Genomic DNA, 138825 nt, shown 5'->3' on the forward strand with positions numbered 1-138825 from the left:
TAAATTTACAATATAAATTTTAAAACCTATTGAAATATTTTCCCGAGAATTATTTAAAAAAGGCTTCCAAAATTTCATAAATTTGGTGCAAAATGACGGTGGGCATAGATAACATAAACAAGCTCCGTTGGAAATTGGTCATGATACTATTTGGCTTCATTTTTTAGAATACAGTAATAAAGTACAAACACCACACATAACTGTTTTATCCAGGTTTTTATTGTAAGAACTGGTAAATTTAGAAAATGTTAATATTGTCGCCTATAGAAAAATAAATAGTACCGTTTTCCCTTAACACAGTCACAGACAGCAATGTTAAGAACTAATAATGTTTAAACTGTATGGGTATTCACGGATTTTTTTTATATATTACGAAAAAGTGCCCTGCAATGGGATAAACGTTAAAAGGGATAATTTAGATACAATTTTCCGAATGGCTTTAAGGCTCTACATTATAATGTTACAAATCATAATTTAAACACATTTTGTGAACCCCGATATAATTCTCAATCGATTTACGACTTTTTAACGGCGGTGTACTACTGTTGTCTTTATGAGTCTTTGCCCATTTATGTTATATCTATCATCAAATGTTGATTAACTCCTAAACAAGCTTATTAGAAAATATACCCACCAGCAACGTTTCGTGTGTAAATCACTGTAAATAAAGCAATTGGGCATTGAAAATTTAATCGAAAATGCGACATATACTCCTATGGAATTCATCAGAGGTGAAATGCCGGCGAATCATAGGTGCATTCTATGTTTTTGTGCAATTGTGACCACAGAAAAGGCAGTGGATCTTCCTTCACTATACTGCATATCCAAATTATCTAATTATACTTACATATCAATAAATAGAGTGTATCCGGTTGATGCAACTATTCAGAGCTTCCGTTTCCTATCACAATTTCCCTGACGGATGTTTACTGCTCACAAGGTAGTTTTTCAAGGGCTCCCCGTGGTAAAGTTAAAGTCATTGCCTAATTGGAAAGTAGTATTAAGGACGCTATCATGATATGGTAGACAATGATTGAATATCTGTGTCAAAGATGACCACGAATATCTTCCTGTAGTCGTAGCTACAATCCCGTCTTCTTTTTCTTCTATTCTATCATCGCATAAGGCTTATTTTTATATTAAACTGTAATTTCACAAAAGAGCAAAACGACAGGTTCCACTCGAGAAGGATGATGTGTTTATCATCACCGAGCACTTTCGGCCACACCCTAATATTTTGGTTGTTTTTTTGTTGTTTTTTTTGTGTTTACTAATATTTAAGACTATTGCGAGTCTATTCCTCTATATTCGTGTTTTTATATGGTATGGTCAATTTAGTTTAGTTTTTTATGTCAATTTGGTATCTTCTACCTCTTGTTTGCTTTTAAAATTGTAAATCAATTTAATTCATTGTTTTAAACTCTCTTGGGTAACACCAAACTACGAGCAACCTCAATTGAACATGTTGAATAAATCGAAAGCATATTGAAAAGTGAATAATCTATGTTATCTTGAAAGAACGATTTTAAATTTAATATCAATATAATTTTATATATAATCAAAACAAATTAAGACTTCAAATTAACATGTTTGTTAAATGCTTGTAAAATTAGTATATATCCTAAGTAATTATTCTTTTGAAATTCATATTACCAAACCTTCTCTCTCTTCATCATTTGATAACTTGTTAGGTTCTTGTAGCTAAAACTTAAGATTTCAGTATTTGGCAACACTTTTAGGAATTTTGGATCTCAATGCTCTTCAACTTCGTACTTTATTTGGCTTTTTTTTTTTTGATTCGAGCGTCACTGATGAGTCTTTTGTAGACAAAAAGCGCTTCTGGCGAATACATAAAATTTAGTCCTGGTATCTATGATGAGTTTATTTTCTATGTTTTTGTTATCATTGTCTCATTGTCTGTTGTTCTTTTCGTTTTTTTCATGGCTTTGTCAGTATATATTTGACTAATGAGTTTACATGTCCCTTTAATAAACTCATCATAGATACCAGGACTAAAATTTTACTTACGCCAGACGCGCGTTTCGTCTTCTAAGTGTCTTTCGCTTCTCTTTTCTAACCTATTCATGATTGTTTAGGATTTTTTTGGCCACGGCGTTGTCAGCATATTTTTTACTAATGAGTTTAAATGGCCCTTTTAGTGTTTTTCGCTTCTCTTTTCTAACATATTCATGAATTTTTAGGAAGGACTGCTTACCATGTATCAACAAGTAAGAGCCAATGTTCGCCAACATGCATATTCCGAAAGTAGCAACGATGGAAAATACAGTGAGGATGATTCTTCATCTGATGATAAACAGGTATTGCTGCACTTCCTGAAGAATAATGGAACTAAATATGCAGATGAATTAGCCAGAACTTTCAGCAGTACAGAAAGCAATAATAATCATTGTCATCCAGGAGAAATAAACTTCAATACTCTTATTAATGAAGGTTCTTGCTGCATCGAAGATGTGATTGAGCATACTGAAATTCAATCTGGATTACCTATTCATGGTTCTGATGTAGGAACTGATCTTCATTCTGAAGAAATGTATGGTGAGATAGCTACGGAAGACAGGAACAATAATTACAAGATACGTCATAGGTTACAAGACTCGAATTTGTCAAATTTAGAGGGTCGACAAGAAATACTGACTGCCGACGATTTCACAACTAAAGTAGACTGTTTTAACTGTGCAAATGTGTCAAGATTAACCGATGGAAATTTGCTAGCAAAGGGCAGTCATGTTAAATTTGGCAGGTACTCCCACAGCACTAAGACGAACGATTTTTTAAAGAGACGTTTAAAAGGCAAGTTCGGCTTTCCGTACTTTCATCATGCAATTGTAACCGATATATTTTCAAAGGAATTCCATAAGATAAGCATCTGTGTAGTTAACTTTACAACTAAGACAGATACTGGCAAAGTGAACATAGAAGTCATTGAAGAACGTTTGGACATTAATCTTGAGGAAGAATATTTGTTCTTAGTTGAGTACAAATACTTATCGTTTACTGCTGACGAGATTATAGCACGTGCGAAAAGTTTAAGAGGAAGCAGATCGTATAACCTGTTTACCAATAATTGTGAGCATGTAGCAGTATGGTGTGTCACAAAGATAAAAGCAAGTTTTCAGTCCGATAACTCAGGTGATCTTATTCAAAGCTGGTTTACCTGGTTTGCTGCAATGTTGGATAAGATTGTTCATTTAAGTTCAGTTTCAAATGATATAGTCTCTGCCACTAAATTGTTATTCTTGCGGGGAGCAGTTATTTGTTGCCCAATTTTATGTGCTATCGTTGAATGTATTCTGCTGATACGAAGATTTAAACAACTGAAAGATCAGTTAAAAAGGCGCCTGATCTGTTTATCTTGCTTCAGCAAAAAAAGAATAAAGATTCTAGCTAAGTTAGTAGAAGGATTTACAGTGTCTATTGCTTTAATTATGCCAACTTTAAAATACGCTATTCCTGTTATTGGAATTGGGATTATCGCTCTTGTTGTGATACCATGGGCTTGCGAAAAACTAATTACAAAGATAAAAGCTAAGATAAACCCAACTTCAGTTATTCCTAAAATGATTGTGCATTCAATGAGTGACATACAACCTGGTGATGTCTTAACTTTATACAAAGGCATTACTGGCCATGACGTTGTTGTTGAAAAGGTTAAGCTGCTGAATAGACAAGAAGGATTGAATATAGAAAGTATTGGTATCGTTCATTATGCATTCTGTGGTTTGCTCGGTACGAGAACAGTTCGACGTGACACAGTCAACATCAACCTAAATACAGATAAATTATTCGTCTATGATTTCCCTGAAGAAAAGACGTTTTCTTCTGATACCGTAGCAGTTAGAGCAATGAAAAAGATTGGAGAACAGAAATTTAATGTGTTTAATCGCAGATCAAGTCATTTGGCGTGGGATTGTAAGGTAATGGTATAGTATATATATATATTAATAAAATTCAAATAAATAAGAAGAATGCAATGTCACTGTGCTTAAACGGCTGTGGGTAACTTAAGTTACCCACAGCCCAAGATGGCGGACTCTAAACTCGTTGATATTTAATTCATACAAAATGTACCTTTTGCGACGTTTTTCATGCAGAATGTAAATATTTATAGGATTATTGAATAAAGAAATGACTAACAATTACCATAAATTTGTTAATATAGAGTTCACTAAAGCGCAAGGTCAACTTTAAAAAATGCATAAGATGTCCGTAACTTTTTGATCGAAACTAAGCAGACTGTCACTTTATTTTTAGATGTGGGTAACTTTTGATTTAAAATTTTAAGAATTATAATTTCAACAATTAGAAGACAATTAACATCATATTTGTAAGCTTCGCGGCCGTTTATACTACTCATTCACCACCAAATGTGATTCTATTAACGCATCATACTTACACCACAGACGTTTTATGTGGGGTTTGTGGTACTCCATCCTGGTTATAGTTTGAACTTTTATTTACTGATGTGCGTCTTATCGACGTTTTTCGCTTGTCAGACCAAGGCTTTTCCATACTCTTTAATGTTTTGAGTTTAATTACATGTTTGCGGTTTACCTTCACCTCTGTTTCTTTCTATGTGTATTTTGATGAATACTCTTTGACGCGGCTCGGTATTTATACATCCCACCAGTTAGATATAGTGTTATGATTTTTTGAATATGTTTCCTAGTATTTTTTTTTCTCTCTGTGTATGTTATCAGGGGTTGTTAGACTATTAAATTACCCTGCTGTCCTACGTAGTTATTTATATTTTTATATACTATGTCGAATTGTTACACTATGTTGACTGCTCTTTTCCTTTTATTGTCACTGACTTTTACCTATTGTGTATTTTAGTTTTATTCAGTTTAATGAGATTTAATGCAACTTGCATACAAATGAAACATGCAGCTAGCTGTAAAACTAAGTTTATTCATTTATACAAAATGTCCTTTTTTTAAGTTTTCCCATTTACTGTAAATCTTGGCCAGGGTGCCGCAATATCACCGTGCGCAACGTCCCAGTGTGTCCAGATTGACACCCCTTTTATTTTACTGCCAATGCTGATGGGATTTGTTTTTGTGGGGATAAGAGAAAAGTGTTTTTGGCTTTTTCAAAAAGACGGAAAAAGTTTGTGCACTTAAGTCTCGTATAGTCTATCCACTGCATGCCTGGGCAATTTGGGTTCCCCTCCAACATCCCGGATTCACGCTACCCTTGTCGTTGCTGGCAGAAAATCAGTAAGTGTATACATGCTACATGTATGTGTAGTCTACTTGTTCAAAAATAAAAACGAACAATGATGTTTCAACAGTTTATCTGCTATGATCGGAAACAACCCTCCGAACTAGGCGATTCGGGTACCCCGACGTTATACAAAATGAGACCCGAGTTTTGCGGATTTATCGTGATTTTTTTCATATTTTTCCCAATTTTGTCTTCCATCGATACAATGAATTATCGCTATTTTGTGCTTTTTTTCCTTTCATCTTTTTTGTGATAATTTTCATATCATTCTACTCGCTTGAGATGGAAAATTATCGCTAGAAACTAAGCATGCACGTGGCGTTGCTATCGAAATTGACATGAAATTGACAACGTCGTCATAGGTAAAATAGCGATAAAAAGATTATCATTGTTCATCTCAACTCGATTGCCTTTCTCGGTTTCGCCGTCCCGGCTCAAGCGAGAAAAGCAATCTCGTTGAGATGATCACCGATAATCTATAATTATATCATACTAGACATCTACTTCGTTTTGTGAATATGTATTCGATGCAATCTCTATCATCAGTTTAAACATTACATCCGCGTATGTCGATTCTTTGAAAGTTACGGACATCTCTATTGGTATGATGAAAAAAGTTACGGACAAGTTGTTTTGAAGTTACGGACAGCCTAAGTGTTTTTTTAAATCGTGCCGTGATCGTTTATTTTGTAGAATTTAATCACCTTTCCAGTTTAGGCGTTTCCCTAAACGATTAATACAACTTTTAAACTCAGTTGTTTAATTGATGCATTCGTGGTATTGTTATTCTATAGAAGAAAAGTATCTAACCGACGCAAGGCGGCTCCATCTTGGGCTGTGGGTAACTTAAGTTACCCACAGCCGTTTAAGCACAGTGAATGTAGAAGATAAACAAAACAAGTGTATTTTTAACAGGAATACAAATGCAGAGGTCAATTTATAAAGACAATCTGAATCAAACGCAATGATAAGTCATAGACGAGACATGTGTTTGAGCAAACAAGAATATATACAAAACACGACTGCTTTTTTCTATATAAAATTGAAATAGGTGTCCCGAAGAGTTATAATAATTATCATTGGACAAATTGTGTATTGCTATGTGGTGAAAAGCCTATTATGAGTCAAATCTGGTAATAATCAAGATCAACTACAGGATGTTACCTATCGATAATAGGTCGAGTGCAACCCACTAATTCGTAATGACGACTAACAAACGTGTTGAAATTTAGAAATTCAGCCTGATTATCGCGAAGCAATTGAAAGTGAACCAACTATGATATGTTAACAACATGAACAAGTGATGTAGGTATTTTGCATCTCAATATTGAAAATGTCACCTCGTGCAAACGACAATTATTTCATTTGTTTACCTTTGTGACCTTGTGTTAATAGTATCATAGTTCTTTCTGTATCCCGGCTTTAAACTTTAATTAAGTAGATGTTAAATACTTGGAAAGAGGTTTTGTTGATCAATTGGCACAGTACTGTTTTAGCATTAACATCGATCCTATACATATTAGAAACAGAGCAAACTGTTTCACAGAAATTTTCAAACTCGACTTTGATTCCTAATAAATCAAGACAGCAGTAGTTTATTGATTTTAAATTATATGAAATTTATAAAGAAGACAAATCAAGGCAACATACAAAAACTGGGGGAATCATAAGACGGATTAAGACTTTATATATGTGATAACATGAAAATTGATAACGTAGAATGTTTCATTGAGCATAAATAGCTGGTCTAGTAATAGTATGTTGTTTGAAGAAAAAAAACTTATAACAATTAAAGAAGGTCTGGATCTCCGTCGTTAGTTAGGGAACATAGAGCATATATAATGGTTGTTCATAATTACCAGTTTATATATGATTTACAAACAAACATGAACTGTTTTTGTCTTTTTATAAGAGTTCAACAACATGTACGTCATGGAGATACATGTTTATTCTTTAATCTTTGAATAATAAGAAAAGTCTGAGTGTTGTATGCAGAATTCTTAATTCTGATTACAAAATCAATGCACTGCTTTAGCCTATTCGACAAGTGTATCTACATTTTCTATTTCAAGTTTTACTTTTTATCAATTATGGGGCATATTTGGCTGTTTCTGCTCTTCGATCAGGCTGTTGTCTATTTGACATATTTTTTCGATTCCAATTCCCAAATCTATTATAAAACGTAGAACGATTTAAGTGCCAGAATTGCAGAATATAACGTATGTGTTGACCTAGCCAATAAATCTTGTTATTACCAACAAAATTTCTATGTGATACGTTTTTGTTTTTAGGTTTTACTGCCTGCTACACGAAGCGCCTCGTGAAGACGATTAAGGAAGTTCACAAAGGAGATATAATAGAATTTAAATATTGCTACCTTCCCCACGTCGCAGTAGCTGTCGAACCAAAAGACTATATACCAGCTGATATCATTGAATTATCATATATACATGTTGCTCGATGTGGAGAGATAACAAGGACGACAGAAATATTTGATCTTGAAAAAAGTCACATCTTCTTTCACATCTACAAATTGAGTGAAATAGAAGACAACAACAAAGTTGTCAAAAAAGCTCAGCGACTACTCGACACAAAATGTAATACCAGTAGACATTATTACAAATCTTCACATTTTGTTTTAGCCTGCAAGTTGAAATCTAAGGATGAAGACAATACTGATATGAAATAAATATAGCCGATTAAAAACATTTTAGTTTGAGTTTTATATATTATACCAAGGTAAACAGCATTTGATTTTCGAAAAATGCGTACAGAGGAAATAAATATCATACGACCGAGAAAATCGTACTATACATAATTTGACGTTACCCAAATTCTCCTATTTTGAGATTTGTCACATACGTTTTGTTATGATCCAGATAAAAGCGTCCACTTTGTGTTTTTTTGTAGATGTATCCTAACTTACTAAAAGGTATATAATTTCAACAATTTAATTTTGAGTCCCTATAGAAAAAAGCAAAATAAAAAAAACGAACTCCGAGGAAAATTCAAAACGGAAAGTCCTTAAAGGCTCAAACACCTAGCTCAAAGGAATGGATAACAACTGTCGTATTCCTGACTTGGTATAGACATTTTCTTATGCAGAAAATGATGGATAAAACCTGTAGTATAACTAGCTAAATCTTTCATCTGTATGACAGCCGCATTCAATTATATTGACAACGATGTGTGAACATAACAAACAGATATAACAAGTGAAAATGGTAAAGCAGTCAACATTGTGTGATAATCTTAATAAAAAAACAAACAAGTATGTCAACAATGAAAAATAAAAAGGCAAATAGACAACGCACATTAGTAAAAAGGAAAGACAAGAATACAAAAATGTAACAAAAATAAAACATAGCTCGATAACATAATGCCCGGATTTATAAGTACCGAGCCAAGTCAAATGGATATTACCAAAAATAGACTAAATAGTAAAAGTTATAATTTACAAAAACAAGTAAACGAATACTATAACTCGTAATTAAGGTGATAATCAACGTCAGTTCCTAGAATCTATACTTCAAGACCATCGTGTATTATTTGAGAGTTAATACGGAATAGTTATTATGAAGTCTGAGTAGCAGCGTTAAGCTCTTGTATACCGACTGAATCACATAAAGATAAGTTTGAACTGACCTCCAAACGTTCTGTAATGAGGAGTACTTAAATCGATTCAAGCTTGAATTCACATCCGTAAAAATCCCACCAAAAATGGGGTCATCTCATCGTGTCGCACATAGAACTCATAATACCGTGACAAGTTTCATTTTGTGTTATCACAATTTAGTAAAAGAGAACTGAAAAGTGGATGAAATAATTGGAACATATCCGTGTTCATCAATGACACAGATAAAGGAACTCATGATAGGAATTTTAAGCTTTTCAATATCGTATCAAACAGGACAGACACAAGGATGTATAGTATATTATGTAACAGACATTATTGTAAGATTTCGAACATATATTGGCAATGAGTATGTCAAAATTTGATATGTTTTATTGGTTAAAGAAAACACTGCAATTTTGAAGAGATTGGATGCAAATCATTGGTTTAAATAGCTGCATCCATGAAATCAAATTTTAGAAGGTTAATGGCATGCATGTAATCTCATGATTTAATCTTGTTATGAGTAAAAAGCTGTTGAAGATATCAAAACAGCAATCAAAAGCATTTAATCACAAAAACAAAAATAATTTGGACCGAAAAAAAACACGATATCAAAACATTCATTCCACAAAAGACCACACAGAGTGAAGCCGTTAGACCCTGAGCAACGTATTCAAGCTCCAACAAACAAACCCGGACTGAAGTAACTCGACAATTTCTCTCATATTATAAGCACCATTGCAAAATGAATCATAATTTGGAAGAAGATTTTGTCCATTCACGAAGTTTGTTTCCCTAAACTCAATTATACAATGTATATTAATACATAAGCGTTCAAACTTAAAAAGGTACCCCGAAGCTAGTGGTTTTATATTATTTTAACTCTTGTTGCGAAGTCTTTTCAAAATTACACTTCTTCCATTGATTAGTATTATTGAAATGCTAATGCAAGAAATCAAGTAGCTGTGTGGGTAACTGTAAATGCTACCGTTCTGGTCTTCCTTGTACAGGTGTGTGTATTAGTAACTGTCAGATAATTATAAGATAGGCAACCTGTATATATGCATTTGAACCGAACAAAGACCGTGATTTCTCTTGTTAAGTTGATAGAAATGATAAAATTGACATTTTCCAAGTTTGTTACCGCCATTATGGAACCGGAAGTCACTTTTTTGTACATGTATAATGTATTGTTTTATCGTAGTTTTATCAAAACTTACATTGGATTATACCTATTAAACAGCTTTAAAAGGATTAACGAAATGTAGCCAATTGGATTTGACGCCATTTCAAAATGAGCGGTGGCCATTTTTTAAAAATGAAATTTTTTTATGGCCAGCAGCTGAATTTGTTTTATTATCATTTAGTCAACCTATATATCAAATTTCATGCTTGTTTCACGATTTGCACAATTATGTCCATAATATCTCCAACTATATCAGTGGCTTCAAATTATCTTAATGATTCACAAGAAACAACCTATATATTCGAACTATTTTCTTAGCTTTATGCTAAATAATACGTTTGCTACCGAATGACTATCAAGAAAACTTATTCTACTAGGCTTTTCTCCATTTACTCTCATGCTGGTTACAAATATGCAAATAAAAAGATATTTTTTAAAACAGATGAAATCACCCTACATGAAATAGTTAATAAGAAACCAAAATAAGAAACCAAAAATAAACTGGAAAAACTGTTCGTATTGCAAAATATCAACAAAAGCTCACACAAAGAAAAAGTACAACAAATTAAAAAGCAGGAATATATATACATTTAATCGTCATATTAGTTATAGCCACCAAGTAGCCCAAATGTTCGATCGATGCGTTTTTTATCAGCAATATTTAGCAAACGTGAAGGAGAGGATTCGAATCCCTGTGCAGGCAAAAGAGAATTACAAACCTTTTTAATTAATTCCATCTGTGAACAGAAATCAGTAAATCAGTCGATTTAAAATTAAAGAAATGAAGCAAACAAGGGAGACAATTGAGTGTTTTTGTAAGTCATTCATTTCAGCAACACATTTAAGGTGCATTGATTCAAGAAAAAGAAACCATGGGTAAATGAATTAGCTAACGGCAATGCAATGGTTTAAAATGAATTCACCAACGCATTCGGAAATTCCACATATCCATGCATGTAGTTGTCGTTTGTTTATGTAATATATACGTGTTTCTCGTTTCTCGTTTTGTTTATATAGATTAGACCGTTGGTTTTCCCGTTTGAATGGTTTTACACTAGTAATTTTGGGGCCCTTTATAGCTTGTTGTTCGGTGTGAGCTAAGGCTCCGTGTTGAAGGCCGTACTTTAACCTATAGTGGTTTACTTTTTAAATTGTTATTTGTATGGAGAGTTGTCTCATTGGCACTCACACCACATCTTCCTATATCTATGCAACATATTGTAACTTCGGATTAGATTATCAACAGGAACATTAAGGTGGCACGGTAGTATTTGCATTCCGGAATTTATGTTGCTCTTTTGTGTATACCCTCCTTAGGTCAATGTATCTAAACAGTTTGATTGGACAAAAAATACAGTATCAACTGAACATACTTCCCCAAACTGAGGGATGAATCAAGTGTAGAAAAACATGAAATGATTTTACATACAGATAAAAATGATTTTTTGAGAAATTTTTTTAATTTTGTATTCACTGCACCATAAAAGACCTAAAAGCACTAGTGGCCTTAGGTTTTTAAAAATAGCAAAAAAAGTAAACGGTCATAATACATATTCAAATTCATTTCTGAATAGTAAAATGAAAGTACTTCAGCTAACTGAGAATGTAGATTTTTTTGCAGTGTTAGAAAGTGGTGAAAATTCTAAAAAGGCTATCATTATCCCTATGGGCCAGGAAATACTACCGTGCCACCTTAAGAGTGTAATAGTCGTCGTTGTTCGTGTATCATTTGCTCAAGACATTTGTTTCACTTTGGTGAATTCATTTTCCAATTCCTAGTTTTCTAGTTTCAAAACTTATGTTCAGGTATTTGCATCATAAAGATAATAGAAAGCTATCATAATGTTTAATATTTTAAAGTTGGGATATTTAACAAATAGACTATCTAGAAAAACTTTCGTTGATGCTGCATATAAAGGACAGTCTAATACAAAATTGAGCTAGTCCTCAATCACATCTTGGAATATATTCCTATTTTCATGAAGAGTTGAACCTGCGTTCTTGCCGGTCATTTTCCCTCAGTTTTAGTTTGTAACCCGGATTTGTTTTTTCCTCGGGGGCCACTTACTATATAATTAGTGGTAGGGATGAGCCGCATTTTGACATTTGAACCTATTTAACATTCAATGGTTTGTATACATAAAACATGATAACAATTATTTAAAGAAATTCCATTGTAACAGCAATGAAACTTTTTATAAGTCTTTAATTAATATTTAAACATGTTAAAATCAGTGAAGGTGTTACTCTCTGGGGTGATATTACATTAATCTGACCATAGATGTAATACCATCTATGATCTGACCTAACGTCTTTTATATTCATTGTATTTTGGATTTGAAATATCTTCATAAAGAAAGATATAAAAGGGGCAATAACTTGAATAAGAAGAAGGTGTTTATTGAAAAAAAGGTGATATTAGTGTGACTACGTTGCTTCTTATGATTCTCTTCTCAAGAACGTGATGATTAGCGGGACATGCAAACAAAAATCTATACTAATGTACCAGAAGATGAAAAATATTCAAATATATCTATAGGTCTGTTTTTTGTTGATTGATATTTGACAAGGTATAAATTTTTGATAAACAAAATATTTGAAAAGGGTGGGGTACTTGATGTCTCAGCTGCTCACCCCTACCAAAAAAAGGTTTGAAGTCCACCCCCCCCCCCCCCCCCCCCGAGGTTTTTTCTCTATCGATTTGTGAATTTCGAATAGCGGTATACTACTGTTGCCTTTATATATCAATTCTTAGTTTATGATTACTCAATCTCAATTTTGTGATAGTATATTCCAATCATTAGTATGTGTAAAGGATAAGTAGTTCTCTCTAACAAACTTTAAGAGAATTCGAATTTGGAATATGTACTTAATTTGTCTTTATCATATAAGAAGTCCCTACTTCCTTCCGGGAAGCTGTTTTTGAGACAGATTTTAAACGACTTCTTAAGTTCATGTTTACGTCAGTTATTACAAATGATCAGATCAATGTTTAATATTTTCACCATAAAAGAGTTGTTTTGTGATACTAGAAGAATTTGACAGAAGGAGAATGTTCATACATGAATGTCATAGTAGATATAACTACTATATAACTGAATAATCTACTATTACATTAATCAGGAACATATATGTTAGATATACTCGAGGATATACTGTTCCCATCATTAATGTATAATGAAAATAACTCCCTCTATCATTTGCATTTTATGAAAATATAAAGAATCTAAGATGAATTATAAAAACTAAACATGTTTAACTCAGAATTGCAAAAGAAGTGTATAGAATAGCAACGGTTGAAGAGAATACTTGACTATATTTGAATGTTCTTGAACTCGACTAATGAAAATACTCAATGCTTTGTACTAACTATCATGACTATTGACCGTGTACATGGTGTATGTGACTGTGGATCTATTATTATCACAGGTAATAATAGGGAAAAACCAAATGTTTATATTTATAATTATATCTCTCAGCATTTAACTTTATTTATAAACATGTAAACGTGTGAAATGAAAACCGACAAACTCAATATGACTGGGTCCTTTATAGAGAACAAAATATATAACACTAGGAACGTACTCCAAAAATAAATACAAATAAATTCAAGTGAGATCGTCGAAGAAATAAAGTTTGCACTAATGGAGTTTTTCAAATGAACGTTGGTGTAGTTCTCGTGCAAATACATAATATGCTATAAAAGTAGTACTATTCATTCAAGTCCGTTTAATTTCTATAAATTGAAAATTCACGTTTCATATTTCTTAGCTGGTTTCATATCCTGTTATGAATTTTTGTTAAAAATTTTAAATTGTACAGAAAATTTAAAACCCGTTAAAAGTCTCAATATTAACCATATTGTCGACATCTAAACCCGTTCAGATCGGAAAATTTGAGATCAAGATTAAGAACTCATTCTTATCACATTCAGATTTACTGAAACAAAAAATTATAGTGTGTAAACATACATATAGCTTATTTGTATTTCGCTAATTTGCATTTCATATATATATTATAACAAAACCATCCATTGGCATTTATAGTTCCAGCAATGAAATACAAATTTGACCAGGGCTAACTGGACTATATTAAACGATCGAATATACGTAATGACAAAATTATTTTCATTTATGTGTAGGATATGAATAATGACGCAGCTTTTTCTAAATTAGTGATGATTTTCTATTAAATTGTTTAATATTTCATAGCGGTATCTTACTTTAACTTTGTTTAAACCTGTGTATTTACTTTTGACCTTGATTATTTATCCCTTATAAATTTTATTAACTATGAATTTGCCCGCATTCAGGTATCGAAGATCAAATTTATTCGTTCATTGTGTGTTAATTTGCGTTTTTTGATTGAGTTAAGCCTTCCAATTGATATGTTATAGTGTGCTTTTCTATGTTGTGATGTTATACTATTGTTTTAGAAAAAGGGAGAAGGTTTGGTACCATTAAAACATTTAATCCCGCTGCAAATGTTTGCATCTGTCCTAAGTCAGGAATCTGATGTACAGTAGTTGTGACATGTCGTTTGTTTATGTAGTTCATACGTGTTTCTCGTTTTTATATTGATTAGACCGTTGATTTTCCCGTTTAAATGGTTTTACATTACTAATTTGTGTGGCCCTTTATAGCTTGCTGTTCGGTGTGATCCAAGGCTCTGTGTTGAAGGCCGTACCTTAGCCTATAATGGTTTACTTTTATAAATTGTTATTTTGATTGAGAGCTGTCTCATTGGCACTCATACCACATCTTCCTATATCTATATATTATATAGAATATATCGTCAAAAAGAAAGCTGACAAGTTGTGACCATCAATGTTCCTAATTAGTTCAAAACACTAGCTAATACAACAGCCTATTTTTTCCAAAAGAGATACATTTTCCTTTGTCAAAAGCCATACAAATTTTGAAGACTTAGACCTTTATTTTCCTATCTAAATATAACAAACACCTGAAAAAGACCAATCACGATCGACTTAAGCGTTTACACAAAAAAAAAGATCGATTCAAATAAGATCGATCTTTTCAAAACCACCTCTAGAGGTAGACTTGTTAAGTCCGATTGAAGATCGATCTTACCCGTTTACACTGGACCAAAGATCGATTTTTTTTTGTCAGTGTAAACGGGGCCTTATTTACGTTTTTTGAATTATGACAAATGTTAGAAATTTCTTGAAATTTTTATTTTATTTACATCATATAGTGGACATTCTAATAAAAAAAAAATAGTATTTCCTCGACTTGTCCAAGGGAGCAATTTAAACCAAGTGAGCGCTTATTCCAAATTTTTCAAATCCTGTACTTCTTAATATTTTTCTTCTTTTATAGAAAAAAAATAGGTACCAAGCTTCCATTTTTTTAAGTAATAGTTTGATCCTTCAGTCTATTCCAAAATGTTGAATTCATAACTTTCACAGTTTGGTTTTAACATACTAAAATTCAAAATTATGTAATTTAATCTCATTCTGAATATACTTTTTAGTTCTATACTAGAGTACCATGTATTAATATTAGAAATATGTAATAATTGTTAACAACTTATAAATGATTTCAGTCAATGATAATATTTTAACATTAAAAAAATCATACTAAAATAAATAGAAAATCTACCAGGCTCTTTGTTATTGGCCTTTTTGTTTACACAAAGAATATATTTCGTAAATTTTTTATGAGCTATTGCAGTAGAAAACTTTTTCTTATATATGATCATTATCTATTTGACATTGAGCTGAATAAGTACGAAACATTCTCCATATTTCACTGCCACATATTAATATGTGTTTAATTGTCTGAGCATAACGATGTAAAATTGTGGCAATACTAGTATAAGGGTCAGATGATGACAAGCATCTCTGTAGCTAAAAATATCTTTTTTAAGATTTCTTGTATAATTCATTTTCCCACTGTTTGAATATACCACTAGATGTAAATGTGATTCAAAGATATCTATATAATTTTGCAAATTCAATCTCTTTACCTCCATAAATATATAGGGCAGTTTAAAAAAACTTTCCTGGTTTCTAAAAAAAACTTTTTGTCTATTTTAGGTTAACATCAAAACACCATTTTAAACACAATTCATGCAACATATTTATTCTTTTTTGTAAGCCTTCTAGTGTTTCTGAAAACGGCATAGTACGATGGTATAATTATATATTATACACATAGACAATCTTCTCTACGATTATTAATATTTACCGGATCAGGACATGATAAAAACTTCTTTCAATCATTAGTTATAATTATACGTGTACATAATAAATTAAAGATATTTGGATAATATTGAGTTAATTTACGTGTAAATGTATTAATATATATTTGGATAATATTGAGTTAATTTACGTGTAAATGTATTAATAGATATTTGGATAATATTGAGGTATTTTACGTGAATATATATTAATAGATCTATGGTACTTTTGAAACTAAATATAGATATGTTTAATTTATTGCAAACCACATACACAAGGCATACCATCAATTTTGTTCTACCGAGTGAGTATTCATAGATTTAGTGTAAGAATATGGTAAGATTTTATATTAAACTTATAGATATGAAATAAATTAAAATTTGAACTTACTTTTTAATCTTTTGACAAAAAATCTCACAAACCTAGGGGATCGGGATCGAATATGTATAATTATTTTGTTTTACTTGTTTAACTGCTTTGTGTCAATCTGATATTAGCTAACTGGACTATACTACACTTTACACAAGCATTTCCCATTCCAAACTTAAAGACAAATTGAAAGAGTGCAGTGTTTATATTTCACAACTTGTTCGCTATGCCATGTCTGTTGGGACGTTTTTGATTTTAACGAACGCAACCTATATGTATTACTGGTAAATTATTAAACCAGGGATATCGTTAACTATAAATTTCTTTACTAAATTTTTCCATAGATATAAAGATTTGTTTTTGAAGTTTGGTTGTACCTGTAGAAAACCTATTTCAAATGGGATATAGCACATCCTCATTTTTACGGAAATGTTGTTAACCGTGCCCGGAAATTTAGATATGATCCATGTAAACTTGTCGCTCCTTTAAATAAACTTATTCTTAAAGGTTACCTCTTCAACACTGTAATAAGATCATTGAATATTGTTTTTATTGGTATAAATATTGATTTGTTATCAGTAAATTAAAAGCCAACTAAATATTACTAGTATATGTTATATAAATATACATATTCATGGATCTACAATCTGTCGATACCTGTAACTTGGCATTGCACAAGGTCATGTTTTTTCTCTGGCTGTTTATGACGTCTATATACTAAATCCATTGGATGTTGGATGTGTACGAGTTGATAGTTTAATCTTAGATGCATGATTTTTTTATAAGTTGTTTGTGGCTTTGAACTAGCTGTCAGATAACTGCGAGTACTCTCAGATCTGTTCATTGTGTCTTTTTGTACCGGGATGTATAAGTACCCGGCCACGTCCACTTGTAATTTTGTCCATCTGATGAGTTAAGCCTTTTTCAACTGATTTTTATAGTTCGTTCTTATGTTGTACTGTTATACCACTGTCCCAGGTTAGGGGGAGGGTTTGGATCCCGCTAACATGTTTAACCCCGCCACATTATTTATGTATGTGCCTGTCCAAAGTCAGGAGCCTGTAATTCAGTGGTTGTCGTTTGTTTATGTGTTACATATTTGTTTTTCGTTAATTTTTTTTACATAAATAAGGCCGTTAGTTTTTTCGTTTGAATTGTTTTACATTGTCTTATCGGGGCCTTTTATAGCTGACTATGCGGTATGGGCTTTGCTCATGGTTGAAGGCCGTACGGTGACCCATAGTTGTTAATGTCTGTGTCATTTTGGTCTTTTGTGGATAGTTGTCTCATTGGCAATCATACGACATCTTCTTTTTTTATAGTATTGCTTTGTTTCATTAAAAGAATGACCAAGGTTGAGCTATTACGTACATGGCGTAGATACAAGTATATCTTGTCTTAGGGAGGGATAAATCCTACTTTGTAAAGAATCACTCTGATTCAAACAATAAATTCTCTGAAACTTGCATTATCAAGATGCTTGATTTCTATAGTGACAACAATATTTGATACGTTTAGAGGACTTGTTTTTCAACAGTCTGTCGACATTCCGATGGGAACCAATTGTGACCTTTATCTTCCTGACTTGTACCTTTATTATTATGAGGCTTACTTCATACAGGAACTTCTTAGGAAAAAAGATAAGAAGTTAGCAATATCCTTTAACTTTACTTTCTGCTATATATATAGATGATGTTATCTCACTAAATAATTGAAAATTTGGTGACTGTTGGACGAATCTATCCCATCGAACTAGTCTAAGAGATAAAAGATAAAACAACAACAGATAAGTCTAGTTGGTTGACCGTTATGGAATAACCGTTGCACAGATGAAATCGGATAATCATATGTTCCTTATATCGTAACTACAATCACCTTCCCTTTTCACGATTGTGACCTACCGAATTAGATTATTTACCAGCCTGGGGCCGGTTTCACGAAGCTATCCTAAGACATGTCATAAGACATATCTTAGGACATGTCTTATGATCCTCTTATGACTATCCTAGGACATATCTCAGACCTCGTCTCGAAGCTGTCTTAGGATCATCTTAGCTAAGACATCCTAAACCTGTCGTTCTTTAAATTTTCAAATATAAATATGATCTACAGAAAAAAATCATGTAAATGTAGTATGTCTTACCATAAATTATTCTAAACGTATTGATTAATATAATGACATAATTTGAAAAATAAATATAAAAAAATAAAAGTAATTTATATATAAATTATCTTTAAACAATACATCAATATAAATATGAAATGTTCAATGCAAAATTAAGAAAAAAGAATATAAAATTATGACATTGTTTTGGTACAAGTGAGTTGAATTCAATTTCGACTTTATTGGTTATAAAAGGTTAAGAGATAAAATCGTGCAATTTTTATATCAATGCATCGAATTTTCATTGTTGACAAATCCTGATAATCCGTCAATGTATTTATGTTTTAAGCAGGAACAGGAGAATAGATAGTAAGATAATAATAAGATATTTTTTTTCAAAATTAATATAAAAAATGAGTGTAATTTATATAAATAAACGTATAACTGTCCTAAGACCATCATAAGACACCTCTCGCGTTGTCCTAACTTTATGACCAACTTTAAGAGATGTCCTAATTTAGGACCGCTTTGTGAAACCCACTTAGGACTAAGATATGTCGTAAGACCATCCTAAGACATGTCTTAGTCCTAAGACAGCTTCGTGAAACTGGGCCCTGGTTTGTAATAACACGAGCATCACGACGGGTGCAGTATAAACAAAACATATTAAAGAAACTTAAAAATCTGTCTCCAACAGAGAGTAAGGAATTTTGGAATATCTTAAAAGGAATTAATAAAAGAGAAACAAACTCAAATGTTTAACCACTTTTTGATAATAATGTGCTAGCTAAACACTTTAAAACACAAGGAGAACCAGATTAAATAGATGAAAATTTCAAAAATTTAATATCTAAAGAGGTAGAAAACAGGGAACAAAAATTAAATGAAAAACAAACAGATGACCCTATTAAAATATCTGAAATATAAAATGTTATAAAATCACTAAAGCATGGTAAAAGTACTGGCCCAGACTTAATTTGTTATGAAATAATAAAACACAGTAGCCAAGTAATGCTAACTTCATTAGCAAAATTTTTTAATCTAATATTAGATAGTTCAATTTATCCAGATGAGTGGAATAAATCATAGATAATACCCTATTTTAAACAGGGAGACTTACTTGATCCAGCTAATTATAGGGGTATTTCCCTGATGATTTGTTTAAGTAAGATAGTTAATTCTGTTATAAATAACAGGTTGATAATTATTTTTGAAAATAACATGAATCCATCACAGTTTGGATTCCGAAAGAATAATAGAACTTCAGATAGTTTGTTTATTTTAAAAACAGTTATTAATAAATATATAAATAACAAAAACCAACAATTATTTGGATGTTTTGTAGATTTGAAGAAGGCATTTGACTCAGTTTGGAGACTAGGCCTTCTATATAAATTGATCAAGACTGATAATATTAGACCTAAACTATATAAAGTGTTAAAAAGTATGTATGAATGCACTGAAGCTTCAGTAAAATATAAAGAAAACATATCTGATTCAGTATTTATAGATAGAGGCTTGAAACAGGGTGACAGCCTTAGCCCAAATCTTTTTAATATTTATATAAATGACCTTCCTGAAATTTTTGATAGTGACTGTAAACCAGTAAATATTAATAACATGTCATTTAGTTGTCTTATGTTTGACGATGATTTACTATTATTGTCTGAAAGTGCAGAGGGTTAACAGAATTCATTAGAGAAATTAAGTAACTATTGTAAAAAATGGCAGTTGTCAATAAATATAAATAAAACTAAAGTGATAGTATTTCAACAAAAAAACATACCATACACTAAAGCAGAGTTTACTTTGGATGGTTATAAATTAGAATCAAAGTACTGAAGTACTGAACATCGGATGACCGCAGGTTCTTGTGGATGGTCAAAAGCACATGTCACAGAAACAGATCACATCTCTATACCTGAAACTTGGGTTAATTTACAGAGATATTTTTTTCTGATACAAGTTCGTGCTTAGATGATGATCAATTAGGCCTATATATTTGCCAAAATTCTATTGTTCTTGGCCAAACCTTACTAAATTACAGTATCTATTTAAATTAAAGTCTGTTTTACATATTAAAAGATTGTGTAACTACATTAAATCTGCGTGGTCAATCAGATCACATATTGTTACTTAATGTTATTTGCTTTCTTGTAATGACTTATATTTATTGATCTCTGCTGTTTATCATTTGTCATGTTGTAAATATGTTTTTTGTTGCTATAGCATATATATGCTTTTTGCAATAAAGTATTCATTCATTCAATAAATGACAGGAAATTCAACCTCACCGTAATAACTATTATATTGTAGTGCAAGAAATCAGTATACCTTGGACTATTATACTTGTATAATAATAGTCGTAGAGAATACACTGGTTTGTTGTTACATATATTATTAATATTACGATTGCATGTATGTACCGATTATCAGGTTGTCTGCATGTTGATATCGTAAAATATCAGCTGCGAGACATAATATTAAGCTTTTTGTCGAGTAAGCGCAGCGAACGAGATCAAAAAGCCTTCATATTATGTCGAGCAGCTGATATTTTACAATATTAATATGCCGATAACCTGATAATCGATTTATCGGGCTGCATTTGCGTCTTTTGGAAGTATTGTCGGCTTAGTTTCACCAGCAACCGGAAGTTGACTTGATAAGTTCGGGTCAAACTTATCAACGTCGGTTCAAACATTATGACGTCGCTGATATGTCCGGTTCAAAGTTATTAAGGCCAGGTCAACGTATTTGACGTCACAAAGCCGTGATATGGAGTTTTAGACAGTTGGACGACCGATAAATATCATTTTCATCTATTTGTATGTACGATAATTCTATTCTACTATTATTATAGTGCAGTGCAAGTGCATGGTGGACACTCTTCTGTAAAAAAAATCAAAGCCTTAAAGGCTGTAAAAGCAATTGCTGCCATGTTAATGTTTTGAGACACTTTTATTTTTCATCTACATATATAAGAATTAAACCTGACAGGACATGGTTGTCTAGTGAAAATCATTTTTAATATGTTTTATATTTCACAAGGAAAGAACAAGTTTACCAGGCTAAAGTTGGGGGTAATTATGGATTATCCCCTGGTAGGTAACTGGGCAATAATTACTTTTATTTATTTAATTTTAACAATTTTCATAACTAATTTAAATTAACCATTCAGTTAAAACATTTCACCTTTCGAGACGCTAATGTTGAAAAATGGGACAGAAATAGACATAAACATGGAAAAAATAAATATATATTTCAGCCTCGGGGGGGGGGGGGGGGGGGGGGGGGGGGGGGCACTTACTATATAATTAGTGGTAGGGATGAGCCGCTGGAATAGGTCACTTTTTCATGCTCTATGATATATGAAAAGGGTGAGAAATTCAGATTAAATATATCAATAGGTTGATATTATCATTTGCTTGATTATGCTTCATAATAATCTGAAACTAATCAGATGTCCGTATTTATTTTTGATGCTGTTAAACCACAGTCGTAAATGCATCAGTTATTTGTCAAACCAATTAAACTCTATTTATTCTGATGTGGTATTTCCACTGATGCCAGTGATAGATGCAATAAATCCGACCAAATTGACATTTGCACCTAATTAACATTCAAGGGTTTGTATACATAAAACATGATAACAACTATTTAAAGAAATTCCATTGTGACAGCGTCCTTTAAGAGGGAACGGCAATGAAACTTTTTATCAGTTTTTAATTAATATTTAAATCAGTGAAGGTGTTTGTATGATCAGACCAAATGTCTTTTATATGTATTGTATTTTGGAATTGAAATATCTTCATAATGAAAGATATAAAAGGGGCAATAAGAAGAAGGTTTTTAAGATGTGACGAATTTATTGGAAAAGAAGGTGATATTATTGCGACTACTTTGCTTCTTAACAAGAACGTGATGATTAGCGGGAAAAAAATCTATAATAATGTACCAGAAGATGAAAAATATTTAAATATATCTATAGGTCTGTTTTTTGTTAATTGATATATGACAAGGTATATATTTTTGATAAACAAAATATATGAAAAGGGTGGGGTACTTGATGTCTCAGCTGCTCACCCCTACCAAAAAATGTTTGAAGTGGCCCCCCCCCCCCCCCCCCCCCCGAGATTTCAGCTTACTAAAAATATTTTCATAGTGTTACTTTGACATCATTTCTTAAAACTAAGTCCCACACATAATTGTTCATTTGATATGTGTCATCCTCATGCGGTACGAGAAGTTTTCATGTCGCTAAATAGTCTTCTTGTCGCTTAATTTATTCTTCTTGTCCGTTCTCGACGCTTCTTGTCGCTAAAACTTCTTCTTGTCGTTATTAGTGAGACCGCTATTTTTAGATTACAGGTGGTCATTTACACTACACGTATAACCTGTGTAGTGATTTTTATTTTACGATAAATTTATGAATGAACGATAATTTTATGAATGAACAAGAGCACCTGACCTCTTTCTGAAACACCAATTAAACATATAAAATCGTATTTATTAAGATATAATTCAGTCAAATTTTCACCACTAAATCAACAACTGAAATGATTCCATATTTTGTTGAAACATCGTACAACCGGAGAACAGAAATCGCAGGTATGAAAATGCACTTTTTTCACTGGTGTTGAAAACCCAAAACTAATTTGACTAGAATTTATGAATGACGGAAATTTAAGCGATAACAATACATCGGAGTGACCTCAAGGTCATCCTCTGTAAAAAGTATTAAAATATAAATATTTAGGTAATATTATAGAGGATTCTGGTAATTTCCATACATCACATATGGAACTATCAAAAAAAGGCACAAAAGTTCTATTCAGTTTGTTTAAATATTTGAATAATATAGAAAATATACCTATAAATATACATAAAAAACTATTTGAATCTTTAATAAAACCAATTTTAATGTATATGGACTACTATGAAAAAATATTAAGGTCTGAGAGTAGAGCAATAAATAATGATAAAGATTTTGACTTATTAACATCAATTGATAATAGCTTTATTGAAAAGGTGAATTTAAAATTTTGCAAATTAAATCTAGGTTTAAGTAAAAAAGCAGTAAACATTGCATCAAGGGCAGAGTTAGGACAATATCCAATAGATGTATATGCAAAGGTGCAAGCACTAAAATATATGGCAAGAGTATCTAACACAGAAATAAATCCGTTGTTATATAATACATATTGCACAGCTAAACTGTTGGATGAAACAGGAACCTATTCTTGGTATACTTTTGTAAAAAATATAACTCATGAAAATAATTTAAATATATCTGATATACAAAATATTGACTTTATAAAAGAAAAATATAAAATGAATAAACCAATGAAAGAGATTATGCAAGAAAACTATAAAAAGCTGTTCTTTAAAAAATAAAATTCTTTAACAGAAAATAACAAATTATTTATCTATAATAGTAAATTCAAAAAGAAATATGAAACTGAGCCTTATTTACTTAAAGAGAATAACTTTGAAATAAGGAAAAAATTTACTAAATTAAGGGTAAGTGACCATATTTTGGAAATTGAGGGGGGTAGATGCAAAAATATAAAAAGGGAAGAACGTATGTCAACATTGTTGTCTAAATAAAATAGATGATGAAGAACATTTTTTATTTACATGTTAAAAAATAAAGATTTGAGATTTGAATTTTCGCAGAAAGTTAGAAATACATGTATCTATTCGGATATAGATAATATGGATAATTTGGATAAATTGGTTTTATGTCTTTCGTGTCCGTCAATTATGCAGTATGCTGCTCCATTTGTTAAAAGTCATGGTCACTTAGGAGGGTGGACTCAACAACCGCATGATAGATACATATATGTATATAATGTTTTGTTCTTTTGTTGTTTTTATTTGTATGATGTATTGTAAAATTATTATGTTGATTTATGTATGACTTCAATCCATATGGGTTAAAAAGTACATTTATTCAATAAACTTTATTTGCAAAAGCTTTCATGTCTATTATATATTTGGACAACAAATGTCGGCCGGCTTTTTGGGGGTTTTATTGTCCTTAAATGAAGCTTTTTATAAAAGTAATTTCGTTTTTATATGACCGCAAAAATTAAGAAAAATTTGGTCGTAAAAAAAACTATATTGACATCATGTCGTCGGTGTCGTCGTCGTCGTCAGCGTCGTCCGAAGACGGATGGTTTCCGGATAATAACTTTAGTATCAGTGAATAGAAATTAATAAAATTTTAACACAATGTTTATAACCATAAAAGGAAAGTTGAGAGTGATTTTGGGGGTTGTGGTCCCAAGGGTTTAGGCATTAGGGGCCTAAAGGGACCCAAAACAAGCATTTTCTAGTTCCAAAACAATAAGTTGTGTATAAGTATTTCAATTACTCTGAAATTGTACCACAATGTTCAATACCATTAAGTAGAAGGTTGGGATTTATTTTAAAGGTTATGGGGCAAACAGTCTAGAAATTAAGGGCCAAAAACAAGCATTTTTGTAGTTTCGGGACAATAACTTCAGTATAACTGTATGGATCTCTCTGAAATTGTACCACAAGGTTCAATATAACGAAGGGAAGGCTTGGATTCAGTTTAGGGTTTAAAAATATCCCTAAGAAATAAGGGATAAAAAAGGGCTTAAAAAAGCTTAAAAGAAACATTGTTCTATTTTACAGACAATAACTTGTGTTTAAGTGTATGGATCTCTCTGAAATAATGCTACAATGTTTCTTACTAGAAAGGAAAGGCTGGAATTGAGTTTTTTGGTTCCTGCTCCAAGGGGGTTTTCAATAAGTGAGGGGCCAAAAAAGGGGCCCAAATAACAATTTTTGTAGTTTTCAGTCATTAACTTGTGTTAAAGTGTATAAAATACTTCAAAGGGATGGTATGGGGGTTATGGCTCAAATCATTTAGCAATTATGGGCATGAAAGGGGGAAAAGAAGGATTTTCTGGTTAAAAGACAATTTAGACAATTTAAAAGCAGTGGAGGGGAGGTAATCCAATTAAAATTTAGATAACACTATTATATATGTTTGATTACTTGATAACCTCCCTTACACTGATTGAAAATTATGTATTAAGAAATGATGATTGTCTTGAGATGTGTAGCTGTAAATTTATTTTTAGAAGTTACTGTCAACTTATATTAATTTTAACCATGACTGTATGTCATTTAATATTTCAATATTTTATGATGTATTAAATGAGTAGTTATTGTTGCCAAACCCATTAGAAATTTGAATTGAGATTATTTTTGGAATCAGAAATCGGGGGAGGTGAAAAAAAGATTGGGAAGGGGGGGATACATTTTTTCTCATTTCAGATTTCAGAAATTAAAAAGAATTTTTCTTCAAATATTTGTTTTGAGGGGATTATGATTCATCAGCAAAGTGTATTGCTCAAAAGCAACAAAAAAAATTAAGTTAATTTCAATGAAAAAATAATCAACATTACAAGATCTACAAACAACCAAAATAAGCAGTTGACTTCTTATAGGTGTTATTGTCCCTAAAAACGATGTTTAACAACTGTGTTTTGTTTTTGCTGATCATCTTTGTAAACTATGAAAGATAAAGACAATCTTTAAATATCAGGTCCAGTTTTCTGGTTTGACCAAAACTAAACTTTGTTACATTTAAGGGGGTTCAAGGGTATTTTAAATCCTTTTTAGCTCACCTGGCTTTTCTCTTTTCTCATCACTTGGCGTTCGTCGTCCGTCGTCGTTAACTTTTACAAAAATCTTCTCCTCTGAAACTACTGGGCCAAGTTTAGTTTAATCAAACTTGGCCACAATCATCACTAGGGTATCTAGTTTAAAAAATGTGTCTGATGACCCGGCCAACCAACAAAATGGCCGCCATGGCTAAAAATAGAACATAAGGGTAAATGTAGATTTTGGCCTATATCTCTGAAACCAAAGCATTTAGAGCAAATCTGACGTTGATAAATTGTTAATCAGGTCAACATCTATCTACCCTCAAATTTTCAGACAAATCAGACAACCCGTTCTTGGGTTGCTGCCCCCGAATTAGTAATTTTAAGGAAATTTTGTAGTTTTTGGTCATTATCTTGAATATTTTTATGGATAGAGATAAACTGTAAACAGCAATAATGTACAGCAAATTAAGATCTACAAATAAGTCAAGATGACCAAAATTTTAGGAGTTATTGCCCTTTATAGTCAATTTTTAACCATTTTTCTTAAATTTTAGTAATCTTTTAAAAAAAATCTTCTCTGAAACTACTGGGCCAAATTTAATCAAATTCTGCCACAATCATAAATGGGAACAACCCGTTGTTGGGTTGCTACCCCCGAATTAGTAATTTTAAGGAAATTTTGCAGTTTTTTGTCATTATCTTGAATATGATAAACTGTAAACAGAACTAATGTACAGCAAAGTATGATCTACAAATAAGTCAAGATGACCAAAATTGTCAAGTGACCCCTTATAAAGACCAAACAGCCTATTCATTTCTACCAGTGATTTTTCCTTAAAAACTTGTGGGAAGGTATTTCATGATATGAGGAACAAAATATGATGAAACAAATCGGGGGTCACCGACTTAGTTTTGTCACTATAGCAACCTCATTTTCGTCTTTTCCGGAATATTAAAATAATATTTACTTGTTATCTAAACTCTCAAAAAATCCTTTATATCAAACCTACAAGCATAATTCTTGTTTCACGTTAAGACGCAGATTTGTATCTATCGAATACAGGTTCAAGAATTCAAGACTAATATTGTTTTGATCTTTCAAATATGATTTATTTCATTCCCGCCAAAAATAAAACGTAGAAATGATAAACGTTTCCAGTATTAAAAATAATCTACCAGTGATTTCTTCATAAAAATTTCAAGAAGGAAAATGCCATGTGTACTCTTCAAAATAAAGCAAAAAAAAAGTGTATGTCACCGATCTTTCAAAAAAGTTATGAGTAATTTTCATGTTTTTTTCTCGTTCGTTTTTAAGAAAAGAGTTGTCTTTCTTTAGAACATTTCATCTGACGTCATAGTACACATGTCAAGATCTATCTGCCCTGAAAATTCCAGACCAATCGGACAACTTTTTGTTGGGTTGCTGCCCCTGAATTGGTACTTTTAAGAAAATTTTGCAGCTTTTGGTTATTATCTTGAATATTATTATATAGAGATAAACTGTAAACAGCAATAATGTACAGCAAAGTAAGAACTACAAATAAGTCAACATGACCAAAATGGTCAATTGACCCCTTAAGGAGTTACTGCCCTTTATAGTCAATTTTCAACAATTTTTGTAAGTTTTGTAAATTTTTGTGTAAATTTTTACAAATTATTTTCAACTGTCACTTCTGGGCCAAATTAATTTTAGATAGAGATAACTGTAAGCAGCAAGAATGTCCAGTGAAGTAAGATCTACAAACACATCACCAACACCAAAACACAATTTTGGCATGTGTCCTTTGTTTAATATGCACAAAGACCAAGGTGAGCGACACAGGCTCTTTAGACCTCTAGTTTCTTTTAAAAATAGGATTTCGCTAATTATTTTTTCTATAAATGAACTTTATCGTACTTAATAGATAGATAAAATAGAAAAATAGGGTCACCGTTTATTTAAGCTCACAATCTGCCTTCGAAAGAAGCATGCATTTTTGTTAAGGTACTTTTTTCCCGTTGAACTAATAGGACAAATAGAGGTAATATCGGAATAAAAAAAACTACAGAAATCGCTTATATTTTACAATTGTTTAGTTTGAGTACAACTTATTTGAATACAATAATAAAAAATATAGGTCACCGATGAGTTATAAAAGATATTTCAATTTATATGTAAAAAAAAATGCATTTTGCACCAAAGGGAGATAATTTAGAGCTTTTTCAATGGTACATGTACAATCATATTTAAAGTCATATGGAGCCAAAACGAATTGATTCTTTTGGTTGATTTATGTACCATAACATATCTATTCAGAGCTGTATTGTAGAATTAATAGAAATTGTATGTAGTCAAAGATTAAATGGATGTAACATCATATCATAATAAAGTTTGTAATTAACTGATCATTGCACATACAGAGACAGATAATATCACTAAAAACCGTCCGGTCTTGTAAGCACCCTTACATGTACAATTCTTGCCAGATCATTATGCAACTCATAACATAGGTTAATATCAGCAATGTTTAACAAGTTCGGAAATAAGTGTCGAAAAGTTATTTTTAAAAGAGTTATGCCCCTTGGAAATATTAATTGATATGTAGGAAAGTTCCTTATTAACGCTCCATTCCTGAATGTCTTTGACGAGTTAAGAAACTGAGTGCCGATCAAACATTTATAAAAGAGTTAGGGCCCTTGAAAGTATTGAAGTATATGGAAAATTGCATTGTCAGCAATCTCATGTGTATAATTATTGCTAGAATTTAAGGAAACTTATTGCATAGGCTTCTGTCAGCTATGTCTTTGACACTCCAAAAAAAATTGGGATAAATATTTTTAACTAGTTATTCCCCATAGAAATATCAATTATAATGGAAGTTACATTTCCGCTGGTTTGCCGTCAATATATATGATATTAATAAAAAGGTTTAAAAAAAAAAAAAAAAAAAAAAAGGCTTTTTATACGACCGCAAAAATTGAAATTTTTTTGATCGTATATTGGTATCACGTCGGCGTTGTCGTCGTCGTCGTCGTCCGAAGACATTTGGTTTTCGCACTCTAACTTTAGTAAAAGTAAATAGAAATCTATGAAATTTAAACACAAGGCTTATGACCATAAAAGGAAGGTTGGGATTGATTTTGGGTGTTGTGGTCCCAACAGTTTAGAAATTAGGGGCCAAAATGGGCCAAAATAAGCATTTTTCTTGGTTTTCGCACAATAACTTTAGTATAAGTAAACAGAAATCTATTTAACATAAGGTCTATGACCACAAAAGGAAAGTTGGGATTGATTTTGGGAGTTTTAGTCCCAACAGTTTAGGAATTCGGGGCCAAAAAAAGGTACCAAATAAGCATTTTTCTTGGTTTTTGCACAATAACTTTAGTATAAGTTAGTAGAAATCTATGAAATTTTAACACAAGGTATTATGACCACAAAAGTTAGGTTTGGATTGATTTTGAGAGTTTTGGTCCCAACGAATTAGAGGCCAAAAGGGTCAAAAATTAAACTGTGTTTGATTTCATCAAAAAATGAATTATTGGGGTTCTTTGATATGCCAAATCTAACCGTGTATTCAGATTCTTAATTTTTGGTCCTGTTTTCAAATTGGTCTACATTAAGGTCCAAAGGGTCCAAAATAAAACTTAGCTTGATTTTAACAAAAATTGAATCTAAACCTGTACTTAGATTTTTGATTATGGGTCCAAAATTATTATATTTAGTATTGTGCAATATCAAGAAATGTTCAATTGCACAGTATTCCGCAATAGCAAGAAATCTTCAATTGCACAGTATTGTGCAATAGCAAGAAATTTTCAATTGCACAGTATTGCGCAATAGCAAGAAATCTCCAATTGCACAGTATTGTGTAATAGCCAGAAATTTTCAATTGCACAGTATTGCGCAATAGCAAGAAATATCTAATTGCACAATATTGCGCAATAGCAAGAAATTTTCAATTGCACAGTTTTGCGCAATAGCAAGAAATATTCAATTGCACAGTATTGTCCCGTTTTCTAATTGGTCTACATTAAGGTCCAAAGGGTCAAAAATTAAACTTTGTTTGATTTCAACAAAAATTGAATATATGGGGTTCTTCAATATGCTGAATCTAACCATGTATTTAGATTTTTAATATTTGGGCCCGGTTATCAAATTGGTCCACATTGAGGTCTAAAGGGTCTTAAATTGAACATTATTTGATTTCATCAAAAATTGAATTCTTGAGGTTCTATGATAATTATGCTGAATCTAACCATGTATTTAGATTTTGGATCTTGGACCATAATAGGTAAATGTCCAATTTAAATTTTTTAAGTTTAAGTTCTTAGACCACATTCATTCTGTGTCAGAAACCTATGTTGTGTTAACTATTTAATCACAATCCAAATTCAGAGCTGTATCAAGTTTAAATGTTGTGTCCATACTAGCCCCAATTGTTCAGGGTTCGACCTCTGCGGTCGTATGAAGCTGCGCCCTGTGGAGCATCTGGTTTGAATTATTGCCCTTGTAACTTGGGCAGATGAAATATGTGCAACGCAGCGACCATTGGAACTCTGTGATATAGTGTATAGAGAAAAACTGTACAACCAGAGACGTATATATGTATGTCTGGTGAAACTGATCAGCAAAAAGTTGGTCAACATTACAATTTACTTCATAACATAGTTATTGTCCTTTAATTTTGATTTTAATCATTTGTTTACATTTTTGTCTTTACTAATGTGAACCTCAGTGGACGAGTGATCTTAGCAGTTCATATAGCTGTGAGTTCTAACCCAGCGCAAGGTTCGTTAGTCTGATCTTAATTGACCGACCGTGCGAGACCCTCATAGGTAGTCAAAATCGTTAACACCCCTAGTATCTATTTTCTATTGAGGAGATGATCCTAGTGAGAATTGCCCACATTTGGCAGGAAAACTTAACGTAATCCTTAATTTAGATCGTAGTTTATCACTCTCATCAAAGAGCAGAGTTGTATATCACACCATCCGAATTGTCGGTCAAGTAGTCAGTATATATGAAGTGCAAACGACCACATTTTTCATTGGCTTTTTCATTGCTTTTCATCTTATTACACCCAAACACTATCCGGTACCATCAACAGTTGAATCAGTGCTGATCGTTCAAGAATTAATTACTTCATTTAGCTGGACATTGCTTTTATAATAACTTGTCTACATCTTGGCTAACGCATGAGAGTTACATCTATTATATACATTCCTGTAAATAGTTTTTGTGAATGTGCAACATTTTGTAGGAGGATTTTTTCAACGTTTTAACTTTGGAACAACTTTAATGTGAGTACGTTAATTTAAAACTGAACTATTGGGGACCACATCTAGCAGTGTGTGCTCAAATTTAGGGAGTTACGTAAAGAATATAGGTGCGAGATAAGTCTGCCAAGAGAAAATCGGACCTTCTTCAGTCTGATAATTTTGTGTAGAGTTAATATGATCCTTGGACTTAGAGAATAGACCTTTTACTTCATGCTTGAAGATATCGACTTGATATTTGATATATATAGATTCCAACACTGCAACAAGTGTATTACGATATTTCTCCACTCGAGACAGTTAAATTTTATTATTTAAAGCGCGAGGCTTGCCGAGCTCTTTAAATAACTAAAATTTAACTGTCGAGAGTGGAGAAATGTCGTAATACACGAGTTATAGTGTCGGAATCTGCTTCTCTAATGATCTTTATCCTTCTTTTTCAAATATTTTCAGAAACTTGTGTTCTTTATATGCGACGTCATCAGGCATGGTCGCCTTTTTTCATGACGTCACAATAGGAAAATTCAGAAGAAAACAAAACATTTAGACGTCATAATCAAATTTCAACTAATCATTTGCCGAGAACAGATTTTTCACTAGTGAGGAGAAATATTTTTCTCACACCGGTCAGGAAATATGAAAATAGCACAAAAATTAGAGAAATCGATATAAATTACACCATGACAAGTTATAAATCAAGTTAGCATTTTTTTCCAGTAAAATTGATTTTTAACCCGTAATGGACTATGTACTCTCAACATGCCTGTTTTGTCGTTTGAAAGCTATATATGAGAAAATATAAATGTTTGTAATGTTTTGATAGATTATTATTAATTTTTTTTACATATGTTGATAGAGTATTGTAAAGTACTGTACTAGTCCAAGCATACTCAAATTTGAAAATAAAACTCATAACTGCAATATATATATATATGTAGTACGCATCTTTATTTCATCATGTCTATAATTTGTAATTGTCGTACTATTAAATCCTTGATCATGTCATTAATAGCAGGTAAGTCATTTACATAATTCATGATAAATTATACAGTTCAAATCCTTTTTTTATAAACGCAAAGAAAAATTTGCGTCGGATATTGCTATGATGTCTTCGTCGTCGGCTTCTGTGTCGTCCAAAGACACATTTGATTTCCGGACAGTAACTTTAGTTTAAGTGTATGGATCTCTATGAAATTACAATACAAGGTTCCACATCACAAAGGAAAAGCTTGGATTAAGTTTGGGGGTAATTACTCCAAAACTTCTTCTCTTCTTTTTTTTTTGGGGGGGGGGGGGGTCATTTTTTATTTTGTGTTTTTTTTTTCCATTAATTTTTTTATTTTTATATTGTCATTTGATTAGTTTCTGATTTATATATTAAAGCAAAAAATACTGAAATGGCAGAAAATACACACCAAACAGGATGTGTAAATTATTATATTAAGTATTGTGCAATAGCAAGAAATCTTCGATTGCATAGACGTTGCGCACGAGGTTGGAACGAATTCAATTTTGCTATAGATTAGCATAAAAGTAAATACGTAGACTAGTCAGTTCGATAAAAAAAAATATAGTGATTTCTGGTTGAATTCATTACATTAGACTTGAAGATAAAGAAAAAAGGAACCGAAATTTAAAATATCAAGAATTATAAGTAACACTTACTTATCCCATTTTTACGCAAACACGCAATGTCCAGACAACGTTGCGTGCAAAAGATCGGAGTTCCGTTTCTTTCCTACGGTATTTTTTCTCCGATCATCGTAAAACTTCACAATAGTATTGCTTTTTTCTTTTAAGATTGAGGTTTTAACCGGCTATTTATCAAATAAGCATAGTTAGGCCGTAGAAAATAAAACTTGGCGGTAAAAGTGTTTCTGTTTTTATATTTAAACAATATAGTGTTTAACTTTTTTTTTCGTTAGGCAACAAGGTTTTAGATCGTTTCAAAAAGTATAGCCGATTTGTCACAACGTTCGCAAAACTGACGATAATTGATGTCATGCTCGGGTTTAAAATTTTATATCATAATAAGTTGTTTGCAGTTTACTTCGAATGAAAATAAAAATATAAGTTATAATATAACCAATGTATGAGAAAGGTAAAGTTAAATTTTTAATTCAAATGTTGACCAAATGAGATCGTCATAAAAAATATCGGGGTCTTAGTTTGTGTTTTTTTTTTTTTTTTGCATGCTATTTGTTTTATTTAAGGAACGTTGTCTATCTTCAAGTTTTAAATCTTCAAAGCTGCAACATGTATGTTTTCACAGTATTGCACAATAGCACACGGCAGTATTGCACTATACTGCAGTATGCGCAATAGTAAGAAATCTTCAATAATATTGAAATTTAATACAAATTATTTAACCCATTTTAAATTTTTAAATCTTTGACCACATTTATTTTGTATCCGAATCCTATAGTACATGTATAAGTAACAAAATTTTTGGATTAATGTATATAATTTTCATGTCTGCCAACTCGCCCCACTTAAATGAAAACTTATCTACAGTTTCTACACAGAATACAAAAAAACGAAAATTTATTTAATTAATTTTTTTTTTTAAATAAAATTTTGATTCTCTTTCTGAAATTATATTAATTTTAAATATAATTTTCGTATTGTTGGAGAATAACTGTATTCTTGTAAGCTTAAACAAGTTTGGCGAGTTGACATTCACGTCACCGAAATACTGATACTCACTTCTTACTGCTTTATCTAAATAAAAAGAAAACAAAAACAAAAAACAAGGTATTGATTTATTTATAAGTGTCAGGAACATATACGACTGGGTAGCATCTTTTTCCATAAGTGGGGCGAGTTGGCATTACTATAAATTCATCGTGGTTTATATATTTGCCATGAGTGGGAATTTTAACCGTTTTCATAAGTAAGGCAAGTTATCCAACCTATTTTTCAATGGGATTTTACCCGTTATAATGTGCACAATTCTGGGCAATACTAATAATTAAATAAATTTTCGTTTTTTTTTATGCCCCATTTATGGGCATTATCATGATTATGTTTTGCCGCAGACGGCATGAAAATTACATATTAATCTAGATGTTACCGTTTTTCATTAAGTGAAGCGAGAGTTTGCAGGAGTAATATTAACGGAATTTAACCTTCTCACAAGTGGGGCGGTTTTTTTTTTTTTTAAAGTGGGGAGAGTTGGTAAACCAGTTTGGGGCGATTGTTTGAAATGTGGGGCGAGTTGATGAAAAAGTGGGGCGATAAGGTGTGGAACGATTTGCCAGTGGGGCGATTTATCATGGATTTCAGGGTTCGTTCACTGCGCTCGGTGAAGTATTTATTAATACTTTGTCTTAGTTGTCCTTACAGACGTTTCGAGTTGACTTATTGACGGAGTGAGTATTATTGACGGTCTGAGTTGGCTTCATACACAGTCTGATATGTCTTTAAACTGATCCGACGTATCATCTATCGCTGCTTCTCACCGAAGGTCTGTGTAGCGATAAGTGACCATAACAGGGCGTCCAGTTTAAGATGTCTTGTGAGTTGGTCCAATCGGACTTGGTCCGACATGTCTTTGGGCCGAGTTGTTCCGCATTCAAAAAGAATCCTAATTATCTCCCCTATATGAAACTCATTACTTCCTGGTAGGTTTTTTTTGATAAATTTTCGGAAAGAATAACCCACATGAGCTGCTTTCCGTCTTTATAACTCAGGTTAACATTTCAAAATCGTATTACATATTCATTTTCTCCGCTCTTAGAAACATTTTGTACTTCTTGGTTGAATTTTTTTCAAGAATTTTTGTGAAGAATTATTACTCATTTACTGAAGAAAGGAGCTGCTTTTCTTTAATTTATAACGGGGTTACATTTAAAATTGTATAACATATCACCTCCACTTCATCGTAGTATATTGGTTTCTAAAGTACATCCATGGTATTTGAAACAGGGTGCTAAATTTCAGTGAACTGAATATAGACAAGAAATTAAAAAATGATGTAGGTGTTTCCAATCTGTTGTTTGTTGTAATATGAGGCAGGCATAACCTGTGAATGGGGACGAAGTCTGTATGATTTTTTTTTATAAATCAAACATGTTAAAAAGAGAAACGGAAATACCGTAACGTTTCCGATTTTGGTTCTGTTGTTAGGGATTTAGCTGTGACGTTATTCAAGTTATGACGTCTTTTTCAATGTAAACAAAGAAACGCTGTCATCAGGTAACGTTTTTTTTATTATAACAAACAATTTTTAAAAATGAATTAGTATTGAGTTCCTTTCTTAGACTGATAAATATACATTTTATTCAAAGTCTCATGCAAACAAGAACGGAAACGGAAGTAGATTTCTTCGCAGATCCGGAAATTCAAAAACGCGACAAAAAAAAAATTGAACGATTGTGAGTTCATTAGTACAATGATTTTTTTTTTTTTTTATTGAATTTTCTACTGTTATTGGGGACTTCGTCCCCATATTATTTTATAATATTCTGTCCTTTGGGATTTTGAGTCTGGAGAATACATTTTTATATAGTTCCAGTTATATTTGTATCATCAGTGTTCCACCTAGGCCGTTTTCACAGGGCGGTTCCCGCCCCCTTTCTTGAGTGCCGCCCTGTGCCTTTTTTGCAGTTTCCAGCAGAGCTCCAGATAAGCTGCGTATTTGCGTGATCACGCAATACAAATAATTAAAAACCCAATGCAATTGCCCATAGCAGGGTTCAATAACCCAATTAATTCAAAGGAAAACCCAATTATATGCCAAAACCACGAGTTTTCAACGCTTTTATTCTCTATCGTTTGCGTTATTTACCCTTATCAGTTTAAAGTCTTCACGTAATTCTATTTTTATAATATTTATAATTGGAAATGTCCTTTCATTCTAAAAATAGAGCCCTGCATCAAGTAACTGAAATGGGTCCCCGTTGGAATTTTCTGTTGCACAAAAGGTACACATGTTTATGAAAACATTTTGATCTTCTCAGCGTTTATCCAATTAGCGTGTATCATGTTGTCATATTTTTTTCAAATTTCTCGGGATTTATCATTACATACAATGAATTAAAACGAAAGTTTATGTCCGGTAAAAATATTGAATAGAAGCATGTTTTCAGCTTCTTTTGAATAGCTGAGGGAAAGTTATGATGATAAAAAGACTCAGCTAGTGTTTTTAGGAAGAGTCCATCGAATTCACGGGCGTACATGTTTGCGTACCTTAACGAGAACATTGCTAATAACGTCCCAGAAAAAAATAAAATAGCCTTGCCAGACGAATAATAATAATGGGGTTTCGTCAAAAATGAAATCAGTTGGAAAAAGTGAAAAGCCAAATCAATTATGACATGATATGTAGTTGGAAAACATTTCTAATAACTTTAAGGGACAACTTAACCCAGATTTATGTAAATTGAATTAAACAAAAATATTCAAGTATAATTTTAGTTTATACACAAATGTATACTATTTTTTTCCATTTTAGTTGAGTGAATACGCATATCCGTTTTTTATAGTTTATATAAGTTGTGTGAAAATACAAAACTGCCCGGCAGAACGTTTGAAACGGGACACAAATTAAACGTACAATTGCTCGTCAAGTGAATAAAACAGCTTCATGTAGCACATATACAAAGAAAGAAACATATATATTTTATTATGGGAAAATATTCAATATTGTGTTGATGAAAAATCCCAATACATTAAGGAGCTTGGTGGTGAAAAACCCAATTTGATATTTGCTTGAGGGGTGAATTAAAATTGATAATGCAATTCAAAAACTTCATCACCCAATTACATAAGAAAATGGTGGGTAAAAACCCCAATTTGTGAATCCTTATCTGGAGCTCTGTTTCCAGGCCTTTTGATTTTAACATGTTTAAAACTAAAATATTTTTTATACAAAATGTGTAGGAGAGACATATATACTTATATTCTAATTCATCACCTCAAACGTATATAAAGTATTTATAAAATAAAAACAAACACTTGTTTCATAGAAATAGCTCGCCAGCATGTGCAGCTTACTGTGATAATTTTATTAAAAAAGAAAATTCGAGTCCCGATGTCATCAGATACAGGATCACCGCTGCGTAGTACACGACAGCCTACAAAATAGAAAATCAAAATGAGAAATCATATAAACATATCGTCGCTGTTATGCAAAAACCTCGTATCTCAATTTTTTGTGGAAATCTTTTTATTGATTATTTAGAATTAAATATGTATGTTCCACTGTATGCGAAAATATCTGATCTTCTAACCAATCATTAACCTGAATTCTGACATGTGACGAAAAAGTGTAGTCGGATTGGTGAGACATTTTGTTGTTCGAAAATATCGTATCTCAAAAGAAAAACACACGGCACGGCAGCTGGCATCATAACAGCTACAGTTTACTGAATCAATTTTAGGTTCTCAAAGCTAATAAAGCTTAGAAATAATATGAAAAGCTTTTAAAATACAATATAGGTGCAGACATTTTTGCTCGTCTTGGTAATTTATTGGTTAGAAGATCAGATATTTTCGCATACAGTGGAACATACACATTTAATTCTAAATAATCGATAAAAAGATTTCAGTTTTTACTGCCTGGTGTAAAATAATCAAAACCTTAGATACGAGGTTTTTGTATAACAGCGACGATATACATGATATACATATATATTATATGTCTTCATGATCAACCGAACAATGTCATACTGATAGTATTATTATCTATCTATTACAGGTCAAGTGTGATTTTCACGATTTTAGCTTTTCTCCTTTTTAAGTAATAGTCCTTTCCCTAGAATTATTTTTTTGATAGAATACTTGTTAATTACTAGATTTCTGTTCAAAGGGAAATTAACTCATTTTTAAACTTTCCCAAGAATTAAATTTTTGATGAAATACTTATTAATTACTAGATTTCTGTTCAAAGGGAAATAACTCATTTTTTAAAAGATTTGTACATGTTGTAAAAGGCATTGTATTAAGATAAATGACATTTTGGATTTTTTCCTTTTCTTTATTTCTTTATTAAATCATTGTTAATTGTTTGAAGAATTTTGTGATGTGGTAGCGAACTATGTATTGCCATACTCACAGAATGCTTGTTTTATGTAGTTAGAATTTCGTTCCATTACAATGAATTTTTAACAGGTAGGGGACTATGTATTGCCATGCAATACTCACAAAATGCTTGTTATATGTAGTTAGAATTTTGTTCCTTTACAATGAATTTTTAAACGTTAGGGGACTATATGAATTGCCAAGCAATACTCACTGAATGCTTGTTTTATGTAGTTAGAATTTTGTTCCATTACAATGAATTTTTAAACGGTAGGGGACTATGTATTCAGCAGTCTTCACGCCGAGTGGCAGCCCAGGCAGCCCAGGCTGGTAAAATTGCTCTTAGGCCTGTAAAAGTTAGACCTACAGGCCAACAGAATCTTAACTAAAAATTTTAAAAAATTGAGCTGCGGGCCTGTAGATTTAGCAGTTCAGCGTGAAGACTGGTATTACCATGCAATACTCACAGAATGCTTGTTAAAAGTAATTCCAAGTTGATATAATAGCCTGTTTATAAGAGTTTATTTGTTTCGCATATTTGCTTTTCTCTGTTATGTCCTTTTGATCTAGTAATTTTGCAGAATTGATAACACAACATAAAATCACTTCTTTTGGTACATTTAGTGCACAGTGACTACTCATTGTAGTTATTTCAGATTTGAAAAAATGGTAAATAACTCCTATTTGCAACAATCAGGATCATCATAAATTCATATAATTCCCCTGATTGTTTTAGGACATTACTTTCTGTAAATGAAAAAGATTACTTCTACATGGATAACGAGGTAAACGAAATACTTAAAAATAGTCTTCAAATCAATTGAACATGTTGAAGATTTTCCTAGAATTATGCCATTCTTCAGAGTCATGTGCTAGTTCAATTCAGAGTACTCTGAAAAAAATGGCCACATAGCTGGTTTTTTTTACTTAGGTACAATGTAAAATCGATTCTGTATTTGCTTTTAATTGTTCCAGAAAAAAATCCAAGATAAAAATCAAGAAAACCAAGCTATGCAGGCAGGTTATTCCCGAGATGTATTCTCCTCAGGATTTGATACCAAGTTCCTGTGTAACTACTGTGGTAACATACTAAGGGACCCAGTACAAAGTTACTGTGGACATAGATTTTGCAGAGCATGTATACAAGGTCTTGTAAGGTAAGTCAAAGTGTTAGATGTGCCTGATTTTTTCTCTCAAAATATTGGACTATTTACAGACAAGCAAACAGTAAGCATGTTTGGAGGTGTTGACTTGTACAATTAATAAAAAAAAATCACCTGTGTTCAGCATTTGTTTTGTTTAGTTCATGAAATTACCAATAAAATATGTAGTTAGAATTTAAAAATGTTAAGCAAACCAGGTAAAAAAGAAGACTTGAGGCAGCAATTATTTTTTTTTATTTCAATAAACTTTTAGTCAAGTTGTGGTATTCTTTTGTATGGTCATTCAGTTTTAATCACAATTTGTTTGTAAAACAAACATGCATTCAATAGAATCCAAATTTGAACTACTGTTGCTGTATCATGTGACTTTTTTGTAGTTCTGGAGATCAAAGAGTCCAATGTCTTCAGTGTTTAACAGAAGGAAATGCAGATGAAGAATACAGTTTCATCAACCAAGATCAGGTATCAAATTTGTTAGATGTGATTGTATTAGCTTTATCTGCAGTTACCACATTTAGTAGCATTTTCAAGACTAAATGATGACAATCACAGTATATTTATGAGCTCCTTTCCTTTAGGGGAAAATCTAGTCCTGAACATGCATAAAATATTTGTCCCTGAAAGTTAAGTTACCAACAATCATGACAATCAATCAATTAATGAATCCTATAAGAAACCCACTTATCTTTTGAAGCTTAGGTAAGGTGTAGGGTCAAAGTAAGGTATTATAGCATTGGATGACATTAAGTCTAAAGAATATAAAAGAAGTATTCTAAGTGATCAGTTACAATTTGTGTCCATTAACCATCTAAGAAATATGTTGGTAAAGAAATCGTTAAGTTTATTTATCACAAACTATATTTAAAAATCTTGACTGGAATTTAGGAAAACACAAAAACTGGTTTTACTAACCTTAGATGAATTGAATGCATGAAGAATCATTAGGAATCTAATGGCTTTCAAAATAATTTAAATTGTTGGGGTATTTATCATTTTTATGTGAATTGAAAATATCTGCATAAGAGGGTATACCATACGAATGGTTCACATGATGACATATATATATAGTACACAATAACAATTTATCAGTAAAATGCACATTAAAACTGTGAGGGGTTGAAGGCATAAACACAATATAATGCAAAATATATACACAATGCAAAAATTATGACATAAAAAGATCCTATATGTTGTAAAAAGTAATGCAGGTATTGTGCCCAATCTCATCTGTGCAAATGAATTTTAATGAATGAAACAGTTAGCATCATAATACCAAATGAAGACAGAAGTAATTGTAATCTATCTTTTTCAGACAATTTAAAATTCTGGAAAAATATCATTTATGTCATTTTACCAATGGTAACTTGCTTAAAATGTGGTCGAAATTAGCAGGCAGATGGTCCTTCTTATCCAGTGAACTGTATTATCAATGATAAAATGTAAAAATTTTGGTCTAATTTACAACACATTTTAATTAAATTTTTCCTCATGTTCATATTGATAAGAATTAATGTAGATATGGTATCCCAGACTTATATACATGAATAAACTAATTGTTTTGATCTTATTTGTAGATATTTCCAGACATGGCTGTCAAGAGAGAGATGTCTCTTATTGAATCTAAATGTGTTAATCCTGGTTGTAGCTGGAAAGGAAATTTCAAACACTATGAGGTACAGTACGCCCAAGGAGTTTGTAATCCCAAACTCCATACTCCGATATTTTTCCTGGTGTAACACCAGGAAACTCCGACATCCCTCCCAAAATTCTCGGAGAAATTTGGGAGTATTCCCTCCGACTTCCGCGTAAATCCGCTACCTTTTGTTTATTGTATTAGCGACATCTCTCCCAGTCTGGTGTGACGCGGTGTGACACCAGGTAATTAATTGCCCTAATCCGTCTGATCTATGCCGGCACGCGACAGTCAAGGTATGTTAGATTTCTTATGTAATTAAACAATTGTATTTCCTGTCATCTGATTGCTTGAAACAAATGAAAGATTAAAATAAAAAGCAAAACGTTGTTGTTAATTCTTTCAATTACACTGTACATTTTAATCAAGTTTTTAAACAACTATATTTGATTTTGACTTCCGTTTTTTTATCAGTAAATAAATATTTAATTTACTTAAAGAGATATAATTGTGCAACAATAAACGGAGACTAACGCTGAATAAATGAGGGCTTTTATACTACAAGTAAAAAAGAAAATATTATTCACTATCTGTTATGCTAATAATTCTACGCCATTTCCATTTTACGATTACAAAATAAAAGTTTTAAAATCCAAAACGTTGTTGTTAATGCTTTCAATTGCATTAAAGTTTTATAAAAAAAATCTATACTTGATTAGGACCTCGTTTTTTATTTATCGGAAATTTATATAACTTACGAAAAGAGACATACTTGCGTGAAAATAAACGGAAACTAACGCTGAAGGTATAAAATGTGAGCAGTGAGTTTAAAGAAAATTACGTGTCTTAAAACTTGTATATGCAAGTAAAAAAGAAAATACTATTCACCATTCGTTATGCTTAATAAGTCTACGGCATTTTCTCTTCACGATTAGCATTACTTTAGGATATAATACATTTCGGCTACAACAGGAATACTTCTATAGCTGCATCAACTCGTCGTTGCATAATATTCATTTACGCACAATGAATGTAAATGTTTGTGTTGTATTTAGAACAGTGATCTTTATTGACTTTAAATATTTTTAAAACAATTATAAATTGCCGTGGGAAGACGACACGCATCTCAGTGATCAACAGTGCGTGGTTGAACTTGAACTTGTCTTCGCTCACAATATTGAATGCTAAAAATAGTGACATCAATTTTGTCCACGAGATTTTTATTTGGCGGGAAATAGTATCATGTAACAGTAAACTCAGGTGACCTTTCTGGATAACCGTGGGAAAATTCATTGAAGGTTTAAACTTGCTTTGTAATGATTGACATTTGTGTGCGTTAAGATTGAGGCTCTAGAAGGTCCTTTTACAATTGATTAACCGGATTCTAAATTTTATTCCTTTTCTGAATAAACGAACATCAGCCTTTTATTTATACGTTTCTCAGTCAACAGAGGACATAAACCTGGACATTATTTATACTTCCATAGTCAACACTATACATTAATGGTAGATGAAAACAGGATGCATGTCGTTCAGTTCCTGATGGGCGTTGGTAGAGATCCTCTGTGAAAATGTGTCGATCGTAAAAATCCGATCCCCATTTTTTTTTCCATATTTCTTTCTTGTACGATATAATTTCATTTTAATATTCTATAGTATAAATTGTTGAAATACTTCTTTTTATATTTCGCCGAGGACTTTTAACGAGCAGTAAAATACGGATTGCGCCAATCCAATTTTATTTTAAATAATAAAAGATCAATAACAGATCATAACAGATAAAAAACACATGATTTTATTTCTTCATATAATTAAATAAGGTTGTGATTATTGTGTTGTGTCTGGGCGGGGAATTATCTCTGTATTTATGAATATAGGGCTGCCACATTGCATACAAAACTATTTGTCACTTTACAGTTTCTTTTTTAAATTCAAATACTTCAAGTCGGTAATCTACCGAGGTAGTGAAACATAATATTTTACATTTCAAAATAAATTGAAAGTAACAGAGTTCACTTGTTGGTCTGATAAATTAACTCTAGGGTTTGATTTAGATTGGACAAATTACCGTAAAAACATCATTTTGTTTTAAGCCAATTGATATTAATTATATAATATTGAACTATTAATGAACCGGATATTGCTCACTGAGTAGGTCATTAAAGGTTCTAATTGTGGTAAAATCATCTTTGTTGAAACTTTGTTGAAAAAACAAAAATTATGACCTGATCGGACTATAATGAAAATACTAAATAAGTGTTTTATTCGTATTTTTATACGTTTTTACGTTTTATTTGATATGACAATGACATGGGCATGTACATACAAGAATAATTATCTTATTTTAAATAAAAATGTCACACTTTTATCTGACAATGAATGGACATTTAAATAACGTATTTTAAAGCACACAGGTGCAATCAAGATCGATTAAATGTACAAAGGTAATAAATCTGGCTAATCCGATTATGTTGTCACGCGTCATTAATTTTCAGTTCATCTGATGGGCAATAAACCAATTAACAGCCACGCGGTGTTGGGAGAGAATCTTTGGAGGAAATTGGGAGTAGAATCCGTGATTCGCGGTGTCACACCGCTACACTCGGAAATCGGTGATAAAAGTTCGCGATTACAAACTCTCTGGGCGTACTGTATATATTATTAGTAATCTAATAATTATAACACATCTTTTAAACACATGAGTGTGAAGAATAAGACACACACATAATATTGGTAAGATGTCAGTTAGTAGAGCAAGCCAAAAATAATAATTAGTGATGTTAGAAATAAATGTCTTTCAAAATTCAGTAAGTGATAAATTTTGTATCGAACATTAATTTCCTATTTTCCTAACTTTAATCAGATTTATAGTCATTTTCAAATATATGCTCTTGTATTGTGGTTTCCTTAAATTTGAAATTTCTGAGTGCTTTTATTATTGTGTTTGTGGAACATTGAAGAAATATGCCAGATTGATTTTTACAATTTCAAGAAATGTTGAATACAAATAAATCAAGAATGTTTGGGAAATCATCAAATCTTTGATATCTTTGGAAAAAACATATAATAATAAATCTTGAACCACAATTAGGATGACAATTCAGAACAAGTGACATTGTATTGTAACTGTATTAAAGGAAATAAAACTATATATTTTGACTTTTCAATAACATTCTGTTTCTGTTTCTTAGGCACATTTCAAAGAATGCAAGTACCAAGCCAGTCCATGTACCCAGTGTGGGAATCTGATTACTGCATCCAAGTTAAATGACCACATGAAAAATGAGTGTCCGATGAGACGAGTTAAATGTAAACATTGTAATGCAGAGGTTGTTCAACAAGATTTAGACACAGTAAGTTGTACAAAAAAAGAAAATTATATATCTTGTCAAGATGAAGAATTCTAAAAATATCAATGATGTGTTTATCCACAAAAAAGAAACATAAACATGTGAATTTATTTTAGAAATACATGTATAACTTATATTATTTTTGCAGACTCACCAGAATGAGTGCCCCAAGTATCCTCTGAAGTGTGACTCATGTGGAAAAAAGAAAATAACAAGAGAAAAGGCATGTATATAATATATATAGGTGTATTTTAAAGATTACAATTGTAAACAAAAATCTCGTTTTCTTAGACTTCACTTGAAAACTGTAAAATACATGGAACTTAAGACATGTGTTAAAAATTACCTCGTTCTGAATTTTTTGTGTACACCAATATTTTTTTTAGAAACTCTTTATTCATATTCCATATCAAACAAATATACATAGTGTATCATGTGTATTTTGATTTTTGATTGGACACATGTTCGAGTTACATTTGTTCTTAAACTTTTGATTGAACAATAAGAAAGTTGGATCATGTGCATTCATCCTCCAAAAAAAAAATTGATGGTGATAGTTTATATTGTTAGAGAATCTGTAGATTTATTTGAATAATGGAAACTATGTGCACATCATTATCAAACATGGATTCAATCTCCATCCCTTATGGAGCTACATATTTTGGTAATGCTTACACTTTTGCTTCAGATAAGGGTGAAGGTTGGTACCTATAAAAACGTTTTAACCCGCTGCAATTGTTTGCACCTGTCCTAAGTCAAGAATTTGGTGCTTATTGTTTGTTGTTTGTTGATGTGGTTAATAAAAGTTTCTAGTATTTTAGATAGATTAGATTGTTAGTTTTCTGGTTTGAATGGTTCTACATTTGTCATTTTTTGGGGTTCTTTATAGCCTACTGTTAGGTGTGAGCCAAAACTCCGTGTTGAAGACCATACTTTGACCTATAATGGTCTACTTTTATAAATTGTGACTTGGATGGAGAGTTGTGTCATTGGCACTCATCCTACATCTTCTTATATCTATAGACTTATTACAGGTAGGACTACAAATATTGTCTAGTATGCAAATATTGTCTAGTATGCGTTTACTTTACTACATTGGTTAGAGGTATAGGGGGAGGGTTGAGATCTCACAAACATGTTTAACCCCGCCGCATTTTTGCGCCTGTCCCAAGTCAGGAGCCTCTGGCCTTTGTTAGTCTTGTATTATTTTAATTTTAGTTTCTTGTGTACAATTTGGAAATTAGTATGGCGTTCATTATCACTGGACTAGTATATATTTGTTTAGGGGCCAGCTGAAGGACGCCTCCGGGTGCGGGAATTTCTCGCTACATTGAAGACCTGTTGGTGACCCTCTGCTGTTGTTTTTTATTTGGTCGGGTTGTTGTCTCTTTGACACATTCCCCATTTCCATTCTCAATTTTATGTTTCAATGACAATTTTGAAACATTCAAATTTAATATTGGTTAAAAAGGCACAGCCACAGCAATATCTTTTTTTACACAGACTTAAATAAATTTTAAATATACATTATATAAGAGATTTGAAAACAAATACAAGCAGGCAAAAAGATGCTCAGGTTTTAACAAATACAATAAGACAAAAAAAGATACTCATGTGTAAACAAGCATTTCAAAATTGATAAAAGAAATTCTACTTTTTGAGTAAAGATTGGATGAAATGCAATTAAAACCCTATGGTACCATCTAGATGTCTAGACCTTCCAAGGTTTATCACTTCTTTTGAGATACACAAAATATAGTGCAATGATCATAAAATTCTATTCATCCTATTGATGAACATTTCCAGAAATTTATCAATGAAATATATGCTCAGGTATTCAAGTAACAAAATAATGTTATACTTGTCAAGAAAATTACATAACTTTTGCAAGGTGCAGGAATCTAATTTTTGTTCTAAAAATATCAATGATGCCATTGTTAAAGTCATCGTCAAAAATTGGAGTTATCTTCCTTTGTCCAGAGTTTAAATTTGATCAAATACAATTAATGCTATTTAATTTTACTTCCAACTGATGAATTGAAGCAATAATTACCATTCAGTTCTTGCAAGCACTTTGATTAATATATTGTCATTACATTAATAATGTGTTATATTAGTTTATGAAAAGGAAGATACAACATGTAATAAGTATAATTTTGTTTAAATTACTAAAATATATGAATAATAGAGTTAAGAATGTAACATATTAAGATGTAAACTAACTCGTTTAACTTATTTATGCAGATGCAACAACACATTGATAAAGAGTGTGCCAACCAAAAAATACAATGTCCAGTTCCAAATTGTGAAAAGGTAACTAAAATTTCATTATTTGTTATTAGTCAAGAGGAAAACAATGACTAGTACAAAGATATAAAAAGAGTATACTTTACTGTGAATTCATTTATTTTCCTGGGTATCAATTTTTGTGGATTGAGGAAAACTTACATATTTAGTGGATATTTAATTTCATGGTTTTGGCAATATCTGCATACAAAGCCTATAGATAATTTATAATTTGTTGAACATTTAAATTTGTGGTTCAACTGTACCCATGAAAACCATGTAAATTTGTATCCAACGAATAAAAATGAATCTTCAGTATTCTTTAAGTTCATTCTGTGGCTTACAGTAACAAGTTTATAACAAAACTGTAGTGTTAGACCATAACTGAAAAACAAAAATTCCAATATGATTAAATAACAACATCAAACAGTCTCTGTGTCATTTTGGTCTTTTGTGGATAGTTGTCTCATTGGCAATCATACCACATTTTCTTTTTTATATTAGATATTTGAATTTTTCATTTAAGGAAATCGTTTTGAGTTGTATTGTGTTTTAAGAGAATATTTTCATTTTGGCAGTATCCTTTTTATCATTTGAAACAAAGATTACAATACTGTAAATTCAGAAATTATTGCCATTTTATAAGGATTGACAAATTGAGAAATTAAGATATCTGTACCTAAAATCGGTATCAAGTTCTCATTATTATCCAGTAAGGTTGGTAAATGCCTTGCAATCATTTCTGAATTTACAATTTATGAAAATAGCTTTAAAAAAAAAATATTTATAAAAGAAAATCAATTAAGTTGATATGTTTATGTATTATTAGTTCCATTAAAAAGTAATAACTATTTCAGCATGTAACAAAGGTAATTAACATCATTTCCTCTAAATCTTTCATAACTGCTTCAAAAATTGCAAGTGCATTGCATTTTATAATCTTTTCAGGTGACACTTTTTATTCAACAATTCATAAGTAAAGTGAGATCTTTTTCTAAGAACTTTTATCATTGCAGTAAAAGTAAAAATTGTGAAATGTAAAAAAATAATTATCATCTCAGTAAAAAATCATAGAAAAGCATTAATTGTTTTTTCAATGTTAACCAATATAAAGGTTTGGTTTGTCCACCATTTTAAAAACCATAGTAAAATATTTTGTGGGCATTGTAATACAAAATGGTGCACATCACTGAACAAATATTTTTTTTTTTTACTCCATTAGTTTGACTGGCACAAAGTTGCAGTCATTTGTAGTAAAATCACATGATAAGGGATTGATGTACTAGTACAGTAATTTTAGAAATTATTGCAATGTTTTTATTATTGCAAAAATTGCCACAGGGTTAAAATAACAATGACTTAAACTCACATTTTGAAATTTGGTATATGAATTACAACAGGTTTTTTTCTAAGTATGCAAAATTTAAAACTGCACTTAGTGCATTTTAGTCTAAAATGATAAAATCACAATAATAAATGCATGCAATAATTTCTGAATAAACAGTATTGTCTGCAATTGATTAATGGATGCTTAACCTGTATTCCCTGCAACAGGGGGATTCTCATAGCTTGATATCACAATCATCAATTAATAACAAATAAATCTGATGATGAAATTTCAGTAGTATATTTAAACCACTTGTATCATTAAACAGCCAAATTTTATGACTTTTATGGAGAATTGATAATGTGTTGATATCTAGTGTTAAAGAATTTTAAACTGTTGAATATGAGAAACAAAATAATTTAAACATTATGGGGGTCAGGGCAAAATGACTTAATAAAACTGAAGCTTAATAAGTAACACTCGTATTGTTTCGTTCTCAAACAAACAGGGTTATTTTTATTTTTTTAATGGGGAAACATAGTGGAATTTATTGATGACTTATTTTCAGTTATAACAACAACAAAAAAAGAATTTAAAAGCTGTCTATAAATTTTACATATATCAATCCATTTCTTTTTCTTTTTATTTCTCAAATATACTTCATTCCATCTTTTTTTCTCTCTACTATTTTTCTTTCTAGATTTAAAAAACTTGGTTCATGAATTCGTATAAAAGCTTGTATATTAATGTGATATTTATGGAACTTAGGGATGAATAGTTATACGATTCTATATTACTCTAGTATGATTATGAATGGACAACTTTCACATTCCTGCATTTTCCCCATGCATTTCTTGAGTCACAATGCATTTGTCACTGCATCACATTAAGATTTTGATCAACCAGCATAGCTCATTGAACAAAAAAGACTTGAAATTGGTCTATGAGTGTTCACTAATAGATAGCTAATAATTGTGGTACGTAATGTCTGCCTTAATCAGTGAAGGGAATAAATAATTGAAATTTGCTTGTTAATATTGCCTGTATTGTTTTCAAAAATGAAAGTATGGTATGACGTTATCTGTACGTCTGTTGGTTCAGACACATCTAAAAATAAATCAACTTTGCTTCGACAGATTTTCATGAAACTTTTACAGAAGTTAAAGACAATTTACGAAAGACAAGCAAATTAGGTTTACAGTAGATAGGGGTCTCAATTTAAAACTATTGAATTTTCTATTACTTTGGCAAAATGAAGGTTTTTTAAAGAAGCTATTTTTATATCTACAGGTTGTGCAAAATTGCAGATTTGTATAGGTTATATATGTACATAGATATATGTACATAAAAAAAAGTTTTTGGTGATTAGAAATAAACCTATGATAGATTTCTAAAATATAATTTCTTATGATAGCTTTTAAAATAAAATGCATTCTGAAAATAAAAATAAAAGTTTGTGTCACCTGACCATTTTCTTGCTACAATACAAATAAGGTAAATTATCTAAACATTCTTTTATAGAATTCAATTATCTAGAGTTATCTCCTCTTATTGCTCAGTTAAATATGAATCAAATTAAACATGAAAATATTCAGCATTAGTAAAAATAAACTATATAAAATGAAAAAAATATTTTGAGACCTGTAAAACGACGAGTTTTTTTTATACTTTCAAAATAAATGCAACTGTTTCATATCTAGGTGCATTCAACTAATTAATCATATAATAGATTTCCTCCACAACATACATAAATATATGTATTTAATTGTTTTTTATTTGGAAATATCTCTCATACTCTTACTCTCTTGTTTATTAATTGGATGATAAAGTTCTTTCTACTTATAAACATATGTTGGAATTAGTTGGAATTATTTTAGCAAAAGAGTTAACTGTAAATTTGGAAAAAAACTTATAGTATTTATATGAGTTTTCAAAATATATTGTATAGGGAATAAAATAGTTATAATGCTACCATGTTTAATTGTCTTGCAGGTTGATAGAAATAAATTTCAAAACCATGTGGAACAAAAGCCAGGTTTACATATTGTTCACAATTTGGAACAAGTTACTGCTATAAGTGAAAAAGTTGCCCAGATTGTGGCTCACCTTGAAAGTACACAGGCAGCAAATAATGCAGGTGTAATAACAGAGCTCAGAAGTAAAGTTCAAGAACAGGAACAAGCTATCCGAACGATTATGACAACCGGAGGAGGTGGAGGAGGATCAGGATCAGTTGCCGGAGGAGCCGATGTAGGAAACATGATGCAAAAGTTTCAGGCATTAGAAATCAAGACTGGTACGTATGAAGGAATTGTAACAACACTGCATAGAGAAATAGAGAGGTGTATCACAGCCATTGAAAATATGGAAAGACAGCGACAACAAGAGAGAGAACAGGTCAACAATGATGCAGAAAAAATAAAACAGCTTGAGGCAAAGTTACACATGAAAGAGGTTATCATAGCAGAACATGCACTGAAAATATCTAACCTTGAAACAACAGTCTATGATGGAAACTTAATGTGGAGGATACCCGAGTGGACAAAAAAGCGCAGGGAAGCAGTAAGTGGGCAGTGTACCAGTATCTACTCAACTGCATTCTATACATCTAGGTCAGGTTACAAGATGTGTGTCAGGCTGTATCCAAATGGTGACGGGATGGGCAAAGGAACACATGTATCCATCTTCTTTGTCATAATGAGGGGGAATTATGATGCTTTATTAGGATGGCCTTTTGGGCATAGGGTCATCTTCAGAATGATTGACCAAGGACAAAATGGCAATCATCTGATTGATTCTTTTAGGCCAGACCCATCAAGTACGTCTTTTAAAAGACCAACCTCTGAAATGAACATTGCTAGTGGTTGTCCCTTATTTATGCCATTATCAAAACTGGATGATCCAAGTGTTTCATATGTAAAAGATGATGTTATGTATGTCAATGTTTGCCTGGACATTTCTGAAGGTAGGAGAAACCCAGCTCTTGACCCTGGAACAGGGCCTGATCGTAGTTTGAAGAGTAAATAAATGCTATTATAAAACAAAAGTTCTACGCAATAATTGCACTTTGAACTTAAATGAATTATCTTGAAAATGTTATATTTGTATAGATGTTTTTGCTTTTATACCATGTTTATTGTAAATTTTTATTTTAATCATTAACCACATATATACCTATTATCCATTCTCTTTTAAGTTAAATTTCTAATTTTTTTTACATCTACATTTGTCTCATTTGAATCCTAATTCATCTAATCTTTAATTTGACCTGTTGTTACACATGTACTCACAGATAAAAAAGTTTGATATACAGATAAAATGATGATTTAATTTTTTAAAAATCTTAAACATGAAATTAAACAGACCGAGACAAATTGTCATTACAAGATAAGCATTTGTCTATTTATATTTATGTTTATATCAGTTTTATGACTGTCTGTAATATGTCAACAATGAAAGGCATTATGTCAAAACTTACTGCCTGTTAATATAAATGATATGCAGCTAAACTGAAATTGGTCAGGAGGTTTGTGTTATGGGTAAATAGTTGAAAATTTTATTAATATATATGGTATTATTATATAGAACTTAATCTATTTAAAAAGAAACTGTTCAAATTTTGAATATAGTAATGCAGTTTTCCATATTTTAAAATTAAAACAAAGGGTACAGGGAAGATATGTCAAATTTTGTATAATGCAAAGTTGCTGAAAGATCTTGATTCTAATTGATATTTGGAAAATTTATAAGTGAAAGTGGATAATATCATAAAACAAATTTTTGATGGCTGTTGACTGAGAGTATTACGAAAACATGTATTAAGTAGTGGAAAAAAAACATCAAGAAATGGAAGTTGGCCAGAAGAAAGCTCTGCAAGAAATATTTAGTGGATCTGCTTTTTTATGATAAAAAAAGTAGAATCCTCTTATATAATTCGAGTTTGTATATATTTTACTCTCCTGTTAGATCTATTACAGTATGTTTTTATTAATTAATGTTATGTGTTTAACAAGTTAAAATACTTAGACCCGTAACATTAGAAATTCCCTGTACATTGTTGCAACACAAATCTATCGCCATTATTCCTGAACATTGAAATGGCTTAAGCTGTTTATAATGGAGACCATGAAACAAATGTGCATAATGTTTCATAAAATTATAAATAAATCAGTGATTTGAATTATTTCAATTAAATTTAAAGTTCTTTCCATGATTCTATCTTATCATTTCACGGTACAAAATAAAAAACTTCTTCATACCACTGGACATTACCAACCAAGGTCAAGAAATCATCGCGATTGCCAGTGTTTGTGCTTATAAGAAATAATGAAATTTTTATTTTCTAAGCTGTTTTCTGTTTTCTTTATTTTCTAAAATATTGAATTATTTGAAATACTAAGCTTTTTCTTCTGCCAGTCATAGTTTGCCTCAAAAAAAATTGTTAATGTATATTTGTATATGTCATTACCGGTATATGCTTTTCATAAGATAGTCTTTAGCTATGTAAGCTTTGATTAACATCATTAATATAAAACATTATGTATTGTATTTGTTAGATTGTTTTCTCTGATTATGTTATGGATTTTAAATATTTTTTTTGTGAATATTGTGCTTATTAAGTTTTTTTAACCGTTTTGTACATATACTTAGATTTGACTATGTTATGTATGTATATCTATATGGGTTTTTTATTGCTATTTGTCCACTTATATGGATAGGTACATAGTTGATTAGTAGCTTTATAGTTTTTCCAAATAGTTAAGGATGAAGATTTCAAATTGTCTTGTTTTCAAAGGAATAGTGGTTAATGGGCATATACTTTAACACTTAATCAAACACAAAAATGATAGTGAATGTTAAAAGCAATTTAAATTCAATTAAAAATTGCCAAGCTGAGGATAGAAAATCACATTACATGTCGTGCCATTAAAATTATTAAAAATTCTTTATTACAAATGAAAGTAGCCTCCATTTGCTTTTTGCAAGACTTTTCTCTTGCAAGTCCTTTACAGAGTTTTATTTCATTATTTCCTCATAGAATTTCCTCAGATGAATCTTGGTAAATATTGGACAACGGTTAATGTAAATTCTTACAATGCCTAATAGTTTATAGAAACTTTATGATTTTGCTTTTAATCCAAAAATATGCAAACTTATAATATGTAACTGAGCTATAATTTGATGTTCAAATCTGGGTTTAAACTGATCTTTCTTTAAAGCTAGAAAACACTACTTAACAAAACATAACAATAAACTGCATAAGATGAGAGAACATCTCAGAAGTTTTAAAACAATATCAAACAGCTAACCTCTAAAGGTAAGGAAAAATGTTGGAGAAGAAAATGTAATATTGCAGCCCTTGCATAGAAATTGTTACTTAACTTTTAAGACATATTTAGATTAAGCTACATTTGCATCCTTGGCTCTTTTAGCTATGAATATGATTATATCTATGAGTTGGACCTAATTATCTTAGGAGCTTTGTGTCTGTTTATTTCAACCAATATTTAAAAAAAAAGCTCTTTTATTAGTTTGCTACATTTTCACTTGTAACTTAAAAAATTGGTCCAGCAATGTAACAAGGTTTAATAGCTTGTCTATGTAAACAATTTTACATTTATTCTTTGATTGATAAAAGTGTTAAGATACTGATGTAATCTAAGATAGTAGCTTAAAAGTATGTATAAAACACAGTAAGTCTAATGATAGTTATAGGTATCATACAATATAGATATTTTATATTTATTCCGAAACTGTTTCTTAGATTTAATCAGGTGATGTTTAACTTGTAGACATTTTGCATTTATTGGTATTGCTAGTATTTAATTGCACTGTGAGTTTTATAAATAAAATTTATTGATGTGTACTAATACATTGAGAATTTTTGTATGGCTTAACCTTCTGGCAACTGTTTAGATAAAAAAAAAGATGTGGTATGAGTGCCAATGAGACAATTCTTCTTAAGAGACCCAGTAACACAAATTAGGGCAACAGTAGTATACCGCTGTTCGAAATTAATAAATCGATTGAGAAAAAACAAATCTGGGTTACAAACTAAAACTGAGGGAAACATACCAAATATAAGAGAACTACGACACAACAGAAACACAACATTAAAATGTAACACACACAGAAACGAACTATAATATAACAATTTACATATTATTGTTACCCTATGGCCTTCAAAAATGAGCAAACCCCATTTAGTTCATTTCTGCTACGAAATTATAATTGATCATCTGCTTATAGAATTATATGGTGAGAGTTAGTTATAGGAATGGTGTTATGAAGCTATGCTGTTTGGTATTTAAAATGACCTCGCTGATTGAGTTAATTTGGTTCCAAGAAATAGGTCCATAAATATTTCATAGACAGGTCAAGTGATCTTTTCTAAATGAAACATGTCCACCATCATTGTCTGTTAGCTTTTACAAAATTCTACTTCTCTGAAAGTATTGGGCCCATAGCAACCAAACATGTCTACAATCATTATTGGGGTATCTAGATTAGTAATTGTGTTGACAATCTTCTCTTCTAACCTTGCTGAAAAAGAACATAGAGGTAATATGCAAGAACTGTCTGATATTTTTTATTTTTTTTTAAAGCAGAAATGTTCTAAATGAAGGATTGTTTCTATTGTCCGTTAATACCAAAACAAATTTTTAATACTTAAATAATCAGCAAGATATGAGCAATACATAAGCCAAACATATCTTCAATAATGGAAAGACTCATTATAGGAGCTTTTGTCTCTAAATGACGATTGTTACCAATTTTTTGTGTTTGCTTATAATTTTTTTTTAATTATAATAGATAAAAAAAAAACTGTATAAGAAAAAAATTACCAACAGGAAAAGATCTACGAATTTTTCTGATCAACCAAACAGTCGGTCAACAATTTATAGGAGTTATTGTCACTAAATGACAGTTGTTGCCTTTTTTGGCTGAATATAACTGTAGATAAAAAAAAAATTAAAACATGAAATCATCAAGCATCATCAACAGGTCTAGATGGTAGAAATTGTCAGTTGACACCTTGCTCCTAAATGATAACTTTTGCATTTTGGGTTATATGATGAAGTAGATAAAAACAAAACTGCTACATCAAAAATTATCAACAACAAAACCTACAAATATATCAATATCATTAGTCAATGATGATTTTACCTAATTTTTGCATAGTATGCAAGCACTCTAAGAATAAAGAAAACCAGAGAATTCATAATGTAGACAAAAGCATCATTGATATCGTCACAGTTTAAATTCAGCCCAGTAGTCGGCACTTCTGTGTTGACATGAATCAACATTGATATGGTCATATTCATAAATTAACCGTTTACAAAACTAAGAATTTTAAAATACTAAGGCTTTTCTACCTCTGGAATAGATTACCTCAGCTGTTTTTGGCAAAATGTTGTAAAAAAAACCTCATCACAGATACAAGGCTTAGGTAATCTATTCCTTCTGTAGACAATCCTAATAGTTTTTCCAACAATTCAATATTTTATAAACAGTTTCTTAATAATGACCACATCAATGATAATTTAGGTAAACACAGAAGTACTGATAACTGGGCTTGTGATACCCATGGTACGAATCCTCCAGGAGCAGCGATACTTATCAAATATACAAGGCTACGTCAGACGCACGTTTCATCTACAAATGACTAATCAGTGATATGCGAATCCAAAAAGGACTGACGAAGAACAAAGTTTAGGAGTTCAAATTGACTGCTGTAATATATTTGGAAAAGAAAAGATATTTATGGTATATCAATTAAGCAAAAGTTTCTTAATACAAACAAATAGTGAAAAGACAGCGAATAAATTGCCGTTCTCCATCTAAAAGTCTGAAAAAAATATTCACCTCATTGCCAGTTCAAACTGATACTTAGCACTGGTTTGGGGAAAATTCTTTGCTAGATGTTGAGGTGAAAAAATTTAAATGTATACTGAATAAGAAAATAAAGATAAAACAAGGTAATAACATAAACGGAACCAATTTTACTGCACCAGATGGGCATTTCTACAATTAAAGCCTCTTCAGTGATTGAAAAGCAGTAACAAACAAGAATTCAAAAAGTTGTTAAATACGACTGAGGCAAACTATGACTGGCGGAAGAAAAAGCTTAGTATTTCAAATAATTCAACATTTTAGAAAATAAAGAAAACAGAAAAAGCTTAGAAAATGAAAATTTCATTATTTCTTATATTAATTATAAGCACAAACACTGGCAATCGCGATGGTAATATCCAGTTGTAAGAAGAAATCATCAAAGATAGCCAGCTTAAAATTAGGTCGATGAATTTCAATGTAATAATACTATTTTAAATGATTCTAAAAATATGTCTTACTGTCATTGTTACATATAATCATGAAAATAAGTATTCATAATTTTAAACGCGTATTTAGCTGGGGAAAAGTCATTGTCAAGGTTAAGTTTTTAAAGAGCGCAACAGCTGTAGGTAAATATTTTTCGTATACACATTCTTATTTACTTCCTTCGTATATGTGACATAATGGCAGACGATAGTTTTTGCGATGTTGAAAAAATGGTAAATGATGGTCTCCATAGTATGGTACTTGCAATTGGATACAAAGTTGGAATCGTTACTGTTATAATAGATTCAGTAGAGCCATGTACTGCTGAAGAAATTAGCAATAAGGCCAATTTGAATAAACGGTAAGACAAAACATTTAAATTCACGAAAAACAAACTCTTTATTTGAAAAGTTATATTTTGAAACAAGTAAAGTAGTAGGGGTTTAAGTTGTTTTTTTAAGGGGGTAATATCACATTTGGAATATCTTAGGCATTATGTATTTCCATGTTATTGATAATTGTAATTAACTCACACAGACTGAATAGCATCCTTACATTTTTACAAACATCAATCGATGCAACAGGATTATAATATGACTACATCTATATGGCTAAATGATTATCATTCCAATACGTTTTAGATTTAACCAAATTGAAATAGCCGTCTTCATACTTGAGAAAAATAAGCAAGAAACTATTCTCCGAATAAAAGATATAGAATTGCGTATCATCTGGAGCGATTAGATATGCAAATTAATTGACGATCATTCAATTGTGTAAGCGAAATTATCTTTCAAATTGTACGTCCTTGACCCAAAGTAGACGAATGAGATATCTAGCATCCACATCGTCATATGGTGGCATCTAACTAATAAGACACTTTTTTTTAATATGGCCTTATTAAACCTTTTTGACAATGATTTACTTGATTAATTTGAATAACGAACCATGATTAAAAAGAAAGTATTATGTTAAAGTAGGATGCAATTTGTTTCTCATCCTAAATGGCCCTCCCATATTGAATCGTTCTTATATTGAAACATTTTATACTTTCCATACAATTAAAGATTTTACAGCAAATATTTTAGCATTAAAAAAAATTATATATTACTTAGTTTTAGCTAGTCAACTATATAGTTTTACAATTGGCTCGACTTAATAAAAGTAGCGCTTTCTTATAAAAGCAGTACTTTAATTCTCACGCATTTTAAGTAAGTGAGAAATAATATATTGACTTGGGTATAAAAGAGGGTGACCCTGAACTAACCAACGATAATAATTTTTTACTTAGGTATATCAATGTAGCTGGACTAGATGCATACATACTCAGCTATATGTGTTCGCCTGCTTTTGTGAACGTTAAAGTCGGATTGCAAAAACTATTTGAGCGGTCCGTATCGCGTAGCTTGCATTTGCATGGGAAAACTCAGTCCAATCTAACATACTTTTTTTTAAATATGTTGAATTTGACACAAACGATAAACATGATAAAATGTTGAAAACAAAATCTGCAATACATACTATAATTGTCATATCTCAGAATTTTCTACCTATAGTACTAGTAATATGAATCGTTGTTACTAATGATTCAAACTGGAAGGCATTGAGCAAGTTCATGCAATATTGATATTGATCAACTATAGACGAGTTTTCATTTAGAGATTTTAATATTTCATTAGGTATGTAGAGGAATGGCTGATTTGTATGACAGCCAAAGGGGTTGTGAAAATAGATGATGGCAAATATTATTTTCCAAATAAGAAACAGATTAGTGAGGCTGCATTTGTGTCATCAATGCTCCCAATATTTGCAGAATGCTTCCCAGATTTGGAAAAAGTGATGAAGAATAAGACAGAAAATAAAGGTACTTATTAATCATGTGATTTATCTATTTGTGTATAATATGTCCACCAACCAAGTTATATAAAATGCATTGATCTACATCTTCTAAGTGGGTTTATAAATACACTCATCATAGATACAAGGGGTTAAATTTTATATATATATGCGCCAGACGCACGTTTCGTCTACAAAGGACTCATCAGGGGCACTCGAATAAAAAAAATGTTAAAACGACAAATAAAGTACGAATTTGAAGAGCATTGAGGACCAAAAATTCCTGAAAGTTTTGCCAAATAGTCTATTCCTGAGCTAGAAAAACATTAGTATTTCAAAAAATTTAAGTTTTGTAAACAGTTGATATATAAATATGACCGTAACATTCAAAATAACTGATTTCAGACGCTCTTTTCGTCTAATTTCAAACTCGGACACTAGTTTTTGTCTCAATCGTTTTCAATCAAGCAGTAACATAGATTTTGATTTTTCAAGAAAAAATTCATTGCATTACCATCGGGGAGATAGGACCGTCGGTAAACAATAGTTTCTTATTCATAGTAAGTGTACTCTTTCTCTGTGTTTGTCATAAAACCTCCAGCATTGACTCATAATATCATAATCAAATCGGGTCAAGTGTATGGACTATATTGTATAGTGTGGCAGACCATACACATTTATCGGATTTCAATATTCTTTTCAATAAAGCCCTATGTCAAAATTGCATACACGAACTGTAATTTAAGGATTTGTTTAAAGTACTGTACAGCTGTAATGAATTAAGTTTTATTTACTTTTTTCATCAATTTTTTTTTCTTACATATTTAAATATACTTATTTAGATTTTTTTCGAATAATAAAGAATAGATTGTTTTAATCCACAACTTTTATTATTTCCCTGTCATGATTTTTGTTTATCCTCTTCCGATTCATTATATTACGCATTATAAAGTTAACTAATATAAGTGTAACCTTGAATTTCATGGGTTGATAACCTCGTCTTATGTAACCTTGTCTTGAAAACGGAACAGTCTTAGGCTATCAGTTTTCAAGGACACTAATATAAAGACATGTAAACAAGAATTGGTTATTTCACCATTTTCGTATTAGATTGTCTTACCCCTTTTTGATTTTATCTTCATGTATAAAATATACTAGTCAACAAAAGAATGGATACACAAGTCTGAAGTCAGTTTATCATGAAATATAATAAAAAGGAAATCTGATAAACTATCCAATGAAAAACATTCATTTTCAAACCAAATGCTTATGATTTAAAAAATCTGATCATATTGGAAATATCAAGTTATTGAACATAGGTATCAAATTTATTTTGCAGAAAATGATGACAAAAGTCGGCACTAAATTTTGAAAATGGTAACATCCTCAAAGGCATTCAAAATTCTTAGCAGAAAATAACAAAATTAGATCAATTTGGCAATTATTTACCTTGGTACAGTGTATTCAATTTCATTATATATGGATAATACATTGTCTTGTATCGTTTCGTTTGTTTACTAGTATTTAAATTTCTTTTCGTTGAGACTTGGGGTTTTTCCCCTGTGATACTATTTATAAGTTCAAGGTTGGTTAGTGAGAGTAGTTGTATAACTAGTTCTTGTTTTGGTTATAAATATAGATGGGTAAAATATGCTCGTGAAATACTTTGGCGGTTTAAAAAGTGGGGTCCCGTTATATTATATAAAGAAAATTTGCGGGTGTCATTTATCGAAAGTGCTCGCTCACAGTAACTACGACAGTTTTTGCAGTTTATTATGTCATAAGAATGTGTACATATATATGATTATGAATTGTTTAATTATAGTCCATTTAAATGTATTGGACAAATGTGTTTGTATTTATAATATGTTGGTTTATAATGTTATTAAACATTGCTTACTAGAAAAGAAAAACGAAGTTACTGCGAGCAACTAAACCTATATCTAGAGTTTTGTTTTATTTATTATACCAAGGATTTAGTAAAGAAATGTTTTAAATTCGGACGAGCATGGCGAGGGAGAATTTAAATAATACAGAAGTTGTAGCCAATTTAAGTATGTTTTAAATATTTACACCATGCTGATATGATCTATGCAAAATGATATTTTCAATAATGAAGAAAAGGGGAGGAACATTTGATATGAGAAATAAATTCCGTTGAAATATATAAACAATAAAGGATCTTGCAACTGCGTTCTAAATCCTATGCATTCTACATTTAATTTGATAAATATAAAAATAAGAAGTTGTCTTATTATTGCCAATGAGAGGACTCTCTACCAGAGACCAAAATAACACTACTACATTTAAAAAAAAAGGATAATCCGTTAACATTCAATGACATTTGGGCGAAAAGCAAGAGGCAGACAACAGAGTTGTTATTTTCTACTTACTAGTATGCAAATAACCTGTTGTTTCTATTTTATTTATTAAAGCTTGAATACTTGTGATTATATTCAAGACAAAGACACATCATTCAAATCGTATATATTTTACAACACAATTTTTAATACACGGAATATAAACAACAATCTATGACTTAAACAGTTCTCAAAAATTGACAAAAAAGAAACTATGCCAGTTTCCGAGAAAAACTGCTAAATACCTATTGCAAGCTTTCAGTAAGAGAAAAAACTTTTAATATGAAAATTGTCGATAAAAAAATTTATTTTGTTCGTTGTACCATTTACATTAACGTTTAAAGTGACTTATAGACACAAAGGGTCGTGTGTTATAATTACTGTTTTTATTTTTCACTGTATTATACAAATATAGCCTTTGTATGAGGTCGATACAAGGATATATTGACCTGAAAGAAGTATATTGACTGAGGACGAAGTCCGAGGTCGATATACCTCTTTGGGTCGATATATTCTGTATTGACCTCATACAAAGGCTATATTTGTTATATTATTAATTTCCGACCATATTTGTATCAAAATCGTCATTTAGGTTTGTTGGAATTTTATAGATATTACATTGTTTCCTTGACAATAACAACATATTAGTTGTTATTTCATTTATTTTATTTTTTTACATCTTATGTATTTGAAGATTTTTTTCGTCAAATAATCGATCACAGATGTCATGTGTTTCAAAACGTTAAACAATATCCTGAAATTCATTACATGACGTCACAAAGTATATCGGTTTTTAGATATTCTAAAAATAACCGTGCGATATGCTTTTTGCCGGTCAATATGCATTTTGCTATCCGCCGTTTTCTCTCTACCTTTGAAAATATAGTTTAACATGTGACTATCCCTAAACGAATCAAATTTGTTAAAATATACGAATTAATAATATTATATAATATTTTGTGAGAAAAAAATGTCGCAATAACAAATAATTTACTTACTTACTTACCTACTTACTTATAAATTTGACATATACTTATCTTTGAAAGGATAATATAAATCAATACAAAGATTAAGAGCTAGATATTTTTTTAATTCAATGTGTATCATCAATTTTGAAAATAGAAAAAAATCAACAGGTTAGCCTATTAAATAGTTTAGGATTTTAGCTGTAACTGAGATTCTAATAGTTGGCAATGTAATTTATGTTCTTAACAAAATCCATATTTTATGTGGGCATGCAGTCAGTTCTGCATTATGTAAATTGTTTAACAGAGTAGTGACCAGTTATGATAGAACCATTGTTGATCCACACGATAATGCAGACGATTTTGTTTCGATATAGTGTATTTACGTACATTCATCGATTCATATCGAGTATAAATCCAAAAAACAATATACGATAAATCTAGGAGAACTTTGATATATTGCAAGTAATCAGATACACCATCGAGGGTGGCAATTAATTGCACAAACAACATATTGACCAGACGTAAAGGATAAGAAAAGAACAAGGAGCAATCCACAGTCTACAATACACCACATCGAATATTAAAGATTGTGTAACACGAGCAACACCGAAACCTTTGTATGATCAAATATAAGAGTCTCAACTTGAAAAAGGTTTTTTTTTTCAAAGAAAGTAAAGAATAAACAAGCTAGTCGTCTACAGAAACAACATAGACATTGAAAACAAAAAAGCACAAATACAATAATGAAACCTAAAACCATACTAACGGTATACTGATCTAATTTAATGTTGTCTTAAGATCTAGGACATCGAGAACATGTTTCTCGTGAGTTCAGACAGACATATCGTATCGGCAAAGTAAGTCGTAACTGTTAACACAATAATCCATATTAAAATACCGAAGAAGTGTTGTGTTGTTTGTAGCGTTCCACGAATATGTATACGATTAGACACACTCTGTTTTTCCTTTCGACCATTTAATGTCTTGTAGTTTGGCATTTTATAATAAGATTTGAATTGTAAGTGTTAAGGGCACGAAATAAGTTCTTATTTACTTACTTCATGGTGTAAATGATTTACATCATCCAGTAATTAAATAAGAACTTATTGATGATTAATAAAGGACAAAATAAATTATATGAATAACAATATATCTCATACAAGAAATAGGTTTTGCAGCTATAAAACCAGGTTAACATTTTGAACATAAAGAAATACATCAAGGAACAGAAGAGTTGGGTTTCATTCGTTTGATGTGTTTAAGCTTGTGTTATTGCCACTTGACAAGAGATTTTTCGTTATGAATTTTCCTTCGAGTTCTGTATTTTAGCTATTTCATTATTATTTTTCTAGGCTATCCATTTCCCCAAAAAGCATTAGTATGGGAAGGACAGTATAAAGATCTTTCCAGCTTTCATGATGTTACATGGCTCGAAGATAATGTAAAACCTGTGATAAAATCTTACTTTAAAGATAACAAGAGTAAGTAGCAATGTCAAAAATAATATAAATAAAAACGAAGCATTAATTTCAAGGCTATTTTACCAAGTCAGTAATTTGCCAGTTGTCCATTCGTTTGATGTGTTTGTGCTCTTGATTTTGGCATTTGAATAGGGACTTTCCAATTTGAGTTCAGTATTTATTTTGTTATTCTACTTTTTAGTTGTTAAAACTACTCACGATCTCCTTAAATAAGACAGAGAACGATAAAAACGTTATGGTAGCTTAATCATAAAAAAATGAATATTTATGTAAACTAGAAAACATTTATTTCTTCAATATGAGTTAATTAATGAAATACTTTACAAATTTGATATTCAATCTATCATAAACAATTGAAAGAATTTAAGAAAATTTTGAAACATTTTAACGAAATGAAATGACACATCTCGAAAATTAGCATTTTAGGGCGTCTCTTGTTAGGAGGCATAAATAAAGGCAACATTAGTATACCGCTGTTCATAATAGAGAGGCGAAAGATATTAAAAGGACATTCAAACTCATAAGTCGAAAATAATCTGACAACGCCATGTCAAAAAATAAATAGAACAAAAAATTAACAACAGTAAATATACACTTACACTATAGAAAACTGAAGAATGAGCAACATGAACCCCACAAAAACCGACGGTGATCTTTAGTGCTTCGGAATCATATAAAGTAGATCATGATCTCATGCACACAATTGATCAGCCTTAAATCATAATGTTAATTGTTATTTCATAGTACACGCAGAGACTTTCAACATCTTAGATTTCGGATGTGGATATGGTAAATTAGCTTTTTCGTTAGCGAAAACATACACTAATAGTTTGGTATGGGGTGTAGACATAGATGAAGCTGCAATTGATGCTGGTAGGAAAAAAGCCCAAAAGAACTCTTTTTCAAATGTTTTCTTTGAAAAGATTGTTGACGGTAATATGCCGGATGTTTTGAAAGACAAATTCGACATCATTGTTATGGCAGATGTATTACATGATCTGCCAGACCCGAACACAATTATGGCGAATTTCAGAACAGTATTAAAACCCGGTGGTTATGTTATAGCTTTTGATCCACCTATTTACACTGATCACAAGAAAAATGTTGGTTATAAGGACGCAATAGATTTTATGCCCTACAGTGTATTTACATGTCTACCTAACAGTATGTCAGAAAGGCCAGCGATTGGTCATGGGATCGGATGGGGTTATGAAGATAAATTAAAGTATATTGAAAGTCAGGGATTTCAAGTTTTGGCAATAGATGGCGAAGATGTCAAATTTCCAAAGTGGAGAATTGTCTTCAAATAGAGTGTTTGAAATGGTGTATTTTATAAATGATATTGGAATGGGTACAATTTTAGTGACTATTCATTCGTTTTCTTTTTGAAACAAGTTTTACTTAACCAATTTTGCATTCATCGTGAAATAAAATATGATAAATGTTTTACCACAGATGTCAATACTCATGTACATGTACACACGATAAAAAAAGAGAAACACGTTTGTGTACCAGTGATTCAAATATCAATCAAAGACCCAAGGACAAGAATGTTAAAAGTAATAGATTACTGCACAGTCTTTGGTAATGAGCAAAACACCAACTGTATAGTGTGTTATAAATAAACACATATATGCATGCTGAAAGTTGAGAACGCCAGACACGCTTTTCGTTTACAAAAGACTCACCCGTGACGCTAGAATAAAAAAAAAAGATAAACAAGCCAAATATAGTAAGAAGTTGGATGGCATTTACGACCAAACATTCAGAAAGGTTTTACCATAAATATGTACAGCTAAGGTAATATATTCTTGTGGTGGGAAATAAAAGGCCATGGAATCAAAAGATGTGACCAATTCAAAGGCATGACTTTAGTTTATAACCTTAAACTAAATCAATTTTAATACATGAGTGTTAATTGGTGCCTGCACCAAAGTTTTGGTCAGGAAATATTGAGGTTTTTGGTGTAAAAAAAGTGCAAAGTATTATATAAACAACCTGATATTGAGATGACTTTAATCCTCAATTGCCAGAACGGGACTGATCCAATTGGTTATAAAATATATCTTAATTGTGTAGTTGATGAAATAATAGAATATCATCTAATTCATTTTCAAGACTTTGATTTTGAAACTCGTGACTATTACAGTTGCATCTACTGACAAAATATTTGTATTCCTCATCTCAGATATGAACTTAACGCATCCTATCACCTCATATGCTCATCCATGAATTTTATGTCAAGATGACATATATTTTAAGACCTTCGATTCTGACTATTACAGACGCATCTACAGTACTGACAAAAAAAAATCTCCACGAGTTGTATCTCAGATATAAACTCTTACGCAAACTTTAATCAGTCACGCATTTGTGAAATGAAGGTCAAGATAACCTTGTTTTTACCAGGATCTCTTGGTTATTCAAGCACATCTATGAACAAAATCTCAAGAACTATGACTTGTACTTCCACAGATAGATGGACTTAAATTTTGTGAAGGACAAATGAAACACTATATCCCTTTCCCAACTTTGTTTAACAAAAAAATATGTTAAGTCTTAAAGCAAACAAATGACCAATTATTCTTCTCAGTAAACCTGGTAAAGGTTGAGAAATCCTAGACATAATGTTTTTATTTCTTTTCGGTGAAATTTAATTCAATAAAAATTGGAATGTAGCTTTGTACAACTGGCAGTATTAACAAACACGAAGTGGATATTTGAGAGGTTTGAAAATCACTCTCAGTTACTGAAATTTATAAAAACTCCCGAGATCGTTTACGTTGAAAGTAAAGATATCTTTATTATGATTTTTTTTCTAAATTATGAAAAAATAAATATATAATAATTAAAATAGAATATAAAATAAACATCATTTTCCATGTTCAGACGACGAGATGTTGTAAGAACTTGGTACCTTGTTTTACATTTCTAAAAATAACCTGTTTGGGAAATCCCCAAATACGGGTCACGCATTCTGTGCATATTAAAACAATGAACATTCATTGTTATAAAAATTTGACATTTTCCTTTTTTTTTTTTATAAAAAATGAAAAATGTATTTATTTCAATTACCTAAAATCTGTAATTTTCATATACCGCAGAAAATAAAAATATAGATCCGCAGAAACTCATGTAACAATCTCAAACCCATATCATATGATGGACCGGCTTAGTGCCGGCCCATAATAAGACAACCACTGGACATCCGGCTCTGACTTTAAACAGACACATAATGAATATGGCGATGTATGAAAATTTGTTAGCGTTCAATCCTCGCAGTAAATAACATTATCATATATGTACTACATGTACATTTTGTTTTTATTAAAAATTTAATGTCTAAATTTAAAAGAGCGTTAGCTTTTCTTCGTCGCTATGTATTTTCGGAAGCTAATGGTGCATTAATAATCGTGTATAAACAAATCACATATGCATCAACATGTTTATTTTGATTTCATATTTAACGTCTTGTATAAAAAGAAATCAAACGCTGTATTTTTCTAATTTTTATTGCATTAAAATACAGCTCGAAAAATGAAAAAAAAGGCTTAAATGGAAATCAAATTTATATTACACAAATATACAAAAAAGCATCATTTGAATCTTTGGTTAACACACATTTTCATGTATATTTTCATCCATCACATGAGTTCCAGATCCGATATCATTCCTTTTATTTTTCCTGCAGGTTTTTCTGCAAATTGATTGGTTCCAGTATTTGTTGTCTGGTTATCATATGTTACAGTTGCATTTTTTGAAGAATGGCTGACTTTTATATCAACTGTGTTCTTGTCGAAAACTGATATAGTTGATAATGTTTTCTTTGACACAGAAGGAACATTTACTGTCGCCATTGTAACTGAAAAACAAAAAATATTCTTCAACTCTTTTAAAAATGTCTTCCTTGTATTCTAATAAAAAAAGAAGATGTGGTATGATTGCCAATGAGACTACTGTCCACAAGAGACCAAAATGACACAGACATTAACAACTATAGGTCACCGTAAAAGACAATGTAAAACAATTCAAGCGAGAAAACTAACGGCCTTATTTATATAAAAAAATGAACGAGAAACAATTATGAAACACATAAAAAAAAAACCGACAACCACTGAAGTTTAATCAAGTTTACTTTACTTTTGCATTAAACTGCAAATAGTGTTCTTGAACTAACTTGAATCTCAACTCATTTTGTGTGTAGTGTTTGCAAAATTACAGATGATAATGTTTGAATTGGATACATTAATTTGGTGAAGATACGTTCTTAACGTCAATTTTGGTAAAATAATTAGAATTTTTTGAATCGTTTCTTTCTGGGTTATTTTGTCACTGTTCAAATTATACCATTCGTATTGCCCGTTGTGGCTTTTTGTTTCGTCTTCAGAGTAATAAAAGAGGGGCGAAAGATACCAGAGGAAAAGTCAAACTCATAAATCGAAAATAAACTGACAACGCCATGGCTAAAAATGAAAAAGTCAAACAGATAAATAAAAGTACACAAGAAACAACATAGAAAACTAAAGACTGAGCAACACGAACCCCACAAAAAACTGTGGGTGATATCAGGTGCTTAGGAAGGGTAAGCAGATACTGCGCGGTCTTTGTTAATGAGCAAAACACTTACTGTATAGTGTGATATAAATAAACTGAACACATATATAAACTCATCATAGTTACCAGGACTAAATTAAGTATATACGCCAGACGCGCGTTTCGTCTACAAAAGACTCATCAGTGACGCTCGAATCCAAAAAAGTTAAAAAGGCCAAATAAAGTACGAAGTTGAAGAGCATTGAAAACCAAAATTCCTTAAAGTTTTGCCAAATACAGCTAAGGTAATCTATGCCTGAGGTAGAAAAGCCGTAGTATTTCAAAAGAATCAAACATTTGTTAATCAGTAAATTTATAAATATAACCATATCAATGACAATTCTTGTCAGCACAAAAAGTGCTGACTACTGGGCTTGTGATACCCTCGGGGAAATAAATCTCCACCAGCAGTGGCATCGACCCAGTGGTTGTAAATAAACTCATCATAGATACCAGGACTATCATGCTGAAAGTTGTTTAAGCCGCAATAATAATTGGCACTAATAAACTACTGGTAATAGATAGAACTATTTCCAAAGTTGCCACCAAACTAGTTTAACCCTGCCATATTATGTATGTGCCTGCACCAAGATAGGAGCCTGTAATTCGGTGGTTTCGTTTGTTGCTGTATATCTTATTTGTTTATCGTTCATTACTTTGTTTTGTTTGTCTTCTCGTTTGAATTGTTTTACATTTGTCATTTCAAGCTTTTTATAGCTGACTATGCCGGTTTTACTAATTGGGGAAACCGTACGTTGACATACAGAGGTTAATTTCTGTATAAGTTTGCCTCTTGTGGCTAATATACCTCTTTTTCATCTTTGATATAAGACCTTTTTTGTACGAATTGTTTAGGTACATAAATGAGGAGAAATAATTTGACTGCCAGTAAAAAAAATATTCACCAAAGTTCGAATGAAGTGGATGTAAGCAATTATAAACAACATAATGCTTTTAACATTGAGAAAAACCAATAACGTATATTCGGCTATAAAACATCCTGACAGGATTGATATGAAACAATTCAATTTACAAAACTAGCGGCATTATTAACATCAAAACAATTAATGATAAAACATATATGACAGACATGGACCAACAAAAACCCCTGAACTACATGCTCCTCATTTCTGACAGGCACATAGAGAATATGGGGAGGTTAAACATGTTTGAAGTCGATAACCCTCCAATAACCCGCGACAATTGTGTAACAATACAGAAAAAGAACAAATGTTTAGAAAGTATGTTCTAGAAATAGTTCTTCTTAAACCCAGTAAATCATATAGTTTTACCTGTAAATAATCGAGTGTTCGAATTGTCTGACCACTCGTTCCTTTGAACTCGGACCAAGATATAGTCGTCGTTTAAGAACATTTAATTAACCATAAGCAAATTCTGTCGAGTAAAATAACTCGTACAATTCATAAACAATATACATTTCATGAAAACAAACTTTGCTCGAACCAAATCAAACTGATATTTTCAACAGCAAAAAATAAATAAAGGTCTGTGTTTTAAAAGGATAGCAAAACCCAGTATTATCAGATATTGGTGATAATCAACAATAAAATATCAATATTACAAGTAACATCCTTACCAAAGAGACAATGTTCTACCTTTTTGTTACGCAGGCGGCGATTCTCTGTTATTCTGTATTTTATACATCATTTTTAAATTATGTTATACACAGGGAAAGATAATTAGGTGTGAAGAATTTGACATTAATATTCAACTACTAAATCGAACAAAGGTGTAAAATACCATATTTAGATGATTAGAAGCACGATATAATTGCGTCAGTTCTGAAAGATTATCCATCATTATCCCTCTTTAGCATGTTTAGTGTACACAGATTAACAGCTGCGTAAAAATCAAAACATGCAAAATACTCTTATGAAAACATTTGTTTTGGTTCAGCTGCCTTTATTCACTGCCTCAGTTACATTTCTGATAGTATATTAGAATTTGCCTGAGTGACAGTTCTGAAAGAATAATAACAATTGGCACCAGTGACAATTCTGATAGTATAATAGAAATTTGCCTGAGTGACAATCAGGATCAATCATACGAAAACGAAATGGAAGTTATCCGAACTTGCTGTGTTTGTGTGTGTGTGTGTTGGGGAAGGGGGATAGAGGGACGGTTATGTCATAATACAGATTCACCAGTATGCACATGCCCCAAATGATCCTCTAAATATCGAAATTGTAATTAATGATGTTTTAACTCCGTACCATAAATTATTGTGGATGAATTTTAGACAAATTTTGAACAAATAATATGTACAATTTGATAACTTTTATACTACATATATATAAGTCTATAAAACGAACCAAACAGCAAATCTAATATGTACCGTCTAGAATAGACGATACTGAGCAGATAAGGAAACAATTGTTAAGTCAAAAAACTTACACAACGGTTCTAATAGACGTGTTAGGAAAGTCGACACTACTGCTGGCGCTCGTGTTGGATGGCAGATGAATACAATATGATGTTGGGACCATCTCAAAAATTAAAAAAACTAAATATTGTTGTTACCTGTATGGATAGGCGTGTTTGATAACTCTGAGATTAATCTTTAAAAACTATAGTTATTAAAGTACGCAGGAGAAGATCAAAATACTATATATTTTTTAAGAACCAGTAATGGTTTAACAGATACATTTTTAGATCCTTTATTTTGGATTTAACGTTTTGTAAACAAATGGTAAAATGGTGTAGTCGTATAACTACGAAAGCCTTATATAAAGGAAGACTAAAAAAAATACCCGTGATTATCTGATTAACAATCTGTGATATTAGATTGCTAATAAAGGCAACAGTGGTATACCGCTGTTCAAACTCATAAATCCATGGACAAAAAAACAAAAAAACAAAATCAGGGTAACAAACTAAAACTGAGGGAAACGCATTAAATATAAGAGGAGTACAACGACACAACACTACAATGTAACACACACAGAAACGGACCAAGCATCAGACAAAATCCCACGATATTTTCTCAGATTACTAATCGGTGATCTCGGATTGATAACCTGGCTTCATGAATTGCTAATATGTGTTCATGAATTGCTAATCTGTGATCTCGGATTGGTAGTGCTAAACTAAATTTGTTAAACTAAATAACTGTTACAATTGAATCACATTTTTATTTAATACATGTAATACGACTTCCCGATTTACCCGAAGATAGCTAAAAGTCATTTAACAAAACTAGCAAATAATTCAAGGTTCATTTAAACATTCGGATGATGTTGTTATTTACTTTGCGCTAGCGTTCAGTAACTGCAAGTACTCTTAGACTAATATTAGTACTTTGTGTTGACTTAAAAAATAAAAACTTATCAAGATATTCAAAATAAAAAAGATTGTTTCTCGCAGCTACAATCGTCTGACCTATAACAGGCTTTCATCTATGTAAATCATGACATAAATCATTCGCCCCACCTTCTCTCCCCTCCTGCGCACCTACACACTCCAACCCCATTGCTACCATGTAAAATAACACGTGTCTGCATTTCCGATTCAAATAGTTTTTATCCTCTCGCTAAAAAAGTGGAGGGGACCTTTTTACGATACCGTCTGTCCGTCCGTTTGTCAACTTTCGTCGGTAACACCTTATTCACACTTCACATTCAGTCATTCCAGCATTTTGATTAAACTTGCTAATACGTAGTCCTTATGAATATCAAGAATCTTATAAATTTACGAGGTCAAAGGTCAAGGTTACTGTTAAGCTTGTAATTTATTTAAACACTCTAGACTTGATTTGACTTAACTTGGCATATACTTAACCATTATGAGTATATATAGAACCAAATTCATTTTCAAGTTCAGCGGTCAAAAGTCAATTTTCAGTCGTTCCAGGATTTTTTATTGAACTTGCTAATACGTAGTCCTTATGAATATCTAGAATCTTATAAATTTACGAGATCAAAGATCTAGGTTACTGTTAAGCTTGTAATTTATTTTAATACTCTAGACTTGATTTTGACTTAACTTGGCATATACTTAACCATTATGAATATATATAGAACCAAATTCATTTTCAAGTTCAGCGGTCAAAAGTCAATTTCCAGTCGTTCCAGGATTTTGATTAAACTTGCTAATACGTAGTCCTTATGAATATCTAGAATCCTATATGAATTTACGAGGTCAAAGGTCAAGATTACTGTTAAGCTTGTAATTTATTCTAACGATCTAGACTTGATTTTGACTTAACTTGGCATATACTTAACCATTATGAATATATATATAACCAAACATATTTTTAAGTTCAATTTTCGGAAAACGCCGAGCGAAAAAATTTCAATAAAGAAACATCAGAGTGCAATGTGTATGTTGAACACGCAATGAGACGTTTAAAGACAGGCAGGGTTGTTTGGAATTTTTTTAAGAAATTAAAGGAACGAAATAAATCAATCTATTTCTTTGCGTTCCGTTATATCATTAAGGGGGTTTTCCCTTACTGTGTATATTTTCCCGGGTTAAGTGTTTGCACGGACGGTTTCGGTTGAGGGTATATAAGGAATGTGTGTGGGTCTGTTTGATTAATGCGACGTTTGTTACAAAGTTAGAAAGGACGTGTTATTATATATTCCAGATTGCGTTAGCCTTTTAGTTTAAAAGCGTTTGGTTATTGAAATGTCCGATTCAGGCGAAGAAATAACCGTTGATAATCACACAAATGTGCAGAAGCCAAAAGATACCAATGAGTTTAGTGCAGTAGACGCAGTAAGTTTGTTTAATACAAAGATTGACATTGCGTTAGACAAGCAACGTTCCTCTATCGTCTCAGAACTACAAGAAAAGCTGCAGGTAAACACGGATATTAAAGGGGAAGGGATAAAAATCCAATTTTCGTTTAACCAAGAAAGACTTAGTAATCTTGACCGCTTTAAAAACTACTTGTCTAGGGGAAGTGTAGAAGAAGTTTTCGAATTAATTGATTCAGAAAAGAAGGCACTTACTCATCGTAATAAATTACTTAGGATAGCAGACCGACATGGTTGGGGGACGGTTAAGGAATATTCCGATAATGATCTTACTGACAATAGTGAGGATGCCTCAAAGTTACGGGCAGCCATCTTCAGAGCCTCCAAGAAGAGGCAGACTCCCTATGCCAGAAATCAACCCACACAACCATCTTATCAGCGTACTAGACCAGGAGTTTTGGACGGCATGTCTAATAACCAGCTTTTTCTCGGCTCTCAAAACTACGGTCAGCGCCAAATCTTCAATCCAAGACCACAATTTCAAAACTACAGACAAAACTTCACTCCAGGAGCAAACCTTACCTGCCACTACTGTAACCTACCAGGGCATTTCGCCAAGTTCTGCCCCTACACAGCCCAATTACAACGTAGACAACCAGCGGCCGCTACAGTCACCAACCCAGAACCTTTCAACAAACAGCAGTAAAGTTGAGTATTCTAATTTTATACTTTTAGATGAACAATCTGAGTTTGACAATAATGTATGTTTAAAGTCGAAAACTGTTAAAAATAGTCTTAAGAATTGTTTAGAATTTTGGAGAGATACTTTAAAACCGTCAGACTTTATTTTAAACGTGATTGAGTATGGTTACAGGTTGGAATTTGTTTCTTTGCCGCAAAAAACATTTCTTAGAAATAATAAGTCAGCTTTCGATCATTCAGACTTTACAGAAAGCGCCATTAAGGAACTTCTGAAAAAAGATCTTGTCAGCGAGGTTTTCGTGCCTCCATACTGTGTGAATCCTTTGTCGGTGTCTGTACAACAGAATAAAAAATCCAGACTTATTCTAGACCTAAGACATGTCAATGCTTGTATTGTAAATAGAAAGATTAAGTTTGAAGGTTCATTAGAGGGCCTTTTTTATGCTAAAAAGGGTTATTTCATGCTAAAATTTGATTTAACTAGCGGATATCATCACATTAGTATCCACCCTGATTTTCATACTTATTTAGGCTTTTCTTGGAAATTTAATGATAAGACACGATTTTTCGTATTTTCAGTTTTGCCTTTTGGTCTTTGCAGTGCTGCTCATATTTTTACTAAAACATTAAGGCCCTTAGTCTCCTTTTGGAGGTCTCAGGGTATTAAAATTATCATGTATCTTGACGACGGGTGGATTTGTGATGATTTTCAGAGTTGTAATTCGGCTAGTGTTCATTTACAAAATGACCTTAAACACGCAGGTTTTCATGTGAATGAGGAGAAAAGTCAGTGGCACCCGGTTCAAAGTTTGGAGTGGTTGGGCTTTACCTGGAATCTTTTAGAGGGGGCCATTGATATACCTGTTCAAAAACTTGAAAATCTCCGCGTTAAGGTGCATAACCTTACTTAGATTTAAGTATTTTGCTACGGCTAGGGAACTTGCATCTGTGGTCGGTTCGATTATTTCTATGAGATTTGCCTACGGACCTATTTGCCAGATTTTTACTAGACAGTTGTCTATGCTTATTGCTAGTAAGATTTTTTGGGACGCAAAAATTAGCCTTTCGGCTGAAGCTATAGATGAGCTTCATTTTTGGTCTCAAAATATTGATAGTTTATCACCTAGAGTTATTTCCCCTTGGTCCACGCTGGAGCCGGTATTTTGCTAGACGAGTCTAGCGAAACTTTTCACTGTATGTGGGACGATTTTAATAAAGCACAAAGCTCAACATTTAGAGAGCTAAAAGCTGTAGAATTGTTATTAAAAACCATGGGTTCAAAACTCGAGAACAAATTTGTAAAACTATATTCAGACAATCAGAATGTAATTAGAATTGTGCAAGTGGGCAGTATGAAGTCACCGCTTCAGTGTCTGGCGTTCTCTATTTTTAACACCTGCCTTCTTTTTAATATTGATTTATCAGTTGCATGGGTGCCCAGACTTCAAAATTGTACAGCTGATTTTGTAAGCAAGTTTTTCGACTTCGACGATTGGGGCATACATCAGCGTATATTCAGATATTTTGATAAATTATGGGGTCCCTTTACCTGCGATCTTTTTGCTAGTAGCAACAATTACAAAGTTGCAAAATATTATTCTTTATTCTGGACGCCAGGCACTAGCGGGGTTGACGCTTTCGCCCATAATTGGGCACTTGAGAACAGCTGGATAGTTCCACCTGTACATTTGATCAATAGGACAATTAGATATCTAATTTTCTGTAGAGCTAAAGGTGTACTCATTGTGCCTAAATGGATATCAGCCTCTTATTGGCCATCGATTGTTGATATGAATGGAAAATATTTATCTTGTATTGTAGATTATGTAGAATACAAATATCCTACGAACTTTTTTACACCAGGTTCAGATAAATCTAGCATTTTTGCTTCCCAGACTTTTCAAAGTAGTGTTTTAGTTTTACGTTTTGACGCTAGTAGTATGTGAATATTTTTCAAGTTAATCAAACGCACTTATTGTGGTTTCGAGTTATGTATATTAATAAAAGAGGACTGCATCCTATATTATTGCCAAAACTAACAACGCACGTATATTGACACGAAATTTGAGTTATTTGTGGAGATCCGTGCTCCCTATAAGAGAAGAATGCACTCTCTATTTTTGCTGAACACTATAATTGCACGTATATTGACACGAAACATGAAATATCTGCGGAGAACTGTGCTCCCTATGAGAAAAAACTGCACTCCCTATTTTTGCCAAACACTTAGTAATGCATGTATTTTAATACGAGAGATGAAATATTTGTGGAGAATTATGCTCCCTATATAAGAGAGGACTGCACTCTCTATTTTGCCATACACTAGTAATGCATGTTTGTTGACACGAAATATTTACTTTTTGTGGAGAACTGTGCTCCCTATATATATATAAGAGAGGACTGCGCTCTCTATTGTTTTTTGTAATTAACGGAATGTTACAGGAGAGCTTTACTCCTATTGAGCTTTGCACTCTTATATAGTTACAATTTATGCACAATTTCACATTTTTGCTTTGAGCTATCTTGTTTATACTTCGTTGTTCTTTTGTATAATTACGAATACATGTACATATTTATATCATATTCCCTTATGGTTAACTTTCATATGCCCGTATCATTTATTATGCTGATAATTTTTTACAGATTCTACACGCTTGGTTAGCCACTGGAAAGACCTGGAAAAATACAAGTTTCATCCTTATTTGTCTGGATCCGTACACGCTCTTCCTGCCATAGTTAAAAACGCTAGAGCTACCGCAACGAACAAAAAGTATGACTTATATTTTGAAAAATTCCGAAAATGGTGTATTCAGAACTATTTTTCTTATTTACCAGCATCGGTGTCTTCAGTTGCATTGTTTTTAGGAGGACTTATACAACAAAAAGTTTCCGTTTCAGTTTTGGAAGCCTATTTTTACTCTATTAACTGGCAGCATAAGATTTCCCTCAACATTAATCCTTGTTTAGATGATTTTCTCACACTTATTCTGGAAGGCGGAAAACGGACGTTGGGTAAACCTTTGAACAAAAAGGAGCCTATTACCAAAGATATTTTGTTAAAATTAGTTCGACACTATACGGTAGATAAGCATAATTTATTATTTTTGCGCACTTGTGTCTTGTGTCTTCTAGGGTTTTCTGGTTTTTTAAGATTTAGTGAACTAGCAAATATTCGGATGTGTGATCTGGATTTTCAATCAAATTTTTTGGAGATTAAAATTCCAAAAAGTAAAACATATTTATACAGGAGAGGTAATTCAGTTGTTATTGCGAAAACACGCAACGAGCTTTGTCCCGTTTTCTGGTTAAGAAAATATATTGCGTTAGCAGGTATTATAGAAAAATCCGACGAGTTTCTCTTTACTGCCATTAACTTTATGAAAATATCTGGCGAGTACAAAGCTACTAATAAGTCTAAGTCCCTTTCTTATACCAGATGTAGGGAGATTTTACGGTCAGCACTTAAAGACATAGGTTTGGATAGTTCTCTTTACGCCCTTCACAGTCTTAGAAGTGGCGGAGTTTCGGCAGCTGCTAATAACAAGGTTCCTGATCGCCTCCTCAAAGTTCATGGGCGTTGGGCTACGGACAGAGCTAAGGACGGCTATATCAAAGATAGCATTGAACAAAAGCTTTTGGTATCCTTAAATTTGGGTTTATAATTTTCCCCTTTTTCTTATAACCCCTTTGCTATGCGATCTTTGTATTTCTTGTTTGTTGTTTATTTTAGTTAGATCAGAAAATATTTATTTTAGTACGAATGAAATGAGGTAGAAAATAAATCTATTTCTTTGCGTTCCGTTATATCATTAAGGGGGTTTTCCCTTACTGTGTATATTTTCCCGGGTTAAGTGTTTGCACGGACGGTTTCGGTTGAGGGTATATAAGGAATGTGTGTGGGTCTGTTTGATTAATGCGACGTTTGTTACAAAGTTAGAAAGGACGTGTTATTATATATTCCAGATTGCGTTAGTTTTCCCTCCCACCCCCTCCATCTAGAAATAGCTTTGTACATTTGGTGCTTATGTAATGATATAACATGGTGACATTTATACATATGTTTGATCTGTATTGTTATTTTGTTTGACTCGTTGATTATATAAAATTTATGCGATCTTTGTAACGAACGCACAACCTTATTTCTTGTTTGTTGTTTATTTTAGTTAGATCAGAAAATATTTATTTTAGTACGAATGAAATGAGGTAGAAAATAAAATAGTTAATTATGTACCGGACTTGTCGACGAATACTTTTGTAGTTAACCAATGCAACTGAATGCTATGTTAATAGGCACGTAACCAAAAAATTTCAAAATTGCATTTTATAATAAATCATCGAGCATTCATCTTGTGTAAAAGGGGAAACTTATGTCTAGTATCCAAATTAAATTGTGTTACTCTTATTTGTATTTTTAAATCGTTCCAGAATAATAGTATAAGTTAACGATAATTTGTTTCATTTGGGAGATAATATTAAAAAAAGAAGATGTGGTATGATTGCCAATGAGACAACCCCCCACAAGAGACCAAAATGACAGAGAAATTAGCAACTATAGGTAACTGTACGGCCTTCAACAATGAGCAAAGCCCATACCGCATAGTCAGCTATAAAAAGCCCCGAAATGACAATGTAAAACAATTCAAACGAGAAAATCACGGCCTTATCTATATAAAAGAATTAGCGAAAAACAAATATGTAACACATAAACAAAAGACAACCACTGAATTACAGGCTCCTGACTTGGGACAGGCACATGCATAAATAAGACGAGAAAAAAACTCTTGTTCCTTAATTTTTTGCAAGATCTTGTTGATTCTGAAACTAAATAAAAACATGCCACCCTAACCCTTTTTCTCAACAAAAGGCATATACAGTATTTGCCTAATGGTTTTATTATATGTTGCATTCTTAAATCAAATAATTACAGTAACATATATGGTTATAGTTATATCTTCTATACTGGTATCCCACGTAATTTATTTCAAAATTCACATTTAGTTTATAATGTTGGGTCTTTAAAAATGATTGATTTGCATACTATAAATAAAGTATTTCAGTGGTCATACAGGTAATAAAAAATGATATAGTATTTATACTTTTGGAGATGACCCCCACATCATATTGTATTCATATTCCGTCCAACACGAGCGCCAGCAGTAGTGTTGACTTTCCTAACACGTCTAATAGAAGATTTAAATATTCGAAGATGAGGTTAAAAGATCGTGTTGACATATATTTCGGCTTAACAAAAAGCCTTTATATATACAAACTGTTAAGAAAATCAGCCTACTAATTTTAGAGTTGATCTGATTCTTTACTTCTCCTTGTATTCATTGTTCACATTGTTCCTATCGGTTTCACTCCTCACGAAAGATATTTATGGTAAATATATTTACAATCTTCAGCACCTAATTTCACTCCCGGTTTTTAGTGGAGTTCGTGTTATTTCTTATTTCTTATTTATAACTTTTGATGTAAATGTCCTTTGGTTTTTTTAGTCTTTGTTTACTCCTTGGTTTCGATTGTTATTCTTCATACATGTATATCATATAAAAAAAAAAACCTTTTCAATAAAAGTTCTCCTAAAGTCATTTATCGTCTGAATAAATCACTTACCATTAAATACAGAAATATCTGCAGGTTAGTATACAAAAAATAATTTAATTTGAAAATACAAGAGATGCGGAAGATTTTTGAGAGATATTCGAACTCGTCAGTCGAAGACGAATTGGAAACTCCACGGCAACAAAGTGTCATAGTCAATCAAATTTGCGAATAGAAGAAGACGACAAATACTGTTTTATTGTTTCTTTTTAATTATATTATAACTAAATATCATTTATTTAAAATTAATATGTGTGAAAACAAGTAAATGTTATGTTATTATGTTTTCCCTTATATCAGGACTAACACAGAAACAAAATAACTCCTAACTAATACTATGGTCTGTAATGCCTTAATTACACGAATGTTTGACAATAATCCCATGGGAAGAGTTTGTGAAATAAATTCGATATTTTCTTGCACATACATTGATTAATATTACTGTGCTATGTGAAACTGCGATGGTACTTTATTTGGTTTGTAAATAATAAAACAATATGTTTATTATACCAATATAGTTTAACGTCGTTTACATTGTTAATGACGCGCATTTGTTGGAAACTTCATCTAAAGTTCTAGCATTTTGATTGTTTTTTCTAACCGTACTCTCTATTACTAGTTTTGATTATCGCAATGACAATTTGTGGTCTTAGGTGGATAATTCACAATCAAAAGTCTAACAATAGGAGATCAAAATTGAGAATGGAAACGGGGAATGTGTTTCCGGAGATTTCGGGGTGAGGAATACGTTTCACTAATATAAAAAAAAAAACTAAATATACAACATAAATTAGTTATCAAAGGTATCAGGATTATAATTTAATACGCTAGAAGTGCGTTTTGTCTACATAAGACTCACCAGTGACGCTCAAATCAAAATAGTTATAAAGCCAAACAAGTACAAAGTTGAAGAGCATTGAGGACACAACCCGACCAAAGAGCAGATACTATAAAAAAAAAGTTACTTTGATTCTTATACAATACAATTTTCGTTACAGTCTCAATAACTTGGATAACGCTTGTTGAGGTATGTCGGAATGACCACGATGTTGTGATAACATATTCTCATTCAAGGTTAAGACGACATTTAGAAACTCTTTGACAATTTGCACTGATAATATATATAAGAAAGAAATGTCACTGTTCTGTCTATGTGACGTCATCTAATAGTGTCGCTTTTTCATTCTTACTATGAGAAACCACAGAACAGACGTCATATATCTATACAAACTAATGAAATAAGAACACGTAAACTCAGCTTTAATATTACCAAGACAATGAAGATAACAATCAGCTTAGGACTTGAAATGTCAAATTTTAGTCCTTAACCTTAACTAAATGATTGTCTTGATTACAATCATAAAACATCTGCTATTTTAAAACGATGATGCAACAAACATACGTGCTGCCTTACTGTATAGCTGAAGCCAAACACGTATACATTTTCGTCGTTCGAATCGCTTTTCTTCGTAGAAAAGGTCAGAGTCGAATATTTGAAAGCTAAAGACGCGAATTGATATATGAAATACAAATGCACTTAACAATTTAAACATCTGCAAAGAAAGTAGGATTCACCAAAAAAATAATGACAAATGGAAATATGTTCTAAATATATTATTAACATATCTGTACCAAGCTTGACTTACATAGAAGGACTCCTTCCAGACAAAATATAATTATGAAAGTATCAAATCTCTCTGATAATGAGAGCTAACATAAGGGTATAGTGGCCTTAACATGATATTTTTTGTTATCATGTTTTCAATATCTTATACTCCTTCACAATAACCTTTGCTGTCTAAACTCAATTCGTTTGCAATTGATATGCTATTTTTGCCATTTTTAAGAAATTCGTGCATAAAGAAATTTCAAATTTTTACAATTATCTTTACCTGAATACATTTTTTTTTAAATAAATTAGTTACTGTGACATTCATAATAAAATGCAAAATACTGTTTCAATCAGACAATGACTATATGATGAGCCGTTTTCATATATTTTGAGGAGGGGACTACTTTTACTCTAAAAAAAAATAAAAAAAATAAAAATAATAATAATGAAATCTACCAGATAAATATTTACCTTTAGCGTAAACGATCACAGTATCAACTCCATTAACAGTATCTATGTTTGTATTGATTGTAGTATACAGGTATAGTATATTTTCCAGATATGTCTGTCAATTTACTGATTCTCATTTGCTTAAACCATAACAGGTTTAATTACAAGATATGCTTACGCATCGTAAGTGTGAATTATATGTTTAAATGGATGCACGAAATAAAGCTTCATTGAATATGAATTTTAGGAGATTGGATATATATCATCCATTATTGGACAATTATCAATTTTTATTTGTGTGTTGAATTTATATATCTTAGACAGAGTTCAGTCATACTTCGATTTTATATTGTAATAGATACTTTGAAAAATTATGATTACACTTTTTTGAATAATGAATTCTTTCTAATGCAGTTGTTTGAATATTTTTATAAATGTTTTCCTGTCAAATGAATAAAGTTCTATGATCATTTCGTTTCAGGACGGTTATTTATAAATTAACTATTACATCAGTGCAAACAAAGTTAAAGGGTGGCTTTTCATTTTATAAATCCCTTTCCACACAAATCAGTACACACATAGTTGGCCCTATAGTCATCTATTACTTATATTGTACGTTTCTCTGATCTAGGAGTTTGTTTGGTAGTCTTGTACTTGATGTTCAAAACTGAATTTTTAAAATGATGTCGTAAAACACTTAGAATCACAGCAGAATTGTCGAATGATTAAATAAATGCAACTATCTTTAATCACAATGAAAAAATAACTAATAAAAACACTATATTAATGTTTAATAAAAGGATAAAATTCCGAATGAACTCATCATAGATACGAGAATGAAGGTTTTACACACCAGAAGCGCGTTTCGTCTACAAAAGACTCACCAGTGACACTTGGATAATAAGTAATAAAACGCCAAAAAAAGTACAAACTTAAAGAGCATTGAAGACCTATATTCCGAACGTTTTTTTGTCAAATAGACATATAGATAAATCATGTTTTACCACAACTGTTTATTTTGTAGATATTCGATCTAATATAGAATTCTTACATGTCTCTCATTAATTCATTAGTTCTCTTTGACGTAACCTTTAGTGCTAGGTATTGATATTACATGATACTGACATTTCATTTATTGGATTTGGCTTTCTCTTGATATTTCTAATTTTCAGATAGATTTGCTTTTTTATATCCATAAAACTGTAGGACATAAATTTCATAGTAGAAGTTTAATACAGTCCATCGAAAATAAACTATTAAACTCACATGAGCGGCAACCTTATTTAATTAAACATTGTTCGGTAAAGTCATTTTGATTCATACTCCTTAGTCAATGATTATGTAACTTAATATGATTTGGGTTAGTATAGCGTTTTTTAAAACATGATTTTTCTCTGTCTGTTCGTTAGATCTTGTTTATATATCGTTAATATATTTCATTTTTAACAGATATATATATTATGCTCTTTGGCATTGATATGGTCCATTTGTTTTCTATCTTTTATTTTAAATCATAAAAACTCGCTTACAATTATAGGGGGCGCGTTATGTCTTTTGGTCTATTAGTCCGTCTGTCTGTTTGTCCCTTTTCAGGTTTAAGTTTAAAAAAGGTAGAAAGCAATGCAGTTCAAGTCCCATCATCTTTATAATGAGAACATATGTTTATTATAATGATGTGTTATTGTCAAAATATACGCCATATTAAATTTTGAGACTGAGATTTAGGTTAACTAAACATGTGATAGTGCGATTACTTGAGGTATTTTGTCCTATTTTTGTTATTTCTGCTTTGTGTATATGTTATATGAAATTCGTAATTGTTAAACCAGATCTTATTCGAACATTTACACACTTCGGTGTTGACACGAATTTTTCGAAAAACTAAGGATTTTCTTATCCCAGGCATAGATAACCTTAGTCGTATTTGGCACAACATTTTGGAATTTTAGATCCTCAATGCTCTTCAACTTTATACTTGTTTGGCTTTATAAATATTTTGATATGAGCGTCACTGATGAGTCTTGGCGTACTTTATTATAATCCTGGTACCTTTGATAACTATTATAGGTGAAGGAGGTTGATATATGCCTTCATATCTACCCCCTTTTCCTACAAGATCGTACAGCTGCTTGCTTGCATGACATTGTGTAAATCATATTTTCCTTGTTTCTTACACATAGGGACATGTATGGAAAATAACAAAAATAACTATGCACCTAATTTTATGAGCATGTCAACTGTGTAACATTGTATACACATGATATTGTTTTGTAACAGTTCAAGTTGATCGATCTTTTGGACTATTAAAGACAAAAACATGCATATTTAAATGATTCTTTTGTACTTAAAATGCTTTTTGTAGAGTTATTTTGGATAAAAAGTAACGAATGAAACAAACAAAGAATGAAGTACAAAACAAAAATTATTTTAGCAATAAATACATGAATCTATTGCTAAAATCAGAAATATTGATCAATTGTAGTCATTTCGTGCCCGTACGGTTACCTTTAGTTTAGATAACTGTCTTTGGTGGAGACCTGGTTGTCTCATTTAAAATCTTATTTCTATAAAAAAAAATATAGTTGTTTATTTTCACGAAATGAAGGGCCAGTAAACGAACTATCAGATTGGTGATTAACTGATACACTTTCAGAAATAAAGGTGTTAGGATATTTAGCAGCTAGTTGACATTTTAATTTAATGCAGGTGATACACTTTCAGAAATAAAGGTGTTAGGATATTTAGCAGCTAGTTGACATTTTTTATTTAATGCAGGTGGTAAGTTAGCATTATGTTGCCACGTAGATGTTATAACTATACATTATCGATATTCATAAGTAGTGTGATATTTTGCTGATGAATTATGGATTCAAGATTCAATACTCTATTAGAGTCTCAACAAACATATAATAAGATTCACAAAATGACATACAAACAATTAAAAAAACTACAATATATGCAAAAATCTTTAAAAAAATTATGAGTGAATTTAAAGAAACAATAAATATGTTGTGTACAAGTTATCATTTTGCAGAAATAATAATTTGTACAAAAAAAATTGTACAAAATATAATTTGTATTTTTACTTTGTACAAATTGTAATTTGTATAAAAAGTGCCTGTACATTAAATTTGTACAAAATTCGACTAAAATTCACTTATAAATTGTACAATAATTCATAATATGGATTGTGAATTGTAAATAAAATAAAATTGATACACACTATAGAACCTTCTAAACTTTATTTACAAAATGCAAAAACACCCAGAGACATCAAATGTAATTGGTTCATGCATGCCAGTTAATTCTTGTAGCCCAATAGAAAATGGCCCCTGTGACTATTCTGATAGAATAATTAAAAAAAATGGCTTCAGTGACAATTCTGATAAACTTATAGAAATTATCATTATTGAAAATTCAGATAGTATAATAGAAATTGGCCCCACTCAGAATTCTGATAGTATTATTAAAAGTGGCCTCAGTGAACATTCTGATAATGTAATAGAAATTGGCCCCAGTGCAAATTTTAATAGTATGATAGAAATTGACCTCTGTGACAATTTTGACAGAATAATAAAAATTGGCCTCAGTGACAATTCTGATATCTATAGTATCATAAAGATTGGTCCCAGTGACAATTCTGATAGTATCATAGAAATTGACGCAATTAGAGTGACACTAACTTTGGAACACCAATCATGCGTGCCAGGAACCGTGCGCTGTCTGGCTTACAGATCCAAGACGAATCACCATGAAAACGAAACAGAATTATAAGAACTTGCTATTGGGTATAATTTCAGTATGATCGTTCCACAGCTAATCCTCGAAATATCTTATGTGTAATAATTGCATTTTGGAGAATTGTCGTACCGCATTGGAACTGCTGTAGGATTTTTTTTTCACATCAACGATTTGTGCGCTTCCACATTCGCTACATGAAGCAGATAAAAAGCTTTCAAAAACTGGTGATGTTTCATGTGATTGCAAAGGGGGAAAGGTTTTTTTATTTAGGGGCATATAAATACGAATGTGAAAAGCAAATGATTCTGTGTAATTCCCTATGTCATAATTCACTCACATACTCAAACAAATGATATACAAATATTTTTGTATTTTGTTAATAAGGTTTATTGTGTGGTCATGGAATACAACTTCTTTATTGTGTATCAATGGCTTTATATAACAAGATCCATACCATAAATAATTGTACAAGTTATAAGTGAATTTAAGTCAAATTTTGTACAAATTATAAATTGTGCAAACACTTTATGTACAAATTATAATTTGTACAAAGTCAAAATCCAAATTATATTTTGTACAATATTTTTGTACTGATTATAATTTGTAAAAAATAATAACTTGTACACAACATATACATATATATATTTACCCACTTTTTTCAGTCATATTAATTGAATATTGAAGAGCAAAATTTGTTTCAACACCCAATTTGAACTTTGACTTAGTATCCACCATTCCTTAGAATAGATGAGAGTTTCGAACAACCTATATAACCGTGTCTAATGACACCTTTACAGGGACTAAGAACGACATCTTTGTAGCTTCGAACAAGACAGGTTTGTAAAACTCGTCATAAATCTCTTTATACGTGAAAAATAAAAAAGTGTTGCACGGAAGCAAATCTAAAAGAAGTATTCTATAGTCCATATATTCAAACATTATCTGTTCCGTAAATTATACTCCCGCCTGGCATCGGTTTTTCCGTAAAATATTGAAAAATGATCGCCATTTCTGCCTATTTGAGCTAACTAGTATGTAAGGTGCTGTCTCGTATTATATTAAGTTGTCCGCTACCTATTAAGTACCGACAGTGCAAGTAAAGTAGTTTTGTAATCTGACATTTTATCCTTAACAGTTTTCATTGAAATAAATTGATAACAGTGGTTTGTGTATGACTAACAAAGTTTCAACCATTTTATTTCTTTAGAAAACTGTAAAAGTATACCATTTGAGGTGAAAAAAACATTTTTCCTTGCAATGTGCTTGTAGTTACTGAACAGATGAACAACCTCAATATGACCTGACAAAAACTTAATAGGGCAGAAATCAAGTGCAACTTTGTTTTGTTTAGAAGATCCTGGTGCATTGCGCTTGTGTTCTATTGTCTGTACATGTAATATATTCAAACTTCGTTCTGTAAATACCTCTTTTGTGAAATACTTTTATTCGCGAAAACGTTCTACATTAATAGCTTTTTGACGAATGGTACTAACGTCTTTTTGACGAACCAACAAAATTTGCTATTTATGGTGTGTATTGTGTGTGAAATTTATTGTGGATATTAATATATTTTAATCCAGGAATCAGCAAACTATTAAAAAAATAACAGATTGATAAATAAATTCCTGCTATAGTTTTTACTTGTACAAATAACGTCTGTTTTTACTGCGCTTCCATATTCGGAGAAAACAGTCATTTGAATATTTAGTAGACAGTTAATGTTGGGGTCCTCTTCGCGATCCGTGTATTAAGTCCGTCGATATTTTTTTTTAATCAGACATCTTTTGGATTAGGCAACTTATTTGTAAAGTGACGGATGCCAATTACAGGATAAAAACAAAACGAAATCAACATGAAGCTTTCAAATTTATTAAACATTAAAGTCTGTTTTAATGGGATTTCCACATCTATGGTGTACCTTTTTGGCCTCTAAGGTTACAAATAACTCTGGCTTGAAATGCTTATTGCCAGACTGTTTCTTGTCGCATTTGTTTCTTTAAAGTGACGGAAATAGTATTTTTTTCCATAAATAATGGGCTATCGGTTCACCATCTCTATCGGTTGTTGTCCATTCGTTTGATGTGTTTTGTCATTTGATTTTGCCATGTGATTAGGGTTGAATTTTCCTCGGAGTTCAGTATTTTTGTGATTTTTACTTTTTTCTCAGTGGCAATAGTGGTCAGTGACACTGCTTTGATATAAATGATATAAATAATGCCTGTTAATTTCTCTGACTAAGTTGACCTTTCAGTTGTTTTAGCAGTTCTGTTTATTCCATTTTTTGTCATTCTGTTCTGATTATGCCTTGTGTGTTTTTTTTCTGTTCTGTTTAGTCTGTGTTTGGTATTTCTGTTCTCCAGATATTGTATTATTAGCCTTCGACACTTTTTCCATTGAGCGTTTCTCTCGTCCGAACAGAAACTGGTAGTACAATGATATAGAATTAAGCCGAATAAATACTTTAAAATAAGTCTTCGGCCACTAAAACTATTTATTCAGTCTGCAGATGATCTTGCAGGACCAAAATGCATTGGTTTAGATCAAAGTTTAAACCATAAATAATTTCATATTTATTTCATGATTGTGTTGATCAAGTTCACCCACTGTTTTCTTCTTGCTATTGTGCTACCCAAGAAAATATTTATTTATTACAACAGTTTTAAAGGTTGGATGATCTTCTAAGCAAAGACGATGAAACTGGTATCATAAATAACGGCAACAGTAGTATACTGCTGTCCGAAAGTCATAAATCGATTGCGAGAAAACAAATCTGGGTTACAAAATAAAACTAAGAGAAACACATCAAATATAAGAGGAAAACAACGAAACAACAGATACCATAAAAAAGACGACAATGCAACACACACAGAAAACGATCTGGTATAGGACCTACATAAAACCTACATAAACATACGACGAACCCGCTAAGAATTACAGAGGGAGAATTATGTTTTTCGGTATGCTCGACTGTCTGTGGGTTTGTTCCTTATCAGATAAAGTTTTGGTAAGGCAGTTAACTATGCATTTGTAGTCACATTATATTGAAAATAACTACACATATTTTAATATTATGAATTAAAAAAAACTTGACAAATCAAGGCTTGGTTTAGAGATAGAGGTCCATCAAACATGGAAATATGATATATTTAGTTATATGGGCATGGGATTTTATAAGGATTTTTCTGTTGTACTTATCTCATTTGATTAGAATTTATTTTGCTTTATCTGGCGTGTTCTCGCTCATACAATTACACCCGAATTGGGAAAGCAGTTGACAATATGGTCATCTCTCCATTTATTTTCCACCACTTCTTGAATCTAGTACGTTTTGGCAATCATATATTCTTGTTTCATATAAATAAGGACGTATATAAACAATTTGATAATTCATTCATTGAACTGTACAACACAATTATGGGAACTTTGCACTGTTAAAAAACAAAGCATATACATGATATAGCTTTTAAGTGTTAAAGATTATTCTGTACTTAAGGAATTGAATGTTTTACATTGAAGTGTAATTGGGATTAAAAAGCGTTGAATGCAGCACACTTAGTATGAAGCGCGGAAGTTAAATGTTGGAGTTTCTTGTGGTATTCCTATTATATTTTTCTAGAACACTTACTGACATGGATATTGCGTGCTTTAGTTATATATAACATCACTTTTAACGCTACACAAATATGCCTGCAATAAACACATTCAAGAAGGGCGAAAGATACAAAAGGACATTGAAACTCATAACAAGAAAATCAACTGACAACTCGATGGCAAAAAGTTTTAAAAAAAATAGACGAACATCAGTACACAATTCACAACATAGAAAACTAAAGACTGAACACCACGAACCTAACCAAATAAGGTGGTGATTTCAGGTGTTCAGGAAGGGTAAGCAGATCCTGTCGCATATGTCACACCAATCGTGTTGCTCATGTTTGTCCAAACAATGTTATAAGTCCAATTCGGCAGATCATGGTCGTGGGGAAGGGGACAGGATTGTGCCTATCGTCTATGAAACGAATATTCCATACGGTCAACCAACTCGTGATGGCGTCCGTAAACTTTACGAATTGATGATTTCAACTTCGCAACTTGGAACTCTTAGTTTGATAACTTTCTTGTAAGCAGCTAGCCTATTTCGTGGAAATCATGACAAGCAATACTAGCCTTAGTATTTCATATCAACTGAGGGATATATATACACAGTATGCAAGCGCTGATCGCATGTTTGACACGTATCAAAAATTTATGTTATGTTATTCTTAAAGTATATTCATTTATGCAAATTAATTCATCATAGATATCAGGGTGAAAAAAAAATATTTACGCCAGACGCGCGTTTCGTCTACAAAAAAATCATCAGAGACGCTCAAATAAAAAAATGTAAAAAAAAAACAACAACAAAAAAACACTAAAAAACAAAGAACATTCAGTAAGATTGACTGTTTTAGGGGAAATTAAGAAAGTTTAAATAATAACAATGCTTTTAATTATATTTACGGCAGTATAGTATTTTCGTTTAATATTTGGAAAAGTATTTGGTTCTTATGAATTCATATTTCTATTTATTTATCTTTAGAAATTTAATTGAAATGTTTTGAATGAACAGATTGTTCACTGTTACAATATAAGGGGGAACGATGCTATGATATTAAGCAACCAATTGACATTTTTCTGACGTGTAGATGCTAAGTTGACATTTGTTGCCACGTACATGTTATGACTATATAGCAATGGTGTGAACATTTTCATATGAATATTGGACGAGACTGTTACTAGTAAAATTGATTGAAAATTATAGTGAAAAATGTATTTTAAACCTTAAACTTATCAAAGAAATGTTTATCCTAGAGTATCAATTAAAGAGGGACAAAAGATACCAAAGGGACAGTCAAACTCATAAATCTAAAACAAACTGACAACGCCATGGCTAAAAATGAAAAAGACAAACAGAAAAACAGAAAAACAATAGTACACATGACACAACATAGAAAACTAAAGAATAAACATCACGAACCCCACTAAAAACTAGGGGTGATCTCAGGTGCTCCGGAAGGGTAAGCAGATCCTGCTCCACATGTGACACCCGTTTAAGAAGAGTTCTGAAATATTTTATTGAATGTGTAATTGAAGGTGTTTAATGATTCTTTAGAAACTTTTTCAAGTTTGCTTTTTCAATATGTTATTGATTTAGAACATTTTAGTATATATGATAGATCTTATTCCAGTTATCTTATATTTTTTAATTAGCATTTTAGTATATATGATAGATCTTATTCCAGTTATCTTATATTTTTTAATTAGCATTTTAGTATATATGATAGATCTTATTCCAGATATCTTTTTTTAAGTAGCATTTTTCATCACATTTGTTAGAAAGTTAGCTGATATTTAAAGCAAGGATGTCGCAGGTTAAAGGAATGCATAGATAAAAACGACACTATGCCACATTGAGAACATTTTGCGGGATTCAAATGTTGTTTCGAAAATGCTATCAGAGGTTACAGTTGAACTCAGACCTCTTCGAAACTATCTCGTCTTATAGGACTACTGCTGAAAGTCAGCAGTAACAGCTCATAAATTATGACCAGAGCGAGAATCGTGGTGTTGAGTTAACCAATGTATCAGCAGGGATTCAATAAAAACATCCTAATTTGCTTAAAAGCAGTCTGATTTAAATACAAGTCATATGTCTTTACTTCGTTTACAAGGCGAAATTTGTAAGCATAGCGTTGTCACATGATCTTCATTTTTCAAAATAATTATACGAGCAAAATCCTTCTTCGGATAAAGACGATTTTTTTTTATATTCAACTGGACAGGTCAAATTGAAATTCAGCAATGTTTTAACATAAGACAAAGTGTTGTTGTACATTGAAATAAAACATACTAAATTTTACAAAGTTACAGAGATCTGCATTAAATATGTACATTTTATTAATCTGAGTTATGTCGCTTTATCCAACGAACATTACTTTTTATATCTTTTATATAGTCATTTTATAAAATTTACTGTTTGCAAAAGTATAAATTATTGTAAATAATAAGAATGTTCTATCCCAAGCAGAAAACCACAGCCGTATTTGACACAATTTTTTTGACTCTTCCTTAGTGCTTGTACTTGTTTTGGCTTTCGAACTTTTGTATCTGGGCGTCACAAGTAAGTCTTTTGTGGACGAATTTTAAACCTGGTGCCTTTTGTTAGCTTTTATTCGTGTGTTTCTTCGTCTAATATGTTCTCCTATTGATTTGTATTGTAGTCCTGTAATGTTGTGTTGTCATTTTAATGTTATATTTAACATTGCCATTAAAGCGGGAGGTTTGGCAATCCACAAAACCAGGTTCAACCCACCATCTTTTTCTTTGAAAAATGTCCTGTACCAAGTAAGGAATATGGCCATTGTTATATTATAGTTCGTTTCTGTGTGTGTTACATTTTAACGTTGTGTTTCTTTTGTGTCGTGTGTTTCCTCTTATATTTGAGTGTGAATTCACATTATTATAAGACGTGTCACGGTACTTATCTATCCCAAATTCATGTATTTAGTTTTAATGTTATATTTGTTATTCTCATCGGATTTTGTCTAATGCTTAGTCCGTTTCTGTTTGTGTTACATTTTAACGTTGTGTTGTTGTTCTCTTTTTATATTTAATGCATTTCCCCTCAGTTTTAGTTTGTAACCCGGATTTGTTTTTTTTCTATCGATTTATGAGTTTTGAACAGCGGTATACTACTGTTGTCTTTATTTAAATCAAAAACTGAGAGAAATAGAAAATTGTACACTGACTATACTTTAGTGTTATTAACTGGCTGCTTCTTTATTGGCGCTGTTGTAGATTCGAGGTTAGCTGTATTGGACCCAAGAATCGAATAGTCGAGGTCAAAAACAGCTGATTGAGAATCCATAACAGGAAAAAAACAGAAACAGCCAGTTCATAACACTTTTATTAAATGATTTTAAAGAAAATTACCGTGTAGAAAAGACAGAATTTTATATCTGAACTTAGGACCACAGTTATTGTCCTTTGATTTTCGTCGTCCTTTGATTTTCGAATATAGTCCCTAGTGTGAACAATGTGTTTCTTGTCAATTTTGTTTATACTCCTTCCAAATTCATGTCTCTATGTGTTAAGTTATGCCTCACATAGCAAGAAAGGGGATGAAATGACACTTTAAAAAAAAACTTGGGTCATGAATTTTAAACTAAAGTAGTGATTTGGTTCAGCTGAAAAAGATTACAAATTAGCACTTTGGAAGCTTTCAAAAGATTTCAATACCCCCTTAACGTAAAATTGTCCATATTTTGAGTTAGAGCTGATGAAGTTGTTCTATAATTAGGATATAATTGGTCCCAAAAGTAGTACAACACACTGTCAAAATATTATCAAGTATTATCCAAGATGCGATTTTTCTAACTGTCATTTATTGTCTAAAAGAAAGGCACTACGAAATAACTGTTGTCTCGGACCAGTTGTTATTTCTGATTTCTCGTCCAAGTTCTCAATATGTTGTTATTACAATTTATTTTATCTAGCAAATAGGTCGGTAGAATAAATCAGACAGTTTAACTATGTGTACTCTTGGATTTTATGCGTTCTGATGATTGATCAACGGAAATGAAACAAGGTTCATAATCGAAAGTCGTACTTGAAAAGGAAGTGAAATTTTTCCGTTTCAAGACTTCAAAAAAACTTTTTATTCTATGATTTTTAGTTATAAGATATATTACAAATGTGTTTATGCATAACTATACGTTAGGTCAATTAAAGCGTAAGAAAATTGAACCTGAAGTGAATGAACCGTATTAGCCCTTCCTGTTCGAAAAGCAATATAAACTCTTGATTTATATCCACAATGGAACGTCATTAGAATTGCTCAGGCTAATTTATCCGTATAAGGGCTGATTTCCTCATATCATTTAAGAAATATGTTTACAAAACTGTAAACACCGTTACAGCATGATACAACCTTTTACATGACAAATGTTTCCTACATCTGTATTATATTCAGGTTAAGGTTTTGGTTTAAGGCAAGTAGTCATGAAGTTATATCACACTGAAATTCGCTACACATGTTTACTGTGAAGCGCACTTTAAAAAGTCTCTGCCAAATTATGCTTTGGGCCATTTTTACTGTTCAATGAACTTGAAAATAGGACAACATGATCCGTTAACTGGAATATTAACGTTCATTGACTTCGAATTATGGCCCGAAGCATAATTTGGAATATTTTCAAAAAGTGCAGACGGAAGAACCGACCCGGAAAATATAAGTTTTTATGGGCTTCTGCATTTTGAAGATATGCCTTGAAGTTTGGTAAAATTTGTCTGTGTCGTTTATTATTGAATGTGTTAGGTGCTTTTTTCTTAGCATTGAAAAAAATTACATAGCGTAATGAAATAGTTATCAGTTTACTTTTTGAAGTTATTTACAAAGTATGCGATTGGTTCAGTACGCTTGTTTTACGGTGTTGTACAATTTAGTATGCTTCTTATCCAGGATATCACAAATATAACAGAAAAGACTTCGTAAAGGATGAATTCTTCTGACGTTTCAGTTTCGTTGAAATCTCGTTCTGAAATTATTTCAAAAATATAACAAATCAAGTCAGTCTTTTAAGCCAAAATTTTGAGAAAATGGCTGAGTGATACAAGAAATGATTTTACTAGACACATGTTCATCCCATATCCCTTTTTTCTTTTCAAATTGCTTAGATATGTAATTTTTCAATCATTTGTAACAAAGAAGTTGAACAAATATGCATTTTGTTCTTAAAACAGAGAAAAATAACAAATTTACAAAATTTACAGAATTTTAAATTTAACACAGTAAAGCATCAAAATATGATAAAACTGTTGGCTCCTCAGAGATGTTCATCCTTAAGCACATGAGTGATATATCAGTATTGATCAGGGTTCTGATGATCGTTAATTCTCTATAAACTGTTTTTAAGTTTGTTTTTTTTTTCTTTGTGTTTTTGTTTGGGGGGTGTCTTTTTCGTTGTTTTTGTTTTACCAAATAATACGACAGATGAAAAATGCATGGCTACAAAATAGGGGTGAAAGATACCAGGGGGACATTTAAACTCAAAGATCGAAAATAAACTGACGCCATGGCTAAAAAAAGGCAACAGTAATATACCGCTGTTCGAAACTCATTAATCGATAGAAAAAACAAATCCGGTTTACAAACTAAAACTGAAGGGAGAACAACGACACAAAAGAAAAATACAAACAGACAAACAATAGTACACAATACACAACATAGAAAACTGAAGACTAATCAAGACGAACCCCATCACAAACAAGGGGTGATCCCAGGTGCTCTGGAAGGGTAAGCCAATCCTGATCCACATGTGGCAACCGTCGTGTTGCTCAGGTTATTACAAACCCGGTAAATAGTCTCATTTTGTAGGTCAAATACGTGAAAACGGAAAGGAAGTGTTATTACGACATTAGGAACACATAATATACAGCTTCGAAGACTCAAAGTATGCACACAAGTTATCTCTTTTTGAAATTTAGTTTTAGTTTCATTGCTTTGATTAATTTAGATATTACGTAGTGTTACATTCACCTGCTACACATCTCTTACGGTAATTTGCTAATGGATGAATGCCGACACGTGTTGTGATCATAAATTTGCTTTTTGTTTAATTTTATGGTTGAAATATTTACTTTAAATTGCAACAACCCATCATATTTTATTCATTATTACCACTTGTGATCACTATCATAAATGTTTCTGTATACTTAATTACACATAAATGTATTTGTATACATGATTACATCAACAGCAGTTACAGTGAAGTATGTCGATATTATGCATCAGATATTGATTTTAAAATTTATAAGACTGTGTCATCTTCATTCTTCAATAACATCTGACAGAGAGTCAAAATATTAAGAAAATTGGTTCTTTTTGCAAATAACGGAGAAAGAAGGCACATTGTACTTTGTTTGATTAATAAATAGAAAATCTGCCATTACACCTTGAACTCTAATTAAAGTACATTGTCATATATTTTTGTTTTGTTGGCTTATTTGTTAGATTCATTTCCTTGTTTGATTGTTTTTTTAGTCAGTTATGTTGTAAGTCTGCAATATATGTTTACTCATGTACAGCAGTGGCAGCTGGATTCTAATCATTGTCACACCAACCTATTACGTTTGTTTTTGTGGTCCCCCTATTTCATCAATATTCGGGAACTATAAACTGTTTTCATACAAGTGAAAGCTTTATCTAGCTTTGCACCATACAACTAGCCACTATATAAGAAAACTATACATTAAGAAATATTATTGGCAATATCCATCCACTTTTAAACTTATACAGTTGTTATCAGTTCACAATGTGAAAGAACTTAATAATTTAGGTAAATTTTTGTTTAATATTGAAAAAATTCGTAATATGTAGTTGTATTAGTTATTTATCATATGAATTTATTTTCATTCTCCGCCATACATGTATTGTGTATAATTATTGTATTTGTATTTCACTGATGCATTCAAAAAAATATTGTAAAATTGTATATTCTATAAGCTGTATTGCTTCTGAATAAAAGTATTATTATTATTATTAATATAAACCCCTTTTAGTGTTTGCCATAGACAAATATTTTGTCGAAAATTTTTCTTAATGTAAAATCAATATAATGCAATCAACTGTTACTATATTCTGTAAACAACAGACGGAACCTAAAATCAAGACCAGCCAAAAAAACTCTATTGGTTTAGTGAAGCAAATCACGAAATGCATAAAATTATGAATAAATTTATTCTGTTTACAACAAATGCATTTAGTATGGTAGGTTCGATAGTCCTTTATGGTTATGCACATGAGATATATTGTTTAATTTGAATGCAAGCTGTGGCTAAAAGAATTTTTTTATTCGTAATTTTAATTGAGAATGTCTTACTGTTTACAATATGTAAAAGAGAGGCGAAAGATATTAGAGGGACATTCAAACTCATAAATAGAAATAAATTGACAACCCCATTGCTAAAAAGGAAAAGACAAATAGATAAACAATAGTACATAAAACACAACATAAACTAAAGACTAAACAACATGAACCCCATCAAAAACTTGGGATTATCACCAGTCCTCTTGAAGCTTAAGGGTAAACAGATTCTGCTCCACATGTGGTACCTGTCGTGTTGCTCATGCTAGTTCAAACTCGGTAACAAGTCTGATTCGGTAGGTCACATTCATGAAAAGGGGACAGGATTGTAGTTACAAAATTATTAACAGATCCAGTATCATCTGTTAAATGGATATTCCATAACGGTCAACCAACTGGTGTTGCCGTCTGTAAAATTTACAAAGATATGATTTCAATTTAACCATTTGGAACTCATGGTTTAATAGCTTCCTTGCGAGCAGCAGCCCTCTATAAAGGAAATCATAATAGGAAAAACAGGCCCCGGAAAATCGTATCAATTGAGATATTATATGTTATTCAGGTCTCAGACAGGGTATATACTGTGACATTCCCGGCTTAGAGTTTATATCCCCTGAGTATTAAAAGTGTAAATTGCGTGATTTTGTATCAAAAATGTATTATTGATTGAAGCACGTCATTATTTTCCCTCTGTTAGCCTCTGATAGTCTGATAGCTTTTGACTACGTCACATAGTAACCGGTGTTATGATGACGTTTTTGAGGTTCCAATTGGGGATAAAAACGTCGTATATACCCCGGCAGTTTCCTGAATATATACTGACATCTCTGTGTTGTTATCCAATCACAAACCTCGACACATTTGTAATCCGTAATATATACTGACATCTCTGTGTTGTTATCCAATCACAAACCTCGACACATTTGTAATCCGTAATATATATATATATGCTCAAACTAGTAAATACATTTAAACTTTATTCTTATTATTTTTATTTAGAATACAAAGAGATATCATATAAAATTTAATGCAACTTAAAAATAACATTACAACAAAAATACTGTGTAGTCAAAAAAATAGTTAACAATGAAATAAAATACTTGTATCGATACAAAAAAAGGCAACAGTAGTATACCGCTGTTCAAAACTCATAAATCCATGGACAAAAAACAAAATCGGGATAACAAACTAAAACCGAGGGAAACGCATTAAATATAAGAGGAGAACAACGACATAACACTAAAATGTAACACATATAGACAAAATCACACGAGAATAACAAATATAACATATATATATAACATCAAAACCAAATACATGAATTTGGGATAGACAAGTACCGTGACACGTCTTATCGCAATGTGAATTTACACTCAAAAATAAGAGAAAACAAACGACACAACGTAATAATGTAATACACACAGAAACGAACTATAATATAACAATGACCATATTCCTGACTTGGTACAGGGCATTTTTAAAGGAAAAAATGGTGGGTTGAACCTGGTTTTGTGGCATGCCAAACCTCGCACTTTTATGGCCATGTGAAATATAACATCAAAATGACAACACAGGACTACAATATAAATAAATTGGAGAACACAATTGACAAAGAATCACACGAACAACAGCCAACAAAAGGCAACAAGTTCAAAATTTTAATACGCCAGAAGTGTATTTTGTCCACACAAGACCTATGTGTGACGCACAGATACAAAAGTTTGAAAGCCGAAACGAGTACAAAGTTGAACAGCATCGAGGACCAAAAGATCAAAAAGGTTGTGCCAAAAACGCTAAGGGTTTTCCGTTAAGTTACCAGAAAATCCCTATAATTTAGAGTAATTTATACTTTTGCAAACAGTAAATTTAATAAAATGAATATTCAAAAGATGTACATGATAAAGCTAAAGTATTAACTAATTACAGGAAACAACTGAAATACATTTACATAACCAGACATTTGAAACACAAAAGTAGACACATCCGAATACGTTTAAACCTCTACGCCAAGTGACGTCCTATTTGAAACTGAAAAATGACGAAAAAAACAAGACAATGTTATTGATAACGGTGATAAGCGTCGTATCTATAACAAAACAACTTTCATTTACATATTTTTTCGACAACGTATATCCCTTCTTTGTAACAGGGAAAATTCTGGACATTTTTGCGCCTGCTCCAAGTTAGGAGCCTCTGGCCTTTGTTAGTCTTGTATGATTTTTAATTTTAGTTTCTTGTGTATAATTCGGAGTTTAGTATGGCGTCCATTATCACTGTACTTGTATAGATATTTGTTTAGGGGCCAGCTGAAGGACGCGTCCGGGTGCGGGAGTTTCTCGCTGCATTGAAGACCTATTAGTGACCTTCTGATGTTGTCTGTTCTATGGTCGGGAATTTGTCTCTTTGACACATTCCCCATTTCCATTCTCAATTTTATTATCTATCAAAACATTGTGTTGATATGTAATATATGTACATTTTCCCGTCAGGGTATCGAAGACGATGACCATGTTATATTAATGTGTCCGAAATATAAGGAACTTTGAGAGAATTACATTAAGAAATACAACTTGTCTACGCCAAGTTTGTCTGGTTTATTTACTTTATAAGGGAAAGTACATTTTATTTGCATTCAAAATCAATTTCAACATCATAACATCAGTATTCTCTGTCTGTTAACTTTTGTCTGACTTGAAATTTATATAGACTCCAATAAACTGTAAAGTTAAAGGTAATAAAGAAATTTAAAATTGTAAATAATACCATATTCAATCATAGTTGCAGTGCTTATGAAAATGCCTTTATACTTTCATTACCGGCAGTTTTAATTCCAAGTTGATTTAAAAAATTATCCTCTTTTTTTGTCAAATATTTCAATCTTTCAGTTGTACGAATCAAAAGGTTCTTGATATATGTTCCAATTCATTTCCAAACTAACACTTATTAAAAAAGAGATGTATTCGCACGAAGCACATGTTTGTGGAAATCTGTAACAAATCTATGATTTTGTTATCATTATGAGTCGCAAATATGTCGTGAAATATGCATCCATGAACTTAGAAATGATATTTTATTTTACATTAAGTAGATTATGTTTTTAATTTTCAATAATCTGAACCATATGATTTGCTAAATAATATGTTACAATGCCTAGTATAATTTTTGCAAAACATAAATCTTGAAAAACAAATCAGCAGATACTGTAAGCTACGGTTAAACCACCAAAGAAACTGTAATGTAAAATGTGATTCAGTCATTTCCCATATTAAAAATCGAATTACAAAAAATATGGCATTTTTTCACAATGTCGATTTTGGCCAACTGGTGATAACTTAAACATTTGATACTTTTCAGGTGACGTATCGTCTGAATATTCAAGAGAAGATGTTTGAATTTCCATATGTGATAGACAACCACTTTGTAATTGATCACAATCACGTAGGTTACTTGAAGTGCTTTGCCTGTGTTCTTTGATATTTCCAAATTGATGAGACATACCACGCCGATGCATATTATCAAGTAATAAAGTCTGGTTTTCGAAAGATGCCAACGTCGGCGAACTTGGCTGGCAATATTTTTGGCCAGATATCACTCGTTGTCTTCTCAATTGATTCTGATAAGGATTATTTAATGGATATCTACGAATAAAGCGCTGATTCCTGAACATATGACCATCTATATACGTCTGTTGGTATAGTGTTCTTGGAGGATATGTCTGGTAGTTTCCATAAGGAATAGCTGGTCTCGAATTGTTCTTAGAATATAATTCATCGATAATTGCACTGCAAGTGCGTCTTGGTAATTGAAAATAATTTCCTCTCTCATTTCCGTGGCATATGTGTTGATCTCTCAACATGTTACATGAAGGAAAACCGTGTTTAATTTCATCAGTTTTGGTAGTCGAACAATCATTAATTTCCCTATTTCTGGCATTAAAAACATTGCATTGACTTTTCGATAAAGGGAATTGAGTCTGATGCCCTAGTAAATGAGTGTGCATGTTAGTCCTTTGCGCTGATTTCTCTGATCTCTGATTAATGACGTTTTCATTGTAATTGTTTTGAAAAGGAATTAATGAGTTCTGTTTTACACCCTGATGATAGCTTTCGTTGTTAGTCACAAGTTTTGTCATCAGTCTGTGATCATTCTTTACGTCGACTCTGGTGTCCAAGGGAAACACGTTCCGGTAATAATGCTGCCTTATTCCGGAGTATTTTATTCCAGGATACAGATTTTGTGAACACTGCTTTGTTTGTGCATGATAGTTGCCATCCTTACTTTGCATTGATTGGTACTTTGCATTATCGGTTTTGTAACTGTTCGTTGCAGCTGGATGTTGCTGATTTACGACGGGCCTTATCGGTTGAACTGTGTATCCAGAATACAATCTCTTGTTGTCAACAGAAGTACCTTGATATATAACATCATTATTAATATGATTAAAATATTTTTTACGCAGATTCGTTGGACCGACGAAAACTTCTTGCTGGCGTGAAGGTACCAGTGGCGATTTTCTGACTGAATTGCAGATGCTTTTATTATCCGTACAACTTTCTTCAACGATAATAACGTCATCGTCTGGAAACTGTATTTTGGTTTTATTGTTTACAGCATGTATATTGCATGAAGAACTGACAGCAGTTAACTGTTGTGTTTTCAATATACGGCTGTTGAATTCTGATTTGCCTGTTACCGGCATAGTTTTAGAAGCAGTTGCCAGAGCCGAATCTGTCTTTTTATGACATTGTTTTACTTGATATAATGATGGATTTTGACTATCAATCGGTGATTGAATAACTTCTGCAACGTTTTTTATATAGCTGATGTTAACACTAGTTTTCTTAGAGTTAATACATTTTTCGTTTAACTGACTTGATCCTACAACATTGTTTTTTTCAATAAGTTGTTTGGTCGTTGTTCCGTCTCGTGATTCATTTGATTTAGGTAAATGATAATTTAATGCTTTCTTTAGTTCATTTTGGGTCATTTTTTCTTGTAGTGTATTCTGAACGGCATTAAACAAATTTGTATCAATAGCTAGACACAAATGCATATCATCTATCACATTCCTTACAGTTTCTGACTCCTTAAGCCCATCCATCTTTGAGTTTAAGCTTAAAAACAAATCTTTATGTTTACTGTTCAAATGGTCATCAATGAAAAATAATGCTGGCATATTCTCTTTGCATTTTGAGCAGATGTATATCGCTGTCTCGCTGGCGTATTTGTCGTTACTTATGTGAATATCTCCCACATGAACCTCAAGTAATCGTAATCTCTTCTTACTTGCCTTCATTAAAGAATAAAATGTTTTGTGGGGTACATCTTTCGTCATTAACGGTTCTGCAGTTTCTCTGAATCCTGTGTTACCTTCATTCCAGTGATTTGTAGCATTGAGACTTGTTTTATGACACAGGGAACAATCAAACAAATGCTTGATTTCTATTTGTGTAATATGTAGAAAGTCAGTCATGCGAGACAAAAGAAGGGGGTCACCATTACATGCACTGTACGTACATGAACTTGATGAACATTTATTGGAAATAAACTGACTTCTGTCATGTATGATTTGTGTATCATTCCTTTTCTTTAAACTGTCTGTTTTGTGCACACTGTTTGATACTTTTTTGTTGGCTTGCTTCGATTTTATGCTCTGATAAACACTTCCCTGCCACAACGTGTTATCAGTGTTGGTTTCGGGATGAAGACTCATAACATCAACTATTCGTATGCCAAGCGCATTACTGGACTCCGCTTCACTGGTTAGTTCATGCAGTGGGTTATGAATGGGGTTGTCCCTGCAAAATTTAAATATTGAACATCATTTATTGTGTACATGATAGATAGGGGTTGTATAATTGAACTAAAAAATTATCTGAATAGTAAAATCCAATTATTAAGTAAAAATCACACAAATTATAAGTCTGGTATTTATAATGAGTTGTTATTGCTTCACTTAGAAAACTAAATGGTGACAGCACGTACCCTATCAAAACAAAACAATGATGAACTCAGTTGCTCTGAAAGAGTCAGTTCGTGATAACGTACTAGTATCTACATGTTGTATTGTTCATTTTCTACTTAATGTGAATTGGGCGGGTGTATTGCTGTCGATAATTTTTCATTACATTTGTTGTTATGTAGTGAATTTTCATTTAGATTTTTTTTTAAATTGAACGTTTATATATTTTATCTTATTCGATTTTGTAATGAATCTATCACATATTTTCCTGGTACATCATTAATATAAAAAACGAGATTGAAACATCAATAAAACAATAAACTACAAAGAGAACAATTTGATGTTATCAAACACTACAAACTGCTCAGAGTCTGAATTGACCAGTTTTTGTGCTCGACCAGTAAAATCGAGCACACATTTTACTCGACTAGTCTCGACATTGTCTCGACTGTACTTGACTGTACTTAAGTGTACTCGACTAGGTCTCGACTTTACTTAATTAGTCTGATTCTGTACTTGATGATCTTTGTGTAGTCTGAAATGGTCTTGACTAGTCGCGACCTGTCTTGACTAGTCTCGACTAAGTCTCAACCAGTCTCGACTGGTCTTGACCTTCAAATTTAGTTTTGACTGGTGTAAATCAGCCCATCTAAATAAATTAAATATTGATCTTAAAAAATTCAAGCTTATTAGGTAGTTTGATTTATTGCTGTGATATGAAAGAATTTAATTTTACAATATAGTAAAAAATAAAAATTATCATATAAATTCAGATAGGCATCTTTAATTTTTTTATAACTTTTTCAAATCAACTTGGATTTTCATCAAACTATGCAGCTATCTTAGATATATATTAAACTTATTGAATCCCATGTCATTTAGTTTTTTGTTGTATTGCTGTAAAATTTAAGAATTAAATTAATCTAGGTAAAAAAAAGCTAGAATTTGCAGTTCGAACAAAATAGAGATAGTACACTTTAATTATTTTAATAAATTTTTCAAATCAACTTGGATAATCATCAAACTATGCAGCTGTCTTAGATCTGTGTTCAGCTTAGGTCATTTTGTTTTTTGTTGTATTGCTGTCAAATTTAAGAATTAAATTTATCTAGGTCAAAAAAGCTAGAATGTGCAGTTCGAACAAAATAGAGATAGTACACTTTAAATTTTTTAATAACTTTTTCAAATCAACTTGGATTTTCGTCAAACCATGCAGCTATCTTAAATATATATTAAGCTTACTGAATCTTAGGTCATTTTGTCTTTTGTTGAATGGCTGTCAAATTTAAAAATTATTTAATCTAAGCCAAAAAAAAACTAGAATTTGCAGTTCGAACAAAATAGAGATAGTACACTTTAATTTTTTTAATATTTTTTTCAAATCAACTTGGAATTTCTTCAAACTATACAGCTACCTTGGTGATGTATTAATCTTACTGAATCCCAGGTTGTTTTGCAGTTTGGTGCATTGCTGTCAAATTTAAGAATTAAATTAATCTAGGTCAAAAAAGCTAGGATTTGCAGTTCGAACAAAATAGAGATAGTACACTTTAATTTTTTTAATATTTTTTTCAAATCAACTTAGATTTTCTTTAAACTATACAGGTTTCTTAGTAATATATTGATCTTACTGAATCACAAGTCTTATGTTATTTGTAGTATTGCTGACAAATTAAAGAATTAAATTAATCTAGGTAAAAAAAGCTAGAATTTGCAGTTCGAACAAAATAGAGATAGTACACTTTAATTATTTTGATAAATTTTTTAAATCAACTTGGATTTTCATCAAACTATGCAGCTGTCTTAGATATGTGTTCAGCTTAGGTCATTTTGTTTTTTGTTGTATAGCTGTCAAATTTAAGAATTAAATTAATCTAGGTCAAAAAAGCTAGAATGTGCAGTTCGGACAAAATAGAGATAGTACACTTTAAATTTTTTAATAACTTTTTCAAATCAACTTGGATTTTCGTCAAACCATGCAGCTATCTTAAATATATATTAAGCTTACTGAATCTTAGGTCATTTTGTCTTTTGTTGAATGGCTGTCAAATTTAAAAATTATTTAATCTAAGCCAAAAAAAACTAGAATTTGCAGTTCGAACAAAATAGAGATAGTACACTTTAATTTGTTTAATATTTTTTTCAAATCAACTTGGAATTTCTTCAAACTATACAGCTACCTTGGTGATGTATTAATCTTACTGAATCCCAGGTTGTTATGCAGTTTGGTGCATTGCTGTCAAATTTAAGAATTAAATTAATCTAGGTAAAAAAAGCTAGGATTTGCAGTTCGAACAAAATAGAGATAGTACACTTTAATTGTTTTAATAATTTTTTCAAATCAACTTAGATTTTCTTTAAACTATACAGGTTTCTTAGTAATATATTGATCTTACTGAATCACAAGTCTTATGTTATTTGTAGTATTGCTGACAAATTAAAGTATTAAATTGTTAATTAAAAGGTAAAAAAAGCTAGAATTTGCAGTTCAGACTAAATTCAGATAGAACACTTTAGATTACATTTATATTTCAAAGCAACTAGGACTTTCATTCAATTCTACAGCTATCTCTATTATATATTATTCTTACAAAAAAACAGGTTATTTGGTAATTTGGTTTATTGCTGTCAAATTTAAATATTTAAATTATAGGGAATCTCTCTGAATTTTGTCAAAACTGAACATTATATTACGATCTTTACCTTTTAACTAGGTCATTAAATTTAACAGCAAAACACCAACATACAAAACAACCTTGGTTTTTGTACATGAGAAATATATCATAAAGATAGCTGAAAAGTTTTATTACGAACCAAGTTGATTTGAAAAAGTTATAAAAAAATTAAAGATGCCTATTTGAATTTATATAAAATTTTTATTTTTACCTATGTTGTAAAATTAAATTCTTTTATTTCACAGCAATAAATCAAACTACCTAATAAGCTTAAATTTTGTAAGATCAATATTTAATTTAGTTAGATGGGCTGATTGACACGAGTCAAAACTAAATTTGAAGGTCAAGACTTGTCGAGACTGGTTGAGACTGAGTCGAGACTAGTCAAGACAGGTTTAAACCGCGTAATTCATATTACTGGTAATAATTTCTGTAATAAGTTGACAATGAAACTGAAACTCAGTTTTCCTCGTCTCAAATATAACATCGTCTGATATTTTTTTATTGATATATATTATACTTTTCACATACTTTATTTAGCATATTACGTTTTGATCCGGCTTAAGTAATATTTTTAAAGCATATTTATTACAAATTATTAAACTCTTTATTGATCAACGGAACAAAAATAAAACATTCAGTGTACAGTTGACTGCCCAGAAACTGTTCACATGGTTGGAATTAAAAAAAAAAACACAAATTGTTTTCATTAGTAACGAACGGAAGGGAAGACTTGTAAAAGCGTTCCATTTACCTAGATGGGTCTATTTACTTTAATTTCTAGTAAAAAGAAATAGAACTTCGTAATCAAGCTTACCACTTATCTCCTTTCTGCATTTCCTCATTCGGGGTATTTTTATCCAGGGTATTTTCAGAAATTACAATCCCTTCTTGTGTCTGTTCCTTTCCGGTCGGAATGAGTTCATCCTGCTTATTTGTAGTACAGTTATAGTTATTTCGCTGATGTATTTCGTCTTCTGTAACTGTACTGTCTGCTTCCGTGCTAACGACTTTATCAATATCAGAAAAGCTCACCTTATTGCAAGCGTGTTGGCTATTTTCATTTTGAATATATTCATTCCTTTCCTCTTGAGGCTTAATGGTGGCGCTTCTAACATTATAGAAATGTGAGACCTGTCTATATTGAATAATCTGGTTTGGATGTTCTAATTCAAAATGGGGAATTAGTCCTTGTCTGTATCCATGAATTGTTTGGTTACATAGTAAGCAAGTATAGAGTACGATTTGATTGTGAGTTTGTTCTATGTGTTCATTTATAGAAACAAGACTATCCTTTGAAATGTAGCAATAGCAACAACAGTAGCATTCGCCTAATTTCTTTAAAGCTTCGAAATCCCGTATTCTTGAAAGCGAGTTTTTTGTTGCACAATTCTTATTTGCGCAGCTGAAGCTATACTCATTCAGTGGCTCACTATGCTGCATATTTATGTCAGCTTCTCCGGACAATGAAAAATTAGCACAATTCAAATCACAAAACATTTCATGCCCAGTTATGTCACTATTTTCTTTCAGTAACGAATTAAATGTCGTGTGAGTTATATCTTTCGTAGTTAACGGATTTGCTGTTCCTTTAAATCCCAGATCACACTCATTCGACTGATTTTCAGCATTAAGACTGCTTTCGTCGACCAAGTTCATTGTATGTTTTATATAAGGTGGATCAAATACTCTCTTTTCTGTTAAAACCGGACTACTTTTACTCACTTCCGATTCTGGTCTTGTAGACAACCTACGACTCATTGAATAAGCTTTAACATAGGATAAACCCTTTCTTCTTTTTATCCTGCTGTGTCTTTTCAAGAAAATTGACTTTAAACTGTTGTAAGAAGATGTCAATTTGTACAAATACTCATTTTTAGTAAGTGTTCTAATAAATTTTGTGTTAATTCTTTTCTTCAAAGTGAACCTTTTATGTATAACGTTACTCTTCTCCTGTGGATAGGTTGATTCCGATTTTGATATGTTTTCGCTTTTATCTTGAAATCTTTTTCCAGCTTGTAAGAACTTACTTTTACCAGTCGTCAAATCACTCTCAGAAAACTGCATGACGTCTGTAAGAGTAACACAGCATGGTTTACATTCATTTATATATCTTAGGTAGTCGTCCTCTGGTTTTGACTGTACACATGAAGGTGATTTACGTCGATCTTGCGTCCCCCATTTTCCATTTCTCCCTTTGAAAAGATAAAGACGGTTATTCATGTCTTTAACTTATAATGTATGTGTTTCAATGTCGTTTACTTAGATAGTACGTGTATCCGTGTCTTTAACTTAGATAGTACGTGTATCCGTGTCTTTAACTAAGTTAGTACATGTATCCGTATCTTTAACTTAGATAGTACGTGTATCCGTATCTTTAACTTAGATAGTACGTGTATCCATGTCTTTAACTTAGATAGTATATTCAGTATGTTGAATTAAAAGGAATTTCAATATCAACAACATGAGATGAATATCCAAGGACGTGTGTATGATATAATTGAAAGGGGTATCCACCCATTACACAAAATCATGTTCGATTTCACCTGTTGATCACTTAGAGAACTTGTATAATTCTCCCAATCCATCATCGTTGTCATCAATATGTACATCTTAGTTTTCTTTACATACTTCCTGGATAGACATAACAAAGTATGCAGTTATTGATTTTAAAAAAGGATTTTGTAACAGAATTATTTTCAATATGTCACAATAACATGTGTTGCACTTGATATTTTTTTTTAATTTTCAAATTATTAAATTTATAATGTATGACAGAACATTCTTGTATACCGGTTTATAAACTCTTTAATTAAGTAGAAAGCCATTAGAGCATGTTTCAATATCAGTGAGAGCATTTTTACATGATGTAATGTGGTTGTTTAATTTTGCATTTTTTGCATCTAATATACTGAATGAGATTATATAAGGGAACAGTTGTTTACTTGTGTTCAAATATAATAAATCGGATAAGAAGATGCAAATCAAAGGAACAAAGACATCTGATATGCATGTACAATCCATCATTATAATATGACGTGCTTCTTTCGCTTTGTAAACAACACTGTGATAAAATTCTCGATATATCTATACTTAGCGCAGACTCCGTGGTGTACATAAAAATGGCTGTTACAATATACTTCCCACGTAAATCCACATGTATTGAAACCTATTTGTAAACCCTTTGCCGATTTTATTGTTTTAAAAATTGCAATTAAAAAAGACAAAATCACTTTTATTCTTATTCGGATGCATAATAAAAAGAAGTAACGCACAAGAACTCGGAGAAACCAACAAAATAAAAATAAAATAAAATTCCGCGAAAGTCTATTAAGGTTTTTGGCGCATTTAAGTCATTTCAAAACATGACGTCATACAAATGAAAACGCTACAGTTGAAAGTTTTCTGTTACGTGAACCATTGAAATGTTGTTTACTATTGTATTAAAATTGATTATCAAGGTAGGTTTTGTTTGATTTTCTATTCTATTGCATTATTCGCATATTTACTGATTTCAGCAAGTCATTACATGGCGGCTCCTTAGTTATGAAATGTCAACTTTGGATTTGACGGTAGCTTACGAGAAAAACATGTAAATCAAAATGACAATTGTTGGTTTTGAGAATGAAACAGATTTTTATTTTAGCGGTTGTTCACGAAATAATCCATGCAAGCTACGGATTTATTAGAATGTTTGAGCTTTATCTAACAGGGAGTAAAAAAGAACAGCCGCAAACACAGCTTTACCCACCCTCGTTTCAGTTTTTTTAATGATCATATTTGTCCTATTAGAATGGAAATAATTCATGGAAGCCATAGATTATTGGAAATTTACACATGGCCTGGGCCGTGATATTCGAATTTTATCCTGAGCGTTAGCGAGGGATAAAATTAACGAATATCACGGTCCAGGCCATGTGTAAATTTCCAATAATCTATGGCTTCCATGAATTATTTCTTAATTATAATACATTTGTGTATATTCGAAACCTCACTCAATCGAAATATCACGATCAGAAAATATATGCAATCGGTACAATTAGAAAAGTGGTCACAATTCTGGTACCCTCAAAGAACTAAAACACCTGTCGGTAGTGAGTTAAGACACGGACACATCGTATCGACCAAACGTTCCCTAACCTGGGATAGTGGCGTTAAACACAGCATAATAACAAACCGTAAAAACTGTTTAGTAAAGGATTACTAGTAAACATTTTTCAACTCAAAGATATCCAAGAGCCTAGAGCTAACGTCATCGGTGTCTAAGCAAAATATTGTGAACCAGGGTTTTGTCAAAAACGTTTTATCCTTTTTCTTTAAAAAAAAATGTTCAGCAGAAAGTACAAAGACCTAATTTATAAACATTAAGTGTTCTCCTTCAGAAAAATACAAGATGGTCTTGAGTCTAGATGCTGAAATTGTGTGTCTTTTTGTGTCCTTTTATTTAGTTTCCTTGATATCTTTCTACATGCGATAATGTTTCTTTTGGTCCTTTGGGTTTTGATGTGACTCCGTTATACTGTATCGATCCCGATTTTGACTTTTTTACTTTGAACATTCCTGCATGATGCAAATGGATCTTGATCATTGTTGATATTGATTCGATTCTAACACACATACAAGTCGGAGATTTAACAGGCTATCTATTTTACCTGTTAAACCGCAACAGGATAAAAGCTCATGTGAGCGGTTATTGCCAGTCATCACTTACAAAAGAGTAGTGCTGCTTATACCTACGCGTATTAGCATATACAATTTTATAGGTGCCTGCATGTCACACCGTAATTTATCTGTATCAAATTTTGCCTGCAGGTCTCATCAACAATTTAAATGTACCATAGGTGCCTGCATATCATATCACTTAAGATCTGTAACATCGCCTATCATTTGAGTCTGCAGATCACACCGCTTAATATCTGTATCATAGCCTATAATATTTGCCTGCAGTTCAAATCTCCATAGATCTGCACCATATGCTATTAAAGATGCCTGCAGGTCACACTTTCATTTATATATCTGTATGGTAGGTACCTGCAGGGCGCATCATTATAGATTTGCACCATACATATAAAAGGAAGATGTGGTATGATTGCCAATAAGACAGCTCTCCACAATAGACCCAATGACACAGTCATTAATAAATATAGGACCCCTAACTGTCTTTAACAATGAGCAAAGCCCATACCGCAGTCAGCTATATTAATGGCATAATTTAAATACAAAATAATAAACGAAAAACAAATATGTAACACAGCAACAAATGAGAACCACTAAATTACTGTTCCTCACTTGGGACAGGCACATACAGAAATGTGCGGGGTCAAACCACTTGAATGCGCCTATCCTCGCATAACCCCGGGACATTGGTGTAACAGTAGACCATAATAACAAACTATAAAAACAGTTGAAGCTAAATCATTAGATAAATAGAAATACATCTTACAAAACACAAAGTGGACGTTGATGGGTACTTGTTCATGCGAATAACAAAAATACATTTAGAACATATTTAAGAGTACTCGCAGTTATCTGTCTGGTGCTTGTATGTTATTTCACTTAAATCTTATGATCTGCACAATAGCCTATCATCGGAGCCTGCATGTCACACTACTATTTATAAGTACCATAGCCTATCATAAATGCATGCAGGTCACATCACCATAGATGAAAGTCCATCATGGAAGCTTGTAGGTATCACAGCTTTTTATCTGTACCTTAGCCCATGAAGGTAACATCACCATGTTAATCTACACTACAGTCTATCATGGGTGCCTACATGTCACACTGCTTATTTATCTGTGTCATAGATTATAATAGGTTCCTGCAGGTCACAGTACCATATATCTGCACCATAGTCTATCATAGATGCCTGTCGGTCGCTTCACAACATATATTCACGTTTGCCTATCATAGATGCCTGTAGTTTACACGACCTTTCATCTGCACCAAATCTTATCATAGGTGCCGGCATGTCTCACAGCGTTTCATCTGTACCATAGTATATAGGTGACTGCAGGTCATACAACTTTTAATGTGTACCATAGACTATCATAGATGCCTGCAGTTCATACTGATATCTATCTGTCCATAGTCTTTCTTATGTACCTGCGGATCATATTATCATAAATCTGTACCATAGTCTATTAAAGTTGCATGCAGGTCGCTTTACCATATATTTGTACCTAGCCTTTCATAGTAGTCTGGCATCTCACATTGCTATTGATTTATACCAAAGCCTATCATAGGTGCATGTAGGTCACACAGCTTTTTTTTACACATTCCATCAAAGGTGACTGTCAGTTACTATAAGTGCCTGTAGGTCGCACAGTCTTTTGTATGTATTACCAATGTTATTTCATCTAAACGGGCGGTGTTTCCGTTTTAATTTAAGGACAGACTATTTGAAGGTGTGTGTGAAAATGATGATGCCGTTATAATGATAACTGATTCTAATCACCTATCAGTGTAGCAAAATGGACAAACAAATGAAGTGAGTGAATGCTATGAGACGAATAGAGTAGTTCAAAACTTAAATAATGTAGATGTATAATAGCTCAGTATTTTTAATACTAGTATATTGCATGTTTTGTTACTCCGTTTTTCAAGAAAATCAACGGCTGTGTCTCACTATTTACTTTTCGAATACACATATAGTGTTTTAATATTTTAACCGAATCAATGACCATAACTGGACACTTCATTGTTTATCCCAAACCACCTGTCTAGTGATGGACTGGTCTATGATGATCGAACCGGTTAAACCCCACCCAGTCAATTGAAATAAAGAAAGTAATACCATATCCCATCATAGGTGCATGTAGGTCACTGGTGTAGGTCACACTACTTCTTTGTGTACCTTATCTTATCATTGTTTTTGCAGGTTTGTCAAAGGTACCTATAGGTAACACCACATTTTTATGTTCCATATCCTATCATAGGTGCCTGCAGGTCAAACCATAATTTATATGTACCATCATTGCCTCCAGGTCATACTTTTATTAACAGGGTGAACTACGTGCACCTCATATAATTGCAGATCAATAGCAGGGCGTAATTTCCTTCCACCCTGTTTTCATTTCGGGTAACTGTCTTTCACTAGAGAATATTGGTTGTAAATGGTGTGAAAGCGTTGATCTTGATATCATAGTTTTGTTTATATTGTTACATAAATTGATAGGTTAAAATTATAATAGTTTTGAGGGAACCATTTTGATTTATAGATATCGGCATAGAAGATATGACTTTAATCGAAGTCTACCAAAACGCAAATGTACAGAAAAACTTCGGCAATCCAGTATATATGTATATTACAATTAGTAAAAATTTAAAAGCATATGATTTGATGGATTTTATTATAAAAAATTATAAAAAATTAATTCGTGAACAAAGCATTATATATATATGGGTTCGAATCCCGGCGAGGGAAGAACCAAAAATTTGCGAAAGCAAATTTACAGATCTAACATTGTTGGGTTGATGTTTAGACGAGTTATATATATATATATATATTGTGTTATCATGTGTTTAAAGTATGTACTAAAACACTTCATCAATGTATGAATCTTCAATACTAGTGTAATGATAAATCCCGGTTCAAAGTAACTAGTGCAATCATTCCAGGTAAAGATTCACTTGTTTAATAATTCCTGGTTCAAGATCACTAGTGTTATCATTCCTGGTTCAAAACATTTGTGTAAACATTTCGTGGATGAAAATCACTAGTTTACTTTGTCCATTCTTTACACCAATCAGCAAATTTTAGTTAATTCAAATACACCTAAAAAATACCAAGCCCCATTTTTTTTTTATATATTTCCCTTTCAAAAAACTCGTTTTAGAATCTTATTAAGAGTGGTGGATATTTGACACTGGACCCGGATTAAAAACCATAGCGAATTTATGTTGGTGGATAAAAAAAACACTACGGATAAAGAACACTAACAAAGTCAAACCACTGTTACAGGTATTGCAGATAAGTATGGTACAGATTAATTACAGGGTGACCTGCATGCACCTCAGAAACTAATGGCACAGATCAATAGCAAGGTTACCTATAGGCCCTTCAGAAAATTATGGTATAGAACGATAACCAGTAAAATGTCATTTGACGAGTAGAAAGACATCTGCATGTTTAGTGCATTTTATGTAATACATTTATTTGCAAAATACACCCATATGGGTCAAGCAGACACAAATACAAACATGTGTAATACAGAAAAAAAGTACAAATATAATCATAAAAACATAGTTATAAATGGTAATGTTACCTTTGATGGACATGGACCGCATTTAAGCAATTCTAAAGATTGATTTTTAAAGTCACCAACCTCTGTCAAATGATCAGATTTAGGATTTAAAAGTTGTTTTAGCTTTAAAAGTGGTTGATAACTTGTATAAACGGGGTTAATATTATTAAACTTTAAAAATAAGCAATCTCTTAACGTTAAGTGTAGTTTGCAATATGGAACAAAATGGTATTCATCATCTACTTTATTACAAAGTTTACATAACCTTTGATCTCTGGGTTCATTTTTATATCTTCCAATTTAAAAAATAAACCATGCTTCCACACGGGAAATATAAAGCAGTTGTTCTATAATACACGACAAAATCATCGGAAAAACTTTATGTTTACCCCAAATTGCACTTTTCGTAAGCTTGCTATGACAAAGAACATGAAAAGAAAGACAATTTTAAGACGTGTTTCATCCACAAGAAAGCTAAAAAAGAGGTTCTTCTAGTAAATGATTTGCCAGTTAAAATGTTCGTACATTATAAGTTTTTACGACTAGTAATTTAATGTGATTACTTGAGACAGTGGTGCATCTAGCCTTTTGATATAAGATCACTGTTAGAGAACCTGATTCAGTTTCACCCAAATATGGCAATATTTTTGGACTTCAAATTCAAAAAGGTCACATGTGGTTCTTTAATAATCTATTTTGAAATCCTTCATTAGAGTCTGTTGTTGACTCCAACAACGGCACAGTTTGGACTCCTCTTCAAAACACGTCAAATTTGAAATTTTTAGTTTTTAGTATCCATGAACAACTTAGCCACAGCCTATGATCCAATATGTTCAGTGACCAAAAAAATCAGTTATGATAAATGAACAAAAACTGACGTTACATCATGTATGTTGCATACATTAGAATTTACTATAAAAGAGACGAATTTACCTCTTTGGACTGTGATGTTCTTTTGACCATTCTCACGGTGTAAACATTTCACAAATTATTGGTAATGTCCATGTTTGTAGTCGGGTTTTAGATTTCAAGTAACGTTAAATTGTATAGAACTGGTAAAAGTATTAAATCATGCATTTCGTTACCAAAATTTATTAAAAACCTCTATACTACATAATTCTTTTCTAGATACAAGATTTGATTATGAAGTTTGACTATACCTATACGGTAGAATTCTTTTTTTAAAGCGAGTATCACCAGACAATTTTTCCGGTAATGTTGTGTATAAAGCATGTAACCTAGACACGATCGATGTAAACTTATTCTTTATAAGGCTATCAATTTAACACTATAGTAAAACCTTTATCAAATATTGTTTTTGTTTTTGAAAAATTAAATCATAACTAAATGGTTATTGCTATATATATATGGCATTTTTAAACCACGTTTATTAAAAATCCTAGATTATCCCAAATAAACTAGGATTTTAACATATAAACCGGTATTATCTCGAAAATTTTAATATAATTCCGGTTTATATGTATGTGCAGTTATGAGTATCCATCACACTGCATCCTGCCGAATTATACGCATAACTTATATTTTGAAATTGTATACAAGGTCGTGCGTTTCTCAGACATTACAATTTACATTAAATCCGTTGGATCGCATCTCCTTAGCTTATTTCTATATTCATTGTAATGGTGATCACATCCGTCCAAACGCTAAAAAAATACTTTTATTTTAAAATCGTGAGTGCACTGGCCATGCTGGCTTATTGTATATAATACTTTATTATAAAATTGCACTTCACAAAATATAGTTATGCAGGAATACTAAAGGACTTTTTCTTGCGTAAATTCATATTATTTACCGCACACAGTGTGTAAATAAAGGCAAAGTAGTATACCACTGTTCGAAAGTCGTTTGCTTTAAATACTAGTACTTTTTTGTTTAATTATTCTTAAATGGAGTTTTGAATTTAAATATTCTTTTTATTGTCAAAGGCGTTAAAAATCCGTAGTTATAACTTGTATTTGACATAATGCTAGTTCTATTGAAAAGTATCGTTTTCCATTTTAAACCAAAAAATAGTGTTCCTACAAATCATTATATATTGAACAGTAAAAGTAAGAAAATTTCAAATTATAACTTAGATACATATATCTGACTTTCAGTAAAACAGTTAAGCCAGACTGTATCTTTTCGTGCACTGCATTTTTTGTAGTCATTAAAAACATAAAGAATGAGAAGGAATAAAATAATACAATAAACTGAATAATTTGAGATCATTATTTCATCGGTATCAAGTACTTCATTGCGTAATGCAATAATATATTATTCATAAAGTTTATTTTGAATCATGCGAGATTTTTTCTGATTTGACTTTGAAATCACTTGAATCTCCATCAAAACCTTTAAAAGAAAACGAAACGCTACAGTAAAAAACACTGATTTTGACAAAATGCTACACATATATTTGTTTCAAAATTACAAACACTTGCTGATGTCAGGTTTAAGTACCGAACGAGACATATTCCCGATTGTGACTGTTTTGCTGAGTGTGTATTCGTATTGCTCTAAGACGTGTCACGGTATTTTCCTATCCAAAATTCATGTATTTAGTTTTGATGTTGTCAAATGTCTTATCGTTTTTAGTTGTAACTCTTACTTTTTTCTGTTCTATTCGTGTGTGAGAGTAAAGATAATTTATCACTCAGTTCATTTATAAGATTTTAGTTTTGGTCAACTTAACTTAAAAAGTAAAATCACAAAAATACTGAACTTAGAGGAAAATCAATTCGGAAAGTCCATTATCACATGGCAAAATCAAATAACAAAACGCATCAAAAACGAATGGACAAGAACTGTCATATTCCTGACTTGGTACAGGCATTTTCTAATGTAGAAAATGGTGGATTAAACCTCTCACTTTGATGATAGTCTCATCAAATTCCGTTATATTTACATTGATGCGTTAACTAAACAAACACAATAAATAAATATGGTCAGAATATGGGTACATCAGTCATCATTAAGTATTATGTAAATTATGTATTTGATTTTTAGTTTGATTTTGAAGAAATACCGGCATAGCTAGATAATACAATTTATTATCTAATTACTAACACAACTTTGTATAAATAAGTATTGTTATTTTCATTGTTATTAAATACATGTAATATCAGTATTACAAACCTAATCTTGAACTCTATCCTATTTTTTGGAAATATTTAGAAATTTACCTGTTACGTCATTTTGTGCGTCGATCTATTCGTCTGACATGCAATATGTTGTTCGGCTGTTTTTATGTGCTGATCTAGGTTGTTTTACGAATTCGTTTTTATTCTGTAGTTGGTCACCCTTTCGGTGTTAACATGTATATCAATCATATGGTCATTTTTGTAAATTTGCTGTTTACCAAAATATGAACTATTCTAAATACTTGGGATTTTCTTATCCCAGACAGATGACCTTAGCACAACTTTTTGGAAATGTGGATCAACATTGCTCTTCGTTTTTGTTTGGCTTTCTTTAATGTTTTGACCTGAGTGTCGCTGGTGAGTCTTGAGTAGACGAAACTCGCGTCTGGGGTATTAAATTGTAAGTCTGGTACCTTTTATTACTATTAGCTTGTCGTAATGTTCTAATGTATTATTTGTATGTTTCTCTGTCCTGTATGTTCTTCCTTTTATTTGTATTGTAGTCCTGTCATGTATTGTTGTCATTTTAGTGTTATATTCAACATTGCCATTAAAACGGGAAGTTTGACTAGCCACAAAACCAGATTCAACCCACCATTTTTTCTTAAAATGTCCAGTACCCAAGTCAGGAGAATTGCTATTGTTATGATATAGTTCGTTTCTCTGTGTGTTGAATTTTAGTGTTTCTGTTGTGTCGTTGTTCACCTCTTATATATGATGTGTTTCCCTCAGTTTTAGTTTGTAACCCGGATTTGTTTTTTCTCAATCGATTTCTGAATTACGGACAGCTGTATACAAGGGAAACGGTAGTATTACATTTTCCCAGCATTAGTTTGGCCTTTTGTGTACCCAAGGCAGGTGAAGGAAGTCAAATTAGGAGCGCTGTGATTGGATGTAAGGGTACAATATATTTTTTTAATTATCTATGAATAACTGCAGTATGTCAATTTACAATATAAATTTTAAAACCTATTGAAATATTTTCTAGAGAATTATTCGAAAAGGCTTCCAAAATTTCAAAAATTTGGTGTAAAATGACGGTGGGCATGGATAACATAAACAAGCTCCGTTGGAAATTGGTCATGATACTATTTGGCTTTAATTTTTAAAATAGAATAATAAAGTACTAACACCACACATAACTGTTTTATCCAGGTTTTTATTATAAAAAGTAGTTAATTTAGGAACTGTTAGTATTGTCGCCTATGGCAGAATAAATAGTACCATTTTCCCTACTACTGTTACCTTTATATATAATTAATTATACATGACTTTTAGAGAAAAAAAAGTTAAGCCAAACTGTACTTGTGTTGCACTCTATTCTTTACAGTCCTTGAAAACATAAAAGATGATTCGGAACCAAATAATAAAATAAACATGAATATCTTTAGATCTCTATTTCACATTATCCAGTAGTACCTTGTGTTACGTATTCATATATAATTCATAATGTTTATTTTGAATCAAGCGAGATGCATTTCTGATATGACTAAAATCACTTGAATCTTCATCAAAACCTTCAAAAGAAAACGACAAGCTACAGTAAAAAATATAATTTTGAAAAATGCTACACATATATAAATAAAGGCAACAGTAGTATACCGCTGTTCGAAATCCCTAAATCGATTGAGAGAAAAAACAAATCCAGGTTACAAACTAAAACTGAGGGAAACACACTAAATATAAGAGGAGAACTACGACACAACAGAAACACATCATTAAAATGTAACATACACACAAACGAACTATAATATAACAATGGCCATTTTCCTGACTTGGTAACGGACATTTTAAGAAAAAATGGTGGGTTGAACCTGGTTTTGTGGCATGCCAAACCTCCCGCTTTTATGGCAATGTTAAATATAACATTAAAATTACAACATTACTTATGACAGGACTACAATACAAATAAATAGGAGAACTTATATGACAGCGAAAAACACGAACTGTATACTTGTTTCTAAATTACTAACACTTGCTGATGTATGTCAAATTTATAATTTATTGTTCATGACATTCAGTAAAACAGTAATGCCAAACTGTATCTCCATTGTACTCCGTTCTTTATCAGCTGTTTATAGTTCTTTAAGACATAAAAAATGATACGGAACTAAAGATTTCAATAAAATTGAGAATGGAAATGGGAAATGTGTCATAAGACAACAACCCAATCAAAGAGCAGATACCAGCCGAATTTCAACAATAGGTCTTCAATGCAGCGAGAAACTCCTGCACCCGGAAGCGTGCTTCTCCTGGCCTCTAAACAAAAATGTATACTAGTTCAGTGATAATGGACGTCATACTAAACTCCAAAATGTATTAAAGAAATAAGATTAAAACACATACAAAGACTAACAAAGACTAAAGGCTCCTGACTTGGGACTGGTGTGACCCAAAAAATGCAGCTTCGTCTTTTTTTGGACTTTAATATAAAAATTCTCAATTTTGATATTTTAGACTTTAATTCTCCATGTTCTCTGTGTAATTATTCTTCTCTTATAATTCATTTTATTTTATATTCTCGTTTATATTCCTGTTTACAAAACTTTGAAATTTTCGAAAAACTGAGGATTTTCTTATTCCAGGCATAGATTACCTTAGTCGTATTTGGCACAACTTTTTGGAATTTTAGATCCTCAATGGTCTTCAACTTTGTAATTGTTTGGCTTTATAAATATTTTGATATGAGCGTCACTGATGAGTCTAATGTAGACGAAACGCGCGTCTGGCGTACTAAATTATAATCCTGGTACCTTTGATAACTATACATACTATTTACATTTCATATGAAGGACTTAAATCAACATGCTTTGATATGCAATTTAATTCTCAGTTTGTACACTGAGTGACATGTTTTAATCTGTTAGCTAATTAGTGACATTTTACATTTTGATTTTTTTGGGAATTATATGCTTTTAAATATCATAATCAGATCAGTAAATTAACTTTATCCTTCAAGTTCTAAAAAATGTTTAATCTTTGTCAGTGAACACTTTTACTCAAATAAATTGTTATTTGTTATGTTTATTCTTGTCATTTCAGTTGTATATAAATACTTGTTTAAATATCACGGCCGACACTCGGCTAACCGAGAGACTGGTCGGTTAATCTATATTGAGTATGTGGCTATATCGGCGGTGGGTCTGTTAATCGGGTTGGCTAAAGTCTGTTAATCAGGTGTTATCGAGGAAATCATTGGAAATTCTGCATGTTTCATTGTATAACTTTTTAAATATATGTTTATCATAAAAATTACTCATGTCTAACAAAACAATTCAATGTACTGAATCCAGTGGTGTAATTATTATTTTTCTAGCTTCGATGTACGATCTATAAAATGAAAAGGCGTGTTACTCATCAATAAATTTATACACATTTTACACACACAAAATGTACACAAAAAGACACGTTGGTTGAATTTACTTGCATGCGATATTTTGAACATCGAACAAAGACAGGTATTATGTTTGTCAACCAAATTGATATCATTGTGTGAAAAATCTACACAAAAATCTGTATTTTGGTAACATAAATCAATCTTTATTTAAAACCTGGTCTGTTAATGGGTCGGATGTATAAAACCCGGTCTGTTAATTGGTCTGTTAAGAGTTATGAATGGCAATAAAAGTATAATTTTATTGCTGTATGGGGTGTTATCGGATCAAATGGGTAGGCCCAAGACGAGTGGCTAAAATATACGGAAACAACACATGAGCAATGAAACATAATATATACGGAAACACTGACATGAACAATAAATTTAGGCCATAAATATTGAAAACTGATATAAAAAAAAGTGTAATATTAAAGTTTTATTATACATCATGCTAAAATGCCATATTTTGATAGCCTAATACGAAGGTGTTAATTTACTCTATCACATGGCTGAGCGGGTGACAATTTTTTGGAATGTCACCCTCTCGGCTAGACCAATCAAAAATCGGCAGTTTAAACGACAATGAATTGAATCTACATCAAGTTATTTAATAGACAATGCTTAAAGTTCTAATTTACTATACAACGAAGCGTGGAACAACTCAAACTTATTTCTTTTACAATTGTTGGAAAAACGTATTTCACTTGTTAATATTTTTACTTTAAAACCTATAAATCATTGTGTGTTATGCTTATTGTTGATATTAAACGCATTCGTTCACCATCGATAGGTTTCAACTGGTAATGTACATTTCATCATGTTCATTGTGGTGTATATTTCTCAGCCAGATATGAGGCCTTTTGAAAGGGGTATTTACCCAAAATTTAAATAAAATAAATAACAATAACAAAATAACAACAATTGAAAATATTTTTTTTCTTGATAGCAGAGCTTTTTTCCCGTTTCGGGCCTAATCCTTGTATCGTTTATATGTCAAGTCAATGCACTACTATTGTCTATTTACTTCACTTCTGATGATTTTTCAAATACCAGTTACGCTGTCAAGTACGTGACTACATAGAAAATATTTTATAATAAAACTCATCGGATAAAGAAAATGATGATAGGACATTCATTATAATAAATCAAATATCACATAGCATAGAGGGTGATAGAGCAGATTGGTATCCCTCGAAAAAACATTGTCAAACTTGGCTTCGCCGCGGTTGGCAATGTTTTCGAGCCAATCTGCTCTATCACCCTCTCAGCTATGTGTTATTTATATCTTATCACATATTTGTTACGGATACGGATAAATTTTTTAAGATTTACCTGTTATGTTTCATTAAATTGTTATAATTGAAATATTTTCCCCTCTTTCCTGCAACACTTAAATATGTGATAAATAGCTTAAAGATTATAACATGTTTTTCCATATTTCCCCTGGTATCATCCCTCGACCCATATCGGCCCTCGACTAAAGCCTCGAGGCCGATATGGGAGTCTCGGGATGATACCAGGGCTAATATAGAAAAGGGCATGTTATAATCTATACAAAAAAGTCATATTGATTTCATCCAAGAATGGTCGCATATATCATGTGGATTCTGTTTAGGTTGTCATGAATGACACTAATTTGTATCTAAATTGGTATTAGTAACCAGTATATAAATCAGAGATAAACGTCGTAATGTAACTAAACATCAGTAAGTAAAAAAATATTCGGATGCTAGAATATATAAAGAATAAAGAAATAATAAGGAGTAAGATAAAATAAAATGTAGAGAAAAGTAACAGACAATTTAAAGAATATACAAATAAACAACACCCCCAATCCGGACCCTCATTGTATACACGAGAATCTGGATGGAAACACAGAATATATAGAATGATAGATAAGGACAGTAGGAAGTGATGCATTAATAAAAAAAGATAGAAAAAATAATAACTGTTTGAGAATAAAGACATGAAACACCCCTGGGTGTTGAAACAGTAACGGATTGTGATGTACTCATATTGGTAATAAATGCTAAAAGTTTACATGCGGACAACTGCAGTTCTCCTCATCACTTATGTAGAAAGGAACTAAACTGAATAAAATAAATTAAAACTTAAGATAACCAAATGTAGCTGCATTCGCTCCTTTCCATTTACTTCTTTAGACTGATTTGTAAACAACAGATGATTCAGTAATAGAAGAAAAAAACCAATCGGATGATGTTGACGATTTAGAGTTTAACGTCCAGTGACAAATATCATGTGCATATGAGAACGACAACACGTTATATGTACCCTGTGTTGTATTAGAAAGACACTTTCGGACGGATTTGAGAACGTGCTACTTTGAACAGACACAAAAATTAAGGCTGAAGAAAACGTTAATAATAGATGCATGCATATTCCAGCAGGCAATCCATATCCATATATTGAAGTGACACACCCCTTAATAAAATGCAGGAAGTCAAAATAAAAATGTTCTTACTAGAAGGATACTGCTGCAGCGTATTGTCATTTTTTTTTACTCAAGAGCATCTCATTCTTAACTTTTTCAAAGGGAAAATATAAAGGTAGCACAACTATTGTCGTGGCTAAATAACTCTTAACTGACACAATTTCAATTGTCCAACCCATTAACAGACTTTATTCCCATAATGTTCACTAAAACGTGGTATTACTCACGTTATATTACAATTATGAAATATTTACTAATTTTAATTTATATTTTAGAACTAAAGTACGATTTTGTGTCCTTTAAATGATATCTAAAATTGTTTTTTTCGCCTTTCATTACAAAAATTGCTATGCGTATAAGCATAAATACTACATACTTGCGCGACGCCTTTTAGTTTTACTGAAAACTGCGCAGACTATGAAATGTTTTTACAGTTGGAAAATGTTCTATGATATATATCATTTTGTCAGACACTTTTCTTTTTTTGATTTGATTCTTATAATGTACCTAAATCTGTATATTAAATAGATTTTAATATTAAAATTGTGCGTTTTACTCTTAACAGACGTATAACCAACCCGATTAACAGACCAACCGCCGATATAGCCGCATACTCAATATAGATTAACCGACCTATCTCTCGGTTAGCCGAGTGTCGGCCGTGAATATGATGAGCAAGATTTGGACTCAGGACTGTAAACTGAACATAGTTCATCTGTAATAAAAGTATAAGTATTCCATGCTGAATTACTGAGTTATTCATCGCTAGTTCCAGAGTCTCAGTAGTTAGTTTTCACCAGAGTTTCAGTCTCAGAGTTCTCATTGCTATTCAGAGCCATCGTTCATTGTGTGATCAGGTTTCAGTAACAAGCTCGTGTTACACTACACTCGCCCAGTTTCCCCGGTGACACAGGCGCAAAAATGGGGGGGGGTAAACATTTTTTTTATGTCTCAATCCCCCCCCCCTTTATACATCTAGCCAGTGTAGAAAAAGCACAAAACAATACGCACAGTTAAACTCTGAAAAGTCTGAGTCCGCTGTCAGAATAGGTAACAAAAGAAACTGCTAGTAAACAAAATTACAATGATACATAAATTAACAAAGGACTACTAGCTAGCAGATACTGACATGCCAGCTCACGACCTCTTTTAAACTGATTGAAAGATTATGTCTTCATCATATGAATATCAAGCACAATCCCACAATATTCCATCATAACATAGATGAGAAGAACATAACCCGTGTCATGCCAATAACTGGTTTTAAATAAATGTGTTTATCTCCGATGCAAATACCGTATAAGTGAATCAATATTGAAGCCAAAATATGCAATCTTTAATGATCTGACAACAGCATCGTAACTTTATCCCTTCTTAATAAGTCTGGTTAAAGGTTTTGTTTTAGCTTTTGCTATAAGATGTCGATGATACAATTTAGTAATTTTTTTTACTTGTTTGTGATATCGAAAACCCTGGTGTAATTATTTTTCTGTAATATTCAAATTTCTCTCGATAAAAAACAATATGTTGTTACATACACAAACGTATCGTTAGATGATGACTAGGGAACGTCATCGTCTAAAATGGATAATTAATGAAATGAAAAATCATCTCTTTTATCATAAATTTTGGTATTAAGCTTCCCGTTAATTAAATTGATATTAAGATCGAGGAAAGAGCAGGGTTCAGTGTTTGTAAAAGCGTTATTTAAAGTTAGTTAAACAGGTTAAATTTCTTTAGTATACATACTGAAGTCGTCATTATTGAGTGCCAATATATCATCCAAATATCTAAAGGTATTGTTAAATTTTGGTATCAGATGTTGTTTCGATGGGTCTTTGTTGATTTTAGTCATAAATTGTAACTCATAACAATACAGAATAGGTCCACAATAAGAGGTGCACAGTAAGTCCCGATTGGAATTCCGATAACTTGACGATATACGGAATTTCCATATCGAACACAAATGTTTTTCATTAAAAATTCAAGGACAGTTTTATGAGTTTGACTGTCCCTTTGGTATCTTTCGTCCCTCTTTTAGTATCAAAGCATGTCCAATTAAATGTCCAATTAAATGTCTTTTGTTTTTTGTTACTAAAATTGACCTAAAATAAGTTGAACATATGCATTTGCATTCTGACATTTTAAATGCCCATTTAATTAGGTGTGTGGTTCTTTTCTTAATAATAATATGAGGCAAAGTGGTATATTGGGAAGACAAATAAAAACTTTGAACAGATTCAAAATCACCAATAAATGCATGCAATTTATCAAGTACTTCCAACACTTTTTTGACACTCCAAAAGTATTTAATTCCACTATTTTCAAAGGCCTTATTTGAACAATTTATCGGCAGGTTTTTGCTTGTACCAAGTGTACTAGTTAGTAGAAAATAGACAATTTAGTAGTAGAACAATGGCTTTGAGACGAAATAAACATATATTTGTAAGGTGTTTTGTGTAGCTTCTAAAGCCAATAAACTTGAATATCTTTAGATCTCTATTTCAACGATATCATGTTGTACCTTATGCATGTTATGTAATGCAATCATATATTATTCAAGAAGTTTGTTTTCACTAAAGCTAGATGCATTTCTGATATGACTTTGATATCACTTGCATCTAAAACCTGTGTCACTCATCTATATCTATTGTTGTTTTGAAAATCATGTAAACAATATCATGTTGTACCTTATGCATGTTATGTAATGCAATCATATATTATTCAAGAATTTTATTTTGACTAAAGCGAGATGCATTTCTGATATGACTTTGATATCACTTGCATCTAAAACCTGTGTCGCTCATCTATATATATTGTTGTTTTGGAAATTATGTAAAGTAAAGTTAAAATCATAATAAATGGCATTAGACACCTTAATTATAATAATTGTTTAATTTTGTTTAATTTGGACCAGTATTTAAATCAAAAGCAGAAGATTTTTCTTTTTTAATTTACAAAAATTACCAATAAATTGCAGAAAATAAATTTAAATGCAGTTCCTCCAATAAGATGTCAAGTTGACTTATTTGTAGATCTTCCTTTGCTTAATATTTTTGCTGTTTACAGTATATCTCAATCTATAATGATTTTCAAGATAATCAACAAAAACTGCATCATTTCATTAAAACGAGATATCCTTGCAAAAGGATAATATCATGAGTCTCCTAAACGAACACCAATTGATTCAGAATATCCCTCCTGTCCAAAATGTATTTCATCCAAGGCAGATATAATGCTGGAAATGCCTTTAAATGTTTTAAAGAAACACCCTTCAAAAATGAATTGGGAAGGGGTTCCCTTTACTCCGGCTAACCCGCCAGGTCTGGGGAGAATTCACCCAAATCAAGACACGTTATCAAATAGTGTGGCTAAGTTTAATTGTACTTGGCCCAGAATATTTAGTGGAGAAGATTTCTGTAAATAGTTATCAGGATTATAATTCAATACGCCAAACGCGCGTTTCGTCTTCATAAGACTCATCCGTGACGCTAATACCGGCGTCATACATCATCGTATAGCTCCGACATACGCCGGGCATGTTAAAAAAATCATGTACGCTGCCAATACGCTAGTAAGTTTGGATGCATTCAACCTGTCAATCATATCTGTAACGTGTACACAACGAGCTTTAAGCGTGTATTTTGCGTACGAGAAGCGTACCTTAAGGTAGATCATAAGTAAATGTTTTTTGAGACAGAATTTTCTTATGATTCAACAAAATGAAGATTTTCCTATGCTTTTTTTTTTAAATATAATAAAAAGCATGGGTCACCGTGCTATTCTTCAAGCTATGAATCGTTGAAAATTGCCTAAATTTGGTTAGTTTGTTCATGAAAAAAACGCATAACAGTGCATAAGAAAAATTCTATGAGATAGAATTTTGAAATAAATTGTGAGAAGATAGGTTTTATAATATGTTTTAAGAAAATAAAAAGAAAACATGGTGTCACCGAACTTGTTTTCTTGCCACAAGTAAAAATAAAAAAAATTCCCTATTAGCCCAGTATAAATTTTGTGCTAAAAGAGTTATCTCCCCTTAAATGGCTCATTTGAAAAAAAAATGATTTTAAAAACCAAAAAAGTTGATATTTGTTAAAATATTTTAAATAATACAATAAATTAGCCAGTTTTCTTTATATAAATAAATAGTCTAACCATTAAATTGCAAATCTGTTTCCAAGTTTGCTGATTTTGGCTAATAACTAGACTGAATTTGTACTGTGATTGTACAATTCAAGATGGTTGTATAACATGAATTCACCTTGAAAGAGGGACGAAAGATACCAAAGGGACAGTCAAACTCATAAATCTAAAACAAACTGACAACGCCATGGCTAAAAATGAAAAAGACAAACAAACAAGAGCACACACGACACAACATAGAAAACTAAAGAATAAACAACACGAACCCCACCAAAAAACTAGGGGTGATCTCAGGTTTAATCGTTTATCGGGCGTTCAAGAAACGTGTGTTGGCGAATGCCTGGCGTTTGTCTAACGTAGATGTAATGCAAGCTACGAAGGAAAAAAGTTTCTTGAACGTATTAGAGACGCGTCTCTGTCGTGTCTTGGATGTTCTATTATGGGGTGTTTGTTACAAACACAACCGCATACGTTTTTGTTAAAGTCGAACGGTTTTGAAGCGTATACAGTATCAGAATTTAAACATAAATACAAATCTATTTACTTTTAACATTACCATCATATTTGTACTGTAATGCCATATCATAAATGTTAATTGTATTTTAAATTGTATATAATCTTTATTTATCATTATTATTGATGCATTGTTTATTTTTAATGTAATTATTGTTGTATTAAGAGAGCCTTATTTAAAATTGGTGTAATCCAAATGAGTTACTCTCTCTAAATAAAGATATTACTATTTTTATTATCATTATTATTATTATTATTATTATTATTATTATTATTATTATTATTATTATTATTATTATTATTATTATTATTATTATTATTATTATTATTATTATTAAACATGCCTTAAACGTGTCTTAAACTTATCTGTGCCGCGTTAAACGCGCTTGAAGAGTATGTTTAACGTGCGTGTAGCGTACATGTATACGCTAGACACACGCTTGAGTTTGATGAAAATTTTTATGCTGCATTAAAATTTCCACGAGTCTTAGCGTTCACCAAGAGTATACTATACCTTGTATTTCGACGTACTTTAAACTTACGCAGCGCGCGTTTGACGATTGATTAGCGTGCAACTAACGTATACCGACTTTGTCAATTTTCTCTGCACGTTTGGTGCACGCCGGTCTTTATGCCAATGTGTGACGCCGGCATTAGATCTGTAAAAGATAACAAAAATTTACAAAAAAAAATTAAAAATTTACTTAATAGGGAAAAAGGGTCAGTTGACAATTTTGGTCATGTCGGCTTATTTGTAGATCTTACTTTCCTGAACATTATTGTTGTTTACAGTTTATCTCTATCTATATAAGTATTCAAGAAAATAACAAAAAACTGCGAAATATACGAATTCAGGGGCAGCAACCCAACAATAGGTAGTCCGATTTGTCTGAAAATTTCAGCGCAAATAGATTAAAACCAGTGAACATCTTACCCAATGTCAGATTTGTTCTTAATGCTTTAGTTTTAGCTATAAGCCAAAAAACTGCATGTTACTCTTATGTTCTATTTTTAGCCATGTCGGTCATGTTGGTTGACAGGCAAGGTCATCGAACACATTTTTAACCGGATTTTTGTGACAAAAATGTCGGTTATTGATTTGGGGATGTACGGCGGGCGGGCGGGCGGGCGGGCGGCAATCAAATGTTGTCCGTGCATTAACTCATGAACCGTTCAACCAAACCTTTTAAAATTTTAATATGTTATTACTGACAACTATACAAAGGTCAAGTTCAAATAATGGCGATTTTGACTTTTACCGTTCAGGAGTTATGGTTCTTAAAGGTTGAAAAATGGAGTTTCCAGTCGTGTCCGTGCATTAACGCATGAACTGTTCTACCAAAGCTTCCAAAATTTTAATATGTTGTTACTAATGACAGAATGGAGGTCAAGTTCAATAATGACGAATTTGACTTTTACCGTTCAGGAGTTATGGTTCTTGAAAGATTGAAAAATGGAGTTTCCAGTCGTGTCCGTGCATTTATGCATGAACTGTTCTACCAAAGCTTCCGAAATTTTAATATGCTGTTACTGATGACAGAATGGAGGTCAAGTTCAATAATGACGATTTTGACTTTTACCGTTCAGGAGTTATGGTTCTTGAAAGATTGAAAAATTGTGTTTCCCGTCGTGTCCGTGCATTTTCTCATGAACCATTCAACCAAAGCTTTTGAAATTTTAATATGTTGTTACTGATGACAAAATAGAGGTCAAGTTCAACAATGACGATTTTGACTTTTACCGTTCAGGAGTTATGGTTCTTGAAAGATCGTAAAATGGCGTTTCCATTCACGTTGTTGCATTTACTCATGAACCATTCAATCTAAGCTTTTCAAATTAATATGTTGATACTGATGACAAAATGGAGGTCAAATTTGATATTGACGATTTTCACTTTCACCATTCATCAGTAATGGTTCTTGTGATATTGCCAGGACACAAATAAATGTTAATAAATCCGGTTTACTGTCGTTGTGACAGCCTCTTGTTTAAACTACATTTTGGCCAAGTTTGGTTAAATTTTGGCCAGCTGTTTCAGATGGAAGATTCATGTAAAATTTAACGGACGAGGTCGGGCATCGACGGACGACGACAAGTGATGAGAAAAATAAGTGAGATCAAAACGGTTAAGTCAAACTTTACTTTTATTGCACTCCATTCTTTATAGTCATTCAAAACATAAAAGATGAGAAGGAACCAAATAATACAATAAACTGTAATATCTTTAGATCTCTATTTCAACATTGTCAAGTAGTATCTTATGTAATGTATTCATATATTATTCATAACCGTCCTATTGTGATGTATCATTTTCCATCATTAAAAATTGTATACTGAACAGCAAAAGAAAGGAAAGGTTATATATAGATATACTTTGAATCAAGCAAGATGCATTTCTGATTTGACTTTGCAATCACTTAAATCTTCAGCGATAGTCAAAAGAACACGAAACGTTTCAGTAAAAAAAACACTATATTAATGACAAGATGTTTCAAACATGTTTTGTTTCAAAATTGTCAAACATTTGCTTAATATTTTAGATATATCATTTATTTTTCATTACCTTTACTTAGAATCACATGAGTTAAATTTCTTATATATGACTGTGAGATAATTTGATCTCAAAGGAAACTGAGATATACCAAATCAGGATCCTCTGTTCTTTGTTAGTCTTGTATGATTGTTTTTTTTCTAATATTCTCATTTATAGGTTTTGGAGTTAAGTGTGATGTCCATTTTCACTGAACTAGTACACATTTTTGTTTAGGGGCCGGATGAAGCTGTCCTCCGGGTGCAGAAATTTATCGCCGTACTGAAGACCTATTGTTTTCTGCTCTTTGGTCGGGTTGTTGTCTCTTTGACACATGTAGCGTTTTCACTCTCAATTTTAGTAATTTAATAACACCTTTCCATAAAACTTTTTTGATGGATAGGTTTCGGTGCATTATCATATGGACAGAAAAATTAAGATGAAAAACTACGTCCAGACAAAATAATTAAAGAATAGATCAAATCTATCTATATTGCAAAAATGTATGTTAGATCATGGTATGTTAGATCATGGTATTTTAGATCATGGTATGTTAGATCATGGTATGTTAGATCATGGTATGTTAGATCATGGTATGTTAGAGCATGGTATGTTAGAGCATGGTATGTTAGAGCATGGTATGTTAGATCATGGTATGTTAGATCATGGTATGTTAGATCATGGTATTTTAGATCATGGTATGTTAGATCATGGTATGTCAGATCATGGTATGTTAGATCATGGTATGTTAGATCATGGTATGTTGTTCATGAGCACAACACACGCTTCTGGAAAAATTCTACGGCAGGCGCGGATCCAGGGGGGGGGGGGGTTCCGGGGGTTGGAACCCCCTTTTTTTAGACGATCAATGCATTTGAATGGGGACATGTAATTGGAACCCCCCCCCCCCCCTTTGTCCTGGGTTAGGAACCCCCCTTTTTAAAATGGCTGGATCCGCCCCTGTACGGGCTACACTCGTGACCAAAGTCTTGAAAGCTAAATATATCAAACATTTGAGATCACTATAACTACAGAAAAACAATGTTATAAACAATGCTATAATATTTGTTCTAATTGGAACATTTAATCTATACCATTTCTTTTGTCAAGGACACATACTGTAAAATTTATTTCAGTGGAAATAATATTTTAGATTATTTCTGCCGTTTGGATTTTATATCATAAAGGAACTTCTATTTCATGACAGTTAGGCAGCAACCATTTGATTTTCTGGGGGGGGGGGGGGGCTATGTTTTTTTTTGGAAAAAAAAGTTTGTTTCCAGTTTTTGGAGAAAAAAATAATTTGTTTTTGATTCTGAGAAAAAAAAAATGTTTGTTTCACCCTCAGCTGCCACTATATGTAATGCTAAAATTGAAAGAAAAAAATTGTTTTCGACTTGTCGCGAAAAAAAATAAAAAATAGATTGTTTTTCGCCCCAGGGGAAAAAAAAATTTGTCCAGAAAAAAAAACCATAGGCCCCCCCCCCCCCCCCCCCCAAGTGTATGGACCTTTCTAAAATGTACTACAAGGTTCATTACCAGAAAGGAAAGACTGGGATTTGGTTTGAAGGTTATTTATCCAAAACAAAATGTTATGGGCGGGAAGAAACCTTCAGTTGCACAGTATTGCGCATACGATTTAAGATCTTCGACCACATTTACCTTGTGTCAGAAACTTATATAACGTCAAAAATTTGATTACAATCCAAATTCAGATAGTATCAAGCTTTAATTTTATGTCCAAATTTGCCCCAAACTGTTCAGGGTTCGATCTCTGCGGTCAGCGAAGCATTTTTAATGTTTTACTATAAAACGAGCAGATCATTAAAAGTTCCTGTTGCTTTCTTCATATGATAAGCTATGCCAGCATAGGCGTATCCAGGGGGCCTTGGAAAAATTTGGTTGATTATATAGGGAATCACTGAAGCATGACTTGAGCCCCCCCCCCCCCCCCCACCTATTAGGTCAGCCATCGGGCCCGCCTTACAAAAAGTTCTGGATCCGCCACTGCCCAGTTCTGCTTTGAAGTGTTTGGAAGAATGAGTACAAATCAGGCTTTCTCCATGCTATCAGTTGTTATGCTTATTAAGAAGTCTTTTAAAAATTTTTAATTCACACTGGTCACATTTGTTTAACCCATTAGTGTGGATCTTCTTATGCCTGGGAAAACCAGCTACCCATTTTGTCATGAAAGGACAATACGTGCATTGGTATGAAGACCCCTCATTAACTTTAATTCTTTTTTCTGTGATTCATCTTCACTTGCCTCCCCTATTGTTGAGCCCCCAAATGCCTCAACATCCATATTCTGAAGGAAAGATAGTTTTAGCTCGATTGTTGCTTGCATGTTCTTTACTGTATAAAATGAAACGACAATGTGACATATAATTATCCAAAGTCATTAAAGCTTGAAATGCAAGTCAAGTTGTGTAGGGCAAACTTTGTCTGTCAAAAACGTATACTGATAAAGTTGCATTGGAACATGATGTACGTGTTGTACAGCACCCTTGATACTACCGCAGAGATCGAACCCTGAACAGTTTGGGGTAAGTATGTACACAACATTCAAGCTAGATTTCATTTTTGATGAAATCAAAAAATTGTTGAATTTCGGACCCTTTGGGCCTCAATGTGGACCATTTCGATAACTTGGCCCAAAATACCAAAATCCCAAATTGAAAACCACGGTAAGATTCAGCATTCCAAAGTACCCCAAATATTCAACTGTTGTTGAAATCCAAAAGAATTTATTTCTTGACAGTTTGGACCCCACAAACTTGTTAAATGGGCCAAAAATTAAAAAAATAATAATAATAAACACAATCATGTATGGATTCAGCCTACCAAAGAACCTCAAATTTTATTTTGAACCCTGTGGGCCAATAATTTAAAACCGGACCCAAAATCAAAAATCTTACTTCAAAACCTCATTGAAATTGGTCAAGAAGTGTTTTATAAAAAAATATTAGAAAGTATTGTTGTTTTTATCCCCTTTTATCCCATTCTATTTCGATAGACATGCGAGATGTACGTATTCAGTGATGAAGTTTCAATGCATTGGATAAATATAACTACACTTTAAATAAAGATTCTGATGAATTATAAAAAAAATCGATGACATGCTTCTTCTGATTGGTAAATAGACCCATACTCGAAATCCAATGATAACATTTGTTTGCACATGCGTATATTGACTACTGCAGAAACATGAATTTTATCAAATTGACATGCATTTGAAAATATTTTGCATTAATCTAAAAACACTTTCAACTCTGAAATGATCCACATATTGTTATATTATGACAACGATGTGTTTTATTTGAAATAAATATTAATTCTATTGAATTTATTGGAGTGTTCAATCAAACTTTTCATCTCAAAGTCAGCACTATCAAATCCTTTTCTTACTTTAATTATTGTTTGTGCAAGTTGGCTGAATTTGGAATTTAATGCATACAAATTAATAAAATTCATACAGTGAAAATGCACCGCATATACAATACTAATGAATCGCTCTACAGTGAAAATGAAAGTAAAGTATCATTATTCAACAGTAAACATCACTCGCATAAAGATAGCATCATAGTGGAATTCAATACAATATGGGCAAACAGAATAACAAAAGCTATTCTACGTTATACAACATTAATAATTGTGTTGTAATGAATATTTTTTTGCAACTACATCTTTCCTGCTAGTTTTTAATCACCTGCACGATTTGTTCGTAAAACGTCCTAAATATTCACCTATTTCGGTATATATTTCACGTATGGATGGCTCTCGGCGCGTTAAAAACCCGTTCCCCTCTCTTATTTTGTATAACTTGTATTATTTATTACTAAATATAGTACATGTGAACAATTTTCTTCATTTTCTTCAAAAATCATAATTTTTTTCGTCTGTTTATTTACCATTTTACATAAGAAATGCATGGCATATACAGTGAAAATGGTATTTTAGGATCCGCACTTTACATACACTGTCTCTTCGGTCTTATTTTTAACGTTTTACTATTTCACATATTGTAAAATCGTAACCTTTCGTAGCTGACTCTACGGTATGGGTTTTGCTCATTGTTGAATACCGTCAAGTGACCTATAGTTGCTTAAATCCCATAATTGACTCGTTGGCAATCATGCCACCTCTGCTGATTTAAAAATCAAACATAATAGACATATTACAGTAATCAATCACAATAGTGCTAATGTTTGAAATACGTATTTCTTGAATGAAATAAAAAATCTGCAAAACTTATATTTTACAAAATTATTAAATAAATTCAAGCAACACATAGTTTAAGTTATTTCCCCTCGTACAGGGTTTCGTATGGTATCAGTCTGTCAAAAATGCATAAAAAAAAATACTACAGAGACCTTTTAAGAGAATTTATAGTACTTTGGATGGTTTTATATCTAAATATTGTAACAATGACAACACAACCCTCTGGTTGCGTTTTTCAAAAGGTTCTCATACTTAGTATAATTATTTTACATTATGTGCAGATTACAATATAATACTACCATTTTGATCCAACCATTTACTGTGGATTCATTTATTTTCGTGGATTGGTCATATATATAGGAAGATGTGGTATGTATGAGTGCCAATGAGACAACTCTCCATCCAAGTAACCATTTATAAATTTATGTAAACCATTATAGGTCAAGGTACGGCCTTCAAACACGGAGTTTTGGCTAACACCGAATAACAAGATATAAAGGGCCCCAAAAATTACTAGTGTAAAACCATTCAAACGGGAAAACCAACTGTCTAATCTATTTAAAAACGAGAAACGAGAAACACTTATGAATCACATAAACAGACGACAACCTCTGAACATCAGATTCATATCTGGATGATGAATTCCATTTCGTTTTAATATGTAAAATAAATAATAAAATGAAGTATATATAACCCAATTACTAGTCAGCAAGAAATCTTTAGACTCCTTTATTAAACAGTCTATGGAACTGAGGACAAGGGGCACTTGAGGTGTTGTGTTTTTAAAATCTTATTTTATTTATATGTACATGTTATTGCCATCCTTATACATGCATTATTGTTTATTATGTACATATTCGTTATTATGAATTTACCCCTTTTGTGGATGTAATTTGTGTTAAACAAAGTTTATCATTCTACTGTAATGTTGATCCACCAATTTTAATGGGAGTTCTCTACATCTATACTATTGATCTGCAGTGGAAATCCATAACGCAGATACTGCTGTGCAAACGTCAACCTCCGTGCTCAGTATTTACAAGTGCAATTAAAGTTGGATAAAATCAGGTGGTTTCTGTTTACAGCTGTAGTCTCCGAAGCTACTGCTTGAAGCATTCCAGAGATGTAGCTAGAAAGGCTTCAGGAGGCAGACTGTTCCAGTCGGTGATGGTGCGTGGTATATAGCTGTATTTGTAGGCATCTGTGGAGGTACTGATCTGAGTAAATTTTTCTGGATGGTATTGTCTAGTTGAGGTAGGTGGTCTTCTCACATATGATGGTATGTTGCCTGCCGCCTTTCCATGTGTGGCTTTGTAGAACATGCTCAGACTACTATATTTCCGTCTAGATTCTAGCGTTTGCCATTCTAGGGTTGTCATGATGTTTGTTATCGTCCCTGGTTCCCGACTGTATGTTGATGTCGCAAATCTGGCAGCTCTTCTTTGGACCATTTCTAGTGAGTCAATGTGGTGTTTTCGATATGGGTCCCAAACTGTGGAGGCGTACTCAAGATGTGGGCGCACTAGCGATGTATAGGCCTTCGCTTTGATGTCTTGTGGACACTTCCAGATGTTGCGTCTTAGGAATCCTAGTACTCTGTTGGATTTTGTGATGACTTTTTTGATGTGAGGATCCCAACTGAGATCTTCTGATAATTCGACTCCGAGGTATGGATATTGGTGGACTGTGGATAGTTGTTCTCCCATCATTTCATACTCTTCTATTGTTGGGTTTTTCTTTCTCGATACTCTAAGTGTGTAGCATTTAGCTAGATGGAATGTCATCTGCCATCTCTCCACCCAATATGTTAGTTCCGTCAGATCGTGTTGAAGTTGTAAACTGTCCTCACTACCCTTGATGGATCTATATAGTAGTGAGTCGTCAGCGAATAGACGTATGGTTGATTTTGATGAGATTGTTTCTCCCATATCATTTATATATATTAGGAAACAAAGTGGTCCCAATACTGTACCCTGTGGAACTCCTGATCGTACTGGTTTGTTCTCACTGGCTTCTCCATCTAGACATACTCTCTGGTGTCGCTGAGTGAGCCATGCCGAAATCCATAGTAGGGTGTTGGATGTTATCCCATAGTATGACATTTTCATTAGGAGTCTTTGGTGAGTAACTGTATCAAACGCTTTCGAGAAATCAAGGATTAGCATGTCTATTTGTCCTCGAATGTCCAGTTCTCTTGCAACTGTTTCGATGGTGTTGATAAGTTGTGTTTCACATGATCGATTACGTCTGAATCCGTGTTGGAAGTCGGATAAGATTTGATGTTCTTCAAGATGTTCCATGATATGCTTATAGATTATGTGTTCCATGACTTTGCAACATATCATGGAGTTGTGGGACTTCGAGTATTTTTTAGTACTGTGACAATAATACCGTGGGCCTACGGCTCAGTCATTATCGCTGTATTTAAAAATTAAATGCTTCTTTTTGTAACTTTATTGGGGTGTAAAAGCGTTGACCGAAGTACATTTTGTATGAAGCGCGGAAGCGCTTCATTTCTAAAACCATATGAAGTTACAAAAAGAAGTATTCAATACTTATAATTACATTTTTTAGCTATGCTCATGAAAACAAGAATTTTATATTTTTTCTTATTTAATTCACCTGCGCACTTTATTGTGGGACCACGTGTTATTATGAATGATAAATTTTATTGAGTGATGCAATTGCTTAAGGAATACATCTAATGTAATTATTAGTCAATACCACTGCCCTTTGGGCAATCTATGTATCACGATAATGACCAGTTTTTCAATAACTATAATATGTAAATATATAATAGGGGTATGATAACTCTCTTGAATCAAAATACAGGAACGGAAGACCTCATAAAATATCCTCAGAAGTTAAGCTATGAAGACAATATTCGGAGTATTTATTTTTCGATGCACTCAGTCTCTATTTTAGTACTTCGACTGTTTGCCACACTTGACGGTAAATCTATTTTTTCTTTGACATATAAAACATGAAAAAGTTATATGTCAAAGTATCTTGCTTATCTATGTAAAACTTTATTATGCTGGAATGAATGAGATAGTTTAGATAAAAATTCATCTCTGCAATCTTTACAAATCTCATAAATAGTTTATGCATGGATATTCCAAAGCAGTCATAACGGGATATTCGAACCAGTAATACGGAGAAATTGCCCTTCCAATCAACACATTCTGCACGTTAAGAGCATACGATACAGTTTTGATCCCGTATTTACATTTTGATAAAAAATTTCCATATAGACTATTTTTTACCTGACTAAATCAAATATGAAATAAAAAAATAACCTTCATGTGCTACTTTTTTAGTAAAATGAGGTCGAAATTTTGTATATTTGCTCAAAATTCGGATTTGTGGCCGTATTTTACCTTTCGAAAGAAAGACATAACTTTTTTTTTTTAAAAGATAAACACAAATCGTTTTTTGTTAAATAATTTGTAATTTCTGTATTCAGGTCAATTCACTGTAGAAATAACCATAGCGAATTGTAACCAAAGTGTTCATCTGTTTTACTTTACTGTTTTGAATCTAGATTTTCTAAAATTTCGATTGCAAATTTTGTTCTTATGACAGAACAATTTATCCTTCTGACATGTTGACAACATAATCATAAATTCACTTTTGGTATTTGAAATACAGAGTGAGTACGAACTTAACGTAGTTTAACTAAAAAGAACATATCATAAGACATAAATACCTTCCTATCTGGTTTAACCTCCTTCTACAAATTGCCTGAAACTCAACAGGCAATTTGTGGAATTTTGCCTCAAAATTTCAGTCATTTTACAAAATGACTAGGTCATTTTAGTTATTTTGTATAGTGCCTGTCAAGGTTAGGCATTTTCTAAATTGCCTGAAAATTTAGTCATTTTACAAAATGCCTAAATTTAGAAAATGCCTGTAACATATATACAGTTGACAATATTTGCAGGTGGTATATCACACGAACTTTAAATATAGAATACGAAAGAAACGAACTTGCCAATTTTCCAGGAAAAAGCGCAGCTCAAACTAAGAGAGTTATAGTACTATTATATGATTTTGTGACAGGATTGCTTTCCTTAATAAATGTGGTAGATACTGACTCAGTCGTGAGCGGTTGAGCTAAGGGAGTACTTCTTCAGCTCAGTCAGTTAACGCGATGCCTTGAAACAGAGAGGTCCCGGGTTTGGGTCCTGGTGGAGACGAGCAATTTTGTAATGAAATTCATGCTCTCCATTACAATACACCTTATCGCTAATCCCGGCTGACCCGGCCGCTTGAACTTTTGACGTCAGCAACAATCACTTTTTCCATTGTGGCGTCCGATATTTTGTTTTATGACGTCAAATTTTTACGGGAACCTGTGTGATATCCAGTAATGGCGGACAAATAGCGATAAGGTGTATTATACAAGTTGCTCATATTTGTATATTTCCTCTTGCAAACGACATAAACTTTCTTCCAGTTTACTCAGCTACACATAATAATATATAGTAATATATCAACTGAACGGTTGGGTACTCAAATAGTGATACTTACAGTTTATTGACGTGTTTCTGTTTCGAACAAACCGTCTAACTCATAATCACTTTTGAAGAGACACAATACTAGATTCGTTTTCAAGCTATATATATATAGCTACAGCTGGGACAATTATACTACTTAGTATAATAGTCCAAGGCTAAAGGTTGTGAAATATTGTCAGATTTTGTAAAGATTATGCATGGAAAACCTGCTTGAAAAGAGAACACTTTTGAAGTATATAATCTCAAAATTAAATAGAGTTAACTATAAAAAGAAAATAGGAGAAATAGGGTTACAGGACTATTTTTTTCTTGCAAAAGAGAACATACGGGATAAAGTTCTAGGAAATGTATACTGCCACTGGAACGTAAAGGTATATTGGACATACATTTTACCTTGCAACATTCATCTTCTGATCCCCGTATTAAGAGTTGTTACAAGGGTTCTTAACGTGCAGAGAGCATGACATTCTCTCTAGATCTATTAGATGGATAATATTGAAAGTCCCCATTCTGACCTGACGTGACTGTCTACTTGTATACCCAACTTTTGCAAGGGTTTGACTGTCGGTCAGAAGAAGATCAAAGTGACCATAGTTTTATTCCCCAGTCACCGTTTGGGGCTTCGTTTGTGGATGATGATGTTAGCTTTGCTATTTCTTGCGATTTTAATATTTCCCAAATCTTTCGCTATATATATGCCCTTGTCTGTGGAGACGTTAAGATTTTATTGTACTTACTCCTTCTAATTCTGATAAATTCCTTAGTCAAGGATTTCTTTACCATAAATTACTTTTAACCTTAATATAAATTATTTCATAGAAAAAAAATTTGGTTTGAAATTTGCTTGTACCGCCTGTAAAAACTTTGTTACAAATGGTACTTCACAACCTGATTTTAATGGTGATGTTCTTTATAGAGCCCATTAATTTAGATACGATCCATCTAAACTTGTTTAACATTTCTATTTTTAAAGGTTATAAATTTAACACTGCACGTAGTAAGATCTGTCAATGCTGTCTTTATCTGTTTTCTGCACTTTGGTCTGGTTGTTGTCTCTTTGACACATTTCCCATTTCCATTCTCAATTTTAACATTGATCTTAATTTTGATCAATTAAAACATAACTATAATTTTAAATGGAAATCCAATAACCATTTCCTTGTGCCCCCCCCCCCCTTTTAAAAACATTACCACCATACCTTTTCGTTAATTCTGGAAGCGACACTGGCAATAAAGTAAAGCCAGATATAGGATATTTTAAAGTAAAATAACACGCATGCAAAACTAAGGGAAATGAAATCATTTGTATACCTTAAAAAACAATATTAAGATGAGTCCTAGATTG

At 31.9% G+C, this 138825-nt stretch overlaps 5 protein-coding genes across 9 annotated transcripts in view; 4 read left to right on the forward strand and 1 right to left on the reverse strand.

Moving 5' to 3' along the window:
- The window catches only part of LOC139511631 (uncharacterized), a 9658-nt gene extending 1708 nt beyond the window's left edge, over positions 1-7950 (forward strand). The window contains exons 2-3 of one of the 2 annotated variants that reach the window (XR_011662060.1): positions 2202-3999; positions 6129-7950. Coding sequence is in view for 1 of the 2 variants with exons in the window: in XM_071298554.1 (XP_071154655.1) it covers positions 2217-3935; positions 7536-7568 (1752 nt within the window). In the remaining variant the exon portion in view is untranslated. The remainder of the gene's footprint in view (positions 1-2201; positions 4000-6128) is intronic. The other variant, XM_071298554.1, reaches the window with a different exon arrangement.
- Positions 7951-16505: 8555 nt separating this feature from the next.
- Positions 16506-54277, forward strand: LOC139511632 (TNF receptor-associated factor 2-like). Of its 4 annotated transcripts, none has more exons than XM_071298556.1 (8): positions 16506-16584; positions 39622-39803; positions 40187-40271; positions 41384-41482; positions 44634-44795; positions 44941-45015; positions 47037-47105; positions 50398-54277. In XM_071298556.1, exons 1-8 carry the CDS (start codon positions 16582-16584, stop codon positions 51430-51432), a joined length of 1710 nt encoding a protein of 569 aa, XP_071154657.1. In that variant the 5' UTR covers positions 16506-16581; the 3' UTR covers positions 51433-54277. The 4 variants fall into 4 exon arrangements, with proteins under 4 accessions (XP_071154657.1, XP_071154659.1, XP_071154658.1 ...); XM_071298558.1 differs by having other exon boundaries at positions 16534-16552; XM_071298557.1 differs by lacking the exon at positions 16506-16584 and adding an exon at positions 35296-35315.
- Positions 54278-56835: 2558 nt separating this feature from the next.
- LOC139511633 (S-adenosylmethionine-dependent methyltransferase Rv2258c-like) lies at positions 56836-64821 on the forward strand. Its single transcript, XM_071298560.1, has 4 exons — positions 56836-57088; positions 58407-58591; positions 63244-63372; positions 64117-64821. Exons 1-4 carry the CDS (start codon positions 56925-56927, stop codon positions 64680-64682), a joined length of 1044 nt encoding a protein of 347 aa, XP_071154661.1. The 5' UTR covers positions 56836-56924; the 3' UTR covers positions 64683-64821.
- An 11200-nt stretch (positions 64822-76021) lies between these two features.
- LOC139510301 (integrase/recombinase xerD homolog) lies at positions 76022-77047 on the forward strand (the record flags this gene model as incomplete). Its single annotated transcript, XM_071296805.1, has 1 exon — positions 76022-77047. A coding segment is annotated over one exon (1026 nt), but the record flags the coding sequence as incomplete, so codon positions are not given.
- A 21704-nt stretch (positions 77048-98751) lies between these two features.
- On the reverse strand, positions 98752-106698 carry LOC139511634 (uncharacterized). The gene is made up of 2 exons (XM_071298561.1): positions 105151-106698; positions 98752-101494 (listed from the first exon to the last, which is right to left on the reverse strand). Exons 1-2 carry the CDS (start codon positions 106554-106556, stop codon positions 98974-98976), a joined length of 3927 nt encoding a protein of 1308 aa, XP_071154662.1. The 5' UTR covers positions 106557-106698; the 3' UTR covers positions 98752-98973.
- Between the last annotated feature and the right edge of the window lie 32127 nt (positions 106699-138825).

The sequence above is a fragment of the Mytilus edulis genome, chromosome 2 (assembly GCF_963676685.1).
Source record: "Mytilus edulis chromosome 2, xbMytEdul2.2, whole genome shotgun sequence".
Classification (NCBI taxonomy): domain Eukaryota; kingdom Metazoa; phylum Mollusca; class Bivalvia; order Mytilida; family Mytilidae; genus Mytilus; species Mytilus edulis.

Coding starts and splice junctions, on each gene's coding strand:
- LOC139511632 (XM_071298556.1), top strand. Junction 40,272..41,383: donor GTTTCATCAACCAAGATCAG/GTATCAAATTTG, acceptor TCTTATTTGTAG/ATATTTCCAGACATGGCTGT. Junction 44,796..44,940: donor TTCAACAAGATTTAGACACA/GTAAGTTGTACA, acceptor TTATTTTTGCAG/ACTCACCAGAATGAGTGCCC.
- LOC139511633 (XM_071298560.1), top strand. CDS start 56,925: ATGGCAGACGATAGTTTTTGCGATGTTGAAAAAATGGTAAATGATGGT. Junction 58,592..63,243: donor GAATAAGACAGAAAATAAAG/GTACTTATTAAT, acceptor TTATTTTTCTAG/GCTATCCATTTCCCCAAAAA. Junction 63,373..64,116: donor TTACTTTAAAGATAACAAGA/GTAAGTAGCAAT, acceptor GTTATTTCATAG/TACACGCAGAGACTTTCAAC.
- LOC139511634 (XM_071298561.1), bottom strand. CDS start 106,556: ATGAATAACCGTCTTTATCTTTTCAAAGGGAGAAATGGAAAATGGGGG. Junction 101,495..105,150: donor ATGCAGAAAGGAGATAAGTG/GTAAGCTTGATT, acceptor TAAATTTTGCAG/GGACAACCCCATTCATAACC.